This window comes from Muscardinus avellanarius (assembly GCF_963383645.1).
Source record: "Muscardinus avellanarius genome assembly, chromosome: 8".
Classification (NCBI taxonomy): domain Eukaryota; kingdom Metazoa; phylum Chordata; class Mammalia; order Rodentia; family Gliridae; genus Muscardinus; species Muscardinus avellanarius.
In genome coordinates, this window is record NC_137794.1 from 31,266,885 (window position 1) to 31,411,063 (window position 144,179).

General features: G+C 37.6%; 1 protein-coding gene across 3 annotated transcripts; it reads left to right on the top strand.

The window, feature by feature from the left end:
• Positions 1-13,897: 13,897 nt before the first annotated feature.
• On the top strand, positions 13,898-97,673 carry IBTK (inhibitor of Bruton tyrosine kinase; the record flags this gene model as incomplete). Of its 3 annotated transcripts, none has more annotated exons than XM_080700772.1 (28): positions 13,898-14,378; positions 20,610-20,706; positions 22,423-22,547; positions 26,583-26,693; positions 28,256-28,426; positions 30,272-30,389; positions 30,473-30,653; positions 32,999-33,122; positions 40,590-40,767; positions 42,970-43,144; positions 44,214-44,816; positions 46,118-46,204; positions 47,113-47,195; positions 47,277-47,314; positions 47,773-47,869; positions 56,450-56,551; positions 58,876-58,993; positions 63,709-63,769; positions 64,956-65,077; positions 67,511-67,623; positions 72,506-72,654; positions 74,589-74,752; positions 76,341-76,433; positions 76,971-77,114; positions 85,293-85,439; positions 95,948-96,019; positions 96,603-96,735; positions 97,542-97,673. In XM_080700772.1, the coding sequence occupies 28 exons, from the start codon at positions 14,058-14,060 to the stop codon at positions 97,671-97,673; spliced, it is 4,059 nt and encodes a 1,352-aa protein (XP_080556898.1). The 3 variants fall into 3 exon arrangements, with proteins under 3 accessions (XP_080556898.1, XP_080556896.1, XP_080556897.1); XM_080700770.1 differs by having other exon boundaries at positions 14,058-14,378; positions 42,970-43,152; positions 44,156-44,816; XM_080700771.1 differs by having other exon boundaries at positions 14,058-14,378; positions 72,551-72,654.
• Between the last annotated feature and the right edge of the window lie 46,506 nt (positions 97,674-144,179).

Sequence of the window (144,179 nt, forward strand, 5' to 3'; positions counted from 1 at the left end):
CAATGCTGTCCATTGGCCCCAGCACCGGCCCAACCCCTTGGCAAACTTGAGATAAGATATTTTCAATCATGATATCCTTGACTTTTTACCTAATTCAAGCCAATAGGAATCCATCAGGCCCCCTGGGATTTCTAAGTGAAATGAAGACTCAGCTCTATCTTCCCTAAAGGCCAAGCTGAGGTAGGAACCAGGAAGCCACAGCCAGCAAGTGTCCTCCTGTGGAAGATGGTCTGGAGCAGAATAAAACTAAACAAAAAAATTCCACGAAACTCTTGTATGAATAACCATTCTTGTAGAACAATCAGATTTGGATTTCTACCCAAGTTCCAATATTCTCTCTTCTGCCGCTATCTGAAGCAGGGATAGCACTGACAGTCCTTACCCCTATACAACCAGAAATGCAGTGATAATGATGAGTTAGCGTGTGTGTGTGTGGGGGGGGGGGTAGGGATTGAACTCCTCCAAGCTACACCCAGCCCTATTTTTTTTCCAATTGCTGGTTTTATTCAATAATTATTTTGTTAGTACATGGCAATTATATATCATAGAGAGATTCAATGTGATGAAAACATGTATGCACACAGTTTTGGTGTATTTTCCTCCATATTCTACCTGCTTTCCCCTTTTCCTTCCAAGTACCTATTATGAAATTGGGAGCAATACCTTCATATGTGGTCATAGTATTATATGAACTGTTGGATTCATCAGTCCTCCCCCTTTTCCAACCTAATTCCTTCCCCCAATCCATTCCAATACTCTCTAGGTCTCTCTCTGTATTAGTTAAAATTTCTTATATTTCCTATTTTCTCTCCAGCCTCCACATATAAGAGAAAATATATAGCCCTTGGCCTTATGAGACTGCCCCCAAACCTATTTTATCTTTTATTTGGAAATGGGGTCTTGCTAAGTTTCTGAGGCTGGCTTTGAGGATGTGAGGCTTTTGTCTCAGCCTTCTAAGTATTGGAATTATATGTGGGTCCCACCATGCCTGGCTGAGTTAGCATTTTTTTATTATGAAGAATTATAGTGTACATTTTGGAAAAATGACATTTAGGGAGTTTAGTGATGATCCTGTGTGGCTTAAAATATATACAGTGTTCCCCTCCTAATGCCTAAACTATTCTTTTTCTACATGTCCCTTCTAAATTACCACCATATTCTAAAGCCGTCTCTAGTTTTATCTTTTTTTGAGATTATTTTATAAATCCTATTCAATCACATTTCTAAAATTTGACTTTTTAATCACACAAGTAACAATATTGCATTGAAAAACTACAGATTATTGTTTGAGGACTTCCGGGAAGATGGCAACCGAGAAAAGCGGGGCTTAAGAGCCCCGCTAACAACCAATCTCCATTACCACAAAATCAGCGCCTTTCATAGCCAGAAAACACCATCACCAGAGAAACAAAAAAATCACCAGGCTCCAGAGAGAAAGCGGACTGAGAACAGAGGTCAGAGCCACAGAGGAGATACACCGGCCTCAAGCCCAAGGACGCGGCAGCAGCGCCATACTGCCAGCGGCAGCGGCAAATTCACCGGACAGCTACAGCAAGCCGAGGTGAGCCGCTGCGGAACAGCCAGGTGGGATTTCTCGCCGCAGGTAAAATCTAAAGCTCCCAGTGGCTGAGCTCAGCACACGCCGCAGGGATTCAGGGTGGAAATCAAAACCAAGAAGAAATACGCCAGCCTCACGGCCGAGGGTGTAGCAGCAGCGCCATATTGCCACTGGCGGCAGCAGCAGAGAATTCACCGAGTCCAGTACACCTACATCTGCGTACTCAAGAACAGTGAGTCAAATTGTGGGCCACAGAGGAGAAATACCAGTACTGTACTCCCTGGGACTTGACCCAGTGGGGGAGTGGCGGTGGCAGAGATATTACACCATAGGAGAATGTGCAACCTGGCACCCCCCACAGTCTAAAGCAGCCTCTATAGACTCTCTGGGTCAGAGACTCTGTGATACAACCCAGTAAAGGAGTAGTGGGGTCTGAGATAATACTGACTCGAGATCCAGAACACCTTAAGTGAAGTCATAGTGACCCAAGGGAAGAACCCAGAGAAGACACAAACTTCCGAAATCATGGGAAAGAGGAATAACAACGGAGCAATGAATGCCCACAGCCCCACAACATCAGAACCCGATAAAACAGAAAATCAGAGATTTCTAGAAGATCAAATCAGGAAAATAACTGTAGAAATAGTAGAGGTGCTTCGAAAAGAACTCAGAGAGAGCCAAAAAGAGATAAAGGAGGCAATTAATGAAGTAAAGGCCTCAATTCAAAGCACAAACAACTGATTAGACCACATGGAGAACAGAATCTCGCTCTTAGAAGATGATCATACCAAAAATGAACGCATAGTTTCTAATCTAGGAAAAAATATCCGACAGCAGGAATCTGACATTGAAGAAATATGGGCCCATTTTAAGAGAGCTAACCTAAGAATAATTGGAATAGAGGAGGGAAAAGAAAGTGAAACCAAAGGGATCAACAATCTCTTCAAGGAAGTAATAGCAGAAAATTTTCCAAACATAGAGCAAGAGGTTGATACAAAGGTCCAGGAAACTTATAGAACTCCCTTTAGACAGGATCGGAGAAGAGGATCCCCACGCCACATAATTGTCAAAATGACCAATGTGGAAGCCAAGCAGAGAATCTTAAAGGCAACAAAAACAACGGGCCAAGTGACATTCAGAGGCAAGCCAATTAGAATCACTCCAGACTTCCCAAACCAAGTCACGAGAGCCAGAAGGGCTTGGAGTAACATATTCCCAATTTTGAAAGAAAACAACTTCCAGCCAAAAATTTCCTACCCAGCAAAACTTTCTATCAAATTAGATGGAGAAATAAGAAGCTTCCACAACAAACAGAAACTGAAGGAATTTATGTCTTCAAAACCAGCACTAGAGAAAATACTCAAAGAGATTAACTACAAAGAAGAAATAGGTAACACACACCAGAACCAGAGAAATGAGTTTCCATCCAACAGTCAACTAAGATTGGTTATCTGTGGAGATTCATTACTTATGTTAGTCTTTTACCTATCTCTAAATGGTATTGTTTGCCTTTATTGTTGTTAATTTTTAGGATTTCCAGTTGGAATATTAATATACCTTCAGATATAGCATTTGGAAGTATTTTATCCCATTCTATTAGTAACTGTTAACTCTGTTTACATTGTCTTTGGATATACAATATTTTTTTTTATTTTTTAGGGAGTTTGTATACTCTTCTGTTGCCTGTGCCATTGAAATCATATCCAAGAAATCACTGCCAATTTCAGTGTTGTGAAGTTTTATGACCCAGATTTTCTTCTAAAAGTTTATAGTCTTAAGATTTATATTTAGGTCTTTTATCTATTTTGAGTTAATATTTGTATATGGGATTAGGTAAGGGTCCAACTTTATTCTTTTCCATGTAATTATTATGTTTCAGCAATATTTAGTTAAAAGATTATTATTTCTACCACCAAATGTTCGTGGAAACCTTGTCAAAACTTGACAATATATGGAAGAATTTAGCTCTAGGCTTTTATTTAACTCCAATGGTTTATATATCTGCCTTTAGAATAGTACTACACTGTTTCAATTATTGTAGCTTTATATGGTTTGAAATCAGAAAATATATATCTTCTAGCTTTGTTCTTTTTCAAGATCATTTTGGGTATCTAGAGTCCATTTTCCATATTAGGATAGATTTTTTTTTTCTGAAAAATAAATATATAAATATATGATAGTTTCACCTAAAAAAATAGAAAAAAAATATTCTCTGGTAAGAAAGAAAGTAAAAAGAAATATTGAAATGTTATCTTTAAGTCATCAAAAGCTTGGTATCAGACAAATGAAACTGTTATGTGAGATTATCATTTTTAATTTTGGATAAATTGCTATAATACTAGATGTCAACCACTAAGCCAAGCATGGGAGGGAGGGATGGGGAGAGAATGGGGTGGGGATCGGGTGGGGGCTGACTGGGCGATGTGTGAATGTATGTCTACAAAAGTTTGTATCCCACTATGATTGATGAATACAGTGCACCAATAAAAAAAATAATAATAAAAAAGAAAGAAAAACTACAAAATGTAAGTGATCAAATTAATAATTATTCATAATTCCAGAAATAATTACTTATATGGTCATATTTTAAGTAATTCTCTTTTATGTGTGAACACAAAATTTAAAAACCATAACAAAATGACTAATTTTGATTCTTCCTCTTCTACCCACATTTACATGGCATTTTTAATTTAGTTGTATTGCATTTACATATATCCTGTTCTGCAAATGCCCTGTACTTTTATTGTTGTTTTTTGTTAGGAAAAGCCATTAGAGAAATCTTTATAGATTTGTAAATGGCATTTATAGATTTATAGATGGGTCTTTGTATAGGAAGAATGCAGCAGCAAGCATAGCCCTTAATTTCAAGAGTACAGAAAAAGCTTACCTTCCTTTATTGTTTTGTCTGCCCTCTATACCCCTTCTGAGAAATTACTCCTCACTCCACTTCATGGTAGTGTGACTGTACTTGTTTTTAAAGGTCCTAGGGATTGAACGCTGCTGGGCCTCATGCATGCTTGGCAAGGGTTCTACCCCCGAATTACATTCCTAGCCATAACCTGAGTCTTTGAAAGAACTCAGTTTTTCAAGGAAAATGAGAGCATTCCACATTCCTTGGCCTGGGATATTCTTTCTTTTCAGTTTCTCCTACTGCATTATTGTTTCCATTTTGTAAGGACAGAAATTGAGGCTTCAGAAAAGCTAATTAACTTGCCCCATACACGTAAGAGGCAGATAAATGATTTGAACTCAGGTCGATGCATTTATTTCCATTATCAACTTTGTTTGCGAACACTGACTTTTCTTTTTTTTACGAATATGAAAGTCATCATATGCAGCTTATTTTCAAAATCACCGAATCACTGTTTTTACATTACAGATGGTTTTTGCTATGTGACAAAGGACGAAGAAGGGAAGCAAAGAATGGACATTGTACTGGAAGGAGAAGCAGGAAGCGGCATTCTGATTAGTCTTCCTTCTTTCTTCACTAACCAGCTGTGTGTAGTGTGTGGCTAGTAACTTACCTTCCCACATAAACCAAGTAGGAAGGAAGAGGACATCTCGTTCAACCGGGTTTAACAGATAAGTCTAAAAGGCTTGTACAAGATACAACGTGGCAGAGGCTCAGCCAACTCCTGGCTCAGAGTGTTGTTTGTTCTGAATCACACTACCAGTCCTTGAACAAATGTTTACTGAAGCCTAGTGTATTAGGCTTTCCGTAGCACTGTTTCCGTTCGGGTTTGATTATTGGCTTTATTTCCTCCCTAATAGTTCCCACGCAGCAACTTTTAATTGCCCTTAGAATCAGAGTTAAAGGGGTAGGGAGGGAGGGGGACTCGTGCCAGCCTGGTGTCGGGCACCAGGTGGTGTGACCCGGGTCGGCAGCTGGTCCCACAGTGGCGATCTATCTAAGACAGTGACGCTCCGGGCCAGGGAGTGACTGACCGACTCTCGGATAACCCGAGTGCACAAGCGAGCCAGACACGTCTCACGGAGAAGACGCCTTTGGTTTTCCATGACTCCACTGCTAGGATTCGGGGGGGGGAGGGGAGACCTTTTCCTGTGCAAAATCCCTAAGTATTCAGCTGTTGAGAGCGGTGATCCCATATCCTAGGCATCCCGGTCTTCTCTACCCCGAGTCATCCTCCCAGTACTCTAGCAGCCGGGTAGGCGCTTCTACCTGGGCGGCGGGTGACGGCGGGAGGGCCGCCTCGCCGCCTCCGGCCTCCAGTACCCCCGCAACCTCTCTCCGTCCCGCGGCCCCAAGGCCGGCGGGGTCAAGTTCCTCTGGGACGCCAGGGAAAGGCCACAGATGGGGTGCGGCCAAGCTAGGCCTGCTGGGCAGCCACCAGCCAATCGTCTTGAGGCATACACACTCGCCAGCCAATCAGCGCCAGGCTTGTTCCAGCGTCCCGCCCGCCCGGGTACCGACTCCCCGCCCGCCTCCAGGTACCCGTAGACGCGGCTGTGGTGGCAGCCGCCTCGGAGCTGACCCGGGCCTGGGGACCGGCCGCTCCTGGCGCCGCTTGCACTGTCCGGTTGTTTTCACTGAGGATGAGTTCGTGCGAAGCTCTGTGCCGACCCCGCGGAGACCGCCGGCGCAGTTTCATCTAGCGACTGGTGAGCCGGGGCTCGGCCGGCGGGCCCACGGCGCGGGGCGGGCGGAGGCGATGGCGTCCCGCCAGCCCGGGGCGCGGGAGGGCCTGGGGCTCCTGGTGCGGTGGCGGCGGACGCCTGCGGCGCGGGACGACCGCGGGGAGGGGTCCGCGGGGCGAGGTCGCCGGGAGCCGGCCGGGGCGATCCCCCGCGCCGCCCCGCTTTGAATGGCCGGCCCGGGACGGCGACGTCGAGGCTCCGCGGGGCACGCCCTCCGGCGCCGCCAGGCTGGGAGCGGTGCCCGTGTCACTTCGCTCTGAGCCTCATCATTTAAAGCCTTTCCTGGAGGAGCCAGTCCCCCTTATCGCCTGCGTGGAGTCCCAAAGTTTGAGTCCACTCTGGGGATGCTGACTGCAGGTTGTGAGCTAGGTGTGAATTGGCCGCTATGTAAAAAGTGGCCGGTACCTTTTTGGGGGAAGTGTAGGAGACAGAAAGGTTTTATGTTCTTACCTGTCAGGTTCAAAACGTTTTAATTGAAATGCGAAATAGTTACCAAGCCAAAAGCCATCCTTGGTTGTTTTTCAGCTTAGTTGTAGGAATTCATTGTGTTAGATGGGATATTTTTCAGAAAGCTGAGACTGATAGCACCTTTTCTCCTGTGCCTCGAAGTAGGGCATTTGGAATTAAAATTTTATCAGAAACACTGAAAGGATGTGACTTTTCTGAGTGGGTGGTTTCTCTAATTATAACATGGTGCACATTTCGCAAGCTTGATCATTTCCCTCCTTTTCCCATTTGAATTCTTGATTTTTGTTTTAAAAGGTGAAATAAGGTAGGTGAGGACAGAGAGGTGTTTTCAAAAGAGTATTATAGCATTTGCAAAACCTTAGTCACACCACAGTTTAAGGTTTAAAAATGAATGTGTTCCATTAAAATAACTTGTTTTAAGGACTCAGTATACTTAATTCTATATAAGAAGCTTGTTACACTTTAACCCTCAAAATGCTTTTGGACTATAATGTTGACTAGACTATAAGACTATTCAGTTTACTTGGTTGTTATAAATGATACAAAACTAGTTTACCGTAATAAATAGAATAATGCTTTGCTATGTCCAGAGATGTGCCTAGCCTGTCTGGAGCATTTTCTCTAAAATTAATTAATTAATTAATTAATATTTCTACATCTTGTGCCCAATGAATATTTTTAAAACATTAAATAAAATATAACGCCAGGCGTAGTGGCTCACGCTTGTAATCCCCATGCTTGGGAGGCTGAGAAAGGAGGATGGCACAGGTTCAAAGCCAGCCTCAGCTACTTAGTGAGGCTCTCAGCAACTTAATGAGACCCTATTTCCAAATAAAATATAAAATAGGTCTGAGAGTATCGCCTTGAGGTAGAAAAAGCCCCTGAGTTCCACCCCTAATACCACAAAAAAAGAAAAAAATATATAACATTAAAAACTTAAATTGTTAATTTGCTAAAGTTTTATTTATTTATTTATTTATTTATTTATTTATTTATTTTGTGGTACTGGGGATTGAACCCAGGGGCATTCTACCTTCAAGCTACACCCCAGCCCTAAGTTGAATAGAGCCTCACTACGTAGCCTACTAAGTTGCTAGAGCCTCACTAAGTAGTTGAAGCTGGCCTTGAACCTTCCCTCTCAGCCTCCCAGGTATGAGATTACAAGTGTGTGCCACCACACCTGACTAATCAAGGGATTTGTTTGTTTGTTTGTTTTGTGGGGGCTATACTCCCAGACCTATTTTTATATTTTATTTGGAAACAGAGTCTCACTAAGTTTCTGAGAGCCTCACCAAGTTACTGAGGCTGGCTTTGAACCTGTGCCATCCTTCTGACTCAGCCTACCAAGAATTGGGATTACAAGCATGCACCCCCACGCTTGGCTTAATCAAGGAATTTTTAAAACATTATTTCTGTAAACCCTAAAAATAAATTTTGAAATACAAGTACAGCCAGGTGTGGTGGTGCACACTTGTAAAGCCCAGTACTTGGGAGGCTGAGACAGGAGGAACGCAAATTCATGGCCAGCTTCAGCTGCTTAGTGAGACTGCAATTTAGTGAGACTGTTTCAAAATAAAATATTAAAAAACAAAAACAAAACAATACTGGGGTGTAACTCAGAGATAGAATGCCCCTGAGTTCAATCCCCAGTATCGCAAATATATATATATGTATATGTATGTGTCTCCTTGATATGAGTCACTGTAATTTGTAGTACATCACTTTGTGTGTGGGGGGGGGGTACTGGGGGTCGAACCCCGGGACTTTCTATCTTCGGGCTATACTCCCATACCTGTTTTTTACATTTTCTATTTGGAAACAGAGTCTCACTAAGTTGCTGAGGGCATCACAAAGTAGCTGAGGCTGGCTTTGAACCTGTGTGATCCTCCTGTCTCCGTCTCCCAAGCGCAGGGATTACAAGCGTGTGCCACCACGCCCGGTGGAGTTTTTTATTTTAAAGAACACTTTAAAATGATAAATCTACTTCCTGAATATATATTTTGTTAGAAATATGAAGTATAACATTTACCCTCTTCCCTTAAAGAGCTTAAAATCTCTATGTGTAGGCAAGGTATATACCTATAAGAGAGGGTTTTTTTGTTTTGTTTTTGTTTTTGGTGGTACTGGGGTTCCTGGAAGCTCTTCTACCCCGGGCTACACTCCCAGACCTATTTTTACATTTTTATTTGGAAACAGGGTCTCCTAAGCCAGCACGCGTGGCTGGCTTTGAACCTGTGCGATCCTCCTGTCTCTGCCTCTCAAGCGCAGGGATTACAAGCGTGCGCCACCAAGCCCGGCTAAGACAGGTTATTACTATCACTTGACAAATGAAGAAATTGAGGATTAGGAATTTTTTTTCCCCCTTTCGGTGGTACTGGGGATTGAACCAAGGGTCATCCTTCCCCTAAGCTACACCCTTAGCCCTATTTAATTTAATTTTTTTTTTTTTTTGTGATACTGGGGAGTGGAACCCGGAGGCTTTCTACTTCCGGGCTACACCCCCAGCCCTATTTTATATATTTTTTGGAAACAGGGTCTCACTAAGTTGCCGAGAGCCTCACTAAGTAGCTGAGGCTGGCTTCGAACCTGTGCGATCCTCCTGTCTCAGCCTACCCAGCACTGGGATTGCAAGCCTGGGCCACCATGCCCAGTTTATTTAATTTATTTTGAAACAAAGTCTCACTGTTTTGATGAGAGTCTCCTCATCACCTGTGATCCACCTGTGTCAGCCTCCCAAGTACTGGGATTACAAGTGTGTGCCACTGTGCCTGACTAAAATTAGGGATGTTAAATTACTTGCCCAAGGTTTTAGATGTAGCAACTCAGTACTTGTGACCAAATAATTTTTTATTTTTTTACACAATATACTACCTTCCATTGAGGATTTCTACTTGACTGCATTTTGAGAGAGCAGTTCAGTTTGATAGGGTAGAACAGGCAATCTCTAGAGTATTCTTTTCTTTTAGTATGATTTTGGATAGGCTACTTATTTTTTTATAAAATAAATGTCATATTTACAGGAGCCATAATGAGGCAGGAATGAGGATTCATTTATATGTGTCCGTATGAAAGTTTGAAAGGTAGATATTATGCTTGCATACTGTACAAAGATGTGGGTGAAAAGCTTCCTAATCAGAAAGGATCCTAATATGATTATGCACTTTCTGATCTATTTACTAATATGGTCCTGCTCTAAATTTTTTTTTCTTAACTTTTTTGGGTGCATATCATTTGAATGGTTTCACTTAATTTTCAGAACAAGTCAGGAAAAAAATAGTTATCCCTTTTTTACAAACGAGAGAAATTAAGTTATGTGCCCAGGGTCACTTAGCTAGTTAGTAGCATACCTGTGTTAATCAGTTATTCTGAATTTAGAGTCTGAATATGCTTGGTGATGCCCAGGCCTAACTGAAATCGCCTTCCAGAGTTCCCAACACTATGCTTAACATGTGAGACATGAGTATTGGTTCGTTTGGGTCTTGGGTATGTTAGGAAATAGCATGATCAGATTTATGTTTTAAGAAGATAACTGAGCTCTTAGCCAAGAATTTTGAGCCATTGTCAGGATTCACTTTTGCCTGACTAGACCCTTTGTGTGGTAGACCAGTTTGATCTATTGCTGTAGCTAGTTGCCCTTTGCTAACTCAATTTCAACATTTCCTATTCCTCATATAAAACAATTTTTTGTTATAATTTTGTTCTTTGTTCTTTGTTTTTTCTGATTTCCAAAGTATTTCTCCCTTGTTCCTTTTCTTAGCTGGCCAGAAACTTGGGAGTTACCATTACACCTTGTCAATTCAAGATCCTATTCTTAATTCTTAGGGGAGGCACATGAGACTGTTCAAAATTTGACCTATCAATGTATGTATCTTAGGTCTTACTCCTTCATGTCTGAGGAATGACTTGGAGTTTTTAGAATGGACCAGGGTGGTTCTAGTGCTTTTTATATGAGCTGTCCCCTCTGCTTTGACTCTTCCTGCCTTGAATTTATTAGACAAACATATGCTTGTCTGTTCGTCTTCCTTATACTTCTGTAGGGAGTCTTCTCTGTATTTCTCTCTGCACTCTCCACTTGCATGTGCCACTTGTTTTATTTTGACCACAGGTTTATAATATTTTTAATATTTGCTTAAATAAAATGGGTCTCCTCTACAAACTTTGATGGTAGGGACTGTGTAATAGTTAATAAATTTTGTTTATTTATTACAGTTATTAAATTAGCAATATATTCACCTAAGTATTATCCCTGAACCTGTATTTTATCTCAAATATTTAGGTCTTATTTGTTTTTATATTTCTAATGCCTTATGACATGCTAAGGAGGCACTAGTGAAGGTAGAGTAGCTTAGCAGATCTGTGTTTGAATTCTAACTCCCTCTTAGTGGTATGATTTGGGTTGCATATTTAACATGTTGTTGATCTATAATATCTAGTATTTATTAGGCACTTAATGAGTATTTGCTTTCTTCCTCCTTAATAGGCATTTAAAAATATATATAATTAAGATTTACAGTAGGCATTAGAAATATGGACCTGGAATTTAGGAGAGATGTGTGAGTAGGAGACAGAGTAAGTGATCATGAGTATGTAGGGTAAAATTAAAATTGTGAAAGGAATTAAAATTATCCGAGGAAAATATGAAGTAGAGAGAAAAAGAAGACTAGTGATGAAGGTCAGGATAAGGAATAGTGTCCCAGGAAGAAATGGTGGGAGAGAAATCCTGTCTTACATGCTTAACATACTTCTTACCCTTTCAGGATCCCTTTTTGTACTCCTAAAGAGAATTATCAAATTCAGGACTTAAAAGTAGGGAAACAAGATAAGAACTGAAAGAATCCAAAAGTATTTGGTTATTTACAGGTCACTTGTAATTTCAGTAAGTAGTTTCATTGGAGAAGTTTGCAGTAGCAGTGATAACCAAAGCTCAAAGATGAATTTTAGAATCAAAATGTATTAGTGTCTTGTTAGTAAAGAAATAATAGTCATGAAAGCCACTATTTATTGATTCCATATTTAGTGCCAGATACTATGGTAGGCAGTTTTATTTATTATAGTAACTCTACAAGGAGTGTGACATCATCCCTTTTAAGATGAAGAGTGAGTATCTTGGAGAGATGATGCAATTTTCAGAGTTTCACAATTTCCAGAGTTACATAATAGGTTAACACCTGACTTGGCTCTATTTGAATCCAAATATATAGAACTCTAGTAAACTCTAGCTCTTGATCGCTTCTGTATTTATGTTCATAGTATTCTGAATATGCTTTTCTTAATATGTGGTATGATTTTTATATTTAATAGTTCTTTCCCCTCTTTTAAAAAATGTTGAAATTATATAAATTAACAGAGAATTCTTTTCTATCTTAATTCTTTTATGTAGTGTTTGAGAGAGTCACCAAGAAATAGTTCCTTTCTATTATGCATACACTGAAAATATAAAGATGGTGAATTTTAGAACCTCAAAAGAATGAAATTAACTACACCTGATTGTTATGTCATGTTTTTCAGATATATATATATATATATATATATTTTTTTTTTTTTTGCGGATTTGGGGATGGAACCCAGAGGCATTTGACCTCCAAGCTACATACGCCCTCTGCCCTATTTTTTTATTCTTTATTTTGAGACAAGGTCTCACTATGTTGCGGAGGGCCTCAGTAGCAGAGGCTGTCTGTGAACCACGATCCTCTGGTCTCAGCCTCCCGAATGCTGGGATTACAAGCATGCACCACCAGGCCCGGCTTCAGTTTTAATATTTTAATTTCCTTGAGGCTTTGGTTCCTTTTTCTTTTTGTCAGCTAACTACCAAACAATTTATTTTTTGTATATTTGTATTATTTTTGGCTCAAATTAACATTTTAATAAGAGAGGTAATTTTTGTAAGGATTGTATTAAATTTAAAACATGTAGATTAATAAAAAGAGACGTGGAGTTAGAAAGGATTTGTAATTAAGTAGTTTAGTTTTTAATTTCTAGATGGGGAATCAGAATAGTTAAGAACAAAAGACTCCTTAAATCTCAGACTTCTGACTCTTAGTGTGATTTGCAGTGAGAGTGGAAAAGTACAGATTTGAAATGTTTAATGACTATCTGATGACAAGTTTCCCCTGTACCTACAGTAAACTCAAGTATGTCTAAGTTATAACTATCTGCTTCCAAAGACTATGTATTAATGGAGGTTTTGTAGAGACTGTGCATTACTAAGGGTTTTTCTCCTTTATTTTATTTTATTTTATTTTGTGGTACTGGGAATGGAACCCAGGGGCAATTCTACCTTTGAACTACAATTCCAGCCCTACTTTTTATTCTTTTATTTTGAAATAGGGTCTCACTACTTTGCAGAGGGCCTCACTAAATAGCTGAGGTTGCCTGCGAACCTGCGATCCTTCTGTCTCTGCTTCCCTCCTGTCTCTGCTTCCTCCCTCCTGTCTCAGCCTCCCAAGTACTGGGATTACAAGCATGTGCCACCATGCCTGACATTTTTCTACTCTTTAATCTTTGAAATTTTTATATAGGTTTAAAGCTATTGAATTTATTCATTTCTTTTATGACATTAGGATTTCAGTTCATTCTTAAAAAGGCCTTTTGTACCTTTTTTTGCAATTATAAAAGCAAGTCTGTGTTTTCATCTAGTGCTTTTATGATTTCTTCTGTTGTGTCTTTGGGCCATCTAAAACTTATATTAGTATTTTTTTTAATCCCAGCATTTGGAGGGCTGAGACAGGAGGACCCCAGTTTTCAGCCTCAGCTACTTGGTGAGGCCCTGTACAACTTAGTGAGACCCTGTTTCAAAATAAAGAATAAAAAATAGGGCTAAGGGTGTAGGCTCAGAGATAGAATGTCGCTGGGTTCAGTCCCCAGTACTGCAAAAATAAATAAGTAAATAAATGAAATAAAAGTAGGAATTAAGGATATTTAAATGTGGAGGTAGTTGTATTGTAAAGTACTTCAGGAGAATGCAAGATTTTGTAGTTTACTTTTTTTTTCTTTTTCCTTCTCTTTCAGGTCACCCATGCAATTATGGATATTTAAAAGGATCAGACAGTGTGGAGGGGGAGTTCCCCTCCGCACTCCCCCTTGGTGCTTGATTCCAGGAATAATTTATAAACTGTGGAATTTTTTTAAATAAAGAACTTGTATTTGATATGAACTTTATAGAACTATTTATAATTTTTTTATTTAAGTGCCAAAACGATTATACAGAGATATATAGTTTTATACTATTGCCACGAGGACTTAAATTATAATCTCAAAAGGGTCATTTATTCTCTATAATTCTTTTTTGAATAGCACCTTTGTGTCCTGGCTTTTCATTTTTAAAAATTAGACTTGTGACTATTTTGAAGAACTAAGCAGTATAAAAACAATTAGGATGAATTCTCCCATCCCTGACTGCACATCAAAATGTCAGTCTCTGAAGCATGCTTTCGATGTCCTTTCTGTTATAACAAAGGGGAGTGAAAACCAGATTAAAGCCTTTCTCTCTAGTCACTGTTACAATGCTACAACTATCAAAGATGCCTTTGGCAGGAATGCCCTTCATCTTGTTTCTTCCTGTGGAAAGAAAGGAGTGTTAGATTGGCTTGTTGAAAAAGGAGTGGATCCACTGGTAAAAGACAAGGAGTCAGGCTGGACAGCATTGCACAGAAGCATCTTTTATGGACATATTGATTGTGTTTGGACTCTCTTGAAGGTAAGTGTCATTTGTTTATTTAAAACTCATTATGCATATATTTTCTTAATCTTTTTTATACATCCACTTCCTTTTTTTTTAATGTGGTACAGGGGGTTGAACCAAAGAATATTTCACCTCTGAACTATACCCCCAGCCCTCTTTTATTTTTTGTTTTGAAACAGGGTCTCATTAGGTTGCTGAGGTTGTCCTCAAATGTATAATCCTCCTGTCTCAGCCTCCCAAGTACTAGGATTACAGGTGTGTGCCACCGCGCCTGGCTCATACATCCCACTTTCTAAGATATATTTGCACTTTTTCCTACCTGTTGTTTGATATGTTACTATTATAACTCATAATTCATCTTTGGAATTAAGTTGGTACAAGAGGGTGAACCCAGGGCCTTCTACTTCTGAGCTACACTTGTAACTCTATTTATCTTTATTTTGGGATGGTCTCATAAGTTGTTGAGCCTGGCGTGGAACCTGTGATCCTCCTATTTCCACCTTCAAAGTACTGGGATTACAGGTGTGTGCCACCATGCCCAGATTTATTATTCTTTTTACAAAAAATTTTATAGTGTAAAATTTTAAACATATCTTAAAGTTTCTAATATATAATGGACTATTGACTAATTTTGTGTTATGTGTATATCCTGTATTATTTATTCCCATCTTATCATATAATCAGTTGTGGTTTTAGAAGAAAAACTTTATACAAATAAACTTAATAATGTTTGAGTAAAGAATGATTTATGAGTCAGGCATCCCTTGGAACCAGAGAGGTTTAGAGAGCTCTGCTGCAGCAACATGGCCAGGGAACCTTTATAGGCTGATGCAGAAGTAATGCAAAATATACTTGATTGTTCAGAATAAAAAAACTCTAGAGATTTGGTAGTCTCTAGTTTTATTTTACTGTTTATGTTGAGCTTTGATTTATATAGGAACTTAAGTGTTAGAGCTAGCCAGTCTAATGGCATATCAGTTAAAAATATTTAGCCATATCTTCTAGTATTTAAAAAAATATGGTTTACTCAAATAATAATTATTAACTATTTTAAAGGGGCTGTAGTGGTTGAATATCAGTTAGGGACTATGTTTTTGATTAATATGTTCACATCTTGTTTAGGATGAAATGCTTAATTTATAAAAGTTTATAATTAAAGTCAGGTTTGTTTGTTTTTCTTTTTTTTTTTTTTTTGTACTGGGGATTGAACCCAGGGGTATTTTATCTCTGAGCTACACCCCCAACCCTACTTTATTTTAATTTTGAAATGAGGTCACTACTTGCTGATGCTGTCCTCAAACCTGCAGTCCTCCGTCTCAGCCTCCCAACTACTGAGTGTGAGCCATTACGCCGGCTCTTAATATCATTTTTAATTTATAGTGCTTCCCATTTACAGGTTAAATATAGACTTGTATGAATAGCCTAATAATGAAGTGTTTTGAGATAACATACCAATGCTTTTCTCTAATGAATGCACATTCAAAATTCACTATCAGAAGTCATGAGTTCTAAATTTCACAGTTTTGTATAGACATTTTTGTCATGTTTATGCAGGACCTAGAAAAGAAAAAACAGTTCTTGTCCTCAAAGGAACTTGTAGTTAAATTAGGAAGCTTCCTTTTAATCTGTTCATCTCATTTTCACTTTTAAAATATTATGTATAATGTGGCTTTTATGAAGTAATATTTACCGATCGAAGTATTTTTAAAAATATATTAATAGTAAAATATCCTTTTTGGAGTTAATTGCTTATATCTACTACTTGTGAGTCATGTTCCCAAACCATGGACCTCAGTTTTATGTATGAAAGAGAATTCTACTACATTCTTTGTTATTTTTCCAATTTTTAACTGGGGGTTGAACCCAGAAGCACTTTACATCCAAGCTACACTCCCAGCCCTATTTTATTTTGTGTTTTTGGAACTGGGTTGCTTCAGGCAACAGTAAATTCTTTTTAATATCTAAAATCTTTGGTTATCTAATTCCCTTATTATAATTGTTTTGATAAGGAAAGCTAGATTAGTATGAGTTAAATCATCTTTCAGATCTTTTAGATGTACTCTTTTTTTTTTTTTCAAGCTGTAAGACCTTGACGTTTTTTTCTATTTCTGCTACAGTATTGGACCAATCCTGTTGAGCTTGAGAGTCCTTGGGTTTTTGGCTATCCATGATTACCATTCATGTGTCAGGATTTGAAGCTTCACTTGAAATAGTTGTGGTCTAGCCAGAATTTTGGTCCTTCCTTTTCTTTGGAAGGAACGTGATGTCCTTTTAGAAATGATCAGTCATTCTCACTACTGTGGTTGTGAGAAGCCAGGAAATTGTGCCTTGCTATCTGGCAGTATATCTAGCAGTGGGTGAATTTTGTTTCCATAAAAACCTCTTAGCCAAAACTCTCTTCATTTGTTCAGCACATCATTTTGGGCTTCCAACACTCCTTTAATTGGAAGAAGTGCAGTGGTAGTCCTTTATGAAAGGGGCTTCTCACTTCTGATGAAAAATATAGCACTTCAGGTATTATGAATTGGCAGAAAGAAACCCTACTGCACACACAGACATTTTATGTAAATTTGCATTTGATAAAACTTTATAAATTTTTAAATTGAGTATTAAAATAAATTGTATAATATATACCTACACTCTTAGTTCTTGATAGCCAAAGATACAACACTTTACCAGAAACTTGTGCAGTAGAGATAGCATATCTTATGTAGCTTTTCTTTGGCTTAATTCCATTACCTGAAGCATGGCTGGCAAAGACTTCATGTGTATTCTGCTTGATACTAATGGTATACTTAATTCTAATAGTATACTTGATAATTAATGGTATACTGTTGTCAGTGTACCATTGTTTTTTTATACTGGTGTTTTACACTGTTCTGAAATAACTTGCTCAGATTTTTCCCTTTGGTAAATGGAAGACTAGAACTGTAAAGTTGTTTGGATTAAATGATATACTAATTGTAAAGTATTTATTTCAAATATTTTTTGAGTATTGATAGCTACTAGGGAGTAATCTAGGGATAATGCAGTGAATGAGAGTCCCTTTGATTTTTTTTAATGCTAGTAGGGGAGATATTTAAAAAATACTAATTATTAATAATTTAAAAAACAAAAAGATATTTAAAAAATACTAATATGCTAGCTGGGCATGGTGGCACACGCTTGTAATCCCCACACTTGAGAGACAGAGACAGGAGGATTGCGCAGGTTCGAAGTCAGCCGTCAGCCGTGCTGGCTTAAGAGACCCTGTTTCCAAATAAAAATATAAAAAATAGGTCTGGGAGTGTAGCCTGGAGATAGAAGGGCTTCCAGGAACCCCATACCAAAAAAAAAAAAAAACTACTATGCTAATATAAGATGCCTCACAGAATAGAGAAGCAGGTCATGAACCAGAACAACCCAACTGTCAAATTATAAATAAAACTTCTCAAATTATAATAAACAATAAACTATAAACTAATTAGAATAATTGTTCTAAAATTTTGTTCTTCCCTAATAGCAGGACCAATTATCTATTAAAACAGTTCCTAGTTCATCATACTAAAACCATATTATTTGAATTATCAGAAAATGCTTATTCTTTTTGCTCTAGTAGGAGGCCATCTAGCCAGTTTATCCAAAAGTACTGTCAAAGCATTGAAGAATAGTTGTGAAAGGAGAGTAGAATATATTCTTCTTTGGCAGTATATAGGCAGCAGTAACCAGAGAGCTATATTATCTCAGCTTAGCTCATAACCAGTTGAAAAGATCAATGTGTCAGATGCTCTGCTGAACCATTTCATGTCATTTTGGCCTAACGTTTTATTCCAACTAAAACTGTAGTGACCAGTTTTTATAGGCTTCTAGTAGCTTTGGGTGGATATTTTCTGCATCTTGTTCTTGGCCTGTACTGCAGTCCTCTATTTTGTGCCACAGAATTTGGTACTCATGCATGACTAGCTGAAAGTATGAGGATTAGTCCCTATAGAGCAACTCTTGGGTAAAAGATTTCAGAACTAGTGGTAAATACTTCCTTCTTTTTTCCCTTTATTGGACAACTAATTATTCTGATATATCCTAGAAGATAATGCACAGATTTCCTTAGTGGACTACTTGATAACACATCCTTATACTGTTTTTTCTTCCTTCATTGATTTATTCCCCTGGTTTCTCACTACTATTTTCCAGAATCTCTTCCTAAGGAAATTACCTGCACATAAGTCTTTATATTGTGCTCTGTTTTGGGATAATATGGTTAAAACAAGAACAATAACAACAAAGAAAAACCAGTTTTCTGAATTTCCTGATAGTCGTCTCCATTGGTATTACCAGTGTTTTGTAGTAGAATAGCTGTGTATAAAGTCCATCAACTTTATGTAGAGCATTGTTTTGAAATGCTCAGGCTTAGAAGCCTGGTATATACTTATATGGTCTTTATTAAACATAAGGTAGAATAGACTACACACTTCTCCTCCTACTTAGATAAACAGAAAGTATTAAGAGTCCACTAAAAAGCTAAACAACAACAAAATGTCCCTAGTTCTTTACACAATTGAGATTTCTTAGGATGATGCCAATGTATATAGTCTTAATGGAGTCCATTTGGTGTATATAAAATTCAGGGAACATTTATAAAATTGGCAAAATAAACTCTCCAGAGACCCAGGTTCCAGAGTTTTTATTTGTCAGGTTCATAGTTTGTAATATTCTGTTGCAAAATCCACCCATTTTAATTTTGTACAGGCCAAACTTAAGTCATCCCACCAGGATTTATTTTACCTTTATTTTTTGGGGGAAGTGGACAATGCACAGTTTTAAATTTATTAAGATCTTAGAATCACTTTTTCACGGTTCATTTCAGCTTATAACTACCAAGTAAACTGTATGTGAGAGGCAATTTTGCACCATATAAAATAGCTAAGTCTGAACAATTATCTAAAACCTTATTAAGCTGTCAGCAAATGCCAAAAATTATTCTTTGGAAGGAATACATTTTATATTTAAAAAATTGTCATGAAGTAACAATAGTTTGAATTTAATCTTGTTCTCTGTCCTCTCTCTCAATTATGTTTAAATAGAAAAGTTTGTTAATAGGGCTTGCATATGCCAACTATTTTAAATAAGAGAGACATAAAATATTCCATTTCATGTTTGAAATGTGGAGGTAAAAATTATAGATTACTTTAAACTTATCTTTAAGTACATATATATATATGTGTGTGTACATATGCATTTAAAAATTATATGTAGCTGGGCGTGGTGGCGCACGCTTGTAATCCCCGCGCTTGGGAAGTGGAGACAGGAGGATCGCACAGGTTCGAAGCCAGCCGTGCTGGCTTACGAGACCCTGTTTCAAAATATAAAAAAATATGTCTGGGAGTATAGCCCGGAGGTAGAAGGGCTTCCAGGAACCCCAGTACCACACACACACACACACACACACACACACACACACACACAAATTATATGTACTTTATAAGACTAAAATAATGTTATAAAATTTAAGTGGAAAAATAATTACTCACATATTTGGAGATTTGGAGGTTTAAGATCATGACTGACCTTGTATCCTTGGTGCTGTGGTAACACTGTATGTCATAGCGGGAAGTATGGTGGAGCAAAAGAGAAAGGAAGAGATCAGTATCCATCACTCCCCTAAGACCTAAGACATTCCATAGGCCCCACCTTTTAAAAGATCTAGCACCTAGTCATGCCATCTAGGAACCAAACCTTTAGGGAACATTCCACATATAAACTGCGCACTTGGAAAATTGTCCCATCTCGGTTTTTTTTAGATGCGAAGTGTTACTTCATATTTTCTGGTGCTTCTTTATTCCACCATAATCTGGATATTTGGGTTTTCTGAGTTTTTTTTTTCTGATGAGAAAAATGCATGTGAATATGAGATAATTGTTACTAAATGTTTATCTTTGGTTTTTTAATGTTTTTATGGGCTTGATTATCTGACTTTGATTTTTTTCTTTTTTTGTGGTACTGGGGATGGAGCCCAGCTACAGCCCCAGACCTATTTTTATATTTTATTTGGAAACAGGGTCTCACTGAGTTGCAGAGGACCTCACTAAGTAGCTGAGACTGGCAGCAAACCTGTGATCCTCCTGTCTCAGCCTCCCAAGTACTGGGATTACAAGTGTGTACCACTATGCCTGGCTCGACTTTTGATATTTTAGTGTAGGAAATTGTTGATTACAGGTAAACTGATAAAGTATGCACACATATTTCTTTTTTCTTTCTTTTTTTTTTTAGCATGGTGTTAGTTTGTATATTCAAGATAAAGAAGGCTTGTCAGCTTTGGATCTTCTAATGAAGGATAGACCAACTCATGTAGTATTCAAGAATACTGGTAAGAAAACTACAAATATATTTTATAATGGTCTAGCTTATAATAATAGGGAAAACTGTAGATATATGCAGAGAATTTTTATTTTGGTATATGTTGATTGATATCTTCTCGTTTTATATTTGGTACACTTTGTTTTATTTTGCATTTTGAAATATCTGTTCATATTTGTGTCTAGATGTAAAAATACAACCTACAATGGGAATGCAGCTAGAATTGTAGCTATTGTAAAGTAACTAATGCTCCAGAAAATAATAGCAATTAAGGTAGAGGTAAAAATGAATGACATTATTGTATCTATATATTCAGTTTTACTTATTTCTCCAATTTGTTTGCTCTTTGGCTTTAGAAATGCAAATTGGTAGAAAAAGAAGGAACTATTTATTTATTTATTTATTTATTTTTGTGTTTATTTATGTGTTTATTTGTTTTGCGGGTCTGGGGATGGAACCCAGGGGCATTTGACCTCCGAGCTATACCCCTGTCCTATTTTTTATTCTTGATTTTGAAACAGGGTCTCACTGAGTTGCAAAGGGCACCCTAAGTAGCTGCTGAGGCTGTCCTCAAACTGCGATCCTCCCTTCTCAGCCTCCTTAATGCTGGAATTACAAGCGTGCTCCACCACACCTGGCTTTGGAGAAGAAATTTAAATGGGGTCTATATAGTTTGCATCTAAGCTAAGTAAGGATAAAATCTTCGTTTTTATTTTTGCCGTAGATAGTACATTTTTTTAAGATAGTTATTTCATTCTGGGACATATTGGCCTTCCAAATAAAAATGAAGACTTACTTCATAAACTTAACTGTGATTTTTATCATAGTTCAGCGGGATCTTACCCCAATTACTAGTGTGATTTTATGTTTATCAAGAGCAAACCATTGAAAGCTTATATTTCTGTAGCTATCGTAATATCACATTTGCTTTACTTAGAGCATGATTAAGACCTGATTAATAGTCTATTGCATTTAAAATAACTATTTTCATGGAAATTAAGTAAATATGGCAGGTGGTAATTAACTAAGTTGGCAGTTAAACTTTAGCTGCTTAAAAAAATGAGGAACAGCTGGACCTGGTGGCGCACACTTGTAATTCTTGAATTTGGGAGGCTGAGACAGGAGGATCCGGGTTTGTGGCCAGCCTCAGCTACTTAGTGAGGCCCTCCACAACTTACAGAGACTGTTTCCAAATAAAGAATAAAAAATAGGACTGGGGGTATAGCTTGAAGGTAAAATAAAATGCCCCTGGGTTTCATCCCCAGTACCGCAAAAAAAAAAAAAAAAAAGGAACAAAAGTTTAAACACTGAGAGGCTTAATAATATATTAATAGATTCATAATATTTAAAAATAGTGCCATTTTTCTAAATATTATAGTTAAAATTTTGTCAAGGGTTATTTTTTATTTATTTATTTTGTGGTACTGGGGGTAGAACCCAGAGGCTTTCTACCTCCAGGATATACTTCCAGACCAATTTTTATATTTTATTTTATTTGGAAACAGGATCTCACTTAGTTGCTGAGAGCCTCACTAAGTAGCTGAGGCTGGCTTCAAACCTGCACGATCCTCCTGTCTCTGCCTTCTAAGTGCAGGGATTACAAGCGTGCGCCAACACGTCTGGCTAAGGGTCATGTTTTAAGTAAGCTAATTAGTAGCATATGTCAATAAACTAAACTGATATTTATTTTAAAATATAAAAATATAAAAACAAATCTTCATTTTAGATCCTACAGATGTCTACACTTGGGGCGATAATACAAATTTTACTCTGGGTCATGGAAGCCAAAATAGCAAACATCATCCAGAGTTGGTGGATCTGTTCTCACGGAGTGGTATTTATATCAAGCAGGTATTGTGAAGTATAATTTGTGTACTTTTAGAGATTAAAAATAAATTCTATATTTGCTATCTTTTCATCTGGATTTAATTTTGTTAAAGGCACAATATATTCTGATGATGTAGTCTATCAATAGGACTTTATTTATTCTGTTTTAAATTTTGTTACGTGTAGATTATGTATAGTACCCTAAAAATATCTCTTTATGTCAAGGAATGCTAGAAATGATAAGATGCCGTAAGATAATTAGTTTTAAGAAGGTAGAACTGCTGTTGATTTTCTAGTTTTTGTTTCTGTTTAACAAAAATTTCGAATTCTTTAGGTTTTCCAAAGTGGCTGTGTTGATATTCAGTGTTATTTTAGATAATAGAACTTGAAGTTTTAAATATAAGAAATTGTATCATTTTAATTGGTTTAATTATTAAGGTTTAGTCTTTACATTCTTCTTCTAGATGACTTTTTATCTTTCATAGATTCTGCTACTTTTAAAATACTCTTTCGCTTTTAAAATTGTGTACAAGTGTGTGTATAATTTATTTCTTTACCTTCATTTTAGTTATACTCTAGGCAAACATATATTTATTTATTTATTTATTTTATTTTTTGGTAGTGGGAATCAATCCCAGGGACATTCTTTTCTCTGAGCTAACTTCCAGCCTTATATTTTAATTTTTTATTTTGAAACAGGACCTCACTAGATTGTTGAGAGTCTCTCTACTTGTTGGTGCTGTCCTGTAAAATGTGATCCTCCTGTCTCAGCCTCCCAAGTACTAGGATTACAGGTATGAGACACCATGCCTGATTTAAGATATTTAAATTTAGTAAGTTGAAAGTATTATTTTATTCTCTTCTAAACTTTCCCTACTTAATTTTTATTTTATTTATTCATTTATTTATTTTTGTGGTACCAGGGATGGAACCCAGGGGCATTCTACCTCCGAGATACACCCCCAGCCCTATTTTTAATTCTTTATTTTGAAACAGGGTCTCACTGATTGCAAAGGGCCTCACTAAGTAGCTAAGGCTGTCCGCGAACCACTATCCTCCTTTCTCAGCCTCCCAAATTCTGGGATTACAAGCGTGCGCCACCACGCCTGGCTCCTACTTAATTTTTAATGCTATAAATTTCAGTTTCTAAATCTATCATCTACCTCAAGTCATGTCTATTGATTTCGTCTCTGTCATCGACTGTATTATTCTTAATTAGCTTTCTGTTATTATAATAAAATGCTTAAGGTAATCAACTTAAAAAGATGAAAGGTTTTAAAGGTTCGAGTCCATTGTCATTTGTCCTTGTAGCTTTGAGGTTTGTGATAAGGCAGCAGAGCATTGTTGAGGATCCTGTGGACAAGCAGCTCACCTCATAGTGGCTGAGAAGCAAAGAGAGTTTGTACTTTCTATAGCACCAAGCTGAGGACCAGTATTTTTTTTTTTTTTTTGGTGGGTCTGGGGATGGAACCCAGGGGCATTCTACCTCCAAGCTATACCCCTTGTCCTATTTTTTATTCTTTATTTTTGAAACAGGGTCTCACTAAGTTGCAGAGGGCTTCTAAGCTACTAAGTAGCTCACACTGTCCACCAACCGTGATCCTCCAGTCTCAGCCTCCTGAATGCTGGGATTACAACACTCCTGGCTAGGACCAATCATTTAACATATAGGCCTTTAAGAGACATTCCAGATTCATACTACAGAATGAAGCTATCTGCAAGTTATTTCTTGGACAGAGACAATGTCTTAACTTGACTTCCTTATCTCATTCTTTTCTATCCTGTTAATTTTTTTCAGGATTATTACCTTTAAAAACAAAGTTAATTATGTCTCTACTTGCTAATTCACCTATGGATAAAATCTAAACTTTGTGGTTTGGAATATAAAGCCTTTTCTAATCTTCCTGAATTACTGTCAGCTCATGTTTCTTGCCACTTCTGATTTGTGTTTATTCTGCTACTTTCATTGCAAAATAGGAGCTTGGGTTTTTTTATTAATATAGTACTGGCACTTCTCAACCATTACCTTATGTTCATGTATGACATACAGATAACACATGTTTTGGAATTGAACTTTCCATTTTTAGAACTACTTTAACTATATTTTTCTAGTTTGCCTAGTATGGTTTTGGTTTAAAGTTATTATCCTAGTACAATTTTTAATATCCCCTTTCATTCTAAAAATATTTTGATGATATATAATCGTATTTAGGGCTCTATAGAACACCTTAGAGTTTAGTTTTTTTTAAATTGAAAGTCATGATCTAATGGATCATATTAGCAAGTTTTATAAGAAAAGGAAGTAAAACAGTTAAGTTACAGAATATTAAATTTTGAGAGACTAAGAACAGACTATATAGAGATAAAAAGTGACTAGAGAATTAGAATATAGTGGTGTCATAAAAGCTTGGAATCCTGCAGGCCATGTACCTAGGCCTGAAAGATATTTAGCGTAATGAAAGGAATTGGGATAGGTAGGAATTATAAACCTGGTATCGAGGTTTGTACTGAATGTGGGAGAGGTGAACAGGGTTATCTGTTCCAGTGTAGTTCAAAACTTTAGGCAGATGTTTCTAATTAAGTATATTTCTATCTATGTATTTGTAACATAAATATATATTATGAATATATGTATACACATTATACTGAGCTTGAGCAGGTTCTCAAAGTCCTTGAAATGATAATCCATTATTAATTAGTAATTGATCAGACTTCAGGCATGAGAAAGTACCTACTTTTCCTTTCCCTAGTTAGTAGACAATATGGCTAGATTTCATTACATGTTAAGAAGCAGGGTTTTTTATCCAATAGGGAAGGAATAATGGTACCATTATCTTCAAATCCTAAAATAAATAGAATATAGAAGAATTGAGCCTATTACATTTGACATATTTTGTAAAATGAGCATATTTCATTTTGTAAAACGAATAAGGATCAAAGGTATTTTATTTGCCACAGACTGAGAATGGTTTGATAGAAAGAAAGCAGTGTAAATTTCAGCCAGGGAAGAGGAACCTAGATGGGAATATTTACAGAGCACCCATTAGAAAAAAACCTCATTAGTCCTAGAAAAAGGGTTGATTCTATAGTACCAAATGAAAGAACTGTCATGTGACAGAGAATATTGATATTGGCATTATATATAGCTTTCTGACTGGTCTAAGGATATATAATATTTAGAGCTTGTGTTTTTTCAAAGGACATTGCCTTTCTGCAAAGTGGTTCTAGGATTTCTTTTTTACTCAGTTTTTATGTCCTAAGAAGTATAAATATAAACAACTTTTTAAATGAGAAGATATTTTAATACTATTATGACAGAGTGAGTATGAAGAATATTAGCTGTATTGAAAATAGTGAAATGTGGCCTGGGGATTAGGTTTGGAAGTACATGCATATTTAAAACTGCTGTTGGTTTCCCGTTGCTGTCTGATGATAGAGTTCAGCCATTTCAGGGTCCTCATCTTCTGGATTATTTGAATGTGTAAGCATGTGTTCAGAGCAAGCAGGGTGTTGAGAATGAGGCAAATAAAGAGGAAGTAGAAGAGAGAGAAACTTAAAAGTAAATATAAAATAATTTAAAGCCATAGAATGACATTAAAAGTATATAAAATTAGAGATAAAAAGGACAGACTGCTTCCCTCCCCTGAATAAATGACATTATTTGTAAAATACTGTAGCTATTTCTACTATTTTTATCAATGACATGTATGTCTATTTGTTAATCTTCATGTTATACTCTGTGTAGTTCTTGCTAAATGGCATTTCAGGAGATTAGAATTGTAAAAAGATGTCTGTGTTTAATAGTTAAAGATTTAAAACTTAGTTTTTATTTTATGTAATTTCTTAATAATGTATACTTAATTGCCTTCTTTTTCTATGCCAATGTTTTTAAACATAAATTTAGACATAAATTTTTTGTCTTTATTACAGAAAACTATAAATAGAATAGTATGAGTCCTCATGCTGAACATCCAGCTTAAACAATTAGCAAATTTTTTTAACAAATTGAAAAACATTTTATTCAGAGAAATTTAATAATATTTTCTTGCTCTCTTTCAGGTGGTGCTTTGTAAGTTTCATTCCGTATTTCTGTCTCAGAAAGGGCACATTTACACCTGTGGTCATGGCCCAGGAGGACGTTTAGGCCATGGAGATGAGCAGACGTGCCTGGTAATTGAAAAGTCTTTCTGTGGTTTAATAGCTACAAATGGTTTTCCAACTATAAGAGGAAATAATATACCAACTAATAATAGGTTAGATAATTAGCGTTCTGGTATATAATGTTTAAATTAAGGACTCAGATATAAAGTAAAAGTGAAAGAACAATACTTTGCTTATAGCAAATATTGAGTCAGGAGATTATATAAATAAACTTTATAGTTACTTTCTGGTTTTTTTTATACAAAAGAACAGACAAACTAAAACTTTTTTCCTGAAATGAAAGCTTTTTTTTTTTTTTTTTTTTTTTTTTTTTTTTTTTTTGGTGGTACTGGGTTCCTGGAAGCCCTTCTACCTCTGGGCTACACTCCCAGACCTATTTACATTTTTATTTGGAAACAGGGTCTCCTAAGCCAGCACGTGCGGCTGGCTTCGAACCTGCGCGATCCTCCTGTCTCTGCCTCCCAAGCGCGGGGATTACAAGCGTGCGCCACCACGCCCGGCCAAATGAAAGCTTTTTATTGTAACTTTTTTGCCAAATTATCTATGACAGAAATTGAGCCCGTATTTTCATTACATAATCAAAATTTATTTTTAAGTTACTGAAACTTAGTAGTAATTTGAAGAAACATAGCTTATCATAGTCTGGAAAATTTGCTTACTATATTATTTTTAAGATTTTTTTTGAGAGGACTACTAGTGTATCATCTATTAAAGAGTGCTTTAAAATGGAAAGCTATGATAGTTTTCTTGTTTTGAGGATTTACTGGTTCTAGCCATTGTTTGTTTTTTCTCATGTATTAGTATTGCTTTAAGCATCACAATTTTCCTTTGAGGTATAAGCATTATTTTCATTTTATGTAAGATGATAATACTAATTAGCAGTCATAGTTGGGAGCAGTGATGAATGCCTATAATCTCAGTATTTGAGAGGCTGAGACAGGAAATTCATAGGTTCTGGGCTAGTGCATGATAGCTTAGCAAGACCTTAATTCAAAGTTTGAAAAATAAAAAGGGTGTAGCTCTGAGATGGAATGCCCCTGGATTCTGTCCCTAGTACCAGAGAAACAAAATAATAATAAAGTATTCATTTATTGGTTGCTTATTTTGTTTTTATATGAGGAAAATTGAGGTACAAAGCAGTTAGGCATTAGATTGAGATCAAATAACTCGTAAGCTGCAGATCTGAATCTAGGACAGATCCTCCAAAGGAATGTGATATTATATGTTTGTTACTCATTGAAGGGAGTAACTTGAGTCCTATATAATTTCTTTTCTTTAAGTATGCTACTGAAGACTTTGTGGAGCTCCCCTTATTCATACCGAATTTGTACTTGGTATATGGTAATGGCTTAAAAATTATTTGCTGAATTATTTTATTTTTTTTAATTGAAATTTCTGTTTTGCTCATAACTATATAATTTAAACTAATCTAACCTTTGCTGAAATATAGTTTACCTATGACTGATATATAGCCATATATCAGTCATACCATTTTGGATAAAGTATCATCAGTTTCTATTACCATTTTTATATAAATGGTTAATATAGGTTAATATAATCTTATTTTCTAGGTTCCTAGACTTGTGGAAGGACTGAGTGGTCATAATTGCTCCCAAGTGGCAGCTGCTAAGGATCATACTGTTGTATTAACTGAGGATGGATGTGTTTACACATTTGGTCTAAATACTTTTCATCAATTAGGAATTATTCCTTCACCTTCCAGTTGTAATGTACCCAGACAGGTAAACTTCTCTCTCTCTTTTTTTTTTTTTTTTTGGTGGTACTGGGGTGGAACTCAGGGGCTTTTCTACCTCCAGGTTATACTCCCAGACCTATTTTATACTTTATTTGGAAACAGGGTCTCACTAAGTTGCTGAGAGCCTCACTAAGGAGCTGAGGTTGGCTTTAAACCTGTGTGATCCTTCTGTCTTAGTCTCCCAAGAGCGGGGATTACAAGTGTGCTCCACCACGCCCACCTAAACTTCTCTTTTTTTAAACAACAAACTACTTGCTCTAAAACCTGAATGACATTAAGATTGTAATATATTGATAGGGCAACTGTTTTGGCTTATTTAACCTCATCTTCAATTCTATGTGTATATTTTCACAGGAGGAATTAAGTATTGTGCAAATTTACATTTGTTTGGAATAAGAAAGAGCACCTGGGAAATTAAGCATTTGGGGATTAGAACTCATAAGCAGATGGAGGGAAAAAACATATATATATATATATATATATATATATATAAATTTAAGATAGTTTTTAGGTCTTCCCTAAGAAAAATATGTGAAATTTATCAGTACAACATGGACCTATGCAAGTGAGGCACCAAGAATCCTAAATTGGATCTGCTTCATTAAACCTGCCTTTCAGCTTGTTAAAACTGGTAAGTTGCTAGGAGGCAGCATGATCCACCCCCTGCATAGCCACTCCAGAAGGTGCCCTCCCTCACTGCAGGGCCTTGTCCATAGAACTGGGATGGGTGCCCTAAGCTAACATGTTATTAGAACCATTACCCAAAGCAAATGCATTTTAAATATCAGATATCTTTACTGACTTAACCCTCTGGATTAAAAATTATTAGGCAATCACATTTTGTTAAGTAAGTCCAACAGCTTTCTCTCTAGATGACTAATGAATCAGTAGGAATTATCCCCAAATATTTAGAGGTAGTCTTCAATCTGCTATTTTTATAAGATCCAATTTCTCTAACCACCTGTGGTATTTGTGGCTATTTAGTAGACTTAGCAATGGCAATAGCTTTAATAGACTTCTTTAGGAATGCAAATAGATTTTATTCCCATTTTTATCATTGTATGACAACCTTAAAGCTCTGGGTTTTAAGGATACATCTAGTATTCTTTGTGTGTGTGTGTGTGTGCGCGCGCACGCAGATCTGGGGATGGAACCCAGGGGCATTCGACCTCTGAGCTATACCCCCTGCCCTATTTTTTATTCTTTATTTTGAAACAGGGTCTCACTAAGATGCAGAGGGCCTCACTAAGTAGCTGAGGCTGTCTGTGAACCGCTATCCTCTGATCTCAGCCTCCAGAATGCTGGGATTACAAGCATGCGCCACCACGCCCGGCTTCTAGTATTCTTAACTGGGAGCAGCAGCTGACACTTTCTGATGTTTTTACTTATTATAACAGTGGTGGTGCTACACACAAGATGGTAGGTACAATCTGGAGATGCACCTAAACATTCTATATGCATAAGATGATTCTTTACAACAAAGACCTATCTGGCTCCAAATGTCAGTATTGCCACTGTTGGGAGAATACCTATGGGTTCAATCTCCAGTACCAAAAGAAAAAAAAGTACTGTATTTTCTGTGAATGCTTATTTTGCTTATTGCTTGTTTAAAAAAAGTCAAAAGTGTAATGATTTGGTTTTTGTACCATGTCAGTTTTCTGTGTTAAAACTGTGTTATGAGAAGAGTTTGAGTCTCAGAGTGAGTCTGTTAGCAGTGACTGCTAATAACATTTGAGAGGATGATAGCAGCAATATATATGCAATATAACTTGCTTCCCAGGTTTACTGGGTCCAGGTGGTAAACTGCAGTCTCATTTGTCTTTCTGAGTAGATGCAGTCAAAATGCCTGAAAGGCAGGACAGTCATTGGAGTAGCAGCAGGCAGGTTTCATACAGTGCTGTGGACTAGAGAAGCTGTTTACACAATGGGACTAAATGGTGGACAACTGGGTAAGAAATATCTTATGACAATGTCTGAAAAATAACTGGGGACTTAAGAAGATACTCCGTGATTTATTGGTGTAATTTTTTAGGTTATTTACTAGATCCCAATGGAGAAAAGTGTGTCACCACTCCTCGCCAGGTCTCTGCGCTTCATCATAAGGACGTCGCTCTCTCTTTGGTTGCTGCAAGTGACGGGGCCACAGTCTGTGTTACCACGAGGGGAGATATTTACTTACTTGCAGACTATCAGTGCAAAAAGATAGCATCTAAGTATGTGTAAATGAAATATAACTAATAATAGTTTAAATCCACCTGCAAATATCCAAATTTCAGCTTTATGCTCTGCTCTGTAAATTTAAGTGGAAAAAATTAAATAGGAAGAAAAGTCAGGAATTTTTCCCTTTAATGATCTTTGTCTTTTGGTAAAGATCCTGTGTAAACTATATGTAAACTTTTTTGTATGTTGTAAGACAGTATTTCTAAGTTATTTTTAATGTCTGATTAAATATGACTAAATGTCATTTTTTTCTTTTATGCATCTGGTACACAGAACTAGATTAATCATAATTCTTGGCATGTTCTACTATTACCATTGGTTCATTTGTAGTCTTCTTATTTAAAAAAATTGTGGTACTGGGATTGAACCCAGAGCGTTTTATCTCAGAGTGATACCTCCACCCTACATTTTTTTTATTTTGAAATAGGGTCTAAGTTGTTGAGGACAAAATAGTTGTGGCTGGCCTCAAACTTGCAATCCTCCTGTGTCATCCTCCCAAGTACCGGGATTACAGGTGTGTGCTGTTACATCTGTAGTCTTTTATGTATTATACATTTATTTTTATTTTTTGGGGGGTACTAAGGATTGAACCTAGGGTCATTCTATGTTTGAGCTATACCCTCACCCCTATTTTATAATTATAAACAGGGTCTCATTAAGTTAGAGAAGACCTCACTAAATAGCTGAAGCTGGCTGATTTTATAATCTGAAACTAAGAACAATCATAAAATTTTAAATATGGATACATCTGCCAATTGGAGTTCTCTGTCTTTTGTTTATGTTTAACTGTGATATCATTTTGAGTGGCATAAGGTGCAAGTGCTTAAAAATAATAAATGCAAAATCCTATATTTATACATTTCAGTTTTTTATAATTGATTAATTCATATCTTACTCAGTAGCAGCATTTTGCTACTCATATTCATTGTGTCATTTCAGAGTATTAAACTTTTATAAAAACATTTTTCTTTTTAGACTAATATTTTATAAGTTTAGATATCTCACTATATAATAATAGTCATAAATGCAGGTTCAGAAATAGGTTTTTGCACAAATATACGATACTAGGAAGAATATAGGTCAACTAGTGGAAGCAGTTGTGGACACATAGTCTAGGTAATAGCTATCTTATCTTTAAGGCAGTCTGGGATTTAAATTTAAATACAACAAAATATGCTTTCGCTCTTGTGAAAGAAGTAGTACATATATAGATACAACCCTTGAAGTTAGCATATAAGCAGAAAATCAGTTTGTCATAATTTATCTTCTCTGTTATAACAAATAGAAGTTACTTTTGACATTAATTTTAAGTCATACTTCATTTATAATAAGTACACATGTTTCTTAGAACTGACTAAATAGGATTTTTTTTTCTGATCAGGAGGTGATTTTGGGATATTAGGTTGTACTTTCAGTTAACATTTATAAAATCTGCCCTTGTAACATTAAGTTACACAAATATATTCCAAGTTTTCACTAAGAAAATCTTTTTGTTACAGATTAAGTTCTGGCATAGTTATCTTGAAAAGAATTTTTTTTTTCTTTAATGCAGGTAAACCATCTGAAAGGGAGGACAATCATTGGAGTAGCAGCAGGCAGGTTTCATACAATACTGTGTACATCAGATATACAAATATGAAATGTGTGGCTAATTGATGAGATTTTTTTTTTTTTTTTTTTTTTTTTTTTTGCAGGTCTGGGGATGGACCCAGGGGCATTTGACCTCGGAGCTACACCCCCAGCCCTATTTTTATTCTTTATTTTGAAACCGGGTCTCACTGAGTTGCAGAGGGCCTCACTAAGTAGCTGAGGCTGTCCGTGAACCGGGATCCTCTGGTCTCAGCCTCCCGAATGCTGGGATTACAAGCGTGTGCCACCATGCCCGGCTAATTGATGAGATATTAATTAGCAATAGTGATCATTTTTATTGTAGATGCCTCTATTTAGGATTGGCCATATTTGAAATTAAGCATTTCTATTTCATTTTGAAGTTTAAGCATTTTTTTCTATAAATACACAGGAGGTTATAGCCTTACTATCTTTAAACTCGAAGTAAATTATTTAAACTCTAAGTAAATCTATGCATTAGCAAGTGGGCTACAGGTATTATCATTTGTCTGATTAAAAACTCTGAGAGGAAAGGACTTGCCATAGTCCTTACTACCACCTTGTAGAGGAAATGTATAGAAAGGAGGGTCTGATGAGGATACCAGAGGCCAATTCATTTTATTTCATCTTTTACAATAATCATCTTATTGTTTGAATAGTTATTTCTCTATAATTAACCATGTTTATTTTAAAGAACATATTAACTTAGGAGGTTTTTTTTTCCACCCAGACAATTAAACTTGAAAAAGGTTCTTGTATCAGGGGGTCGTATGGAATACAAGGTTGATCCTCAACATTTGAAAGAAAATGGGGGCGAAAAAATCTGCATTCTTGCAATGGATGGAGCTGGAAGAGTGAGTATTATTATTTATGTTTAAATAATGTTAAAATAAGTTTATTAATGTTATTTTCAGTTGACAGTTATAAGATATCTAAGAGTGTAAAAAAATTTTGCCATGGGATCGGAGCCAGCTGATGCATTAGGCCAGTGCCGGAGCCAGCGAGGCTGGGAATAGAGCCTGCCGATGGGTTAGGCCGGTGCCAGGGTCAGTGAGGCTGGGATTGGAGCCTGCCTTGAGGTGTGGCCGGTGCTGGGGTCTCGAGGCTGGGATCGGAGCCTACTGAGGGGAGAGGTTAGTGCCGGGGCCAACAAGGCCAGGACTGGAGCCTGCCGTGTGAGGCAAGGCCGCCACTAAGGCCTCCGAGGCAGAGATTGGCGCCAGCCGAGGGGTTAGGCCGGTGCCAGGGCCAGCAAGGTTGGGATCGGAGCCTGCCGTGAGGCAAGTCTGGTGCTGGGACCTACGAGGCCGGGATCGGACTCTACCGAGGGATAAGGCTGGTGCCAGGGCGAGTGAGGCCGGGATCGGAAACTGCTGTGAGGCAAGGATGGAGCTGGGACTTGCGAGACCAGGATAGGAGCCTGCCAAGGGGTTAGGCCGGTGCCAGGGTCAGCAAGGCCGGGATCGGAGCCTGTTGTGAGGCTAGGCCGGTGCTGGGGCCTCTGAGGCTGGGAGAGGAGCCAGCCGAGGGGTTAGTTCGGTGCAGGGGCCAGAGAGGCCAGGATCAGGGCCTTCCATGAGGCAAGGCTGGTGCTGGAGTCAGCGAGGTCGGGATCAGAGTCCTCCGGGTGGCCAGGCCACTACTGGGGCCGTCAAAAGTGGGATTGGAACTTGCAATACGGCATGCACAGAGAAATAGCACAGAAAATAAAATCCAGATTCTTCCCCTAATTAACAAGAACTAGGAGGAAAGGGGTAACAGGAGGAGGTCGAGTTGTAGAAAGGGCCCTATTGAAAAGCAATGAAGGTGACTAATCAGCAGGGAGGGGATGGGGAGGATGGAATCTCTTTAAAACTCATGAGGTATGTAAACAGTTATATCAAAGATAATCACCAGTTAAGCATGGGATCGAGGGAGGGGGAGGGAATGGGATGGGGATTGGATGAGGGCTTATTGGATGATATGTGCTTGTATATCCTCTCAAGTCTTGTATTCCAAAGTGATGTATGATTACAAAAATAAAATAATAATAAATAATTGCCACAAAAATAAAGATAAAAAAATACAATATGTAACACCATTAAAGAAAAGTAAATGGGATGTGCAGTGGGTTAGTCAAAGCATAAGAATACTGCCCAAAATAAGCATTGAAACAGTGTTTGATTTAGACTTACTGAATTCTAATATGAGGATAATTGATCAACCATAAACATACATGCCAGAAAATTATGTATGACCATATGTGTATATTAAGTACCACAAAGACATTTTACTGTATTTTATTTATCCCATACATGTCTTTTTTGATCCTATATCCCTTAGCATAAATATTTTTTCTGTTAAAATATTTTGCCATGGCAGTGATGATTTCTGTTGATTTTGTTTCCCTAGTTTTTTTGGACATCCAGTACTAATTATAATTAGGATGGAGCTAGTATTTCTGAGAAAGTATAACATTTAATGTTGCATAGTATTGCTATATTTAAATGTAATTTATTTAATTTTTTTTTTTTTTTTTTACTTTTTATTGGTATATTAAAGTCATACATCTTAGTGGGATATAAGAGGGTAGACACATACATGCACACATCACTCATTTAGCCCTTTAACATTTCAAGGTAAAAAACATTTTTATTTTTGTTCTAGAGATTGAACCCAGAAGCATTCCATCTCTGAGATACACCTCTAGCCCTGTTGTTTATTTTTTTGGAAACAGGATCTCACTAAGTTGCTGAGAGACCTCACTAAGTTGTTGAAGCTAGCCTATGATCCTCATGTCTTAGCTTCCAAAGTTCTGGTATTATACATGTGTGCAATCATGCTTGGCTGAAAAAAATACTTTTTGATGAATTCTTTGGTGTGTTTAGTATTGATAAATGATGTTGAATTGTATAGATAAGCAGTAAGACACATAACTACTCTTAAAGGGTAAGCAGGTAGAATTATAAATTTGATGAGTAATTAGAAAAATTCCCTCAGACTTATTTTCACATAAATGCTCACATTACATATATGCACAGAGATTGTAACTATCTACATTATTATAAAAGATAGTATATTTCTATGTACTTAGTATAAAAAATTATCTCTTTTAAATAAATGGGTTTTAATTTTTGTTTCCTGTACAAATATATCAGGACAATTTGCTAATAAAACCATTTACTTGAAATATATTTTAAGTAAATATCACAATAAGTGCTGTGTGCATGTATGTTTCTATCACTCTGAACCTCATTATGATGTAGAGTTATAGTGTACCCATAAAAGTATATTAAAAGATGAAAAAATATGTTTAAATTAGTATATATATATGTTTTATGCTATATATGTTTATACAATATGTAAACACATTTTAAACTTAAATAAACTTTAAATACATTTAAATTACAAATTATATTTTAATAGGTACATTCTACATTAGTAATACTGAAAATATTGTATACTATGGCTAGGTCAATGCACATCATTTTTTGCCATTCACTTTTAAAATAAAAATAGAAATCTCCACACTGATCTCCATAGTGGCTGAACTAGCTTGCACTCCCACCAGCAGTGTAAAAGGGTTCTTCTTTTCTCACATACATGCTAGGATGTTGTTATTTGACTTCTTTATGCTTGCCACTCTGATTGAGGTTAGATGGAATCTCATGTATCTATTGGCCATTTGTAGCTCTTTTGTGTGAAGTGTCCGGATCCATCATATGATCTGGCTATTAACTCCTGGGTATCTTTACAAAGGGGTTGAAATCAGAGAACTACAGCAAGATATGCATACCCATGTTCATAGCAGCACAATTTACAATAGCCAAATTATAGAACCAACCTAGGTCTCCATCAACAGATGTATGGATTGCAAAATTATGGGAAATACACACAATGGAATTCTACTCAGCAATAAAAAAGAACAAAATCATATCATTCGCAAGAAGATGGAAAGACCTGGAGAACATTATGTTAAGTGAGATCAGCCAACCACAGAAAGAGAAGGGACATGTGTTTTCTCTAATATGCCCAAACTAGGGACTATTAGGAATACCAGAGGGACTCCAAATAATGGAGAGGCACCTCAGCAAAGCTGAAATGGAGGGTAGGAGAAGAAGAGGGCTGAGGTTGATTAATGGAGGAGCTACTTCTAATATGTGTAAAAGTATGAATGTAGCATGGTCAACCTGGACACTTATTGTTGCAGGGTGAGGGAAAGTGGGGAGAAGGGAACCAAGCACAGTCTGAATGTATGCCATTTTCAATATGATACATATAAAAACAAAAAAATTAAAAATAAATAAAAATAGGATAATGTTTTTTGAGCTCTAAAAAGTTCTGTAAAATTTTGATATTCTATAGACCCCTGGAGAAACCGGGCCCAGTAAGATGCTGGGTTCTGGGCAGGGGTCGCGCGCGGGGCACGCCAGCCGGGCCCGGGTCGCGGGACTCTGGGCCCCAGGCCGAACTGCGCGTAGCACGCCAGACCCCTGGAAAAACCGGTCCCAGAACAGAAAAAGAAAAAGAAAAATATCGGAGAGGAGGTAAGAAAGCCGTTATGGATGCCAGGACACTGGAGATGCAGACAAAACTTATCTAAATGCACTGGAACTTATGGAAAAATTTGCCGTAAAAGAGGACTGCTATTTCTCTATATTGTTAAGAATCTCAAACATCACCTGTAAGGAGAGAATTTAGCGGAGACCAAGGAGAAATGCTGTGTTGAAAGAGTTCTCCGCGATGGTGGTGGAGACTTGTATTCAGGAGAAGCAGAAATCGGATCCTACCAACTTTATTTTTTTGGAGAAATTACACCAAATGTCGAATGCTACCATGACGCATGCTTAGGAACACTGGACAACATTCAGAGTGGAAAAAGAGCCTGGGAAGGATTTGAAATGGTGGAGGCAGTGGCAATGCCAATGGCCAATACTCAGGGAAGGCAGAGATCTGATACATTACACCTGGAACCTTTGAAATAATAACCACAGAGACAGTGATCGGAACCTGCTGAGGGGTTAGGCGGGCACCGGGGCCAGTGGCTGACATCGGAACTTGCTGTGATGCAAGGCCACTACTGAGGCCTCCGTGGCCGGGATTGGAACCTGCCGAGGGGTTAGACCGATGCTGGGGCCAGTGAGGCCGGCATTGGAGCCTGCCGTGAGGCAAGGCCGGTGCTGGGGCCTCCAAGGTCGGGTCCGGAACCTGCTGAGGTGTTAGGCTGGTGCTGGGGCCAGTGAGGCTGGCATCGGAGCCTGCCGTGAGGCAAGGCCGGTACTGGGGCCTCTGAGGCCAGGATAATAGCCTGCCGAGGGGTTAGGCCGGTGCTGGGGTCAGCGAGGCCGGCATCGGAGCCTGCCGTGAGGCAAGGCCGGTGCGGGGCCTCCGAGGATGGGACCGGAGCCTGCTGAGGGGTTAGCCAGTGCTGGGGCCAGCGAGGCCGGCATCAGAGCCTGCCATGAGGCAAGGCCGATACTGGGGCCTCCGAGGTCAGGATAAGAGCCTGCCGAGGGGTTAGGCCGGTGCTGGCGCCAGTGAGGCCGGCATCAGAGCCTGCCATGAGGCAAGGCCGGTACTGGGGCCTCCGAGGCTGGAATAAGAGCCTGCTGAGGGTTAGGCCGGTGCTGGGGCCAGCGAGGCGGGCATCGGAGCCTGCCGTGAGGCAAGGCCGGTGCTGGGGCCTCCTAGGCCGGGATCGGAGCCTGCCGAGGGGTTAGGCCGGTGCTGGGGCCAGTGAGGCTGGCATCAGATCCTGCCATGAGGCAAGGCCGGTACTGGGCCCTCCTAGGCCAGGATCGGAGCCTCCCTTGAGGCAAGGCCGGTACTGGGGCCTCTGAGGCCAGGATAAGAGCCTGCTGAAGGGTTAGGCCGGTGCTGGGGCCAGCGAGGCCGGCATCGGAGCCTGCCGTAAGGCAAGGCCGGTGCTGGGGCCTCCAAGGCCAGGATAATAGCCTGCTGAGGGGTTAGGCCAGTTCTGGAGCCACTGAGGCCGGCATCGCAGCCTGCCGTGAGATATGGCTGATGCTGGGACCTCCGAGGCCAGTATCGGAGCTGGACAAGGGGTTAGGCCAGTGCTGGGGCCAGCGAGGCCGGCATCAGAGCCTGCCGTGAGGCATGGCCGGTGCTGGGGCCTCTGAGGCCAGGATCGGAGCCTGCTGAGGGGTTAGGCCGGTGCTTGGGCCAGTGAGGCCGGCACCGGAGCCTGCCATGAGGCAAGGCTGGTATTGGGGCGTCCGAGGCCGGGATTGGAGCCTGCCGAGGGGTGTGGCAGGAGCTGGGGCCAGTGAGGCCGGCATTGGAGCCTGCCGTGAGGCAAGGCCGGTGCTGAGGCCTCCGAAGCCGGGATCGGAGCCTACCTTGAGGCAAGGCCGGTACTGGGGCCTCCGAGGCCAGATAAGAGCCTGCTGAGGGGTTAGGCCGGTGCTGGGGCCAGTGAGGCCGGCATCGGAGCCTGCCGTGAGGCGAGGCCACCATCGGAGCCTGCCGTGAGACATGGCCAGTGCTGGGGCCTCCTAGGCCAGGAACGGAACCTGCCAAAGGGTTAGGCTGGTGCTGGGGCCAACGAGGCTGGCATTGGAGCCTGCCGTGAGGCTAGGCCGGTGCTTGGGGCCTCCGAGGTCGGGATTGGAATCCTGCTAAGGGGTTAGGCCGGTGCAGGGGCCAATGGCCGGCATGGGAGCCTGGCGTGAGGCAAGTTCACTCCTGCAGCCTCCAAGGCCGGGACCAAAGCCAGCTTAGGGGTTAGACCGGTGCAGGGGCCAGCGAGACCAGAACTGGGGCCTCCCATGAGGCAAGGCCGCTGCTTGAGCCAGCGAGGTCTGGATCAGTCCACTGAGTAGCCAGGCCACTACTGGGACCATCAAGAGTGGGATCGGTACTTGCAACGCAGCATGCACAGAGAAATATCACAGAAAATATAAATCAGACGCTTTTCTTAATCAGCAATAACTAGGAGGAAAAGGGCAACAGGAAGAGGTTGAGCTATAGAAAGGGCCCTATAGTGAAGCAACAAATGTGACCAATCAGAGGGTATGTAATACTGGAGGATGGAGCCTCTTTAAAATGCTGGAGGTACATAAACAAATGTATCAAAGTAAATCACCAAAGAAGCGTGGGATGGAGGGAGGGGAAGGGAATGGGATGGGGGCTGGAGGAGGGCTAATTGGATGATGTGTGCTTGTATATCCTCTCAAGTCTTGTACTCCAATGTGATTGATATATGACTACAATGCACCAATTTAAAAAATAAATTATTAAAAAATATTTTTCAAATAAAAAATTTTGATATTCTAGAAATTGTTTTAATCATAACATTGCACCTACTGGCTTATTATAGGTATAAGAAGTTCTGCTACTGAAAATTTTAATAAGAAGGAACTCAATCATTTTGTGTATGAAAATAGCTTTTTTGCATGACCTAGGCAGGTGCCGTTTTGTGCTTTTGTTTTTTAAACTTGATTATAAGGGATTTAGAGTTTAAAAATCAACAGTTTTCCTTTTTTCAAATGAAATCATACTTGGGACATCTATATAGGAACATATGAAAGAGTTGCTGCTCTGGATAATACCGGCTAGAGAAGGCTGACCCCTCTCTCATCATTCCCTCCATCTTTTAGCAGTAATCTCTGATTCACTTTTCAGTACCACTAGGTTTGCAGAACCATTTGGAACCACTGTACTAGCTATAACTTTTTCTGACTCTAAAACTTTGTTTCAGTTATATATTTGAGTTACGCATATATCTGCTTTTGTTTCTTGAGAACAAACTGGATTTTTATTGGGTGATTCTTCATCTTCTCATAAATAGATGACTACAGGAAACCTGACATCTTAAGTTTTGGTTTTAAAATTTTGTTTTTTTTTAGCATTGTAGAAGATCTATTTACCTCAAGCAATATTGAAGATTATTTCTTAAGAAGAGTGCCTGTAATAATTTTTAATGCTTCATGTTTGCTTAATGTACTTTCCTAAAAGACATAGTTCTTTAAAATCATATTGACTTTGGAGATCAATGAGCTAATTAGAACTTTAATTTTTTTTTTTTTTTTTTTTTTTTTTTGGTGGTACTGGGGTTCCCAGAAGCCCTTCTACCTCCGGGCTACACTCCCAGACCTATTTTTACATTTTTTAATTTGGAAACAGGGTCTCCTAAGCCAGAGTGCGCTGCTGGCTTGGAACCTGCGCGATTCTCCTGTCGCTGCCTCCCAAGCGCGGGGATTACAAGCGTGCGCCACCACGCCCGGCAGAACTTTAATTTTTGACAGAATTATTTTTTATTTCAGATTTTGCTTATTCCGTTGCTCTATTTAATATGCTGATGTAATTTGACTTTATTATAGGTATTTTGCTGGAGATCAGTCAGCAGTTCTCTGAAGCAGTGTCGATGGGCCTATCCACGCCAGGTCTTTATTTCTGATATTGCTTTAAATAGAAGCAACATTCTATTTGTCACACAGGATGGGGAAGGATTTAGAGGAAAATGGTGTGAAGAAAAACGAAAGAGTTCTGAAAAGAAAGGTCAGTTCATGTAAAAGGCAGCACATAAAAGTACCTTTTAGTTAACTTAAATTTGATAAGTATTACTAGGTTTTACCCATAAACATTTTTATATTTATATTTGTGATTAGTTTGTTTAATGCCTGTCTCCTATTAGAATGTAAGTTCAGTGACATCAAGGGCCATCAATATTCCACTGTATCTTTAATATCTGGCCTGTTTCCTGGCACATTTTAGTGCCTTGTTAAGTGATACTTAAATTAATGAATTAACATATGCTAAAATGTATGTAAAGAACACATATGATTAATTAGAAAATTACAAACATGTTCTTCAAAGTCATAAAGTCAAATAAAGTCAAATGAGTGAATTTTAGATACTGAATTGTTTTTTAAAAAAAATATTTTTTTCAGTATAGGAGATGAAACCCAGGGGTATTCTACTTTTGAGTTACACTCAGGCCCTGTTTTTTTATTCTTTATTTTGAAACGGTTTCACTGAGTTGCAAAGGGCCTCACTAAGTAGCTGAGGCTGGTTGTGAACCCAGATCCTCCTGTCTTGGCCTCCTAAATGCTGAGATTAAAGGTGTGTGCTGAGCCCTGCCCCGGCCTCCGCACTGGGGATGTAACCCCGGGGGTATTGGACCTCCAAGGCACACTTCCAGCCCTATTTTTTAGTCTTTTTATTTTTGAAACAGGGTCTCACTGAGTTGCGAAGGGCCTCACTAACTTCGCAAACCATGATCCTCCAGTCTCTGCTTCTGGAATGCTGGGATTACAAGCATGCACCACCACACCCTGCCCATGACAAGCTTTTAATGAGCTTTTAAAGATGCATAAAACAGGGTTAATGAGTCCCTGTTCTTGGGCACTCATACCTTATAGGAGCAATAGACATATATATATATATTTACAGTTTACTGAGACTGATACTATTATACACAATGATTTTTTGATAGCCTAGAAATGGGAATAACCCAAGTGTTGGGGGAAGGTTAATAAAGCCCCCTGAGACAGAAATAGAGTGAATTTGAGAGTCACCATAACATAGGTTTGACTTTAGAATGTTGGAAATTTTTAGAATTATATCTTATTCATATTTAGGGATCTGAAGTCATACCATATACTTTCCCCATCTGCTTCTTATGTTTTTCTATTTTATTTAATGGTTATCTTTGATACTCCATATTCTCTCTGTTCTACATCTCATCAATCATCAGATTTTGTTACTTGTCTTAAGTGTTTTTAAAATCTTTTCTCTAGATTGATTGCTATTACCTCAGTCTCTATTGTTTATTCTTTTTCTGGGCTTAAAATCATATAGAGTCTTTGTATCCTTTGTTTAAAACTTCTTCACATGATAGAATTCTTTCGTTCTTTCTTCTTTTTTTTTTTTTTTTTTTTTTTTTTTTGTGTGTGTGTGTGTGTGTGTGTGTGTGTGTGTGGTACTGGGGTTCCTGGAAACCCTTCTACCTCTGGGCTACACTCCCAGACCTATTTTTATATTTTTATTTGGAAACAGGGTCTCTTAAGCCAGCAAGGCTGGCTTCGAACTTGTGCAATCCTCCTGTCTCTGCCGGGATTACAAGTGTGCGCCACCACGCCCTGCTCAGAATTATTTCTTTACATGCAAATTTCATGTCTTTGTAGAAACATTATCTACTTTGCTTTCATAGCCTTGGTTTTACTTGTGATAATAACAGTCATTTGTTTAATGTCTCTTTTCCTTTGTAGATTGTATACTAATGTATCTTGTTCATTACTGTATCATGACAGACTGATGATCACTATATCACAGCACAATATAGTCATTCAGATATTTTTGAATAAATGCAAGAAAGGGAAGAAAAAGGGAAGGAGTAAATTAAGAGGTAGATTATGAAGACACTAAGTTTTTATGCATTTTTATTTTGAATTTTAAAAACTTACATTAATAAATTTGCCTTTTAGAACAAACTTTGGTTGCAATATGGAAGACGTGTTTGTTAAAAGAGATGAAATCATGAATAATTGAGAATCAGCCCATCCTAAATTCCCATAAAATGCCACAGATACATGATATAAATTGTTGTGTTGGAGATAATGTATTTCTTCAAAAGAACTTAATATATATGATAGATATTTCCACATTTGTCTGATTGTTTTTATATTCCATTTACTCTTAAATCATTTTAGTAGTTTCAGTAAATCCTTTATTAATGGTAGTTTATTTTCTTTTTGGCAGACATTTTATCAAGCCTAAATAATTCCTCATCAGATGTGTTTTGTGTCTCTGATACAAATAGTGTATATGAAAGAATTCGACTTGAGAAACTTACTTTTGCCCATAGAGCTGTTAGTGTCAGCACAGATCCAAGTGGATGCAACTTTGCAATCCTGCAGTCAGATCCTAAAACAAGGTATGCTTGTATTTATTAAATTTCAATTTTAGAAAAAATAGTTACTGGATTTTCTTTTGTTTTCAGTAGCTCTTGGTATACACGTATTGAAGAACTATTGCTTAATCCTGTAGAGACTTTTAGACAAATATGTAGCCAGGATAATGCAAATGTAGAACTTTTTATACTAGAGATGTTGAGCTTTTTCTTTAGTTTGTTTAATGATACTTATTAAAAATATGAAGGTGTAGTATACTTTTTTTTATTATTTCTGACTCTTGCAAATAATTATTGGCCAAAGAAGAGGTGGTATGGAGCCATCTGTAGGACAGAATTCCAGTGCATATGCCCTAAGTCACATTTGTAGAGACAGGTTAAAGTAAACATCAAGAGTACTGTTGAAAAAGAAGTAGTGTTGGAAGTAGAATAACCTTCTTTACTGCTTTTCTGAGGTGTGCCCCAGTTTTAGCACTTAGTCTATCTCTTGGGAAACTCCTCAATCCATGGCAAATCAGGAAAGTTTGTTCCTCCACCTGTTAAGATGAAATGTAGATTGAAAGAGTATGGTTTCATGCCCGTGACACTGAAAGAATAGGATTACAAACTGATTGCATGTCTGAGTATTTTTACTTGAATGTCTGACCTATTCTCTGATCTTGGATCTAAAGTATTCCTTTAGTCCTTGTTTTGTTTTTGTTCACTTATAAAATAAAGGATATGTAAAAGAAGATAAATTTGAGGATGTATTAGTTACTCATTTTTTAGTGTTTTTAGTTATATGTTCTATGAGTTAAAAAGTTTCTATGAACAAGTCATTTGAATTTACATTGTTAGAGCATTTCCTTGTAGAAATAGACATTGTTTTCAAAGGAAAACTTAATTTTTGTCATTTTAGCATGAAAGAAAAAATATAAATATAAAAAGGATGTACTGTCTGAGACTGTGATATAGTCTTATATTTTAGGAAATATCAAATTTTAACTTTTATTAGTTTAATAAGTATTATATTTGATTTTGAAGAGAATTTGCTAGGGATGCTTTTTTCTACCTGTTTTCTTAAAAGTAAGCATTATTTTTGTTTCACTTCTAGCCTTTATGAAATTCCAGCTGTGTCCTCATCATCCTTTTTTGAAGAATTTGGCAAACTGTTGAGGGAAACAGATGAAATGGATAATATCCATGATGTGACATTTCAAGTTGGCAATAGAATCTTCCCTGCACATAAATATATTTTGGCAGTGCGTTCTGACTTTTTTCAGAAATTGTTTCTTTCAGATGGCAATACTTTAGAATTTACAGATGTTTACCGTAAAGATGAAGATTCTACAGGGTGCCATCTCTTTGTGGTAGAGAAAGTTCATCCTGAATTGTTTGAATATCTTTTACAATTCATATATACAGATACTTGTGATTTTTTAACTCATGGCTTCAAACCAAGAATACATTTAATCAAAAAGTCAGAAGAATATCAGAGCACTCTGAATTCTCAAGTGAATGAAATACATTGCCATGAAGATGATAACCAGAAGTCAGCATTTGAAGTTTACAGAAATAATCAAGCTCATACAATTAGTGAAAGGCAGAAAACCAAACCCAAGTCTTCTAAAAAAGGAAAAACAGTTGGGGAAGATGATCCTGTAAAAATGTTACAAAATGTTGCAAAGAAATTTGGCCTAAGTAATCTGAGTAGCAGGTATGATACTTCCTAATACTTGTCTTGTATGTATGCCATTAAGTCGGTCATTAAAATATTTTTCCTTTTTCTTTGCTACCTTGCCCCTGCCCCTTTCTTCCCTCTCCTCCCTCTTTTTGGAAGAGGTACATGTCTGTGTTCTTCCTTTGTTTTCTGGTAAAGCTGTGTTACTCTTACTCCCTGGTTTAAACATTAAAGGATAAGGAAGGCTATTGGTGGATTTCAATCCTCTATGATAACAGAGATCTGGATCGGGAAGCAGTGTGGTATTCTGGAAAGATCTTTAGTGTTAGATCTGTACTGTATATGCTTCTTAGCTCTGTGATTACTGGATTACTGGCTGGGGCAAATCTCTGAATTAATTTTGCACCTTAGTTTCTTAAAACATAAAACTACAAACTGGGTGCAGTAGTGTACACCTGTAATCCCCGTACTTGTAAAGCTGAGACAGGAGGATTGCAGGTTCGTGGACAGCCTCAGCAAGTTAACAAGGCCCTCTGTAACTTGGTGAGACCCTGTTTTTGTTTTTTCGGTGGTACTGGGGTTCCTGGAAACCCTTCTACCTCCGGGTTATACTCCCAGCCCCATTTTTTATATTTTTATTTGGAAACAGGGTCTCTTAAGCCAGCACGATCCTCCTGTCTCTGCCTCCCAAGCACGGGGATTACAAGTGTGTGCCACCACATCTGGCCTGAAACCCTGTTTTAAAATAAAAATTAAAATAGGGCTGGGAGTATAGCTTGGAGGTAGAACTCCTCTGGGTTCAATCCTCTGGGTTCAACCAGTAAACAAACACATACACACACACAATCCTCTGGGTTCAACCAGTAAACACACACATACACATACATGCAAGTACGCACATACACACAATGATGTTCACCTTATATTGTCGGTGAAGCTTTGTCATATACACATATATATATATATGTAAAGTGCCTAAACACAGTATCTCACTTGAAAATCATATTCTTTGATTTTCTTTTTTTAAAAGAATTTATGTTGCTTGTAGCAGTATAACTTTAGTTGGTGGTTAGGATCAAGAGAGTCATATATATCGTATTTCTTATTTGAAAACACTGAAGGACTTGGACTTCATTTATTTATTGTTAATAATATTTAATATATTCTGAACTAATTAAAGTTGAACATGTTTTTATTTCTTTATCTTGAAGTGAAGGTTTGTTGAGGTACTTTTCTAGACAATAATACTTTTATGATGTGAGCAGATTTGTTGTATGTTTTTATCATGGTAAGAGAATATGCCCACTAATTTATTAATTTTTAATCTTTTTTGATAGGTTAGAGGGAGTCAAATTTGAAAATGAAAAAATTAATGTTATTGCCAAGAAAACTGGTAATAAACTGAAGCTAAATATAAAAAAATGGTAAGTTAGGAAATGAAGATTAATCTTTCATCTCTAGAATTGGGTTTTCTTTATTTGTGGAATTATTAGGGTACTATTAAGTTGCTAGGTAAAACAACTGCTCACTTAGACATGAAAGGAGTTTATTCTTTCTGATTACTTTGCAGTAGAGGGAGGAGTTTTTTAATTTTAATTTTAGTTTTATCTTGCTCGAGTTTTATATCTTGGTATAGTTAAGATTTGATGTTGACCCCAAAACTAAACTGTATTTTCATCATTATGCTTATTTCATTTAGTATAATTTTTTCTGGGAAGAAATATATGATTGTAAATATATCTGTTATTAAAACTTTTATATTAGGTATTTACAGTCGAAAAGTTTTAGAGAAAGAGAACTTGTGGAAGTGTCTAGACTGTGCCGGCACCTTATAAATTTGTACAAATAAGTGAAGTAAAAAACTTTAAATATGATATCACATGACTACTATTATCATTTGACCTGGAATAAAAATGAAAAAGAAAAAATATACTTTTTTGAATATTTATCTGTACTCAGTTTACTTTTCATATATTATCTTTATAGTTGGGCATGCTGGTGCACACTTCTAATCACAATATTTGGGAGACTGAGGTAGGAGAAGCCCAGTTTTGAGGGCAGCCTCCGCAACTTTGTGAGACACTGTTTATAATTAGTAAAATAAGACTGGGGGTGTACCCCATAGGTAAAATACTCCTGAGTTCAGTCCCCAGTAACACACACACACATATACACACACACACTTTGTGTGCATACCCAAGTTTTGGGGTTTTTTTCAATTGATTGCCACTTTTAAGAGAAAAACTAAAGTTAAGCCAAATTTTATGGCATATTGTATTTGCTGAATATGTAATGAAACTGTTCTTGCTTAAATTAAACTTTTCCCCTGCAGTTCTTTTCTGTGTGATGTGACCATGAAATCAGTGGATGGAAAGGAATTTTCCTGTCATAAGTGTGTTCTTTGTGCTAGACTTGGTATGTATACTTTTTGCTAGCTGCTGATTTGTTTTAATATTATTTCATTATTCTAATTACACTGCACCCTTTTCCTTTCAGAATATTTTCATAGTATGCTGAGTAGCTCATGGATTGAGGTAAGATTTAAATAGAAAGTACTTATGCTAATAGCTATACTTCTTTATATTTTTGGAAAATTATATGCTAAAGAAATTAAGAATTGGCATTTGATATTTTAGCCCAATTTTTTATTTGTCTTGAACCTGTATTTATGCTTAAGCCTGCTGGAAAGTAACAGCATTAAGAAGTTAAAATTGTTGCTAAAAAGCTACTTAAATTAAAAGTTCCCCACTATTATTTATAAATATATTAGGAATGCTAGTGTGTTTCCATTTTCTGAATTTTTCTTTGTTCCTTTATGTTATGTTTTAGTATTAAATCTCAACATAGCTTTGTTTAATAAATTTTATTTTCTTTTGCTTTTGATGTTATTTCTGTTACTTCTTTTCCCAAGTATTTTGTATGAGTAACTCAAATTAGAACATAATATTACTTTATTGTTTAAAATTAGTTTACTTTATCTTATTTTACTTAGGCTTCCAGATGTGCAGCTCTAGAAATGCCAATACATTCTGACATACTAAAAGTTATTTTGGACTACCTCTATACAGATGAAGCTGTGGTAATAAAAGGTATTAATAACAGGAAATTTTAGATATTTCAGATATAATGGAATGACAATAAAATCCACATGAATCTTAATTTTGACTCTACTTGAAATAAGCTGTATTAGAGGTTTGGTTTAGGTTAAGCAGTGGTGGTGATTACTAATTATAAAAGAGCAAAAAGGGAAAGTTCTTGTTAAGAATTGTATGTTGTGTAATAGTTGAGGTTAATTTTAGCAATTCAATTTCCAGCTACTTCTATGATTGAGATGTATGAATTAACAACAAAGAATATAGTTTTGACAAATTTTCTATGCAGATTACTTCTTGCTTATTTCCCCTTTCACACCAAAAGTAAAAGAAATAGACTGAGAATCGATTCAAAACTTATGAAGAGACTGCATATACTTTGTCAGTCAAAATACCCTGTTTAATTGCAAGATACTCGGTGTCCTTGTTGGAGTGATACTGAGTGTACTTTGGTATTATTTTACCATTAGTTTTTTTTAGACCCAGGTATATAATGGAGATAAAAAAAAAGTAGAAAAATATTACTCTTCAAGAAACTTACAATCTAGTAGAAAATACAGTAATGTAGGAAAATATAATTCAACAGAGTAATGCTCAAAAAAGCAGATTCTGTGTGTGGTGCTGTGGATGGAACTCAAGGGCATTCTACTTTTAAGCTATAACCCTAGCTATATTTTATTTTTTATTTGGAAACAGTTTCACAAAATTGCTGAGATCTTCAGGAAGTTGCTGAGGTTGGCTTCAAACCTGTGATCTGTTTGCCTTCCAAGTATTAGGATTACAAGCCTATACATTTTTGAGAAACTAGCATCTAAATCTGTTGGGAAATCTGAGTAGTCTTTGTTGAGGAGAGAGTGTTTAAATGAGGGCAAGATTTCTGAAGATTGGTATACTTAAGAGCAAAGCTAATTAAGACATGTATTTTTTTTTTACTATTTCTATCTTTTTTAATATTGATATATTATTCACATGCTACAAAGTTTACACTTCTAAAATATATATTTAAGTGATTTTAGTATACTCACAAATTGTGCAACTACCAACATTTCTAATTCTAGAGCATTTTTATCATGGCATAAAGTAATCCATTAGCAGATCTTTCTGCTTTTTTTTCCACCTCCAGTTCCTGGTAACCACTAATCTATTCTTGGTCACAGTGGGTTTGCCTCTGCTGGACATATATGAAGAGAATCAAATATTATGCAACTTTTTGTATCTAACTTGCATAAACAGACAAATTTTAAAAATTTGTCTGTTTAGTAACATAAACCAGCATGTTATTGTTTTGTATTGCCAAATAATGTACATTGTGTAGATATGTCATTTTATTCATCTATTCACCAGTTAATGGACATTTGGGTTGTTTTTATTTTGGGGGCTATTATGAATGTTACTGTGATTAGTCATGGACAAGTTTTTGTATGGGGCTATGTTTTCATTTTTCTTGAGCATATATACCTAGCAATAAAAATGCTGGGTCATATGATAATGCTTACATTATACATTAATTTTTTTAGGACTTGCCATCTTCACAATGTAGTTGTATTATTACTTCAGCTTTCCCCCTAGCAAAGCATGAGTATTCCATTTTCTCCACATCCTCTTCAACACTTGTGAATATCTGCTTTTTATATTATGAATATCTTAGTGAGTGAGAAGTAGTACACTATTGTGGTTTTGATTTTCATTTCCCTAATGATGTTAAACATATTTTCATGTTTTAGTTTTTTGGGTTTTTTTTTTTTTTTTGGTGGTACTGGGGTTCTTGGAAACCCTTCTACTCCGGGATGACCTATTTTTATACTTTTTTTTATTTGGAAACAGGGTCTCTTAAGCCCACGCGGCTGGCTTCAAACCTGCGTAGTCCTCCTGTCTCCACCTCCGAAGTGCGGGGATTATAAGCATGCGCTACCATGCTCGGCTTTCATGTGTTTTATAACCAATTGTGTGTCTTTGAAAAAATTTAAAATTTTTTGGACATTTTTATTTATATTAATTATATTTTATTATGTTATAAAAGTTTTTTTTAATATACCCTGAATACTATTCCCTTACTAGATGTATGATTTCCTTCTATTCTCTGGATTGTGTTTTTATTTACTTGTTAGCATCCTTTAAAATATAAAAGGTTTTTTTTTTTTTTTTTTTGTCTTTTTTTGTTGTTTTGGAACTGGAAATTGAACCCAGAGAGCCACACCTGCAAAGCAGGTACTTTACCACTGAGCTACATCCCAGCCCTAAAAGGTTTTACTTTTGTTCAGGTCTAGATTACCTATGTTTACTTGTTGTTCACACTTTTAATGTCATTATCTGAGAATCCATACCAAACCTGATGTTACTGACATTACCCCATTTTCTTCTAAGAGTTTTATAATCATGTCTCTCACATTTAGGTCTTACAGTTTGCATTAATTTTTTCCTAGCTGTATTGAGATATAGTTGACAAAAAAATTGTATGTATCCAAGTTGAGCCATGTTATAATTTGATGTACACATATGTTGTGAAATCCCAACCATAGTTAATCTGATCAATATTACGTCAGGCTCATACTGTACCTTTTGGGTAGGATCGAGGATGCTTATGATCTCTCTTGGCTCATTGCATGTGTAAAATACATTATTATTAACTGTAGTCACCATGCAGTATAGTTAAGTCTCCAGAACTTGTTCATCTTATTATTTGCAAGTTTGTACCCTTTAATGAGCATCTTTCCATTTCTTCCACTTCTGACCTCAGGTAAACCACTCTTGTAACTGAGTTAGTGTTAATTTTTGTATATGTTGTGGGGTAAGGGTACAGCTTCCTTCCTTGAAATGTTTGAAGTTGTTCTTTTACCATTTGCTGAAAAAATTTTTATTTCTCCATTGAGGTTTTTCTTTTTGTACTTTTGTCAAAAAATCGATGATACACATAAGGTTTTATTTCTAGCTTCTCAACTCTGTTTTATTGATCTATATGTCTCTCTGCCAGTACTGTTTCTGGCCTCTCACTTTATTCCATTGGTACACGTTTCTCTTTTTGCCAGTACCACATTGCTTTGATTATCATTACTTTGCAGTAAATTTTTAAGCTGGAAAAAATGAGTCTTTTTTCTATATTCGATTTCAAAATTGTTTTAACTATTTTGAATCCCTGACATTTTCATGTGAATTTTAGGGTTAACTTGTCCATTTTTTTAATTAAAAATGCCAGCTGTTTTGTTGCTTTGTTTTGGTCATTTTGTGGCACTGGAGATTCTATCTCCAAGCTACACACTCTGCCCTATTTTATTTTTATTTTGAATCAGGGTCTTGCTCTAGGTAAATAAAGCCTCAATATTTGCTGAAGCTGTCTTCAAACCTGTGATCTTCTTGTCTCAGCTTTGGATATAATCCAAGTACAGAGTTGCCAGTATGCCCAGCAGCAGTTTGTATTTTAATAGGGAAAATAGAGAATTTTTAAAACAATTTGGGAAATCTTGCCATCTTAACAATATTAGATTTAATAATGTGATATTATAATAAAGATACTCTAGAATAAGAGCACAGGGTACATTTTCATTTATATCTTTAATTTATCTCCATAATTTTTATAATTTTCAATGTATAAACCTTATACTTCCTTGGGTAAAATTATTCCCAAGTAGTTTTTTCTTTTTTGGTTCTATTTTATTTTATATATATATTTATTTATTTTTGTGGAACTGAGGGTGGAACTCAGGGGCTTTTCTACCTCTGGGCTATACTCCCAGACCTACTTTTTTTTTACTTTATTTGGAAACAGAGTTTCACTAAGTTGCTGAGAGCCTCACTCAGTAGGTGAGGCTGGCTTTGAACCTGTGTGATCCTCCTGTTTTTGCCTCCCAAGCGCTAGGATTATAAGCATGCACCACCACGCCTGGCTTTTTTGCTTCTATTTTTAAGTAGAAATTTAAAAAACGTTTTATTCTTTGCTAGTGTTTAGGATTACAATTGGTTTTTATGCTCTGATGTGTATCCTTTCTTGCTAAACTCTGTGATTAATTCTATTAAATTTTTAGTGGTTTCTTTAGGATTTCTTATATATATGATCTATAGTCATCATTTATCAGGTTAAGGAGGAACCTTTCTGTTCATGTATTTTATTAGTTGATATTTATAAGTAGAATCATTCTTTCATCCTGGGGTCATTCTTTTATTCTGGGGACTTTACACTCAATCATGTATATATTTTATATGTTACTGGATTCAATTTTTTAGCATTTATTAAAGACTTTTCACCTCTAATGATAAGGGATATTGGTCTTGGGTTTCCTGTAACATCTTTGACTATTAACAAAGTAATATTGGCCTCGTTGAATTAGTTGGAAAACGTTCCTTATCCACTTCTTGAAGAGTTTGGGAAGAATTGGTATTAATGCTTTGGTCAAATTCACCAGTGAAGCCATCTGACCTCATACTTTTCATTGTGCAGTTTGTTGATGTTAACTCCTTTACTTACTGTAGGTCTGTTTACATTCTTTGTTTTGAGTCATAAAAATTTCCTTTTTTCTATAAATTTGCTTATTTTGCCTAGGTTACTTACTTGGTTGACATGCAAATCTCATCATAGTTCATAGTAGTCTTTATTTATGTCTGCTGGTTGATTATGAAGTCCTCCTATAAAAGAACTGTGAGACTCCAAAGATGCTCTCTTCCTCTTGAGATGTCTATCATTCTCTCTTGAATGTGTATCTCTCACTTTTCCTAAATAAACCTGTCTTTATCTCTGAAAAAAAAATAGAAATTCCCTTAAGTGTCTAGAACTAATAAATTAATAAATTAACCAACTTTTGCCTAGGGATTCCCTGTATGTGATGAGGATATGCTGTCAGTGTTTAGGCAGGTATGTTTATAACATAAGCTGAGATACAGAGTGGTAGGAACATACATTCACAAAACTCATGGAGCATTTCCATCCTCCTCCCTCCCTCTCCCTGTCCATGACTTTGCCCTTGGCCTTGGTAGTTTAATATATATATAACATTATTTCAAATGCTACTTTCTTTCTTTCTCTTTTTTTTTTTTTTTTTTTTTTTGCGGGTCTGTGAATGGAACCCAGGGGCATTCAACCTCCAAGCTACATCCCTGCTCTATTTTTCATTCTTTTTAATTTGAAACAGGGTTTCACTAAGTTGCAGAGGGCCTCACTAAATAGCTGGGGCTGTCCACGAACCTTGATCTTCTGGTCTCAGCCTTCTGAATGCTGGGATTGTAAACGTGTGCTATCACACCCAGCTGTGCCACTTTCTTTAGGTACATCTCTATCACCCTTCTTTCTCCCCTAAATTCCCTTAATTACTCTGCTGGAGTTTCTGCTTGTGTATCTGAGGTTACTTGTTTCCTAGTTTCTGTCTCACATCCACATATGAGAGAAAACATACAGTTATTCACTTTTTGAAACTGGTTAATCTCACTTAGCATAATATCCTCAAGTTCCATCCATTTTCTTGCATGTGACATCTCACTTTTATTTCTTTCTTGTGCAGAGCCTCAATATAAGCCAGAGGTAATAGTTAGGGCCTTCTAAAGTCTTCACTTGATGTTTTCATAATCCTCCATGAGTGTGTAGTTAGATTCAGAGGAATATATCTTAGAACTTTTCAAAACTTTCCACGAAATACCTTGTTTTAGTCTGCTCAGACTGCCATACAACAGCATACAAACAGATTGAGTGGCGTAGGTAAGAAAATTTATTATCTCATGGCTAGATGTCCCAGAGCATGTTATGGGTGGTTTCTGATGGGGGCTGTCTTCCAGGTTTGCATATACCACTTGTGTGGCTGTCTTCCAGGTTTGCATATACCACTTGTGTGTCTTCAGAAGGCTGTTCATTGATGAGCATGTGTGGAAAGACAACAAGCAAGGTCTATAGTCTCTTCTTTTTTTGCTTGAGGTACTGGGGATTGAAGCCAGGGGCATTCTGCCTCCGAGCTACACCCCCAGCCCTATTTTTTTATTCTTTATTTGGAAACAGGGTGTCACTAAGTTGCGGAAGGCCTCAAGTAGCTGAGGCTGGCTGTGAACCCTCAATACTCCTGTTTCAGCCTCCCAAGTAGTGGGTTACAAGTGTGTGCTGCCACACTTGGCTTCTAGTTTTTCTCATAAGGATACTAATTCTGTTGTATTACAGCCTCAGCATTATGGCCTTATTTGGCCATAATTACTTTCTCAGAGGCCTTATTTCTAAATGCAGCCACAAGGGGGATTAGGACTTCAACATAGGAATGTTGAGGGCTATATAAGCATTCAGTCTTTAAAAGCAGTCAGCCTCTAACAACTTCTTATTCACCAGTGTATTCTTTTAAGTTTGGGGTTCTTTTTTTCTATTTGCTATTTATTCCACCTGCTAATTATCTCAAGCAGCCTCAGTGTTAAATAAATTGCTATTTTTTTTCTTCAATAAATGCCTTAAAGTAAAGGTTGTTCTTGCCAGGCAAGCTTTGAGTCAGGTCAAAGATGAATTCTTCTAGTGGAATTTCTAAGGAAGAGCCTCAAGGTCACAACTGCTTTGTCTTCCCCAGGGACTACTTGGTGCTCATTTTCAGTATGAGTGAGTAGTTGTTGGTTTTCTGTCAGGGCCCACTCGGCTGGACCGAGATGGCACCCCGGCTTGTTGCCAGCGTGGATTCAAGATGGCGCCTAGGCTTGCAGCCAAGTCATGAGACTCACAAGATGGACGTCTCCTTGAGCATGCGCAGTGTGCCATGCTACGTGCCTGCAGAATGATCAGTGATGCAGCACCTTGTGCTACCACCAGCCTGCCTATGAGAGAGTCAAAAATGTGCATGCCCTAGCCGTGGGAAGCTTGGGGTTGGTAGGGAATAGAGGGAGGGATTATGATGCTGATATATATTGTGCTTGCTGTACGTATTAAGAGGAAGAAGAAGACATATTGTCAGACATATTAGAGACATATTAGAGAGACATATTGAGACATATTAAGGATCCATTAAAGAAGAATTCATATTTCAGCTTAAGAGGTGTCTCTGTCGTTCTCTAAGCCCCTGCGGGTCGGAGTCTTAGGGGACGATAGTTTTCAGTGTACGTTGAATATCCCTTATTCAAAATGTGTGGGACACTGGTTGTGGTGGTGCACACTTGTAACCCCAGCATTTGGAAGGCAGAGACAGGAGGATCACAGCTCGCGGATAGCCTCAGCTACTTAGTGAGGCTCTTTACAACTCAGACACTGTTTCAAAATAAAGAAGAAAACATAGGGCTGGGGGTGTAGCTCAGAAGTAGAATGCCCCTGAGTTCCATCCCCGGTAACACCCCCCACCCATCCCGAAAAAAAAGAGCAAAATCCATGGGACTATACATGTTTTGGGTTTGTACTTTTATACATTTTGGAATATTTTATATATACATAATGAGATACTTTAGTGACAGGACTCAAGTCTAAATATGAAATCCACTTACATTTTATACACTGAAGGTAGTTTTATACAGTGTTTTTGGTGTGTTTGCGTTTTGACTGTGACATGAGGTCAAATGTGGAAATTTCTACTTGTGGTGCCATGTTGGCACTCAAAATACTTTTGGTTTCAGATTTTAAATTTTTAGATGTTCAACTATATCACCATGGAGGAGGGAGAAGAGGATCTCAATAAGAAAAGCTTCAGTGCCCAAGTCTCACGGTTCTTACCAAGATTCAGTCACTTTTCTTGACTAAACATACTCTAGATTATTGCAAGCCTTTGATTTCTAGAATTCTGAAAATGCTGATTTAGATTTTTTTTGGTAGTATTCTTATTGCCTTTATGAAGTAAAGGCTTTTCAGAAGTTCTTAGTTTGCCATTCCCAAAAACTTTCTGCTTCCATTTTTTTCTTGACTCTTTTTTTTCTTTCTCTTCTTCGTCTTTTGTTAGACTTGTTTCATTCCTGTTTGTGTTGTTGTTTTGTCAGTGACTTAGGTACAGTGTTCAAGGTCATTGGTAGCACTTAATATCACAAAGGTTATTTTAAATTAAGGAATACTTAAAAAAAATTTTTTTAAGTGCTTTTATCAGGTGTGGTGATGCACAGCTGATATCCAGTGCTTGGGAGGCTGAGACGAGAGGACTCCAAGTTCAAGACTAGCTTCAGCAACTTAGCAACTGTTTGAAGATAAAAAATGAAATAGATTTGGGGTACAGCTTGGAGATAGAATGCATTTAGCTAAGAGCCTATACGTGTGTGTGTGTGTGTGTGTGTGTGTGTGTGTGTGTGTGTGTGTTTGTGTGTGTATACTAAAGTATATATACATATATGTATATAAGTGTATATACTTATATATGTGTGTGTGTAAGTATAAATAAGAGGTTGAGATTTGACTTTCCTCTCTGTTAAAGAGATATTTTTTAACAGCATAGAAAATTATGAAGAAGTCAGTCATTCTACTAACCTTATTGTTATATGATTTTTCCAGTTTCCAATCTAAATGGTAGAAATGTCTTGATATATTTACTATTTATCATTGTTGTCGGAATTCTAACATATAGAAAATAATCATAATTTTTTCCTAATGTCTTAATTCAAATTATTTCTGGGTATAATAATTACAGAGTAACAGTAATGCTTGCTTTTTTTTCTGCTCAGAATCTCAGAATGTGGACTTTATTTGTCAAGTTCTTGTGGTGGCTGATCAGCTTCTCATAACTCGATTAAAGGAGATTTGTGAAGTAGCATTAACTGAAAAATGTGAGTAATTTTAAATTAGAATAGTATTATGTTTTCAGATTGATGAAGGGTTACTATATTGACTTTATGATAATATTATGGTAAAATGTACCATTCTTTTTAGATCTTGAGAAATGTTAGAATATTTAAATTATTACATGCATGCCTTATTTGTAAGCACATCCTTATCTCAGATAAAAGTTGAAATATGTACATCTTAGAATTGAAATATGATGTAAATGATATGAATAAAGATAGAATCAGTTCATTTGGAAATTTCAAGGGTAAGAGTTTGAAAGATGAATTTTTTTAGCCGGGCATGGTGGTGTACGCTTGTAATCCCCGCGCTTGGGAGGCGGAGATAGAGGATTGCGCAGGTTCAAAGCCAGCCGCGCTGGCTTAAGAGACCCTGTTTCAAAAATATAAAATAGGTCTGGGAGTGTAGCCCGAAGGTAGAAGGGCTTCCAGAAACCCCAGTACCACCAAACAGAAAAAAGAAAGATGAATTTTTTTTTACCCTTGTTTAAATATTTTTAGCTATCTATTTTCTACCATTTTCCAGAATTTTTATGTAATCCTTTCATTATATAGGTAAACAGAGCACATCTTTTTTCTCTCAAACTCTTTTCTGCTTGTTGTTCAGTTAATTTCATAGCTGTTCTTCTGAACACTCAGGTTTGGAATAAATTTTTTTTTTTTTTTTTTTTGTATTTATCCCTTGTGCCCAGATTCTTTCAGTTGTTTCAAAACTGATTCATCTTAACTGTGTTGGTCACATTTTCCCCATCCTTTGATTCTCACTGTCACTATGCTAGCTGAGGTCACTGTTATTCATTCCTTTTTTTGTTGTGTTATTGTAGTCATTAAATATTCTCTTTCCTGATTTCTTTCATCCTTCTATGGGAAGTATTTATGTTTTCACTCTATTGAAATATTTTAAATAATTTACACTAGAAAAAAGGTAATTTTTTTATTCTAAAAGACAGGTATTTTGTTTTTCTAATTTTATATTTGTTTTGCTTCATTTCAACTACATCAAGCTTAAAAGGAGTTCTTGTCAAATTTTTCTAATTTGTATTAGCCCTAGTTTTCTTAGTTCTGTTGTCTTAGTTACTCATTTTTCTTGAACACTATAGACCACCTTTGTTATCAAAAATAGAACTACAGCCTCAATCTCCTTTTAATAAGCAAGAGAGGAAAATATATTAAAATAAGAAACATAGCATGCAATAGCTGTAAGATATATATACAGGTGATATTTTCTCTTTCTCAGCTGACTTTTCTGACCTCCTTTGGGTGTTCCTTCTTGGCCCCTGCTGCATAGTAAACATTATTTACTAATTCCTTGATATTCCTAGAACCTAGTAAAAGAAGGGTTTCTCTGTTTCCTGGTTATTGGTCAGATTGTTGTTCCCAATCTAGACATTTTTATCTGATTCAATTTTATGATTTTTGTGAGATGTGAGATATTTTCCTCATTAGTTGAAACCTTAGGATAGTCAGGAGTAAGGCAGAGTCCATTATTGATTGCAATTGAAACTTTTAACAAAATAGAGGGGAAAAAGAAAACAAATGAAAGAAGTGAGGTGTAGAAAGCAGCAGTGTTCCTCTGTTGGCTGGGACTTAAGGGTATGAAAAGAGGGGAGAGGGTCAAGAAACTAAAGTTAAATGCTATGTAGGTAGAATATTCAAAGAGGATCTCTAGCAAAACAGGATATTGCATATGAATAAAGTTAATTTCTAAGGAAATCCATAATCCATAATGATAATATTATGGATATATTATATGATACCAGATGATCCACTGGCTTACCTAATACGGTCAGATTTACTTGCATTTTCCAAATATATACATAATTCATAAATTCCATTCCAATCAGATAAAAATTATTATATTTTATAATAAGAATTATCTTAAAATGATGTTGTAAGAATATCATTTTTAGTTTTATAGAAGAAAAAATAACTACTGTATAAATAAAAAAGGAAGTTGTTCATTAATGGAATTTAAGTACTAAAAATATTTTAGGTTGAAGAGTAGTACCAATTAAGTGTTTGCTTTTAGGTGACAATAATGCTCCTCTGTTTTGCTTAAAGTGTGTGTGTGTGTGTGTGTGTGTGTGTGTGTGTGTGTGTGTTTCTCATAATCAAGTTTTTAAATTATTTTGACATTTTTTGTGGTAGAAAATAAATTCTGTATTTCCCCCAGTATATTTTTGGTAAGAAAATACTTAGGATTTTCTTTGTTCTAAATGTTCAAATCTTGAACTTTAAAATAACTATGTTCCATTTGTTGTAATAACACGCCTCGTATCTAATTTTGCTAATCTTTTCATTCTTTGTAGTTACGCTTAAGAATGCTGCTATGTTACTGGAATTTGCAGCAATGTATAATGCTGAACAATTGAAACTATCTTGTTTACAGTTTATGGGACTGAATATGGCAGCTTTACTTGAAGCAAGGTTAGTTGGCTACATATATTATATGACTTTTGAAAAAGTAGATATTTGTAAATAATAGCAGTTATGGTAGTAATTTAAAAGTGGATACTGTTTACTTGGATAGAAAAAAATTTGATAAGTACTAATAATTTAAGAGTCACAAACATTTTAGAATTAGAGGGACCGTAGAAACTTTTTAGCAGTGACTTTTCTTAATGAAAAAATTAATATATTTAAAAATATTAGTCAAAATGTTACTTTTACTCACTATAAAGTTACCAAAGTTTGGGTAATCATAGATTTTTGAGATTAGAATTTAAAAGTGTTATATAGATTAATTCATTTCATTTTCATGAAAACCATGTGAAATAGAATTTAATATCCTTATATTACAAATGAGAAAACCCAGGCAAACTTTTATTTATTTTCTCTTTTTGGAAAAAAAATTTTTTTTTTTAAATTGGTGCACTGTATTTATACATCATAGTAGGATACATACTTTTATAGACATACATGCACACTTCCCAGTCAGCCCCCACCCAATCCCCGCCCCATTCTCTCCCTATCCCTCCCTCCCATGCTTGGCTTAGTAGTTGACATATAGTATTATGGCAATTTATCTAAAATTAAAAATGATAATCTCACATAACAGTTTCATTTGTCTGATATCAAGCTTTTGATGACTTAAAGATAACGTTTCAATATTTCTTTTTGCTTTCTTTCTTACCAGAGAATATTTTTTTCTATTTTTTAGGTGAAACTATCATATATTTATATATTTATTTTTCAGAAAAAAATCTATCCTAATATGGAATATGGAGTCTAGGTACCCAAAACGATCTTGAAAAAGAACAAAGCTAGAAGATATATATTTTCTGATTTTAAACCATATAAAGCTACAATAATTGAAACAGTGTACTACTATTCTAAAGGCAGATATATAAACCATTGGAGTTAAATAAAAGCCTAGACCTAAATTCTTCCCTATATTGTCAAGTTATTTTTGACAAGGTTTCCATGAACATTTGGTGGTGGAAATATTACTTTTAACTAAATATTGTTAAAAAATAATAATTACATGGAAAAGAATAAAATTGGACCCTTACCTAATCCCATATACAAATATTAACTCAAAATAGATAATAGACCTAAATATAAATCTTAAGACTCTATTTGTGTGTTTAACATCACAACATTGAAATTGGCAGTGATTTTTTGGTTATGATTTCAATGGCACAGGCAACAGAGGAGTATACAAACTCCCCCAAAAATAAAAAAAAAAATTATATGTCCAAAGATAATGTAAACAGAGTTAACAGTTACTGATAGAATGGGATAAAATATTTCCAATTGCTATATCTGAAGGTATATTAATATTCCAACTAGAAATCCTAACAATTAACAACAATAAAGGCAAACAATACCCTTTAGAGATAGGTAAAAGACTAACATAAATAATGAATCTCCACAGATAACCAATCTTAGTTGTCTGTTGGATGGAAAATCTTGTTTCTCTAGTTCTGGAGTGTGTTACCTATTTCTTCTTTGTAGTTAATCTCTTTGAGTATTTTCTCTAGTGCTGGTTTTGAAGACATAAATTCCTTCAGTTTCTGTTTGTCATGGAAGCTTCTTATTTCTCCATCTAATTTGATAGAAAGTTTTGCTGGGTAGGAAATTTTTGGCTGGAAGTTGTTTTCTTTCAGAACTGGGAATATGTTACTCCAAGCCCTTCTGGCTCTCATAACTTGGTTTGGGAAGTCTGGAGTGATTCTAATTGGTTTGCCTCTGAATGTCACTTGGCCCTTTGCTTTTGTTGCCTTTAAGATTCTCTGCTTGGCTTCCACATTGGTCATTTTGACAATTATGTGGCGTGGGGATCCTCTTCTCCGATCCTGTCTAAAGGGAGTTCTATAAGTTTCCTGGACCTGTGTATCGACCTCTTGCTCTATGTCTGGAAAATTTTCTGCTATTACTTCCTTGAAGAGATTGTTGATCCCTTTGGTTTCACTTTCTTTTCCCTCCTCTATTCCAATTATTCTTAGGTTAGCTCTCTTCAAATGGGCCCATATTTCTTCAATATCAGATTCCTGCTGTCGGATATTTTTTTCTAGATTAGAAACTATGCGTTCATTTTTGGATTGCTCATCTTCTAAGAGCGAGATTCTGTTCTCCATGTGGTCTAATCGGTTGTTTGTGCTTTGAATTGAGGCCTTTACTTCATTAATTGCATCCTTTATCTCTTTTTGGCTCTCTCTGAGTTCTTTTCGAAGCACCTCTATTATTTCTACAGTTATTTTCCTGATTTGATCTTCTAGAAATCTCTGATTTTCTGTTTTATCGGGTTCTGATGTTGTGGGGTTGTGGGCATTCATTGCTCCAGTATTATTCCTCTTTCCCATGATTTCTGATGTTTGTGCCTTCTCTGGGTTCTTCCCTTGGGTCACTATGACTTCACTTAAGGTGTTCTGGATCTCGAGTCAGTAGTATCTCAGACCCCACTACTCCTTTACTGGGTTTTATCACAGAGTCTCCGACCCAGAGAGTCGATAGAGGCTGCTTTAGACTGTGGGGGGGTGCCAGGTTGCATGTTCTCCTATTTTGTGATATCTCTGCCACTGCCCCTCCCCCACTGGGTCAAGACCCAGGGAGTACAGTACTGGGATTTCTCCTCTGTGGCCTGCAATTTGACTCACTGTTTTTGAATACGCAGATGTAGCTGTACTGGCCTCGCTGAATTCGCTGCTGCTGCCGCCGGTGGCAATATGGCGCCGCTGCTACGCCCTCGGCTGTGGGGCTGGTGTTTTTCTTCTTGGTTTTGATTTCCACTCTGAATCCCTGCAGCGTGTGCTGAGCTCGGCCACTGGGAGCTTTAGATGCTCTGTGTGCGGAGAAATCCCGCCTGGCTGTTCCGCAGTGGCTCACCTCGGCTTGCTGTAGCCGTCCCGTGAATTCGCCGGTGCCGCCGGCAGTATGGCGCTGCTACCGCATCTGCCGTGTCCTCGGGCGTGAGGCCAGTGTATCTCCTCTGTGGCTCTGTTCTCAGCCCGCTTTCTCTCTGGAGCCTGGTGATTTTTTGTTTCACTGGTGATGGTGTTTTCTGGCTATGAAAGGCGCTGATTTTGTGGTAATGGAGATTTGTTGTTAGCGGGGCTCTTAAGCCCCGCTTTTCTTGGTCGCCATCTTCCCGGAAGTCTCTGGAAAAAATTTGAGACAGTCTTGATCATGGGGTTGATATAAATGGTAACAACTTTTTGATAATTTAAAATCTAATTCTTTTAATTAAAGTAATTTTAAAACATTATTGAAACAAAGTGTTCTATTTTTAATAATTGGAAGTTAAGATCCAATTTGGAGAAAATTCTTTTGCCATTTAAGGCTTTATTAGTTTGTGAAAATGCTTTTAAATGCAAATTAATGTTATGAGATGTTAGACAATGTCATTTAAAAATGTATTTGTTATCTAAGTGTCAGAACCTAGCTAGGTTTTCATACTAAATTTAATTTCATTGCTGATTAATTTAGTAGCTTTAATTCATAACAACTTATTACTCTGCATTGCTAAATTAAACACACTCAGTTTAATCAGATAAAAGTCAACCAAAAAGTGAAACATACATCAACTCTATATAAACTATTATATTGAAAACCAAACCTGGTGGCTCACACTTGTAAAGCCAGTACTTGGGAACCTACGACAGGAGATCTCGGGTTCAAGGACAGCCTCAGTGAGTAGTGAGACTCTCATCAGCCTAGCAAGACCCTGTTTTAAAATTTTAAAAATAATAATAGAGGTAGGGATGTAGCTCAAAGATGGAATGCCCCTGGGTTCAATTCCTATTACCACAAAAAACAAATATTATATTGGTAACTGATGTGTCACTATTATTCAACTCATTTTGGCACAGGTGTGTCAACTAAGCCACTTAAAGGTTGCACCTGCTCTGGTGATGTCCATTTACATTTAATAATGAGCAGACACACACAGTTTGTATAGAAATTTATGATTTGTATAAGCTTTTCTTAATCATGTATGCTAGAAGTATTAATAATATGTAAAGAGATGTTAGCAAAAGGAAAGCTGCACTGAAGATCACTTAGCACATATATATGGATGTGTACATATATACTGAATTTAAGTGTGTGTGTGTGTGTACACATGTATGTTAGAATCTAAACTTTGAAATTTCAAAAAATTTCACTGATGCCTTGAACCTGAAACATCCATGTTATCTGTCTTGAATATAGCTGACCTAATACAAACTTCATTTTACACAAGAAAATGTACTAAGGCCCTGAATAGTAAAGTGAATTGTGCAAGGTCATGTAGGTAATTGGTAGCAATGATAATTCTTGATACAAAACAGGTATCCTGACACATAAGCCTTTGTTATATCAATATAGTTTTCTCTATACTTGGAAATTCTAGTTTCTGAAAAGTAAAGTTAGAAAATGAGTATTTGCTATTTTATTGTTTGAAAATATTTTTCATACATTTATTCGTAGGAGTTGTTTCAGTTTTATTCAGAATACTTGTCTAGTATGTTTGCTGTTTACTTCAAGTATGTAACATAACTGCATCTGTTTCCAAAAGGAATTTATGGTAGCTAATGCCTATAAGCTTGAAAAATAATTTTGTTATTTACTTGGCATATGAACTATCTCTATATATTTGAAAATCTTGACAGGTATCAAGTCATTTGAGTATTAAAGTAGAATTTTATTTCCAACTTTTTTAGGTCTCTTGAGGTTTTAAGTGATGATGTTTTGAAGGATCTTTCTGTGTTTTACCGAAAAATGGTAAGTTCTTTGTTTTTCCAGTAAAGATTTTGGTGGATATAGTATTTAGTACCACCTAAAGCAGTTTGTTAGATCAGATTTCTCTTTTTTTTTTTTTTTGGTAGGGTTTGGGGATGAAACCCAGGGGCATTTGACCTCTGAGCTACACCGCCTGCCCTATTTTGTATTCTTTATTTTGAAACAAGGTCTCACTAAGTTGCAGAGGGCCTCACTAAGTAGCTGAGGCTGTCCTCGAACCACGATCCTCCGGTCTCAGCCTCCCGAATGCTGGGATTACAAGCGTGCGTCACCACGCCCGGCTCAGATTTCTCAATGTAATAATTTTCTGAAGATCTTTTAGAAATTAAGACAGGTTTTTTTAGATTCTATAGATAAGTATAATACTAAAAGTTGATGATATTTAATGATAAAATTAACAGCTGTTTTGATCACTTTATACACTTCATTTCATTTACTCAAAATTGAAGAGTATTTTTTATTTACCAAAGGTTAGAATAGTGCAAAATCATGGATTACCATGATTCCCAGAAGTGGATTAATCTGTACTTAATGATAGAAGGGTTTTTTGGATAATTTGATAGAATATACTTTTTAATGAATCTAAACAAAATTTTCTTCCGTTGTTATGAGTCAGTAGGCATTTTGTACTTTTTCTAGTTAAAGTCAACACATCTAAAACTAATGAAATATTTTAGCTATTTAAGAAAAACTCTTGTATCTGGGTGTGGTGGTGCACACTTGTAATCCCAGATTATAGGAAACTGAGACAGGAGGATCACAGGTTTTGGCTAGCCTCAGCAGCTTAGTGAGGCCCTCCACAACTTAGTGAGATCCTGTTTCAAAATAAAGAATAAAAAATGGGCTGGGGTGCAGTTCAGAGGTAGAATGTTCCTGGGTTCAATACCCAATACTGCAACCAAAATAAGAAAAAAAGAGAAACGCTTTACAAATTTGTATTTAAAAAATGATTTAAGCCAGGCATTTTGGTGCATGCTTGTCATCCCAGAACTTGGGAGGCTGAGATAGGAGGATCACAAGCCTCAGAAAGTAGTGAGAGTCTCATCGACCTAATGAAACTGTTTCAAAATAAAAATAACAAGGATGCGGATATAGCTCAGAGATAGAATGCTCTTGTGTACAATCCCCAATATCACCCACACACATAATCACTTCATTAATTCTATAGATTCCAGCAATGGATCGAAGAGTCATTACACCATATCAAGATGGACCAGATATTAGCAATTTGGAAGTAGAAGATGGAGATATCTTTTTAAAAGAAGAAATAAATATGGAACAAAACTATTTGTAAGCTGTGTTTTTTCCTTCTTTCTTCCTCCTCTTCCAATCTTAGACACTTGATACTCTTGTGTTGATATTGGTAGAAGAACTTAAAATTTTTTGACATAAATGATGTATATATGTTCCTTCTTGATGGTATGATGGAAAGTAAATACATAAGATTTGCAGGTCCAACAAATTTTAAATACAGGTATAAAAAATACATCTCAGGTTAAACATACTGAATTAATAAGTGCATGTATCTTAGCTGCCTCCCCCCAACCTGCTGGGATTGTGATAGAGAAATTTAAAAGGCATAGTGCACTAGGACAGACAGAATAGGAAAGAAGCAAAATGGTTATCAGAAGTTGCTAAGAGTTTTGAAATCTGGAAAGTACTGAGTAGTCATGACAGAAAAATACTAAAACAATTCCAGAGTGCTTCAGAATTACTGGCACTAGGTTTATGAAGACTAAGGTGAGTGTTTGAATGAAGGATACTTGATCATTTCCTTATCCTCATTCAGCTAAATGATTGCTTGTTTTCCATCTTGGTAGAAGATTAGGGATTTGGTCCCTGGAGAAATTGAACTAGAGAGGCTCCTGAAAGGAGTGTACCAGCCATAGGTGAGGTTTTATTTTCTAAAGATCTCTCTCTAGAGAATGTGATCATTTTATTAGATGATGTGCCTATAGCGACTGGCATTTGAGAGTTGCTCAGCAGATTATAGGAGATTCTGCACAGCCTCCACAATAGTGGTCTGACCATTTGTCAAGCCCTGCAGAGAATTTCTGTGTGTGTGTGTGTGTGTGTGTGTGTGTGTGTGTGTGTGTGTGTGTGTTGGGGATGAAGTCCAGGGGCCTTCTACCTCAAGTCTATACTCCAGCCTTATTTTTTCTTTGTAAACAGGGCCTAAGTTGCTGAGACTGACTTCAAACTTGTGATCCTCCTGTCTCAGCCTCCCCAAGTACTGGGATTACAGGCACGTGCCACCATGCCTGGCTAGAGAATTTCTAATCAGTGTTTTAGGCTGTATTATCAGCTGGTCTCAGAATGAATTTTTCTCTGCTTGGTAAATAATCTGTTAAAATGAAATCTTTGGATGTTTAATTTATTTACCAATTGTACACTCACTGAAAAACTGCTCTTGGGTTCCAGAGGTATCTTTTTCATTTATGTTTGTAACTCCTTTTCTAGTGTTTACTAGCCTTTGGTATCCTACAGTGTATGGGTATCTGATTTAGATGGAGGACATCAGTATATTAAAATAATAATAATAATTAACATTAATATAAATAACTTACATTGTTCTCTACAAAATAATAATAGTCACAGTTTACTTATGTAAATGGTTAAAATGAAATCTGTAATCATCAGGAAAAATAAGATAGTTGTCATCACAGATATTTTCCTTTTTCTGATTAATAGTACTAAATTCAGGGAACTAATATACTCTGAAATGCTTTAAAAATTATCACCAGATATTCAGATATTTCTTTTTTTTTTTTTGGTGGTACTGGAGGTAGAACCCAGAGGCTTTCTACATCCGGGCTATACTCCCATACCTATTTTATATTTTATTTGGAAACAGGGTCTCACTAAGTTGCCGAGAGCCTCACTAAGTTGCTGAGAGCCTCACTAAGTAGCTGAGGCTGGCTTCGAACCTGTGTGATCCTCCTGTCTCAGCCTCCCAAGCGCAGGGATTACAAGCGTGCGCCACTACGCCCGGCTATCACCATATATTCTAGTTTAGTATCATACTTAATAATATTGTTTGTTTGTAAGCGTGTGCCATGTTTTACTTTTTTTGTTTTTGTGAAGTTGTTATGCATAGAGGTGAGAAGGGGCCTGTGGTTGGCAATTTTCCTCATGGCGGCCAGGATGCATGCAACTCCTCTCGCTTTCTCTTGGCACAGATGTGTTTCCTCTTTTTCTTGATGAACTTGAGGGCCTGTTTGCCTTTGAAGACCTAGAGCAGCTCCATGGTGCACTGCTCATTGTGGCAAGCCCACACAGCTCTCAGATCATGTCTTGTATCAGCTTGTTATGCTTGGTGAGGCACCCATAGTGACAGCTGTGCCTTGGCCTGCTTGTGTCCTTAGTGACCTTGTGACCTCTATCAAGGCCCATGTCCACGGAGTAGTGGAGTATGTCTGCTGCTCTTCAGTGACTACTGTGACAAAAACAAGTGTTGCAGTTTTTAAAGAATTTTCCTTTATACCTCTTGTTTTAAACTTGGACAGAAATACTAGGGGTAGAACAAGTAATTATACCACACCAAGGCCTAGTGAAATTTAGTAGTTTACTCAGGTGCTACATAGATGAATGTACTGGAGCTTACATATCTTTACATGGTTCGTGTTTAATAAAAATACTATATTCTGTTAATTAAACATGACTTTTATTTAATCTTTAATTAATTTTTTAAAAAATCACTTTTACTTTTGTTTTTTTTTCTAGGGAAACTATGTTTAAGAAGGCAAAAACAAAGGCTAAAAAGAAACCACGTAAGCGTTCAGATAGTTCTGGAGGTTACAACCTTTCAGATATTATTCAGAGTCCACCATCTACAGGTTAGTGGAAAGAGTTATAGTATGTATTTGCACTTCTAGTCTTTGATGTTCTGTTAACTAATTCATTTAACATTGTTAAATACTCTTATATGCCATCATTTGGGGTTACTGAAATTTAACTTCATTCTTATAGATGCTATAAAACAATAGTGTATTGTGATAAGTACTTTAAAGTTCTGTAAGCATAGAGGGGCACCACAACTAGTCTGAGATCAAGGAAGACCTCCTAGAGGAGAGATGCCTTACTGGATCTTAACCAAAAGAAGTTCTCCAGGGCAAAAGGACATACTAAGCAAAGGGGACACTATGTCCCCAAGTCAGAGACCATAGAATTAGTAGCACATTTCTTGAACTTACAGTTCAGCATGCCTCAACCATTTAGGTTGTGTGCAAATAGGAAATAGGTTTGGTAGGGTCAGATTTTGGAGATTCTTATATGCCACATTAAGTAAGTTGGATTTGGTTCTAAAGGCAATGGGTAACTGTTGATGAATTTTTATGACAGGGTATGACTAGATAAACTTTGTTTTTAGAAATACCACTCTATCAGTGAAATAGAGGGTTAAATGGGAAACTTATGACAGGGATAAAATTATTGTGTTGAATCTATTCAGATATATTCGTGTTCCAAGGGATATTTCATTTCTGTCTGTAAAGAGGTGATAATATAGTAGCTGAATACAGCACATTTTTTATCTCGGCAATATGTAAGCCTGTTTAAAAGTTAGAGTTTGTTGAAAACTTTCTAGTTTTTTATTTTGAAAATCTTTAACTTACTGAGAAAATGAAAAAATACCATGAACACCTATATACACAAGTGTGTGTATATGTTTATTAATAGAGGAATACTTTTTAATTACTTATCCTCTTGAAGTCGTAGACATAATAAATAATTACTATGATTCTTCTAAGAATAAGAGCATTCTTATATATAACCACAATACTATTAATCATGTCTAAGACAATTAAAATTTATTCATTAATATTACCTAGTATTTTATGTCTGGATTTAATTATTCAAAAAATTTTATCGCCTTTTTTGTTTTAACTTTAAAAATATATATATGAGCTGGGTATGGTGGTACACACCTGTGATCTCAGTATGTGAGAGGCTGAGACAGGAGGATAGAAGGTTGGAGACCAGCTACAGCAATTTAGCAAGACCCTCAGCAATTTAGTGAGATACCATTTCAAAATAAAAATAACATAGGGCTGAGGGTATAGCTCCAATTTAGAATGCCCCTTGCTTCAATCCCCAGTACCAAAAAAAAAAAAAATCTAGTATCTATCAAAATTAACATTGCCTTTGCTTATTATCATCTCTTTAGTTTCTTAGTTAGAACAGTATCCCCCATGCCTTTTAATTTTATAGTTTTCCTATATTTTATTTTTTTTTTTTTGTGGGTCTGGTGATGGAACCCAGGGGCATTCACCTCTGAGCTATACCCCCTGCCCTATTTTTTATTCTTTATTTTGAAACAGGGTCTCACTAAATTTCAGAGGGCCTCACTAAGTAGCTGAAACTATCCGCAAACTGGGATCCTCCTGTCTGAGCCTCCTGAATGCTGGGATTACAAGTGTGTGCCACCACGCCCGGCTTTTTTCCTATATTTTAGACTGGTTGTATTATAGACTATCCCACATTCTAAATTGATCTAATCTAGAAACTTTTAAAAGTTTCTCTTAAATAAAATGTGATGTGACCATAAAATAATGATACTACAGTATGACTTTTGGAAATGGTTGGTTTGTCTCTCTATAGCAGTAAGACATAATCAGACAAAATTTCTATCAGCAGTACTTTCATAGTCAGTCAACCTTATACTTTGAAAAATAAAGGACTGCTTTGTTTTATGTCTCTTAGAAAAAGTTGTTATGTAACTGCAAAGAAAGAATTTTCTTATGTGTTTAGATAGTTAACATAGTACAATGAAGGAGTCAGAAGACCTGGTAAATAGAAAAGATACATCTGTTTTTTTAATTTCAAGGTGTGTGTGTGTGTGTGTGTGTGTGTGTGTGTGTGTGTGTGTGAGATAGTGTTGATGTGAGGTTTTTTATTATTGGTGCATTGTATTCATACATCTTAATGGGATGCAAGATGGTGGAGGCATACTTGCACACATCACCCAATTAGCCCTTACCCAGTTCCCACCCTACTCCCTCCTTCTCATGTTTGGCTTAGTGATTGACTTTGATATGTATGTTAAAGTATATCATGTGAAATAGAGAACTTCCCACTCTCCCATCCCCTGAATTAGGTCATCATCTGTAGAATCTCCTTCGTCTAGAGTTCCTCCTATGACCCAATTTCTCCCTAGCTTTCTCATATTAAGGAGAGCATCTGATTTCTTATTTTTTGTGACTGACTAATCTCAGCATAATTTGTTCCAGCTCCATCTATTTCCCTGTACATTACATAATTGTGTTTTTCTTTATGGTTGAGTAAAATTCCATTGTGTAAAAAGTTCACTGTTGATGGACATCTTGGCTAGTTCCATAGTTAGGCAATAGTGAATTGAACAGCTATGAACATAGATATATGCATTAGTTTGGTAGTTTGGTTTTCTTTCTTTTGGGTAGATACCCAGGAGTGGTATTGCTGGATCATATGGTAAGTTCATATGGTAGGATCCTCCATACTGTTTTCCAAAGTGGTTGCACTAACTTGCAATCCCTCCAACAATGTATTACAGTTACCATTTCTCCACATTTTCACCAGCATTTGATGTTGTTTGTATTTTGAATGATTACCACTCTAGTTGGAGTTAGATGGAATCTCAGGGTAGTTTTGATTTGCACCTCTCTGAGTGCTAATAATGTTGAGTATTTTTTCATGGATTTATTGGCCATATGAATTTCTTTTTTTACAAGTGTAAAATTCTGTGGTTTTGTATTTTCTGTTGTATGTATTTTTTTTATCTCCGAAAAGATGCATGCATGGATTGAGAGAAGAATGAATAAATGTAATTAGTGATTTTTCCAGTCTCCTCTGTGACTTACAATAAAAGCAGATATTTGATTTGCTTTAAATGGTGTTATTATTAGCACATGTGTTAGAATCTTTGAAATTGAGGTGAAAGAGACATTGTTAACAAAATAATTTATGTCTTACATGAAACCTAAGAAAGCAAGCCAAGATTACATAAGTGATTAGAAGTAGCAACATAAAGAAATAGAATTTAATTCTTGCTTACAATACTATATTCTTTCTTGTATACTCTTCTTTCTGTGGCCAAAGCAGATGATTAGAAGACTAAATTTAATTAAGGGAGAAAAGACCTAATTATGAGAAAAAGTCTGAATATGAAGCACATCAAAGACAGTTGTGTGAAGGTTTAACATGTGTGTTGATCCTTAGACAGTTGACATTTCGTTTGGAGGTTTTTGCGTGTATGTGAACCCAGGGCGTTCTACCACTGGTGCTATACTCTTAGACATTTTTATTTGAGACAAGGTCTCACTAATTTGCCCAGGCTAGCCTCGAACTTGCCATCCTATCTCAGCCTCCCAAATACTCAGATTATAGGCATGCACCACTGTGCCCAGTTCTTTAAAAGTATTTTTGACTAAAAATAATTGTTGGCCACTTTAATCATCTGCTAGATTCTTTAGATTTATTTCTAATTGGCTTTGGAAACATGTCAGTATTAAATGTGCTGTCTTACATGAAAACTTGCCAAAAATATACAGATGATAGTGGTGAGAAACGTTTTATTTCCAAACCATAGATTAGCAATGAGGACAACACAACAACAACAACAAAAGTTTAAAAAGCATAAAACTTGTCAAAGTAATTTACTTTAAACAGAATTCACTTACTTAAAAGTATAAGAGATGGTATGGTTTATTCTTAAACTTATTTTTAAATCAGTTGTACAACTTTTAAACTCAGATATATCTTTAAAATTTGATACATCACCTAGATTCTAATAAGTTTGAAATGTGTTACAATCATCACCTAAAATTCAACAGAAGTTTACTTTATACTTTTAATATTTAAAATAACACCACTATGGTAATGAACCAATATAAGGTGTGACACAGGTCAGGAATTAGACTGCCTGAGTAACAGAAGAAATGCCATATATAATTCACAACAACTCTCTTACTTCAGGTGATAAATGGATTAAAAATACTCCCAATCAGTAGCGCTTTATACAGTGGTAAAACAACAAACCAGCAGCTCTCACATCTAGAGCCTGTCACCAGGCCAGAGGCCAAGCTACAGCGCATTTTCCCTCTCATACCCAGGGAGCCATTTTTCTTCTGCAGGTGTTCAGACTTCTGTACAGATAGACACAAAAGACAGAATGGTGGGTGTTGGAATTTATTTCTTCTTCCTTTTTCATCTTTTTTTTTTTTTTCTTTTGGTGGTACTGGGGATTGAACCCAGGGGCATTATACCTCTGAACCACACCCCCAGCCTGATTTTATTTGTTATTTTCTTAAAACAGAATCTTACTATGCTGCTGCCTCACTGAAATGCAGAGGTTAATCTTGAACCTGCAATCCTCCAGTCTGTTTCCCAAGTAATGGATTACAAATAAGCATGTGCCACCACACCCAGCTCTTTTGTCTTTTATGGGGAAAACAGTTTCAATCATTTTTTAAAACATCACAAAGAACTATCTTCCTCAGATTTGTTGCATAATTGGTATTTAATTATAATGATAAAACTATTACTTTACAGTCTCCTTTGTTTCAGTTTTTAACTTAAATATATTTCTCTAGTTAGCTTGAATATTTTGGCACAGTGAACATAATTTAAAAATTATTAAATCTGGATAAGTAGGTTTAGCTATCCTTTTGGCTCATTGACTATAATGAATATATGTTTAATGCTCATGTATTTAAAGCTTTATTTTGTTTCCATCCCATTTAGGATTATTAAAGTCTGGTAAGACCAATTCGGTGGACTCTCTTCCAGAACTGTTGACATCAGATTCTGAAGGAAGCTGTGTAGGAGGGGGTAGTCCTAGAGGTTTACAGTCTCCTGATTTCACAACAGGATTTCATTCAGATAAGATTGAGGTTTGTTCTGTGAGCACTGGGTTTTTTACCTTAAGTTTTGGGGTCTGTATACAGTTTACCTTTAGTTTTTCATTATTTTTGCTCTAACTTAAAACACTGCCTTGGTTGGCTTATAAGGAGATAAAACTATAATATAGTATATATAATATATATGTTTTCTCAAATTTGTATAGTCTTTGTAGTTTTAGAGATTTTAGAGGCAATTTTGAGCTCTATATGTTATTTTTAATATTTCTATAAGTAAAGTGTACTGTCAGTGCAAAATATAGTAATACTGTAAGCCGGGCATGGTGCCATACGCTTGTAATCCCCATGCTTGGGAGGCTGAGACAGGAGGATCATGAGGGTTCAAAGCCAACCTCAGCTACTTAGTGAGGCTCTCAGCAACTTAGTAAGACCCTGTTTCCAAAGAAAATATAAAGTAGGTCTGGGAATATAGCCCAGAGGTAGAAAGCCCTGGGTTCCACCCCCAGTACACACTCACACACACACGCACGCACTCACGCACGCACGCACGCACGCAAAAGTATTGTATAGACATAGTAAAAACTATATTTGTAACTAAATTACTAAAATATATTTTATGAAATGTAAGTTAACACCAAATAGAAATTATCAAAGTAGTAGTGATTTTGAAAATAAATACCAAATTCTGTGTAGTCTCTCATGGTGTTAATTAGAACCAAACAAACTGGAATATTTGAATTTTTTAGTTAAGTATAATTTACAGTAAACTGCAGAATTCCTAGTCTCATCAACTCTGAGGAGAACTTTTCTTTACACATCCCATAATGTTTTATTCCACAGTTGTTAATCTGCAGGAGTATCTAGCTTATTAGAGATAGCATTCTTTTTCTTTAACTCCTGTATGTACATAAAACAAACATTGGAACTTCTAGGGATTTGTTAAGGCAGTGGAAATTTATTCTTTCTAGTGTGTGTGTGTGTGTGTGTGTGTGTGTGTGTGTGTGTGTGTGTTACTGGGGATGGTGTGTGTGTGTGTTAGTTACTGGGGATGGTGTGTGTGTTACTGGGGATGGCATTCTACCTCCGAGCTGCATCCCAAACCCTATTTTTTATTATTTATTTTGAAACAGGGTCTCAATAAATTGCAGAGGGCCATATTAAGTAGCTGAGGCTATCCTCAAGCCTGTAATTCTTCTGTCTCAGCTTCCCAAATGCTGGGATTTCAAGTGTGCGCCGCCCTGCCTGGCAATAATAGAAGAATTTATAGAAGAATTTATCTGAGCAAGAGAAATGTCATTTTAATAACTTCCTTAACCTATTATAATAGCAGTAGTGTAGGGCCTCCTTTGAAATGTTAATATTATTTGGCTTTACTCTTAAGAAGAACTTAAATTAGATTCAGAATGAATTATATGGGATTTATACCAAACACTCAGTTTTGCTTCATATCTAAAGCTATGGACATTATTGCCTCATATTATTTGTATAATTTTTATTTACTATTTGTATAAATAGAAATTTAATAGGCAAACTTGTTTCTCTAAAGTTATTCTCTTTAAGCTTACAATGATATAGTTAGAGAATTGGTTAAAACATTAAGCTGATCCGGGTGTGTTGGCACAAGTCTATAGTCCCAGTACTTGGGAGGCTGAAACAGGAGGATTTCAGGTTCAAGTCCAGCCTTAGCAACTTAGCAAGGCACTGTTTCAAAATTTAATAAAAATAAAAAGGGATGGGGTTGTAGCTTGTAGGAAGAATGCCCCTGGGTTCAGTCCCCCATACTAAAATAATAATAATAATAATAATAATAATACTAAGCTGTAGAATGACATGAATTGAAAATACTAGATAATTCATCCTACAATTTTACTACAATATTTAACTAAAATGTATTAAGTATCAATTAAATATTAGCTACTGAACTAGGTTTCTGCTGTTATTAAAGAATTTTTTTTTCCTTTCTCCAGGGAAAAGTTAAACCATATGTTAATGGTACACCTCCTACATATTCTAGGGAAGATTTAAAACCATGGGAAAAATCACCAGTATTTAAAATATCTGCTCCACAACCTATTCCCATCAACAGAATTGATACTACAAGCTCTTCCAGTTGGGTTGCTGGCTCATTTAGGTAAGATTTTCATTATGTTCTGTATTTCTCTCTTAGAACTGTATATGTGTGTGTGTGTGTGTGTGTGTGTGTGTGTGTGTGTGTGTGTGTGTGTGTATGTATATATGTATATATATATAACTTAATATGTATATATTTATTTTTATTATATGTATATATTTATATATATGTATATATATTTATTATATGAATGACAATATCAGCAACTTTTTTCTTTGTTAATATGTATTAGTTAAATTTTTCACCTAAGGAAAGGTAAAGATGGGAAGTGTTAATTAAGTCATAGTTAGGAGAAAGAAGTTCTAGTGTATTATTATATTATTATATTATTATATTATTATATTATTATATAGTAGGATAATTATAGGGTAATTATAGATAATGAGAATGAGAATGTACTGTTTATTTAAAAAGTCAAAAAAACTTGAAGAGTTTGAATGTTTTCCGCCATAAAGAAACGATAAATGTTTCAAGGGAAGGGTTTACCTTGATATGAACAGGATGCAATGCATACATGTATTTCACATGTAAATGTATACTTTTTAATATATTCATATTTTATGTATCAATTTAAGAAGTCCACTTCCTTTCAGGACAAATATTTTATCATTTGTAGGTTACTTTGTGTTTTCTGAGCTACCTTTAGACCATGAGGCAAAGTGAACTGGAATATTGTAATCTTGGTATCAAATAGAGCACTGTAGCACCTTAAGGGGTACTTAAAATCTAGCAAAATATACTGATATTCGCTATTAATTTTCTGAGTATTTTCACTTAGCGTTATACTGTTCCTTTATCTTGCTTATATTTTATACGTATTTTTCTTTGATTTAGAAAATTCAAACAAAGGAACAGATATAATTAGAATACAGTGTTCTTAGTGCTGTGAGCTTGTGCTTCATCTTTATGTGCCTACTATGGTTGATAACAGACTAAAGCTGTTAGTTGATGTACTGATTATATTATCATTTGGGCCATTTGTGTAATTCTCTTGAAATATGCTCTATTATGCATATTGAAATAATGATAGGATACTCCAGTTTATGTTGGTTCATGGTCTTAAGGTAGCTCAACTAGTTTCACATGTTGTAGAATTTTTTCTTATAGTACAGCTCCCTCTGGTGGGTCCCCAGTATTGTTGAACATCCCTAAAATTTTCTAATATATGGTTTTGTTAATAGTAGATAGTACTAAGAATTTTATTTGCTAGAAATAGAACACAATTTCAAGCTTCATTCATTTCAAAGGATAAAAATTTAATCAGAAATTTAGTGAGTTCTTCTGCTTAATTTAAATAACTTGAGAATTTTTTACTATTGCTTGGCCTTTTTTTCTCTCCTTTAGTTGAAGAATTCCAAGGATAGTGCTTAACTTTGAGTTTAGATGCATTTTAGTTGTTACTTGTATATGCATACATTAATGCTTTCATTCAAAATGGGCCTTTTGAGGTTGACAACAAATGATAAAATAAATCTAAATTATACTTTATAAATCTTACATTTTATTTATAGTTTCATTGAAGTTTGGAATTATGCTTTAGTAGTAAATAAATGATTTTGTTAAGTAATTTTTTAAAAATTTCTTTTAGTCCGGTCAGCCCTCCTGTTGTGGATCTCAGAACCATCATGGAAATCGAAGAAAGTAGACAAAAATGTGGAGCAACACCTAAGGCAAATTTAGGGTTGGTTAAAAACTAATGAAAAATACCATGTTTTGTTGATAGCCCTGGAGAATTGGAAAGATAGATCTCCCTCTTATTTTTCTGCATTTGATGTAATAGTTATAAGCCTTTTATCTAAGTAGTTTAACCTTGATAATATTATTTATTAAATCTCTGCTAAAGATTGAGTTGAATTAGCTCTTGTGGAGTATACAGTATTACATGCTAGGATCCTACCTCTAAAATGATGATTATGGTCTATTTCTGAAGAAAAGCTAAAGATGTAAGGCTTGGAATACAAGTTCTCCTTGAAAAGTGTCATATGTAGGAGGATTTATATATAGCTATTACTTATTCATTGATAATACAAATTGACACTATCACTGTCAAAACTTTGTGATCCATTAATAGTAAAATCACATTAAACATTATGAGTTATCAGTAATATTCATTAAGCAGAAATTAATGTTAATTTGTTCAATTTCTAGCAAAATGATTTCTTGTTAAACTTTTTCAGAAGTATTGAAACTAATTGTTTTGATTTAATTTAATCTTTAGCAAATTGACTTCTCATGGAATTAAACTTTCTCAGAAGCAACGAAAAATGATTGCATTGACTAGCAAAGAAAACAGTTCAGGAATGAATAATGTGGAAACAGTTTTAACAGCTCCTTCAAAAGCCCCCAAACCAGTGAATGCATGGTATGCTTTTATTTTTAATAAAATCAGTGTAGATCTATGCATTTGTTTTTAAGGTGATTCTCTTGATTTCTGAGTGTTTTCCTTGCATGTGTTTCAGAAGTCTTTGCAAATATTTTGTACTCATCCCCCTTTGCTTTTAAGTTAACCATTGGAGCTTGAGGAACAATTACTTAGGTCTTGGCGATGGAACCCGGGGGCATTCAACCTCTGAGCCACACTCCCTGCCCTATTTTTTATTTTTTAGTTTGAAACAGGGTCTCACTAAGTTACGGAGGGCTTCACTAAGTAGCTAAGGCTGTCTGCGAACCACGATCCTCCAGTCTCAGCTTCCCGAATGCTGGGATTACAAGCGTGTGCCACCATGCCCAGCTTATTTGTGTTTGTTTTTGATGCATTGACATGTACATCATATTTTTCAAATGTGGATGTATTTTTCATGGATAAGAATAATTTCTTGGTATTCTATTCAGCTTCTTTTGCTAAAGTTATTTAAAATAATTTTACTTTTTCATTTTTAGTTGTGTGTGTGTATTTTATATAGTTTTATCAGTGCATTGTAATTATACAGCCTAGTGAGATTCAAAGTTATACGTTTACATATGCACATATCAATTGGTTTATTTCCATTTTTAGTAAGAAATAAAATTATACTATTGCAATTTTTATAAAAGTAAACTTTGTTTCAGTACTTTATCTTTTGGTGCATCATAAATAATCTTTACACAGTTGTAATTAAAGCTAGTTACCCTTTTAAACAGTGTTATTAATATTGCATCAAATAAGTTTTCTACATTATTAATTTACCCATAGTGACAACATTAGTAGGAATAATCTCTAAAAAGCTTAGATAGCAATTTTTTGTTGTGGGGGGTTGGGTGTGTGTGTGTGTGTGTGTGTGTGTGTGTGTGTGTGTGTGTGTGTGGTACTGGGGATGGAACCCAAAGGAATTCTACCTCTGAGCTACATGCCCAGCCCTATTTTTTTATTAATTATTTTCAAACAGGGTCTCACTGAGTTGTAAAGGGCCTCACCAAAGTGGCTGAGACTGTCTGCAAACAGTGATCCTCCTTTCTCAGCCTCCCAAATGCTGGGATTATAAGCGTGTGCCACCACGCCCAGGCTTCAATAGCAGTTTTGAGATACGTAAAATAGCTTGTGCTTCCTGTTTCTTTTCCATCTCTCTTTTCTTTATAACCCATATCATAATATCTGGAAACCAGTTTTAGAGAAATATACAGATGGAATGAAGGACAAGGAAGAAATAAATAGAACTCTCTTTCGCAGGGACTCAGAACAGTCTTGGTAGCTACCCTTAATTTAGAACAATCCCTTCAGTGTTTCTAATGTCACAGTATTGTCTTCATAATAGGGAATATTTTTCCCACTGAAAATGTAAATTATTTTGAAGAGCATAGCAACCGCTTTTATTCTGAGAGTTAACCAATGGAACTAAATCATGCCTGTCAGAACCAGTAGGTTCAAAACACAATCACTGAAAAAGAAGAAAAATAAGAAACAGGAAAATTTAAGCAAAAGAAAAAAGAGAATAAAATTTGAGGGAATAAGCTTAGCAGAACTCTTAAATTTATCCAGATTTGTTAAGCACTTTCCATATGCAAGGCACTCTGCTAGTTTTGGGTGATAAGACAATAAATATTTATTCATTGCCTTACACAGTTTATGGTTGTAACTTACACAATTGAATTGTGCTCTCCCTGAACAAAAGTATGGAAAAGACCAATCAAAAAATAATTCTTAGAATAGCTATTAAGATACTAAATACATTGTTGTAATTTGAGCACATTAACTAAGCACATTAGGAAGCATTGGGCTTAGTAATATATGCTAAGCTGTGCCATCAGTCAGTTTATTTATTTTACAGCAAAAAGTAGATGAACAAAAGGAATTTCATTTATTTTCCTGGAGGTATCTTCCTTAGAGCCCTGTGTTCCTCTCTAGTCTGAACGGGGTCTTTTTTAGGCTTGCTGAGTATTTGTGGTCTTGAGGATTTTCCTCAATAGTCACCTCTTTTACTCTCTTCCAGTGGTTTTTTTTTTCTTTTTCTTTTATTGGTGTATTGTAGTCGTACATCTAAATGGGATACAAGATGGTAGAGGCATACATGCACACATCATTCATTTAGCCCTTCCCCAGTTCCCTCCCCCTTCCTCTTTTTCATGTTTGGCTTGATTGTGAATATACATCATGTACATTTTTATCCTATTTTCTGTATCTTGTGTTTTTCTATTTTTTTATTTGCTCCTTGTTTTGATATAGTACACCTCCAGTAGCTTTCTGATAAAGAGTGTGTATTTTGGGAATTCTTATATCCATAAAAATCTTATCCTTTCTTATTTCTTGACTGCTAGTTAGATTGGAACAGGATTCTATGTAAGAATCACTTGGAGAATTTTGTTTTGTTTTGTTTCCTTTTGCTGTGGCTTTTAAGAAGTCTAATACCACTTGATTCCCAGTTCCTTTCATGTTACCTTCTATTTTTTTACTGGATTTTTTACTGGATGCTTATAGGGTCTTTATTAGTGGTAGTTTTCTGAAATTTCACAATAATATACTTTGATTGACTATTTGATATGTTGAGTATTTGGACTCTTGCTAAAGCATGTCTTTAAGTTCTAGAAAAATCTTATGTAAGTATTTCTTTGATAAATTTTTTCTCACTTTTTTCTCTAGATTTCATATAAATCATATATTGGTCCTGTGGATTTCTCTAATTTCTTTTTTCTCTTATCTACATACATGCCCTTCTATTCTATATTCTTGCATATTTCCTTGACTATTTTCTCCTATTAAAACCTTAAGTTGAAAGTTGTTCATGGTGGCAGATGCTTTTAATCCCAGCATTTAGGGGACTGAGACAGGAGGACCCCAATTTGCAAACAGCCTCAGCTACGTAGTAGGACCTTGGCAACTCAGTGAGACCCTGTTTCAAAACAAAGAATAAAAAATAGGGCTGGGGGTGTAGCAGGGAGGTAGAATGCCTGTGGGTTCCATCCTCAGTACTGAAAAAAAAATCCTGAATTGACAAGAACTTTGTTATTTGCTAGTGGTGCTTGGTGCTTTGCTGGAATATTTTATAGAACATTCTAATGTTGAAGAAGATTTTGTACTCTACAAACTTTGGATTTTGGTTGGGTTTTTTGGGGGGGTACTAGAGATTGAACCCAGGGACATTCTACCTCTGTGCTATACCCCCCAGCCCTATATTTTATTTTGAAATAGTCTCACTAAGTTGTGGAGGCTCTCACTAAGTAGCTGAGGCGGGCCACAAGCCTTCAATCTTCCTGTCTCAGCCTAAACATTTGCATTCTTTCATATATACCGAACAAAAAGATATGCACATATGTACCAGGCAACATATATAAGAATGTTCATATCATTATATGTAATAACTAAAGCTAAATAACCTAAATGTCTGTCAATAGTAAATTGGTAAGAGTTCTTTTTTAAATAGTAGAATACTACACAATGATGAAAAAGAATGAATATGATTAAACAATAGTATCGATGAATCCCAGCAGTATAATATTGCTAAAAGAAGCCAATCAGAAAAAAATGCTGTATTATTCCATTTATAACAAGTTAAAAATAGCCATTGATTTACATTTATGTTTTTTCATTTTGTGTGTGTGTGTATATATACATATACAGATAGATGATAGATATAATTTGGATAATTTTTATATGTTATTTTATTATTTTGATTAAAAACAAATGGAGGCCAGGCATGTTAGTGCATACCTGTAATTCCAGTACTTGGGAGGCTGAGACAGGAGGATGGAGGTTCAAGAACAGCCTTAGCAATGAGTGAGATTCTATTAACCTATGAGACCATTTCCAAATAAGAAGAGAAAATCGGGCTGGTGTGTGACTTGAAGGGAGAATACCTTTGGGTTCAATCCCAATAACACACACGTGCGCGCGCACGCGAAGAATTTAAACTTTGTTCTATGAAAAAGAAGAAAATTGATCTGAAATTAGAGCTTTTACCTGATTTGTATTGTTTATAGCATGTATTCATGTTATGGTGATTTATTTTTTGTTTAAAATTCTCAAATCTCTATCTAAAGGACCATCTAATGAGATTTATTTCTTCAGAATATTTTTTAGCTACATCTTAATATTAAGGTTAATGTGCGACTCACTAGCAAATCACAGATTAGTCCTTTAAATGTGCTTGCAGCTGTGGTACGATTTTCATTATTCTGTTCACACATTCATTTACCCTAATATGTAAATTCCCAGCATATGGTTATTCTCTTACTGCTTAGTTAGGCATTACAATGGAAAGTATTAAAGATAACTGTTTTTTTGCGTTAGAATGAAGTTCTAACCAGTTGAATTTTAAAGCTAATGTGAAAACATCAGGTATATATGAGATTTGGCCACTTTTTATTATCAAATATTTTACTTGGAGAAATAATACATTTTTTACCAGGCATACAGTTTTTGTGGCTTGGCTTGATGCAGAAGTAATTTATATAGAATAACTTTGCTTTGATTATTTAACTTTTTTTGAACTAGACATTTTATTCTTTATAAAGCAAAAAATTTCAGTGCTGCTTAGTTAGCCAAGGAACACAATCCTTTTTAATTTTTGTATGGATATAAATGTCTACAAATATTTTTCCATAAAGTTTCATTGGCTGTTACAATGGAAAATAGCCAGAGCCTGTGAGTTAGGAAAGTAAAACTGTTAGAAATTAGATGTTGAAAAAATAAATGGCATTATAAGTGGAAAGACTAATAGAACTTATATTAAAAAGTTCTTTAGCCAGGTGTGGTGGAGTGCACCTGTAATCCCAGTATTTGGGAGGCTGAGACAGAGGATCACAGGTTTGAGACAATTTAGTGAAACTGTCTCAAAATAAAAAGTAAAATAGGGCTGGGAGTCTAGCTCAAAAGTCCAATTCTCTGAGTTCAGTCCCTAGTGTACACACACGCACATATGCACACAGGCGCATGTGCAGAATTTTGCAGACAACATTTTAAGTAATCACTGTGCATAGTTTAGTAACGTGTAAGTTTAAGACACTTTGTAAGCAGTCTTACCTCTATTTATTTTTTTTTTTTACTTTCTTTACACTTTGCTGTAATGTAATTATTCATCACAGTGAGATTCAAAGTAGTAGAAACATCCCTGCACTCACTACTTGGTGCTTTTGCTTCTGTATACCACCCTCTCTTTCCTTCCTCCCTCCCCATTCATTTTAGTGAAGCCTTGTAGGTGCATATCCTCAATTGAACTGCTCCCTTCCTCAGTCCTCCGTTTTCCCTTTCTCATCTTCCTTTCCCAGCTTCCTTCCAATATTTTCCTGTTTTCTCTCCTCATATGACCAAAATCCCTTTTGCTACCCGCTTTTGTTCTAGCATATGAGAGACTACTTGCGACCCTAACTCTCTGAGACTGGCCAATCTCAGCTTACTATTCTAGTGTCACCAATTTTCCTAAAAATGACATAATTTTTTTCTTTATGACTCAGTAAAATCCCATTGTGTGTATATACTGTAGTTTCATTATCCATTTATGTATTCATGAACACCTAGGTTGGTTCCATAATTCGGCTATTGTGGATTGTGCTATTATAAACATGAGTATATATGTATCACTGTACTTATTATTAAGGAGTTTTTGTCGTAAGTAATTTTTTTTTTGTTTTGTTGGTACTAGGGTTCCTGGAAACCCTTCTACCTTCGGGCTACACTCCCAAACCTATTTTATACTTTTATTTGGAAACAGGGTCTCTTAAGCCAGCAAGGCTGGCTTCAAACCTGCGCAATCCTCCTGTCTCTGCCTCCCAAGTGCGGGGATTACAAGCGTGTGCCACCACGCCCGGCTTGTCCTAAGTAATTTTTAAAGAAAGAACATATAGGGTATAAATTATTTACTATATCTGGAAGACCCCAGATCAGCCACTAGAATGAATCTGACAGCTTACGCATTTCATAGTAATAATTTTGAAATTTCTGTGTTTAGGGAAATAAGCTAGAGGGAACATTGAGGTAATTTTCTAAAAAGAATGAATATTTGCCAGCATTGTTCCCGATTCATGATACACTGCTCTTCAGATATGTGTGGTAGTCATCTTCAGATATGTGTGGTTTAGGGAAGAGAAAGGAAATGGGAAGTGGTTCTTTTTTGGATAAGTATTTGATTTTTATGTTCTATGTATGTATGTGTTTTAGAGAAATTTTTGTGGTAATACCAAAGTCAGATTAGTTCTTTTTGAATAAATATTAACTTGAATATTTTAGCAAGTTTGTTTCTAATACAGATCTGTAAAGAAGATTTCTTTTGTATCATGTATCATTTAAGGCTTCATTTAGGATAAATGACTTTTAAATGTAGACAGCAATAAAATTATTAAGCAGTATGTCTTTATGCAGCATATGATTATATTTAGTACTTTTGCTAGAAATCAGTTGACTTTATATGTTTGGGTCTAATTCTGGACTCTATTTAGTTTCATTAGACCTATATGTATATCATTATATTCATAATGTATAGATGGGGAAAAGATAGTATTCCAAACAGGCAGCATAAATTCTCTGGCTTTTATTCAGAATTATTTTTTCTATTTTATCTTTTTTGTGCTTACATTAATCTTGTGAAAAATAAATATGTAAAGAAGAGAAAGAAAAGTCTAGTGGAATTTTGTTGAGTGTTTAGATCTGTAGATTAATTTGAAGAGGATTGACAATTTATTATTATTAGTTTCCAGTTCATGAACATAGCAAATCTTATAGATCTGGTTAATAGTATATAAATCTTACCCATATTTTTTAAAGTTTATTCCTAAGTATTTTATATTTATTTATTTATTTATTTTCGCGGTTAATGGGGATGGAACCAGGGGCATTCAATCTCTGAGCTACACCCCCAGTCCTATTTTTTATTCTTTATTTTGAAACAGGGTCTTACAGAGTTGCAAAGGACCTCACTAAGTAGCTGAGGCTGTCTGTGAACCGTGACCCTCTGGTCTCAGCCTCCCAAATGCTGGAATTACAAGCATGCGCCACCACACCCAGCTAATTTTCTGTTTCTTAATAATTTCTTCTGACAAGTTTTTACTTTCGGGTACATGTAACTTATTTGAGAGTATTGCTATCTATGACCTATCTAAAAACGTTTGCCTACCACCAAGTTATTAAGATAGTCTATTGTTTTCTTCTATTTAGCTCTTACTCTTTGTTCTGTGACCCATCTGATTTTGGAATAATCTAGTACGCAACAAAGGGGTCAAGCTTCATTTTCTTACATAATGATTTCCAGTTATACCATTTTTGAAAATGCTTTTCTTTATTTACTGAATTGCCTTAGCAATTCAATTATTAATAGTGAAATGACTACGCATGAAGGTCTACTGAAATTTTTCTTTTTTTTTCTTTTTTTTTCTTTTTTGTGGTACTGGGGGTGGAACCCAGAGGCTTTCTACCTATGAGCTATACTCCCAGACCTATTTTATAATTTATTTGGAAACAGAATCTAAGTTGCGGAGAGCCTTACTAAGTAACTGAGGCTGGCTTCGAACATCCTCCTGTCTCAGCCTCCCAAGTGCGGGGATTACAGTATGCGCCATCACACCCGGCAGAATTTTTCTTTTTTTCTTTTTTTTTTAAATGCTTTGGTCAGTGTAAGTTCCTTGTATTTCCATGTAAATTTTAGAATCAGTTTGCTAATTTCTACAATTAAAAAAATGGTGTGACTGATTCCATTTTAAAACTAGATATAAATCTACATTAAATCTATTATCTTTTTTTTACTTTTGTTTGTTTGTTTGTTTGTTTATTTATTTATTTATTTTGCTGTACTGAGGATGGAACCCAGGGGCATTCTACCTCCAAGCTACACCCCCAGTCCTATATTTTATTCTTTATTTTGAAAAAGGGTCTCACTAAGTTACAGAGAACCTCACTAAGTTGCTGAGGCTGGCCATTAACCCAGGATTCTCCTGTCTCGGCCTCCCAAGTACTGAGATTAAAAGTGTGGGCCACTACGCCCAGCTGATTCCTGTCTTCTGGCATAGTTTTGATTAGTTCACATTTGATAAGAAGGATCCAGCATTACATTGAAAACTAATTTTTAATAGATATTCCAGTCCTTCTTATAATTTCCATCAGTGCCCTGCTACTAAATGAGATCTTTGCTTTCTTTTGCAGGGCATCTTCTCAAGTTTCAGTTTCATCAAAGTCATTCCGGGATTTCTTACTAGAAGAAAAAACTGTTACTGGCCATAGTTCAGGAGATCTTGTCAAAAAAGTTTGTTTTAAAGGAACTGAAAATTCTCAGGCTCCAAAAGTTGTAAGGTAATTAAAAAAAAAAAAAAACTTATAACTGTTTTCTATCTTAAAATATTCATGGTGGCTTTATGATATGAAATGATATTTAGTTATTTGTGAGGTAGACTTTTATATATTCTTTTACATTCAGAATTTAAATTAGCATATTTATTCCTGCCCTCTTTTTTTTTTTTAATAAATCACATTTTTAAGTATTTGGCTTATAATAAGCTGCATATATTTTAGGTATACATCTTGAAGTTTTGGCCTGTGTGTATTTCCATGAAATTCTTACCATGTTTAAAATTATGAACATAATCATTATTGTTAGAATTTTCCTCATGATGCTTCTCTCAATCTAATTACCAGTTGACTTTTGTCAGTATAGACTAGCTTGTATATTTTAAGTTATATTATCAGTGGAACCATATAGTATGTATGGTTTCTTAATATATGTCTTCTTTTATTCAGCATAATTATTTCTGGACTCATCTATGCTAAATGTGTCTCAGAAGTCGATCCCATTTTATTGCTGAGTATTTTATGAATTTATCGCAATGTGCTTATTCATGCATCTGTTACTGTATCTTTGGATGATTTCAGTTATTTTCTCTGGCTATTTCTGATACTGATTTTTAAACTCCAATGTATTTTAAAGGATATTTCATACTCCAAATCCCTATATGAAACATGAAAATCTATTCATAATTTAAAGGTGGTATTTTTGTAAAAATAGCTTCCCCAGCATGGTATGTAGATTTTTAATCATTATTCAAAATGAAGCATTGTTGAGGTATTAGAAGATCAGTATTGGAAGAAAACAAATGTTTCAAATTAGTTACCTAATTAAATATTTCTTTTTACAAGGTGTTGGGCATTGAACCCAAGGGCCTTCTACCTCTGAGCTGTACCTACAGCCCCATTTTTATTCTTTATTTTGAATCAAGGTCTTAATAAATAGCTGAGGCTGGCCACGAACCTGCAGTCCTCCTGTCTTAGCCTGGGATTACAGGCATGCGCCACCACGCCCAGCTGGGAATGCTATTTTAAAATAAAAATCCTAAATGGAATTCTAATATATAAAAGAAATACAAGCCTTTTTATGTAATAATTTATAAGTAAATGTGGATAATTGGCTTATAGATATAAGTTGGGTGTGATGTAAGATATGCAGTCTCAAAATTGTCAAACAAATATTTATTGATTTTCTTCTTTGTTTCAAACATTATGTTAAGTACTAGAATTACACAGTGGTGAGCAATTTTAACACAGCCCCTACTCATACAGAACTGACATTCCACTCATCATTCTGACAGAGGTGGTAGAAGAACCTTTATTTTTGAATTTATATTAAAATGAGTTAACTTGCCAACACAAGTAAACATGCTGACAGTCTTCATTATATTAAAATATTTATATTTTTACTAGGTTTGTGTGGGGGGGGGTACTGGGGTTCCCGGAAGCCCTTCTACCTCCGGGCTACACTCCCAGACCTGTCTTATAGTTTTTATTTGGAAACAGGGTCTCTTAAGCCAGCGCAGCTGGCTTAGAACCTGCACGATCTTCCTGTCTCTGCCTCCCAAGTGTGGGGATTACAAGCGTGCGCCACCACGCCTGGCCTATTTTTACTAGTTTTAAAAATTTATTTTAGGAAAAAAATGAAATATGAATAAATACCACCAAATCCTCTGTAATGACCCAGGTGTCATTTTCTACGTTTATTGTAATATATAAAAATTTATATATTGTAACATATAAAATTTATATATTGTAATATATAAAAAAAATACTATTATTCTTAGTTTGTGATAAGTGATGCTCCGTTTTAAAGATCATGTTTTTAATAAACAGACATGTAACTTCTTTGTTTTCCTATGGTGAAACACAAATCTACCTCTATTTGTATTTATCTTTTCTTATTTTGCAATACAAAAGTTATTCTTCAAAAGTTTGCAATACAAAAGTTAAACCTTACCTATGGTTTTATCTTCCCACTTAAGACGCATCAAGTCATTAACTCTTTTCATTAGTGCATAGATTCCAGATTTCCTTTTAACTACATTATTCCCATCTGGTTTTGAATATGTTCAGTTCTTATGTGTTCTGGGTGGGATAATCAACCCCTCACTCAGCTTCCATACTTTATTCTAGCAATTGCCCTCTAATTGCCAATCTCACACTCTTCTTTAGCAGATGGATTTTTTTCAAAAAGCTGTCAGTTTCTACTCATTTCTTAATTCATTCTGGCTTCTAGCTCCACTAAAATGAAAGAGCTCAGTAAAGACCATATTGTCAACACCATGGACTTTTTATACTCATCATACTAAAAGTTCATTTACAGGTCATACTCTTATTTTATATGCTTCTACACTATCCATCTTATGACCATGTGTTCTGTTATGTGATATATACTGAAGATTCAAAATAATTATTTCCTGCCCCTATCTAGCAACTGACTTCAGACTCAGTGATCCAACTGTCTTCTTGAACTTTTTATTCTATTTTGGTGTTCAGAAACACTTCAAGGCTGGGCATGGTGGCGCATGTTTGTAATCCCCACACTTGGGAGGCTGAGACAGGAGGATCGCACAGGTTCGAAGCCAGCCTCGGCTACTGAGTGAGGCTCTCATTAACTCATTGAGACCCTGTTTTCAAATAAAGTATAAAGTAGGTCTGGGAGTATAGCCTGGAGGTAGAAAGCTCCTGGGTTCCACCCCCCAGTACCACAAAAAAAAAAAAAAAAAAGAAATACTTCAAACTTTCATGTCTAGAAACTTGAAACTTTGTCTTGAATCAAACTTAATGTTTTCTTTATACCTCTCATAAAATGAAAATCAAACAAGAGTATAGACAAAACCTAAAACAAACCATTCTTCTTGATCTTTCTTTCTTAGTAAATAAAATTTGCAAATCTGACCTTTATGTTTCTCAGTCTATTATCAAAAAATGGCAATTTTAGCTCTTAAGTATTTTTTTTTAATACATACACTAAACCTTAGTATATGTGCCTTCATTTATACTACTTTATGCTTTCCACATAGGCTGCCAGAGTAACTCATCTGACTGGTCTTGCTATACATAGTCTTTTTTCCTTTTTCAACATATTGAACTATTGTGTTCTTTTGAAAATGCAGAGCTTACTACTTTTAAAATAAAGACTAGACTTCTTTTTTTTTTTTTTTTTTTTTTTTTTTTTTGGTGGTACTTTGGATGGAACCCAGGGGCCTTCTACCTCCGGGCTACACTCCCAGACCTATTTTATATTTTATTTGGAAACAGGGTCTCACTAAGTTGCTGAGAGCCTCACTAAGTAGCTGAGGCTGGCTTTGAACCCACATGATCCTCCTGTTTCAGCCTCCCAAGCACAGAGATTACAAGCGTGCGCCGCCACGCTTGGCTAGACTTTTTAATATGGCCTTCAAGACGTCCATAGCCTGGCTCTGGCCAGCCACTTTAGTTTTGTCTTGCAGCATGATCTCTGTATTAGCCAGCTGTCTGCTCTCATATGCACTTTGCTTTTTTCTGTTTCCTTACCATTTGACTAGTTGACTCTTCTTTTGTTCCTTATGTAGTCATATATTTTAGAGAATTGTGACTTCCTTACTGGGTGAATTTCCTGTATAAATTTCCATAGCACTTCATCATATCTTCCATAGTTGTAATTACTAGTGTAATTCTTTGATTAGTGTTTGTCCACTACAACTGTTTTCATATCTGTACATTTAACTTTATGTTCCATGAAAGCATGATGTCTCTTTCTGCCCATTATTGTTATCATCCTTAGTGTTTAGAATGGTTTTCTAATGCAGTGGGTGCTCTGTGAACATACGTGAATAACTAACTGAACTAAAACTGTAGCTCTAGCTGAGTGTGGTGGTACACATTAGTAATTGTAGTACTTTGGTGGCTGAAATAGGAGGATCCCAGTTTCATGGCCAGACTCAGCAATTTAGTGAGGCACTCTGTAACTTAGTGAGACCCTGTTTCAAAATAAAGAATAAAAAAAAAAATAGGACTGGGGATATAGCTCAGAGGTAGAATGGCCCTGGTTTCCATCACCAGTACCTCCCCCCCACACACACACATACACAATATGGTAGCTCTGTTTTAAGTAACATATGTTTCTAACATAGTTTTATTGCATGCCTTAGATGTGTACGTTTGAAAGCATGAAAAATTAAGTTCATTTTTAAGTATTAACAATATACATTGAAGTTTTAAGTGTTTGAATGAATATTTGTTCTGGAACTCAAAATATTAAGGATCTGTGGTTTCATAATTGATCACTAGAGTGTGCTATAACATCAAGGCCCTTAATTGTGAAAAATGTGTGCTTTACAGATACTGCATTGGAAGTTTGGATTGAAAGAGTGTATGATCAATCATGTATCTATAACGTGGTGTTTGGTGTGAGCGCAAATGTTTTAAAAAGGTGTAGCAAGAAGAAAACATAGCTTAGGTTTCAGTTATCATAGAAAGTATATGAATATCATAAAGAGTATGAGTCATAATCAGAATAAGTATTTTACTTTGCATTGTTTTTATTTCATTGCAAAGTAAAAGATTTACTTACCAAATTATGGGATATCTGATAAAGGCACAACATTTTACTGTTTTCTCTTGGATATATATATATATATATATATATATATATATATATATATAATCTCCACTCACACATATATATTACGCAGACTTATCTTTAATATTTTGACATTTAGTGGTAAATCCAAATATGCATACACAGAAGTTAAATAACAGGACAAAAATAAAATTGTAATACAACATAATAGTATAAAGTGATATGTGATTAAATGCCAAGCAAGTGGTTCAAAGGATGACCATAGGGTAGAATGGTTAGTAGCAATTTCATTGAGGAAGAACTTGAGCTATTTCAGGTTATAAAATGTTTTTATATTCATTTTCAAAACTGTGATCATTATGTTTATGGCTATGTGGATAATAATAGAAAAATAGATCACTTAATTATTGATCTCTTTTATTGTCATAAGCTTTTAAACTTAGGATGGGATTTTTTTAAAGTAGAAATAAAAGAAGAATGGTTAAAGGGCAACATAAACAGGAGATAGTGGGAGTGAAAGCAAGACGACAGGAATACTTGTAGCGATCCTTTGGAGAGTGGTGCAAGGGTAGTGGCTCATCTCTGGAAATTCTACAAATTAGAGAGAGAGAGAGTATTTTACAGGAAATTGAAGGTCTTCTACCTCACTTCTATACCCCCATCCCTATTTTGAAACTAGGTCTCACTAAATTGCTGAGTATTGCCTCAAACTTGTGACCTTCTTGTCTCAGCCTTCTAAGTTCTAGGATTACATAACTGTGTCACCACTGGCCAAGCTACATTCTTATTTCAATTGTAGAACATTTGTTTTGTTTCCCTAAGGCTAGGACAAGAAAGTCAATGTCATTTGGAGAAATTAAAATATAGAAGAGAATCCAGGCCAGTACTTGGGAAGCTGAGACAGGAGAATCAGTTTCATGACCATCCTCAACTACTTAGTGAGGCCCTCAACAGCTTAGTGAGACCCTGTTTCGAATAAAGAACAAAAAATAGGGCTGGGGTTGTAGCTCAGAGGTAGAATGCCCCTGAGTTCAATTCTCAGTACCAAAAATAAATACACACACACACACACACACACACACACACACACACACACACACAATGTAGAAGAAGGATTTGTGGAGCTTCTGTTGTTGTTTATATTTTTTGTTTTTCTTTCACTTAAATTATTTTGTGTAGTTCTACATAACAAAATGTGAGCTTGTATTTGTAATTAGTGAGAAAACTACTTTTGAAACAAAAATTACTATGATTATATCAGCTCTAATGTTGTCTAAAAATCATTTTAACTAAGCTGGAACAAAATTTTCTTAAAAATTAGCAATCTTCTCCAGTTTGAACAGAATTCTTTTTTATTTAGTTAGTTTTGTTTCCTGTGGAGAGGGTAGGAACTACCATTGAGAATTATACCTCTAGCCTTTTAACTTTATTTTAATTTTTGGTACTAAGGATTAAACTCAGGGGCATTCTGTCTCTGATCTATACCCCTCTTACTCCCTTTTTCTGAAACAGGGTCTTGCTAAGTTGCTGAGGCTGGCCATGAACATACAGTCCTCCTATCTCAGCCTCCCAAAACCTGGGATTATAGGCGAGCACCACTATGCCCAACTAACATTATTTTTTGAAACAGAGTTTTATTTTCAGAAGGTTGAATTTTATGCAGATAACCTATTGGGATATCTGCTTGTTATTGGTATCTAAAGTTTAATATTGCTACATATTTTATTCAGAAGTTAGAATGTATGTATGTATGTATGTATTTGGTGGTACTGGGGTTCCTGGAAACCCTTCTACCTCTGGGCTATACTCCTAGACCTATTTTATATATTTTTAAATTTGGAAACAGGGTCTCTTAAGCCAGCGAGGCTGGCTTCGAACCTGCATGATCCTCCTGTCTTTACCTCCCAAGCACGGGGATTACAAGCATGTGCCACCACGCCCGGCTAAAATGTTTATTTTTTTAAATCATTGCCTAGTTTAACTAATTTGTTTTCATTTTAAGATTTTTAATTGTTTCACTGTAAAATTCCGACTCCTGTCCTTTTTTGAATAAATTTATAATTAATGAGATTATCTACTGAAAATTTATCAGTGGAAAAAGGAGTTCTGGGATTATTGTCTTATGAAATAGATTTGTTTGTGTTTCTTTTCTTTTCTTTTCTTTTCTTTTCTTTTCTTTTTTTTTTTTTTTGTACTGGGGTTCCTGGAAACCCAACTGCTTCCGGGTTACACTCCCAGACCTATTTTTATATTTTTATTTGGAAACAGGGTCTCTTAAGCTTCGAACCTGCGCCATCCTCCTGTCTCCACCTCCCAAGTGCAGGGATTACAATCGTGCGCCACCACGCCTGGCTGTGTTTCTTTCTAACATCTGTGCTTCATTCTAACATTGCAGTTCTTTCTGAAACTTATTGATTCTTCTTATATCAGATAAGAGTAATAATACCTATTACACAGTTTACTATGAGGCTTATATCAGTATATATAAAAGTACTTCATAAGTTATAAAACATTCCTTCAGTAAATTGTTATACCTGGACTTTGATTGGTTCATTTTGCTTTTCCAAGACCTGTATGAGGCCATTCTTTGGTCCTGTTCAGTTTTATTTTATTAGTCAGTGGTGTACCATTCAAAGAAAGCTTGTAGCTATAGCTTCAAACTCTTACTTAACAATTAAATAATAAATTTTTCTATAATACTTTTGCATTTTTTGAAAATGTCAAAACATTTTAGTGGATTCTCAGAACACTGGGATGATATTTGAGCATCATAAGTCATTATATTTGTTCTATATTGTGTTTTAATGCCTTAGGAAACTTGTTCTCTTAACCTTACACTAACTTTAAGACCTTCCAAATAACTTAACCAATTTGCATTTAGTCTCTTGTCTAAAGTAGTTCTAGTAGGATAAATTTATATATATAAATTTTATATATAATAAATAATATAATAAATTTATATAGATAATAAACTTATATGTGTGTCCATTTATTTTATATTCTACTCTAGATTCTTATCTCATAACAAGTTCGTTACAATTCTCTAGTTGATCTCTTCATTTCTCTTGTGTCCTGAAATTGTCTTCCACAATTTGTCCTCTTTTAGGAGTCAGGTAATTGTCTAGCAGGTTTGAAGTCATAGAGCTTCATTAAAAACTAAGAACCCTATTGCTAGACTTATTCTCACATTATTTCTGGACCTATATATGGAAGTTGTTCTCAGTCATTCAAAAAAATAAACGAAGTGAGGTTTAGTGGTGGATGCCCGTAATCCCAGTACTTGGGAATCTGAGACAGGAGGATCACAGGTTCAAGGCCAGCCTCAGCCAACAGTGAGACTCTCAGTAACCTAGTGAGACCCTGTTTCAAAACAAAAACAAAACAAAAAAAAAATACAAAGGGCTGGGGTATAGCTCAGTGGTAGAATACTTTTAGGTTCAATCCCTTTTACTACCACCAATGCCCCCCAAAAAAGTAGAAAAAGAAGAATAGGGAACTTTAGAGGCAAAACAAAATTTTGCTTTTATTTTACTCATTCTAAAAAAAAGAACTCTTGATTTTCTATTTCAGTTACTTATTGTCTACTTTTTCATAAACAGCAGTATTCCAAGTGTTCTGCTGGACATTGAAATAGAAAGAGGAATGAAACACATTTCTATACTCTGAGAAACTAATCTAGTAGTTAAGACAGACATATAAGCAATAATGACACAACTGTATAATGTTAAGCATTATAATAGTGATTGAAGTTCTATAGGAAGAGAAAGAAAATGATATTGAGCCAGTCATTAAAAAATGGAAGATGTTTGAAATGGAATGTATTTCAGACTAAGGACAATAATAGAAATAAAGGCAGCTTTGTGAGAGTGGAAACTACACTGTACTCTGAGTGAAAAAAATGGATTTTAATTATATCTCTGCTACTTAATTCAATTTGTGAGTCAGACAATTATATAAGAATCTTTGAGCCGGGTATTGTGGCACATGTTTGTAACCCCAGTACTTGGGAGGCCAAGACAGGAGGATCACAAGTTTGAGGCAAGTCTCAGCTACTTAGGCTCTCCACAACTTAATGAGACCCTGTTCCAAAAATAACATAAAATTGGGCTGGGGGGGGGTAGCTCAGAGATAGAATACCCCTGGGTTCAATCCCTAGTAACACAATAAAATAAAAAATGAAAAGAATCTTTTAGTTTCAGGTTCCTGGTCTTTATCATGGAAATAATATATCCTTTGAAAAGTATCCCAATGATTAAATGAGATGATACACATGAAAATACTGGTACTGCTGTGTTTAAAATTTTATTGCTCTTTTAAATCTCTTCTATCATTCAGTCTAGTCATGCTTTGTTTATTGAAGAGACTAGCCTACCTTTGAACAAGCTATCAAAGTGCTTTGCAGTTCCATGTATTTGTACAACCAGAGTCATATCTCAGAACAAGTGTCCTCAGCATTTTTGTATTTCTTTGTTTTCTGTACTGTGTCAACTTCTATGAGTCCATGGTATGTGTATCATTGGTACTTTGTACATGTTAGTATAGCTATCAGTTATAGTACTTTTATGTGTTATTTTATCATTGCTTAAGTGTAGTGTTTTTAAATTCCCCTATTAGTATATTTTGAGGGGAGGGGATTTAATTGTTTTGTTGTTGTTGCAGCACCAGGGATTGAACCCAGGGGCATTCTACCTCCGAGCTATATCCTTAGTCCTACTTTTTATTCTGTATTTTGAAACAGGGTCTCACTAAGTTGCAGAGAGCCTCACTAAGTAGCCGAGGCTCTTGCTGCAGACCTGAGATCCTCCTGTCTCAGCCTCCCCAGTAGTGGGATTACAAGCATGTACCACATGCCCGGTAGGATTGAGTTTTATTCAGCCTAATTTTTAGGGACTAATAACCCTGAGATAGCTAGGCGTGGTGGCACATGCTTGTAATCCCCGCGCTTGGGAGGCAGAGACGGGAGGATCGCGCAGGTTTGAAGCCAGCCGCGCGCGCTGGCTTAGGAAACCCTGTTTCCAAATAAAAATATTAAAAAAAATAGGTCTGGGAGTGTAGCCCGAGGTAGAGGGCTTCCAGGAACCCCAGTACCACCAAAAATAAATAAATAAATAAATAAATAAATAAATAAATAAATAATAACCCTGAGATATGCCCAATAAGTGTGCATAAATGAATCAGGAAGCCAGTGTTTTCGGCCCTACTTTACTCATTGCTGAAAGAGAGAGCATTTGTTTAATTTAAAGAATTCTATGGACTGGTCTCGCTTGAAAATTCCAGAATTTGGCTAACCCTAGTGCCTTTCATTAGCTTTTCTCCTTGCTAGACTGCTTCCTACTCCATTCCTCATATGCCTGTTTACTATTGTCTTCCAAAGTCTTTCTTCTCCCTTGGGCTTTTTCAGATAACTAAAACATTTTGATTTTTATAGTGCTTTTAGTCAGTAGAACTCAGTTTGTTAAGAGATCATCTTAAATTCTTTCCATTATATTCTATGTTTTCTTATCTAGCTTATGAGCTCTTAGAGATCATGTCTTATATTCCTGTCCTATCTGTAATCTCTAGCTTATCAAAGTATATTAGTCATCCAGGAAAACTGACTGTTAATGATATGGTTTATATGCATTTTGATATTGAGTACTGATGTGTAATTTTATTCATAAAATGCAAAACATTCTTCACAAAGTTCTCTGTAGTTTCTAATGTATTGATTACTGTAACTGCTTATAAGATTGTTAGAAAAAGTAAACCATTTCTTGAATAACTTCAATTTTGTTGTATAAAAGAGTTTATATTATTTCATTTACTTGTAATTTTAAAGATAGACCTGACTACATTCATTTGTCAGGAGCTTACAGTTTAAGCAGATATATATATATATATATATATATATATATATATATATATATATATATATATATATCTTTAATATCCAGTTTTGGCATTTGTTTTGCAGATGTTCTACTCATGGCACCCCAGGACCAGAGGGCAACCATATTTCAGATTTACCACTTCTAGACAGTCCCAAGTAAGATTAATTGATTAGTTTGGGGCCTGGAAAGCTAAATTGCTACATAGCATCAAAAGGGAATGTTAAGAAATTGGGAATAATGTGGTGTTAAGTAGAACGTATTGTTTGAGCACACTGCTACACAGTTTAAACTGCCTTTTTTTTTTTTTTTTTTGTGGGTCTGGGGGATGGAACCCAGGGGCATTCGACCTCTGAGCTACAGCCCCTTCCCTATTTTTTATTCTTTATTTTGAAACCGGGTCTCACTGAGTTGCAGAGGGCCTCCCTAAATAGCTGAGGCTACAAACTGTGATCCTCCTGTCTCAGCCTCCCAAATGCCGGCTTGAACTGCCTTTTCTTCTGAGTTAAATTGCTTCGGCTCTACCCTCACATTCCAGAATTTTCCAAAACTTTCTCGGTAATACTAATCCAAATAAAATCGCATTTACCTTCTCATTCCATAATTTATACAAAATCTTCCAGGCCCCTTATGAAGTAGTCACTGGAAAAAGATATGTAACATTGCTAAAGAATATTTCAGAGAAAATTTTGCATTACAAAAATTCAGGAAGTTGAGTGAAATTCATTATTTTTCTTATAGTCCCTGGCTATCTGCCTCATTGGCTTCGACTTCCATGGTAGCTCCAGTCACTTTTGCATCTATTGTAGAAGAGGAGCTACAACAGGAAGCAGCTCTTATCCGAAGTCGAGAAAAACCTTTGGCTCTGATTCAGGTATAGAACATACTTCTTAGGGAATTTAAGGAAGAACTATACTCTTATTTCTTTCTTAGGTCTTAAGAAAATTATATTTGTTTATTTTGGAAAGGTACATGTATCTGCCAAAAATAAATGCCATGTAAAACTAAATTGAGACATCCAGTAATTCAAGTATTAATTGAAGATCTTTGAGATTATTAACTTAGAACTAGTAAATTGTGGTAAAGTGTATGGCTTTTACCTTTAGTAATACTTTGGACTGCTTTGGGTTTTAAAAGTGACCAATAAGAATTTGACAGTATCTGGTGCTATACTTGGCTTCTGTGTCAGTAAGAGTTCTTAGATTGGTATCTATAGATACCAACTTTCGCTTAACTTAAGAAAAAGAAGATTTATATGAGGAATGTTACAATTTCATATATTTAACTGAAAGATCAGAGATCTATGCTTAGAAATACATGAGCTACCAAGTTGCACCATAGAGCTCAGAAACAATATTTAGAGTACTTGCGCCATGACAGGAAATAAAATCTCATATGAAGAAACTTGAAGTGAATGTATCCCAGCTCTTATTTTCAGTTTCTTTTTCTTTTTGCTTAAGATGCAAATTGAAAGGAGAGAATGGATATCTGGCTATTCTAGCTCAGGCATCTTGCTTTCCACTTGCCAAGGGCATAGCAAGGTTCTTGATTTAATTATGCTATATTACATCCATGTAAACTGGCAGTCTTCAAAAAGAAATTTAAAAACTAATATATCCTGAATGTTTAGTTTATACTTAAAGAAATAAAACAAGCCTTTTTACCCCTGCCTTCTTTCAGGTTGAGGAGCGTGCGATACAAGATTTATTGGTTTTCTATGAGGCATTTGGCAACCCTGATGAGTTCGTTATTGTGGAAAGAACACCGCAAGGACCACTGGCAGTGCCTATGTGGAATAAGAATGGATGCTAGTTCACTGTGGAGCTGAGATGCATTTCTCATGATTGTGTTTACTATAACAGCAGAAAGAAATGTTATGGAATAGAAGTCTTTCTTATAGGTTTGATAGCAGATCATTCTAGACAGACTAAGAAAGGATCTAATTTATTTCATTTATAAAGGTTATATGGTTAAAAAGAAATACATTAAAATTGTGATTTTAGTAACTTTGATTTGAAAATGTGTCAGACAAAGATTTATTATATTTAAACAGGATTGTGTCTTCTGAATAATCTTACAAAGGAAAATATGAGTGAAATAAATTTTTAAGAGTGAAACATTCAAACTAAAATTTTCATTTGGGAATTTGAAATAATAGATCTTGCTTTCTTAATATGGCAGTGATGAGCTTAAAATAGGAGCATCAGTCATGACTTATGATCCATTAATGATCAGAATTTTATTTGCTTGCAGTAGTTATTCTCTATTCATGTTTTTTTTTCCATCAGACTAACAATGTTTTCATTGGACCCTTTGTAAGCCTGTCCTGCTCAGATGCCCTATTTCAGTTTAGACAGAACATTATCTCTTTTTCATTTAGTGATAGATTATAGTGGAAAGAAAATAAGAATGCTTAACTATTCTGGACAGTTTAGCCCAAGACAACAATTTGTAAGATTTGGAGTCATTGGGTTGTTGTGAGAGCTTTTTGGGGGTGGGAAGGGAAGACATAAAAGCTTAATTGTGAAAGAATCAGTTTCTCATGTGTTAAAATTTTCTTAAATGCTTGATCTATACTAGAATTGTTCAGAAGAATTGTTTTATAGTTACCTTTACATATTGTATAATTAGAAGTTCTTTGAGTCTGGATTATATGTATAGATGTAAAAATTATTTGTTTTCTTTACAGTATGCTGCTTGATTTGTTTTTGAGTGTTTAATTTTTTTAATGTTAAATCCATGCTCCAATATGTAAACAAATTGAGAAAGTTAATGATCTAGTTTCTGGAAAATAAACGTAGGAGAACATATAGGAATAAGACATATAGTAAAGTATAGCAATTCACTGCTATAATTCAGTTGATGGAAAATGGCTGAAATTAATATTTCAGGTTTAGCTCTACCCAGAAGCAGCAGACCTATAAACAAATGTGCAATAAAAATGATCTTGATTCATTTCACTACTGATGTGTTCTTGATATTTAACTATGTTGACACATTTTATGAGTGAGAAGAATTACTAATTATTTTCCCAGACAGCTACATTAATATCCAGTAAGTGTTTAGATCACTGATGTAGAGCCGGGCTTGGTGGCTCACGCTTGTAATCACAGTGCTTGGGAGGCTGAGACAGGATGATCACACAGGTTGGAAGCCAGCCTCAGCTATTTAGTGAGGCCCTGTTTCCAAATAAAGTATTTATTTATTTATTTATTTATTTATTTATTTAGTGGTACTGTGGTTCCTGGAAGCCCATCTACCTCCGGGCTACACTCCCAGACCTATTTTATTTTTGGAAACAGGGTCTCTTAAGCCAGCGAGGCTGGCTTCGAACCTGTGCGATCCTCCTGTCTCCGCCTCCCAAGCGTGGGGATTACAAGCATGCGCCACCACGCCCGGCTCCAAATAAAGTATTTAAAAAAATAGGGCTGGGGGTGTCTCTCGGAGGTTGAAAAGCCCTGGGTTCAGCCCTCGGTACCACAAAAAATTAAAAAAAAAAATAGATCACTGATATATCCATTCATATATGCACCCTAACATTATTTGTTCTCTTTCCTTGTGCAGACTTCCCCTTTCCTCCTCTCCAATTCCCTTCCACTATTTTGCAGGCCACACTCCTCATTTTAATAAAATTCCTTTTCTATTTTCTCTCTAGTTTTCCCGTGTTAGAGAAAACATACAGCCCTTGATTTTCCAAGTCTGGCTGATTTCATGTACCATGATGCTCTCAGTTCTATCCATTTTCCTGCAGATGACATGATTTTGGTTTTTTATGGCTGACAGCAGATATAGTATGTTTGAAAATATACTGCTGGTTATAAGTTGATTGTTTGTAACACATTTGGAAGGTAGAGTATGTGTATTTTTTTCCTTATAACAGGATTGATAAAGGTTTCATAAAATGTTAAATCTGAAGAAGCCTTATTTATTAAATTTAGGCATATTCTTTTCCTTTTAAAAATTAAAGAAAGTGAATCCAGAGAAAGTGCCCATAAGAATGTCTTCTGTCTTTTGTTATGGTTCCCTTACAACTACAACAGACTTCCTCTTTAAAATAGCCAATTGTCCATATCAGTGTGGCTAAGACTAAGAAATTATAAAATACCACTTAGGCAAAATTAATGTAACCCAATACTTCCATAATTGGCAGTATTCACAATCAGACATGGTGTAACCTCAGCATTCAGGAGGCTGAGACAGGAGGATCAGTTTGTGGACAGCCTCAGCTACTTAGGACCTTTGCAACTCACTGAGACCCTGTTAAAAAATAAAGAATAAAAAATAGGGCTGGGGTTTAGCGTGGAGGTAGAATGTCCCTGGTTTCCATCCCCAGTACTGCAAAAAAAGAAAAATTGTTTTCAGAGGAAAACTACAACTAGAATTCTGAAGGAATTCGAGAATGATCCAAGATTTTCATGCTAGTGCTTCTCTTCTTACTTGAGATGATACTCAGTTATATAGATACCAAAACAGCCTGGATTCTTATGTACAAGTAGTTAATTTTCTTAAATGTCTTTACTTATTTGCCTGGCTAGAATTTTACTTATATTGAAACTGAATTCTTGCTATCCCCAGACTCTTATCTTTTTTCTTACATCTTAACCAAGTCACTTAGGCTGAACTTTGGGGTTCGTTGCCTTTTCCCCATTCTTCCTCCATTCTCAAATTTATTAATTCTCCAGCCTTTATCAATTGTCTCTTCCATGTCTTTATACTTTTCTATTTTTGTTCTTATGTTTCCTGCTGGGACTCTTAACTCATTCGAAGACAATCTGAATAATAGAATATTCTACTTAGAAATTTGGCAGTGAACAGAGGCATGAGAGTCATAAGGTAGCTAGGTAGAGCATTTACCTTTTATTTTCAAAAAGTGCAAGTCTATGTATTTAGAAGGAAGAAAGGGAAGAGTCAAGGCATATAGAAGGAGATTGGAGGTTCTAGAAATAGAGGAAATAATGACAAAATGGGAATGAAGATGGAATAAAGAATACAAAGTAAAACTTGATGGAAAGGTAATAAGTGATAACTTTTTGTTTTCCTGGGGGAAAGAAATTAGGTAATCATACATCACTGTTTCTCAAAGTTTGGTATCCAGATTTGCAACATCAGCCTTACTGGGAACTTTTGAGAAATTTATTTGTGGGCTCCACTCCAGTTCTGCTGAGTTAGAATTTTGTAAAATTGAGCCCAGAAATTAGTTTATTTGTTGTAGTATTGGGATCAAACCCATGGTACTTTACTTCGCTACATACCCATACATGCAGGAGGGTCATAGGTTCGTGGCCCCCCTTTTTTTATTTTGAAACAGAAAGCTATGTTTTTGTTGTTGGTGGTTTTGTTGGTTTTTTATTTATTTATTTATTTTGGTGGTACTGGGGTTTGTGGAAGCCCTTCTACCCCCGGGCTACACTCCCAGACCTATTTTTTTACATTTTTATTTGGAAACAGGGTCTCCTAAGCCAGCGCACGAGGCTGGCTTCGAACCTCCGTGATCCTCCTGTCTCTTCCTCCCAAGCGCGGGGATTACAAGCGTGTGCCACCACGCCCGGCAAAAGCTATGTTTTAATATCCCCCACTACCCATGACTCTGATGCATGCTAAAGTAGATATTTTGAGGAGAAAGAAAAGGGAAAATAACATGCACCATAGTCTAGATATTTTCAGTAGCATACCAAGAGTTGGCAACTGAAAGCAGAAAACATATTTGCTATATAAATTTAAAAGTCTCAAGTTTTGTTTATTAACAAATAGGGATTTTCATTACTTGATACTGAAAAGGGGATATTTATAGAGTGATTACCTTTATTTTTACATCTCAAATATTTGGTAAAGTTTTTTAGATTTTCTTGTATGCCTTAAAATTTAGTAATCTTAATTATTTACAATGTCTATTAAGATAATAAAAGGTGTTTTTCTACATTTCCCATTAGAAAATAAAAAAGTTTAATGGCTCAGATAAAGAAGAGGAAATTGTAGGGCCAAACTCATTTTCACATACTCAGGACAAACCATTAGTTGCCACATAATCAGGTACTTTGTTTTACAGTCTTTCTTCATCTTTTTACATTTAATTATGTGCATATGTGCTCTTTTAAGAACCCATCTCTGGTATAATTTTCTTTGAGCTTAATTTGCATTACAAAATGATGATGTGAATATATTTTTGAAGTCTTGATTAGAGTATGAACTCCTAATGCAAGTAATTTTCAAAATACTTGTGCTTTGGCTATTGAACTCAGTTTAGGATGTATTTGGAATTCCTTAAAGGATGAAATTTAATAAATGGGCTTCTTTAAAAATAGATGCATTTGAAAAAAGCAGGGCATAGTGGCGCACACTTGTAATCTCAGTACTTGGGAGGCTGAGACAGGAGGATCGCAGGTTTGCAGCCAGCTTCAGCTACTTAGTGAGGCTGTCTGCAACTTAGTGAGACCCTGTTTCACTAAGAAAAAAGAGGGCTAGGAGTGTAACTGGAGGTAGAAATGCCTGGGTTCAATCTCCATTACACATACACATCAAATAGATGCATTTGAAATGGATAGCAAATATATGTAATACCTTTGCAAAGGGAGGACTAAAGCCCACCATTGGCACATAGAGCACATGCCTTAATCCCAGTGTGTGGGAAACTGAGACAGTAGGGTCATAGGTTCATGGCTAGCCTGAGAACCTTGTATTACACACACACACACACACACACACACACACACACACACACACACGCAAGACTCAGCAATTTAGCAAGACCCTGTGTAGAACTTCCCTACTTTCAATCCCAATACTAAGGGAAAAGAAAAGAAAAAAAAGATAGGCTGAAAAAAATTAAAGAAAACTTGGTTCCTTTGCATATTGAAGTGATTATTAGTGAACTATTTGAAGGTGGTAATTATTTTACTTCTGTAGGCACAATTTAGAGTACAGTAGGATTTCAAGTTTTAGGATAACAAAGACATCTCCAGACTCTTGAAAATTAAAATCAAGAAGCGCCCAATTTTTACTTTTGATCAAACTAGAAGATGTCTATGGGACTGAAGTATAACATAAGAAAACAAAATGTGTATTGGTGAGTAAGGTGGTCAAATCCAGTACCTGTAGACAGGATGAGAGGCCAGGAGATTTGACCTTGTAGAACCTCAAGAAGACAGGAATCCGAGCCTGCAGGTGTCAGGTGATGCAGGACATCAAAAACAGTTTTTTATTTGGTAGCTTATGTAAGTAAATATGTGATGCATGGGTTTTCACATCACTCTTCCCACCAGCAAAGGAGACAAGAGGCTTATCCTTTCAAGGCTTTGGTTCACCAGCCTCATGCTTAGTTGTATATGAATAATCTGTGGTACTATCTCCTCCCAACCTCACCCAGATTCAGAAAGCTGACCAACTGACATGATGGAATATTCTATACAGAAACCAAACAACCCAAAGAAAGGGACTTTTCTCCTCTCTATAAAGATATGTGGGTTACCAGCCACTTTGCAGTAACATTTACCAGTTAAAAGGTGCCCCCTGGCTCCCTCTTCCTTTTTAGAACTTTAGCTTTGCCTGGGGCCTCTTAAGTATGAATGGACAGCCAAGGATTACTAAAGGCTTGAGGGAATCCATCATTGTGGGAAAATAAAAAAAGATCTCTCCCCAGAAAGATAAACTCACTTGACAAAGAGCTAAATTGAAGAGCAGAAGAAAATGAGAATCTATGATGCATGTTTATAAATGGATATGGAAAACATTTCATCTACAAACTAAGTGGGTGTTCTGAAAAATAAAAAATAGAAGGGAACCAGAATAATCCTAGTACTTGGAAGGCTGAGACAGGAGAATCAGGAACCAGAGTAATCCTAGTACTTGAGGCTGAGACAGGGGAATCAGGTTCAAAGCCACCCTAAACAAGTCTCAGCAGCAACACAGCAAGACCCTGTTTCCAAATAAAATAGGTCTGGGACTATAGCTTAGATTTAGAATGTCCTGAGTTCAGTCCTTAGTACTACCAAAACAAAAAAGAAAACAGCCAGAATGAATTCTTAGGAAATCAAATGTTATAACTGAAATTTTTTTATTGATTGAAAAATTAAAAAATAAAATTGAACTAATCTAGTAGAAAAAAGGGCATGGTGGGTAATAAGAACAAAAAAATCAAAGTAGTACAGCATTTTGGATTTTTTTCAGAAATAGAAAATGGAGAAGAAATGATCAAAGAATACCAAAAATTGTGGCACAACATCACACCAAGGCCCATTAAGAGAAATTTTAGAATAGCAAAGATTAATGGGGGGGGGGTTCAGAATTATATCAAACTTTTAACAGTATTGAAAAAGAAAGAATTACCATTATGATTTTGAGGGAAAATAATTCCCATTTATAATTTTATACCCTACCAAAATTTCTCCACTAAGTATAAAGGCATAATAAAAATATTTCCAAGTAAGATCTCTACTAAATTTACTATATATTCTTTTTGAAGAAGTGACTAGAGAAAAGTACTCTCCTAAATGAATAAATAAGAGGAAGAGTTGTTTTTTTTTTTTTTTTTTTTTTTTTTTAGGAAACAGGATATCCAACACTGAAAAGAGAAAAAAAGAGTAGGGACTTGCCAGGTTAATGGTACAGAAAAGTTTTATCAGATCCAGAGAGCAACCTATCCAGGTAGACTGGAAAGGGTGGCAGGTTCTGGGAAGGAAACACGGGGAACAATTGTGTTATCTGGCTTAACAGGTAGTAAAATTTTAGGAGAGGTCTACAGAGCTGTCAAAGGTTGCCTAAATCTTTAGTCCAAAGGATTAACAACAAAAGTAACCTTCCAAGAAAATCATGTAGAAACAGCAAAAAACAAACAAAAAACAGTTAAAAGAGCAGAAGAGACTGGCTATGAGCTAAAAAGTCAGGTTCAATGATTTGGGCATAAGTGTTTTCCAGCAACATTTGGCTTTTTTGAGCTCTGCAAATGTATTTTATAATAACTTTAAAATCTTAAATTAACTATATATTCAAAAGAATTATAAGTAGATAGTTCAATCCCCAATACCAAAAAATTTTCTGAGTTGTAACTCAGTTGATCATTTCTTTAATTTTTAGAGAAATGAACAATTTATATCTAAAGTGTTGTTTGCCACATACATCACTGACCTCAAGTCATTTATGGGCTTTAGGAATATCTTTAAAACAAATTACTAACTGCACTTATCAATAGAAAGAGAAAAACATTCCAGTTTTATAACTCTAGCATTTCTTTTATTTTTAGTCCAGTGAAATGGAAGTACCAGTAAGCTGGAATAAAAAGATGAATTTTCCTTTTCCTTCTAAGAATAACAGCAAAGACTAGCCTAGGTTTTCTCATTACTCTGATGCTATGACTATAAAATAAAAGAGTATATTTGACCCATTTTGCAAATCATATTAGAAATGGAAAACTTTTAGCAAAAAAGGCATGTAAGATGATTTCATATTAGATGTCTGCCTGTGACAGTGTATTTTCTAGCGAATGATAATGATCATCATCACACTTATGCCAAGCACTTGTTTGAATAGCTATTCTATAGATGGTAGGGCTCAAGGACAGGAAATAGGGGTAGGGACTGACATTTGAGCTGAAAGAGGCAGGAAATCAAATGATGTAGTATGTTTAAGAGTCATTTGGAGATACCAGCAATAAATACAGAATTAAAGCCAGTGGCTGATAATTTAAAGAAAGTAAGTTTATTCTCTTACCATTGTTACACATTTATTTTGCATTAGTTAAATAGAGTCAAGTTTGCTATCTAAATCTCTGCATGATAGTATACCATTCAAAGTGAAAATCAGAGCTAGGCGTGGTGGCGCACGCTTGTAATCCCCGCGCATGGGAGGCTGAGACAGGAGGATCACACAGGTTCGAAGCCAGCTTTAGCTACTTAGTGAGGCTCTCAGTAACTTAGTGAGACCCTGTTTCCACATAAAATATAAAAAATAGGTCTGGGTGTATAGCCCGTAGGTAGAAAGCCTCTGGGTTCTACCCCCAGTACCACCAAAAACAAACAAGCAAAGTGAAAACCAGGACTACGATGGAGAATTGTGTTGTCTGCGTCATTTAAATTTGTCCTTAGACTTGCTGGTGTGAACTTAGTATTCCTTTAAGGCTGTCTTCAATCCTCTCTTCTTATAGCATTTCAGTGAATTTGTAAAATTTTGTTTACATGCTCCAAGGATAAATGAACTATTTGTAGTGTTCTATTTGGGCGCTGCTCCTATCAGGATTATATTACAGAAATATCAAATATTTAAAAATAGGCCAGAGTGTGCTCAGTACAGGGTTCCTTACAATGATTTCTAGGGAGTGATAACTATGAGGAGTTCTGATTGTGTTATAGTTTTTTAGAAAGCCCTGTGGTTAAGTTAATTAGAGAAATGCTAGGTTAAAAACTTCTCTTTGCAGAACTTCTTGGAAACTTCAATGTGCTAATGTGCATTGCAACATCTTAAGAAGGGACTTTTGCAACATACTTTATTTTTTATTTATATTAAGTTCATTTAAGTAATGCAGTCTTTTGTTTGAGCAGTATTTCTAAGGAATGAGTTCTATGGGAGATTATTCTGGATCACACTGGCATTAAGTTAGGTATATAAGCTTGAATTAGTGAAGTGCAGTGATACACAACTATAATCTCATGATTTAGGAGGCTCTGACAAGAGAATTGCAGGTTCAAGGTCAGCCTCAACAATTTAGCAAGATTCTCAACAACTTAGTGAGATTCTGTTTCAGAATAAAAAAATAAAAAAGGCTGGGGATATAGCTCACAGATAGAATATCCCTGGGTTTCATCCCCTGTACCTAAATTAAATTAAGCCAAAATTTAAATTTAAAAAATTGCTGGAATTAGACAAAGTAGCAAGTCACTTTACCTCTTTGAGTCCTAGGATTCTCATTTGCATGTTAGGGAATGATAGTTCTTCCCTAATGAAAATACTAAATATTACTAATTCAGCTGGGCATGGTGGCTCATGTTTGTAATTCCAGTACTTGGGAGGCTGATACAAGAAGATTGTGGGCTCCCAGCCAGCCTCAACTACTTAGTGAGGCCCTCCACAACTTAGTGAGACCCTGTTTTAAAAACAAAAGAATGAAAAAAAACAGGGCTGGAGGTATAGCTTGGAGGTAGAATGCCCATGGGTTCAATCTCCAGTACTATCAAAAGAAAAGAAAAGAGAGAAAGAGAAAGAAGGGAAGAAAGAAAGAAAAAGAAAGAAAGAAAGAAAGAAAGAAAGAAAGAAAGAAAGAAAGAAAGAAAGAGTAGGGCTGAGGGTGTACTTCAAAGGTAGAATGCAACTGGGCTCAATCCCCAGAACTGAAAAAAAATATAGATATAATATATATTGCTAATTCAAATGAATACAACTTATAAGTGTAAAAAATGCTTATGAAGGGCTGGGCGTGGTGACGCACGCTTGTAATCCCTGCGCTTGGGAGGCAGAGACAGGAGGATCGCGCAGGTTCGAAGCCAGCCACGCTGGCTTATGAGACCCTGTTTCAAAATATAAAATAATAGGTCTGGGAGTGTAGCCCGGAGGTAGATGGGCTTCCAGGAACCCCAGTACCACCAAAAAGAAAAAAAAATGCTTATGAAAGCAGCATTAGTTGGTGAAACAAATCATTAATGTAGCCAATATTTAATATTTAATATTTAATATTTAATATTTACTATATTTACAATATTTAATATTTAATATTTAATATTTACTATATTTACAATATTTAATATTTACTTGTTCTTCAGTAGAACAAGGCTAGAAAACTGAGCAATATGTCACCAAAGACAACTGCAGTATAATAGAAAACATTTTGATCATTTCACATTAAAATACAAATTTTGCTTTGGTTTGTGATTCATAATTCAATCACAATTGACTCCCTGTTTATTAAACTGAGTATTTTCACATATACTTTTGAAATGTTGAAAATAAAGTTATAGAGTTTAGGAGGGAGGTAAAAACACCAACCGGGTTATCAGAGGCTGCTGCTTTATTCGGACCGGCATCCTCGGGGAGTCAGCCAGCCATGGGGGAAGGGACCAATGGGCCATGTGTCTGGAGAGTTGCACAAAGTCCTGATCGGCCGGCTGAGTCACATGATGGATCGGAGGCACCGATGTTTAATAGGCACGCCAATTCTTTTGCAACTTCTGTATTCTCGCGATGTTTGGAGTCTCGAGGCACCTGGAGTCTCATGATATCTCCGCTTCTGGCTTCCAGATTCCGCCTCCTGTTTCTGCTGCGACATCACGTGGGGGAGGGGAGGGACCCGACTTATCAATTACCTCATTTATCTTCATAAACGAGACTAAGGACTTAGGTTTAATTTTACATTTAATTTTACAGATGAGAAAATAATTTGACTTTCCCAAACTCCAGTAACTAACATATGGAGCACATACTGAAGCTCTGATCTGACTACAAAGCCCATGTTCCACTTTGTAAGTTAATACCTTTCTGTAGTGTAAAAATCAAATAATATAAAAAGATGAAAATTCACACCTTCTATCTCTGTCCAAATCCTTATATTCCCAACACATGTTCCTCACACTCATATTAGGTTTTCTTTTTAATGTAATAGGAATATAATTTCTAATATAATAGGAAGATAATTTCTTTTGCATGTTTAAGTACATGCAAATCAATGCTCTTATTTTCTTCTATAAGAATTAGACATGGCATCTTATATTTAAAGATCAATACAGTTAAAATATTGCATTACAAAGTGTCCTGTGATGATAAAAGACAAACTACAGATCATATTTAAAATATGAATAGAACATTAAAAATACAATTATAAAATAGGTAAAGGACATTAACAGATATTTCACCAAAAAAAATACAGATCGCAAATAAGCTCATGAAATCCTGTTCAATATTAACCTTTAGAAAAATGCAAATGAAATCACACTGAAGTATCATTATACACTTGCTAGAATGACTAAAATGAAAAATAATGAAAATATCAAATGGTGAGGACATGGAGAAACCGGGTCTCACTGATGGAAATGTAAAATGGCACAGCTACTCTGGAAAATACTTTGGCAGTTTCTTTTAAAACTGGTCATGCATTTATCATATGACTCAGCAGTTGTACTTTGGGTATTCACCCTAGAAAAATGAAAACTTTATGCCCACACAAAATCTGTATGCAAAAGTTCATAGTAGATTTCATTATAATAGAAAAATACCGGAAGCAACTTGAATCTCTAAGATTGGGACAAAAGTGACTCCATTCCCACACTCAACTGAACAGACATGACACATTATGTACCAGTATTGGGAAGGGCCTAGGAAGATTTGAAAAAGCTGATTATTAATATATTTCAAAAATTGGGTGAGGGGCAAATCGTGCAAGGACTTGGTTTCTGCCTAAAAGCAGGCAACTATTCCAATGTAAATTAACCTAGCTAAAAGTAATTAACAAGTCAGTAGGAGAGGAGAACTAGGCCTTTCTCTGTCTAAAGATAGATCTACATGATTAGATAAGCTAGCTAAGATGGTAGGAGGGGTCAACCTTCATGAAAGGAGACACCTTGCCACACCTTGCTGGGGGAAGGTACCTTACAGGGACGTTCACTACGTCAGAATTACATAAACAAGATGGGGGTCATGAGTATAAAGAGTCTGGTCCACATGCTATATCTTTGGAGGTGGTGAATTGGCCCGGACCACCCTCCCCCCATGCCATTCCAGCATGAGGCTGTAACTATTTTCTGTATTTAGATCTTTTTAATAAACTCCTTTAAATCTTTAGCAAGTGTCCAAGCTATGTATGTTTATCCTTAGCTCAGGACAAGAACCCACGGTTTTTTTTTTTTTTCTGGTTTTGGTTATTTGGGGTTTTGTTGTTGTTTAAGGGAAAGTGTGTCCGGGACACTAACAGGGGTCCCCGGGAACAGTTTCCCCACAACCATATTCTCCCAATCCGTAACACATTATATAATGGATGCACAGCAATAAAAAGGAATAAACTGATGGTACCTGGCAGCAACTTGAATGGACCTCAAGGACAAGTTAACATTGAAAGATTACACACTGTTTGATTCTGTTTCTATCACATTCTAGAAGTGTGTACCAGTATTAGGAATGGCCTAGAAAGATTCAAAAAAGTAAGTTTTGATTATTAATATATTTGTCAAAAATCGGTTCATGGAGGTCAGATCTGTGAAGGAGAAGGGCAGTCAGGGCTTGGTTATTGCCAGGAATCAGGCAGCTGTTATAATGCAAATTACCTTAGCTAAAAGTAATTAGCATGTGAATAGTGGAGTTGGAACTTTGGACTTCCACATTCTACAGACAGGTTTGCATATTCCCCAAGAGGATGGGAGGAGAGGATTGACCTTCAGGAAAGGAGAGCAGATACCACATGGCCCTTGACCTATGAATCCTTCTGGTTTAAATAAAGAAATCTAGGACCAACAGGTGGGAAATTAAGGGGGCAGACTTTACCTATGTCTTAGGAGTGCGTAGGAAAGCAAGATGAAGGACTTTATGTCTATAAAAGCTGTTCTGTGTTTTGTAGTTCCATGACTTCATTCGGGCCACCCCCTCATGCTATCCCTGAATGGCATGGGCTGTAACTGTCTTCTGTATTTCTATCTTTTTAATAAACTCATTTACATCTTCAGCAAGAGTCTGGACTACTGTATATTTATCCTTAGTCTGGACAAGAACCTGCAGTTTTATGGGAATTGTCTCTGGGAACCTAATAGAGGTCTCCAGGGAAGGTTCCCCCAAACAGTAACACTTATTCCCAAACTGTAACAAAGTGGAGAACAGATTAATGGTTACCAGGGGCAGAGACGAAGAAGAAAGGGGTTAGTGGGAAAAGAAAAATGAAATACAAAGAAATAGTGAACTAATATAGAAGAAATGAAAGAAAAAGGTAGAAAGGAGATATAAAGGGAGAACAAGGGGAATGTAACTTTAATATGGAGATCTGTGACAAGGCCTGTTCGACCTAAATGTTTCAGAGGAATTTATAAACCTTTACTCCTTACTCTGAGCACTGTTGGCTAACCTCAGGGAGGTGTCTGTTGACCAAACAGAATTCACAGGAACAGGCAATCTCCTAGGCTGTCCTTGAAGGATTTAAACAAAATGGATACTTACTAATAAGACAGTGAGGGTTGGACCTGGAAGATGACAGAACAGCCTAAATCATGTGACTACTGTACTGGCATCATCCTCACACACCTCCTCCTGTCCACCTCTCAGGAAAGCTCTCTCTACAGGAAGAGCCCTACACTTCTTTTTTTTTTTTAATTAATTAATTATTATTATTATTTTTTTTTTGGTGGTACTGGGGTTCCTGGAAGCCCTTCTACCTCCGGGCTACACTCCCAGACCTCTTTTTACATTTTTTTATATTTGGAAACAGGGTCTCCTAAGCCAGCGCGCGTGGCTGGCTTCGAACCTGTGCGGTTCTCCTGTCTCTGCCTCCCAAGTGCGGGGATTACAAGCGTGCGCCACCACGCCCGGCAATTAATTTATTTTTTAAATTGGTGCATTGTAGTCATATATCAATCACATTGGAGTATAAGACTTGAGAGGATATACAAGCACACATCATCCAATTAGCCCTCCTCCAGCCACCATCCCATTCCCTCCCCCTCCCTCCATCCCACGCTTCTTTGGTGATTTACTTTGATACATTTGTTTATGTACCTCCAGCATTTTAAAGAGGCTCCATCCTCCAGTATTACATACCCTCTGATTGGTCACATTTGTTGCTTCACTATAGGGCCCTTTCTATAGCTCAACCTCTTCCTGTTGCCCTTTTCCTCCTAGTTATTGCTGATTAAGAAAAGCGTCTGATTTATATTTTCTGTGATATTTCTCTGTGCATGCTGCGTTGCAAGCACCGATCTCACTCTTGATGGTCCCAGTAGTGGCCTGGCTACTCAGTGGACTGATCCAGACCTCGCTGGCTCAAGCAGCGGCCTTGCCTCATGGGAGGCCCCAGTTCTGGTCTCGCTGGCCCCTGAACCGGTCTAACCCCTAAGCTGGCTTTGGTCCCGACCTTGGAGGCCGCAGGAGTGAACTTGCCTCACGCCAGGCTCCGATGCTGGCCATTGGCCCCTGCACCGGCCTAACCCCTTGGCAGGATTCCAATCCCGGCCTTGGAGGCCCCAGCACCGGCCTAGCCTCACGGCAGGCTCCAATGCCGGCCTCATTGGCCCCAGCACCGGCCTAACCCCTCGGCAGGTTCCGTTCCCGGCCTAGGAGGCCCCAGCACTGGCCATGTCTCACGGCAGGCTCCGATGCTGGCCTCGCCTCACGGCAGGCTCCGATGCCGGCCTCGCTGGCCCCAGCACCGGCCTAACCCCTCGGCAGGGAAGAGCCCTACACTTCTAAAGAGCTTCTCTCACTCTTGGTATGTCCTGCATTCTCCCTTGAATGTGTGTTTCTTACTTTCCTAAATAAACCTCTATGTCTCTGATTGGCATAGGTTGAAATTATTTCCTGTCAGATAAGTCAAGGAACCCAGCAATCTTGTGTTAAGGAACAAATCTTTCTCACAGTAACACAAAGAAATTCTATTTTATTTGTTTTTGTATTGGGAATTGAGCCCAAGGGATTCTACCTCTCAATTATACTCTTAACCCTATTTTTTTCATTTTGAAGTAGGATCTATCTAAATTGTGGACTGTTCTTGAAACTGCAATCCTGTTTCAGTCTTCCAAGTTTTGAAACAGGGTCTCCCTATGTTGCAGAGGGTCTCACTAAGTAGCTGAGGCTGTCCGCAAACCTGCGATCCTCCTGTCTCAGCCTCCCAAGTACTAGGATTACAAGCATGCATCACCATGCCTGGATCAGAACTCTATAAAATTTTCACATCTTCCTGTGTAATGATAATTATTTCAAAATAAAAAGACTTTTTTTTTAAAGTAGGGGGCATGTGCAATGGTAAGGTTATTCTCACCATCTTGGAGACAAGTCATACAGTTCTTTAGCTAAGTGAGTAATAGTGGTACGGAGACTGAGAATATGAAACCTTGGAGCCAGGAAATAAAATTGTGATTTAAAATGATGTGCTATATTTTGTTGAGAATATAGGGACCAACAACACACTCTAGATGTTGGTTGGCAAGGACCATTAGGGCCCCATCTCCATTAACTCCACTAGCATATATCTTTGAGGGAGAAGACTCTACTGGATGGGACAACTTTATGGCAAAAACTAAAGGAGCATCTAGCCTGAGACCTAATCCTGAAAACAAGACCAACTCAGAGAAAGGAAAGGGCAACCTGGGAATAGGAACACTCAAGGAGTTTGGCAACAAGTCATCTCAGTAGGGGTATCTGAGTGTAGCCTATGTTGGTAAATATGATCTATCCAATCCTACAACGTAGGATTGAGAGGCAGATAAAATGCACAGACTCTCAAAAGATCTCTGGAATTGGGACAGACCTGAGCTCACAAGAAAATACAGTATTGGATTAGTGAATGCAGACAATGGACATCAAACAAGAGTCAAAGTACAAAGAGAAAATAGACACTTTTCTTTTCCTGAGGAATCCTCAATTTTACCTCCTTTCCTTTACTGTAGCATCTCTTACACATGTTTTCAATTAAGAAATGACTGCTAAGTACCGTATGTCTTTTTATAGAACTAAGATGCTGATTTACTAAGAAATGTAAGGTTGTATTTAGATGGAATCAACCACATATGGTGGATGAACTCTGCTTTTTGTGGAGAGAGGCTTACTGAATGCCAGTGTTCTTTACAGTCACTGTCCTTGCTTTTTCCTTGAAAGAAGAACTTTTGATATTTGCATGTGTTCCTCCAGCAAGAGATATGCCAAAAATTTTGAGTTTGGGGAATTAAAATTTGTCTGACCAAGTAGATCTCTTGTTTCCTTTCCAAGACAATGAAAAAGGGAATTACTTTTTTATTGTTTTTATTTTTATTTATTTATTTATTTTTATTTTTTATTTTATTTATTTATTTATTTTTGCAGGTCTGGGGATGGAACCCAGGGGCATTTGACCTCCGAGCTACATCCCCTGCCTTATTTTTTATTCTTTATTTTGAAATTGGGTCTCACTGAGTTGCAGAGGGCCTCACTAAGTAGCTGAGGCTGTCCACGAACCGCGATCCTCCAGGTCTCAGCCTCCGGAATGCTGGGATTACAAGCGTGCGCCACCACGCCTGGTGGTACTTTAAAAAAAAAAAATCTTATTGGTACATTATAATCATGCATCATAATGACAGTGATAGAGACATATATGCACATAGAACTTGGTGAACCCCTCCCAATACCTACCCCCTTTCTCCCCTTCTCTGTATACAATATCGAAACTGGCATTGAAAGCCGGGTGTGGTGGCATACACTTGTAATCCCAGCATTTCGGACGCTGAGATAGGAGGATCGTGGTTTGCAGAAAGCTTCAGCTACTTAGTGAGGCCCTTTCCAACTCAGTGAGACCCTGTTTCAAAATAAAGAATAAAAAATAGGGCTGGGGGTGTAGCTCAGAGGTAGAATGACCCTGGGTTCCATCCCCAGTATTGCAAAATAAATAAATAAATAAATAAATAAATAAATAAATAAATAAATAAATGAAAGAAAGAAAAAGAAAATAAATTGGCATTGATAATTTTGTATATATACTTCCTGTCACTTGAAAAGTTTTCTTCATCGAATCTCCCTCCCCTACTTGCCTCCCTTTCTTAGTTCCCCTCAATCGCTCCACTGGGGGTTCTCTTCCTTTGTCTAAAGTCCCTTTTGTATCCCAATTTCTCTTAGCTTCCACATATGAAAGAAAACATACGACCCTACATTTTTGTGACTGGCTGGTCTCAATTAGCATAATATTCTCTAGTTCTGTTCATTTTCCTTCAAATGACATAATTTTGTTCTTCTTTATGGCTGAGTAGAATTCCATTGTGTATATATCCCAAAATTTTGTAATCCATTCATCTGTGTGGTTGTGAGGAACAAATTGTCATAACCATTTGGTGACTCTGGTAGCTATGATAGACTAAGGGCATTCTTATTCTCCTCCTTGTCCTGCTTATGAATTTCTCCTCCTCTCTCATCTCCAGAAAATAAAGTCAGGCTGGTATACATGGGAAGGAAAGAAAGATTTTGGGAAATCTTTCTTTCCGTAGATATACTTTTTACTGACCTATGTCCCATGAATCCATTAATTCATGAACAGATTAGTCCACTTGCTAAATGTCCTATCTCTTATCGCACTGGGGAATCAAGTTCAACACAAGAATTTTGGGGGACACTTTGAAGCCATAGCAAGTATACAACATGAAGTATGAAGTGATGGCCTGGTAGGAACCTAAAGGTTTTACACGTGGATGGGAAATGAAGACAAAGGTACATATAACCTGAAATGTTCAACTTTACTGCAGTGTGCTCACTGGCACACCACAGCCCTCTCTGCCTTGTCTTGTGATCTTCCACTAAGAATCTTGCTAGCACTCATTTCTTGTTTTAGTACTTCCTAAAAAGAGTCGAGCAACTCAATATGCCTGCAGTGATCACTGTGTGTTTCAACCCAAAAGAAAATATGAATTCCATTTGCATTCTAAAAGTCAACAAGGAACCATCAAATTTTGTTCTGTGCATTGAGCAAAGATTTTAGTAACTAGACAGGTAGTGGACTGACTTTTATTAACATGCCTTCAATGACATAACTTTTACTGGGGCTAAATCCACCCTGAAGACATTTATAATCAGCAGTTCAATTTGTAGGAGAGAGGCAGTGTAGGCTATCTTGCTTGCTAATACTGTGATGCTCTCTTTGTCATGATAGATGTGGTCACATTCTGCCAATGACGTTGCAATTGATCGTGCACATTTGCAGGCCTTCCGCTGCAAGGTAACATGGTAAGGTCTATGAAATGAGAATTTGCATTCACCAGACATAAACTATTTTGTCAGTAACTGAATGACATTATAAAAAGCATTCTTTAGATAGAAAGTCTCACACTAAAAATTATGTGAGACATAAGTGTTTAGCAATATTTAATATGGATGAAACACGTGTTAGAACATTTTAGTTTTGGTACGAGGACCACAAGTGTTTTTCTTTGTGCTAATTAAGTCCAAAGTATTGATTATATGGAATAGAAAGAGGACATTCTGATGCTTAAAGTGATGTATGATGTAGGACTGCAGGAATTCCTGTGAAGGACCAATTTTGCCCCAGTGTCTGTCTGCCACCTTGACATGTACAATGTCAAGTGGGAGCTTTTAGTGACAGAATGCTGAAAACTCAAAAACCCAAACGAAGCCGGGCGTGGTGGTGCACGCTTGTAATCCCAGCATTCGGGAGGCTGAAACTGGAGGATCGTGGTTCACGGACAGCCTCAGCTACTACTTAGTGAGGCCCTCTGCAACTTATTGAGACCCTGTTTCAAAATAAAGAATAAAAAATAGGGCAGGGGGTGTATCTCAGAGGTCGAATGCCCCTGGGTTCCATCCCCAGACCTGCAAATAAATAAATAAATAAATAAATAAATAAATAAATAAATAAATATAAACAAAAACAACCTTTGAAGTCTCTAAGGAAAGATCCAGAAGGTCTTCTGCTCTGGGCATAGAACATTCAAAATATCTCTGTGAACCAGCTGATAAAGGATCCTGATGTCCTGTCCGCTCACCTTAAGAGTGAATCATGGAAGCTTCCTGCTATTAACTATTTTTTTCTGAGCCACATTGTGGGGAAAGAGGAGGCAACTCAGAACAAGCCTTGCTAACCATTCCTTGCACTTGAATGTGCATGAACACTGTAATTAATGGGGCAGAATCCTAGGCATCTTCTGGGTATCCTACAAATAGCATCCAATTCTTCGGCTAACCAATTCCAGGCGAGGTGAAGAGCCATGTAAACATTAGCATTGTCACCATGCAAGACCAAGACACATGGGAAACGTTAGAGAGGTGGTGTTCTTGTGACTGTGAATTATAATCAAAGTCAGCAAGACCCTTATTTACCAGTTGCAAAAAGCATTAACGTTAGGACTTCAAACTGGAATTCTTCTTGGGTTTTGCTTAGACTTGGTTTCTAATTTCTTAAAATAGTTCTGAAAAATATAGTTGAGATAGGAATAATAATATCACAAAATGGGTTGTGCTTTTAAGTTGCATCAAGAAATAGCAGAAGGTTTGAAAAGTTACTTTAATATTAAAGCATATAACAGGATAGACTGCTATCGATACTTTCCCATTGCATCTTGAATTGTGTGTGTGTGTGTGTGTGTGTGTGTGTGTGTGTGTGTACATGTGCTAAATGTTTTCTGTTAGGGTTTTATCTATGTAGGGCTTTTTAATTTGTTTATACCCTTGCATGGTGAACAAAGGGTAAGTCTGTGGTTCCCTTGAATCCAGCAAAGCTATGATTCTGTGGGAACATTTATAATATCACATTTGCTGTCCCTCTTCCCCTTGGTGTCAGTGTTGCTGTTGTGAACTCTTGACAAGCTCTGACTGCTACCCCTCCTGTCCTGGGAAGCACATCTTTATTCCTTCATCACATTACTTCTTCTGTCCCACAATTTGTTGAGAGAGGGGAGGGAGGGAGGGAGAGAGAGAGAGAGAGAGAGAGAGAGAGAGAGAGAGAGAGAGAGAGAGAGAGAGAGAGATTGGTATTATGTTTGTGGTGTGTGTGTGTTGTGTAAAGGGAGAGGGAGTTAGGGCTGTAGGTGATTTATATACTTCACATTCTTTTTCATTTTGCAGGGGCATCACATACTATTTCCAAGACAGAGACATCCGGTGAGAAACAGATTTCATTAGAGTCTGAAATGACAGGAATGGTTTAAATTTAGCAGTGGGGAGGGAATGCGGCCTCTAGGTAACATGACTAAAGTGATTCCAAATGTTTCATCCGATGCCAGCTGTGCAGCCTTCTGGATAAATCATTTCACATCATACACTTCAGAGCATTTAGTACAGACGTCTCCCTCTGCCGCAAACATCCCAAACTGAACACAAGCAGCAGTGGTGGAGCTGCCTCCGGAAAAGGAGCTGCTCCCTCTCCCTCACCCGGCTCAGCACCAGCCCAGGCCTTTCAGCTCCCTGAGGGATGCAGACAGAACTCTGCCCAGAGGGATGAGCTTCCCCGGGTCCCCTAGCCGCTCACTCCTAGTTATTTTCCTTGGGACCTGGTGACTCATCGTTTGTACCGTCTTACGCTGTGTGACTCATGTCAGGCTATTTTCTGCCCAGGCTCTGCCGGTGGCTCATTTCTGGAGAGGCCCTTCCTCGTCTGTTAAATGTCATGGTTCACAGCACTGTACTCCGTAGGAACCCCGTGCTCACTTTGCTGGAGATCAGTGCAGTGAAATAAGATGACAAAGAAATTGCTGCCGTGTGGGCGAAACTCTCCGGGCTTCTCCAATGCTTATTTTGAGGCCATAATTTGCATATTGCTTTATGGTGATGACAGTGCTGGACTTGATAATTTTGTCCCTGCTTTTATCAGGAGATATGCTTATCAAATGCAGAATATGAACTCATCTGCTTCGAGTTTTCAGAACAAACGTGATTACCGGTTCTTCCTAATTCCTAATGGCCTCTCCATCCCTCTCTTTTGTTTTCCTTTTCTCCATGAACATTTTGGAGGAAAATAAAATCCATTTATCCCTAGCACCCTTCCTAATTTATAACAAAATAAGGGTTTCCCAGTTGGACATGGTGACACATGGGAACACTTGGGAGGCAGAGGAAGGAGGCTCACAGATTCAAGGCCAGCCTCAGCAACTAAGCAAGACCTTGTCTCAAAATTTAAAAGAAATAAAATAAAATAAAATAAAATAAAGGGGTGGGGGTGTAGCTTGGAGGTAAAATGCCACTGGGTTCAATCTTTAGTACCCAAAAATAAATAAATAAAAAGAGTTTTCCAAAGAAGAATAGATAGTTAAATTAGAAAAGAAGAATTCATCCAGCATGCTTACTATTGATAAAATTCATCTTCTCTGGAGATTTGGTGAACTTTGGGTATCTCTTAGATATTAAAGAGGCTAATATAATCATCCATTCTACTACAGGGCCAGGAAAAGATGCAGAATGTCTGGAGTCTGTTTGAGGTGTGCGGGGTGAGGGTGGCCACTTTCATACCATGGCTGTGCTTTCCTAATGACCTGGCAGTCTGCAACCCTCAGGCAAATCTTGAATTTTCTCAGCAGAAAAAGGAAATATTTCCCCAATTGTTTTATTTAATCATATTTGTTTTTCAGGGAAAATTTTAGGTTTTAACAAGAGCAAGACTCAGCTTTTCCTAGATGAGGAAACGGATTGTAAAATATTTTGCTGGGTCAGGAGAAAAAAAATACCTCACCCTGAGCTGAGCTCAGGACCTTGCTCAAGGCCCAAATGCCTGGAAAGCTTGGGTTCAGCCTGAAGAAAACGTGACAGGACACAGTCGCATCCCAATGCTAGACAGTTACTTAATGGACAAGAAGTCCAGGGTAGCCTGCACAATGGCTCTGATGAGTGGAGAGTATGCCTTTCAATAGTGTTCTTGACTGAGCCCCGGTCGGCTTAGAGATGTGCGACCCCTCCCGCAGCTGCAGTCCAGAGAACGCAAGGCATGGCAGGCTCTCACTGTATGTTTTAAATTAGCTTAGTCAAGCTATAAATATTTTTAGTAATTTCTAAAAAAATGAAATGTTTCTGTCTAAGCCAGAAGACGGGGTTTTGCAATACAAATGAACTTCTTATGGAGGTGAGGTCTGGAAAACAGAAGGGCGGTGTGTTTCTGGCTCCGGCTGGCCCAGAAGGGTTAAGTATAATTGGTCATATTTGCTCTGAGGATTTCCCAGTTACCGCAGGCAGGATGCTTAGAACTCCATGGATTCCGGGGGCTTCCACTGAGTGCCCCAAGAGCCTCCTGCCCACGTGTCCTCACCGTCCGATCAGCCGCAGGAGTTTGCCTCACCTTGAGTCACTTTTCCTAACTAGAGTCGTGTGTCTTCCTCTCTCCTGTTCTTGGCCGCCATCTCCTTATTGACCCCAGTGGAAAGCCTCTTCTCCCAAGAACCATTTCCAAAGAAATGTAAACAGTCGCTAATCGCCCTTCCTCCAGTCCTCTCTTTCTGTTCTGTAAGGGAGATTAATTACAGATGTGTGTGTCCTGGGCATGCACGGAGATCCCTCCTCATGGTCCTCGGAACTGGAACTGCTCCCTATCCCATGTTGCTTTACAATGATTAGAAGGTTTCAGAGCGCTGAAATGAAATGACATTTCATTTTTTCCCCCGTAAATTCTCATCTTCTCTTTCTGCTTCTATTATTTCAGAGAATGAAAGAGATAAGGAAATAGGAGGCGAAGCTGGAATTCTTGAACTGCACAAACTTGAGCTGGAAAGACTGTGCTGAACTGGATGATGCTGAAATATTTTCAGACTCTGGAAATAGTTTTTATGTCTTTTTTTTTCTTTCTTTCTTTCTTTCTGATGTCTTGACTGGAGCTCTGCTTAACTAGATTTCTTCATTTTGGGGGAAGTGAGGTGCTGGAGACCGAACCCAGAGGCATTTTACCTGCAAGCTATATCCCAGCTCTGTTTTATTTTTTGTAAAAGGGTCTTACTAAATTGTTAAGTCTGGTCAATTGTTGAGGCTGGTCCTGAAACCGTGATCCCCCTGTCTCAGCCTTCCAAGTACTGGGATTACAGACATGTACCACCACGCCCGGCTCTTGCTAAGCCAGACTTCTGCTGGCTAGCCAGGGCCTTGGCTATGCTATCGTATGGTCACCTCCTATTTGGTCAAGGAACCCAAATGTCATGAGAGAGCTACCACCTACTAATTTTTACAGTATGCAGACAATACATATGGCTATTACTAGAATGTGTGGGAAGGAAACAAAAAGAAAAGATTTACAAGAAACAAACTACCCTCTAGATCATTAAATTTTTATCATTTGTTGGATTGCAATTTGTACTAGGATGGGTATACACAATAGCAGTGACAGGACCATTCTACTTTGATCCTAGTGATTAGAGGGGGCATAGAGCAGTGGGAATTGAAGTGGGTTGGCTATGAGAATTCAGATATAACAAGAGGGTGTTGTAATGTAGAGAGCTTGATCTGATCAGAGGAAACTGGCTGGCAAGAAGGCCTGGACTAGCTAAAGTGATATTGAGGTGCTCCCCTGAAAAGAAGGGGTGAATTCCACAGAGAAGAATTGGTCAGCCCTATATCATCACTGGAACCCTCGAGGTCTTAGAACTCTTCATTTCTGTTTCCTATACCCCAAATTTGATTTCTTTTCTTATTCTTTTTTCTGTCTTGGTACTGGGGATTGAACCCAAGGACATTCTACCTACACGCTATACCCCTAGACCTTTATTACCTTTTATTTTTAAACAGGGCATCACTAAATTGCTCAAGACTGACCTTAAACCTACAATTCTCCTTTCTCAGCCTTCCAAACATTGGGACTATGGGCCTGTGCCACCACGCCCGACTCCATGCCTATTTCTTGACTATTGTGCTCTGTCTCAGTCAATAACATACACTTAGCCAGGCGTGGTGGCACACACTTGTAATCCCCGCACTTGGGAGGCGGAGACAGGAAGATTGCACAGGTTCGAAGCCAGGCGCGCTGGTTTAAGAGACCCTGTTTCCAAATAAAATATATTAAAAAATAGGTCTGGGAGTGTAGCCTGGAAGTAGAAGGGCTTCCAGGAACCCCAGTACCACACACACACACAATAATAATAATAATAAAAAATAACATACACTCAACAAAACTCAGTTATTAAAAGAAAAGAAAACCCTCAAAGGAAAAAAACCCTTCAGAGTAATTGTGCATTCAATTTTTAATTCTCTAAAGCTTCAATCACAATATACATCAATTTACTTCTAAAGTATATCCCAAAGACATCCCTTTCTATCTCCCCTGATACCATTTTAGACCCCAGAATTTTAAATCAATGCTTGTTTTAATATCATAATCTTGGTTTCACTAAGTTGTGGAGGGCCTAACTAAATTGCTCAGGCTGGCCTTGAACCTGTGATCCTTCTGTCTCAGCTTCCCAAATACTGGGATTACAAGCACAAACCACCTCAATGGGCTTAATATCATAATCTGAATTCTCTCCTCTCCTCCTCCTCCTCCTCCTCCTCCTCCTCCTCCTTCTTCTTCTTCTTCTTCTTTCTTTCTCTCTCTCTCTCTCTCTCTCTCTCTCTCTCTCTCTCTCTCTCCTCTCTCTCTCTTTTTTGCAGGTCTGGGAATGGAACCCTGGGGCATTCGACCTCCAAGATACACTCCCTGCCCTAATTTTTATTCTTTATTTTGAAATAGGGTCTCACTAAGTTGCAGAGGGCCTCACTAAGTAGCTGAGGCTGTCCTCGAACCTCGATCCTCGGGTCTCAGCCTCCTGAATGCTGGGATTACAAGTGTGTACCACCACGCCTGGCTCATTCTCTCCTCTCTTTAAAATAAAGTGAATCAGAACAAGAATGTGGGGGACTATGAAGCCCTGGGGCTTCACTCATGTCACAATGCCAAGCAGCCTTTTCTTTTCCTACCCCAGTGAACCATGTGCAGTATATGAGATTTCTCCTTCACAGGAAAGAAAGAAGCTGCAAGAAGATATTGCATGTGGGGGTACGGTGTTGTATACTTGTAATTTCAGTACTTGGGAGACTGAGACAGGAGGATTGCAGGGTTTTGACCAGCCTCAGCTACTTAGTGAGGCCCTCCACAACTTAGTGAGCCCCTGTTTAAAAATAAAGAGTAGGCCAGGCGTGGTGGCGCACACTTGTAATCCCCGCGCTTGGGAGGCAGAGACAGGAGGATCGCGCAGGTTTGAAGCCAGCCGCACGCGCTGGCTTAGGAGACCCTGTTTCCAAATAAAAATATAAAAATAGGTCTGGGAGGGTAGCCCGGAGGTAGAAGGGCTTCCAGGAACCCCAGTACCATCACGCAAAAAGAATAAATAAATAAATAAAATAAAAATAAAGAGTAAAAAAATAGGACTTGGGATGTAGCTCAGAGGTAGAACGCCTCTGAGTTCAATTCCCAGTACTGAAAAAAAAAAAAAACAAAAATAAAAATAAAAAAGATATTGTGTGACTTTGGAAAGGGTACGATTTCTCCCAGCTGTTGTGGTAAGATTCATGGGGTTATATTTGAATGTTTATGAGGTTCTAGAAGATGGGCTTTCCTTTTTCCTTCTTCCTTCTCCCCTCTTCTCTCCCCTCAGCCCAAATTCTTCCCATGAGTCTTCTACTCTCCAAATGGAGACTTGGGCCACGTATCCTGTGACACTTCCATTTTGTAGGGACTCCATCTGGGAATAGTTATGTCAGAAAGAAGAGAAGACTAGATAATAACTCTTTCTCAGTCTTAGGGAATTTGGGTAGAGACAAGATGAAAACCAGAGCTATTTTTTCCTTATTCGTTTTTGTAGATTAGATTGTAATAAAATGTTAAGATTTCATTGATTTCAAGCTATGTAATTTAAAAACTCTCTTGATAAGAACTAAAACCACATTTCATGTATTTAATTTTAATTTCAACTCTGATAGACTTGAGCACTATTTTTTAAGAGGACTCTGCCTCAGGGAAAAGAAATCAAATGGTAAATTGCTATATTATTAACTTTTCAAAAAGTTAGCAATCAAGACTTTTTAAATAATATGACTATAAAATTACTCCAGTTTGAAGGAACTCATGATACTTCAAATAATTCTTAAATACTTTTTAAAAAATCTAAAAGTATGAAGTATAAGAAAAGTAAGTCAATGCTGCTTTACAAAAATCAATGTAGCTTCCACAAATATCTCCAGGAGCCAACACTGGTTTTTTACACATTCCATCAATACATGCATACTTCCATTCTTTCCAAGTTCAAAATAAATTGGAAACACTTTTTCCTTATTTAGTTGTGGCTGAACTTAATAGCTATATAATATTTGATGAGTATTATTATTTTTTTGCAGTACTGGAGATGGAACTCAGGGGCATTACACCTCTTAGCTACATCCCCAGCCCTATTTTTTATTCTTTATTTAGAAGCAGGAATTCACTGAGTTGCAAAGGGCCTCACTGCATAGTTGAGCCTGTCTGCAAACAGCGATCCTCCTGTCTCAGCCTCCCAAATGCTGGAATTACAAACGTGTGCCACCATGCCTGGCTTAATGAGTACTTTTGGAGAAAGTTATATTAAAAGTCTGTTCATCAATTTATAGGTATAGGACAAAACCCTGTACTACTTAATCTCACACAGACAGTTGCCCGTGGAAATTTTTTCCTATTCTATTACAGACACTATAGTGTGTTAAAGATTATTCCTTCCAATTTAATGCTCCAATTTCATTTCCTACCATTTTAAGCATGAGAAGTCCAGGTCCCTCCCTGCTTGGACCCTGAGAAGGCAGCTCTCTCCTGCTCTGTGACACACTGAAGATTATTCCTTTCTCTTCAGATCCGAGAAGCTAGTACCCTCCCACTTCAGGCTGTGCTAAAAACCCACAAAGTTACAGATCTTTAGTGTGGTTTGCACAACCCTTCCATATAAACAATACTTAAACTCTGTCTTTCAGTGATAACATCACTCTTGGTATTAGCTGGCTTCTAGGTGAAGGGTCCAAGAATTGCCCACCAACCCAAATATCGAAGGACTCACAAGAGATGTAAGAATGCAAGCGAGGTTTATTGTCCCGGCTAGCCAGGGGTCGAGACCAAGACACTATGGCCGAGGTTCGACCCCTCCCCACTCCACGCTCTGAATTTTATAACCCTAGGAGGGAGTGGTTACACATGAGGGAGTGGTTACACAAGTCAGAGCCCGCCAACCTTAGAATACAACCAATCAGATACAAGGACAAACAAGTACAACCAATAATTTTAAAACATGCATCCACACACGTCAGAGCCTGCTCTGCCTTTCCCACCCACCTTGGCTGGGCCAGGCTTATCTCTGCACTGAAGAACAGATTATCTCTGCACTGGAGAGCAGATTAGCCTGGCCTTGTTTGCTGATCTAGCTCAGAGATATGGGGATGGGGTCCCATTTACAAAGACCTTGGCCGGCAAGCTGGAGATTAGAGGCTTTGACCTTGTGGGTCCCCTACCCTTGTCCTTGGATGGATCTTGATTTTATTTCCAATCCTACCCTACTTCTATCTTAACTATATTTTAATACCTTATTTCTAATCCTAATATGGGAGAAGACTTCTCTAGTTAACTTCTCATATAGGGGGGGAAAGCACTTCTTCCAGCCTGCTTTCCAGCACCCCTACATAGGCAGATGATGGAATCAAACTTTGACCACCTCTCACTCTTGTCTGGCTGGTTCCTCTTGGCCTTCGACCTAACATTAGGCAATTATTTTTTTTTTTATGTTACTGTTAAAGTTTATATGCAGAATGATCCTGGTTATAGTTAGAAATCTTAGCCTGGAATTTTTTTTAGGACCCAAAGAAACAGAGCAAAGTCTATGTGTTGGAAACATGTAGGAAGTTACAATGGAGGCAGACAGAGTAATCAATAGAAAACTCAATAGATGGGTAGATTAGATAATGGAGTAAGAAAAAGTCAAAGACAAAGGCAATCTCTAATCCCGGCTTTCAGTGAAGTGATAGTAATACCATCGCCTGATAAGAGTGTTGGGAGAGAAACCAGATTTAGTGAGGGCAGATGGAAATAACAGAGTTCTGGTTTTTCCATGTCACGTGGAGATATCAAATAGATACTCTGGAGACTGTAAATGGAGGTAGTGGTTACTTCCCATGGCAGTCCTTTCATTCTCATTGCCACTCTGTGGTACCCATATTGTTGGAGGGCACTGGCTCCTATTTGGAGATTAGCACGGATATTAGTTGTTTTCTGTCGGTCAGGGCACTCCTTCCTCTCTCATAGCTTAGTGATGGATTCAGGGAAGCTGAATCTAAGCCACTCTGCTCTTACCATTGCCTCATCCAAAGAAATTAGATTAGGGATAGGTCTATACAAATGTTTGGTCAAATCAGCTGAGTGTAGTGGTTCACTCCTGTAATCCCAGTACTTGGGAGGATCTCAGGTTTGAAGTTAGCCTCAGCAGTTTAGTGAGACCTTCAGCAACTTAGCAAGACCCCATTTCAAAAAAAATAAATGAAAGAAATAGGGCTGTAGATATAGTTTGGAGGTAGAATGCCCTTGGATTCATTCCCTAGTATCCAAATAAAATAAACAAATAAATGAATGAATAAATAATAAAAAAGTGGACAAATAAAACATGCAGTCTCGTTTTATGGGATATTCAGAGAAAAGCTACCAGAAATAAATTTTTTTTTACATCAGGATGGAATGATTTGTGTATGTGCAGTGTGGAAGTGCTGATTGTCAAGCTAAGAAGCATGGTCTCCACAGGATGAAGCTACTCACATGAACGGTGGGTCAGGGAGTTAGAAAGAAACTGAAGGCCTGGTGACATCACTGGTCTTCAAGGACCACCTTGCTTCTGGTCTTCTCAAGTCTGTGGGCCAGCAGCCCTCTTTAAAACAGAATTCCATGTTTGTTGAGTGAAAGTCCTGATAACTCCTGCCTCAGTCATTAGCGTATAAATAGTGTTTAGAGCCAGGAGACTGAATGAAATTACATAGGAGAAAGTGCTGAGGGAGAAGACTGAATCCTGAGGCATTCTAAACTTGGAAATTTGGTCAAAGAGGAAAACACAGGAGAGAAGAGAAACTGGCAGAGAGCTGAGGTCCTCAGGACTTCCTGAGGAAAGTGCCACAGGAAGAAGGTAGTGGTGGTCACCTCTCTGAGAGTTGCTGGGAGTTTGGGTAACAAGGGCAGACAATGATTCTTCCAAATTGACACTGCATGTCAATGTGACTGCAAGAGCCCTCGTGGAGGACTGACAGCAGTGGGCAGAAGATACGGGGTTAGGATAGGAAGACTGACTGGATAAAAGTTTTGAGAAGTTTTTCCATGAAAAGAAGCAGAGCAGTAAGTCAGGTACTGTGAGATCTAGGGGAGTTTACTTTCATGGCTATTGAGTTCTGCTTTTTGAGAAAGAATGAGCATGATCCTGTGCTAATGGATTGAGCCAGAGTGGAAGAATAAACTGAGAAAAGAAAAGAGAGTTGCAGAGGGGATTGTGACAAGACGATGGAGAAGTCTCTTTTATTTCCTTAGTCCAGAATAAATGAGCCTATCTCCAAGATTCAGGAAAGGAAGGCGATTTAAACATTACTCTTTCAAACCGTTACTCTTTTGCAGGACAAAAGATTTTTTTATTAGGATTTTGGAAAATTAGGCTTCATGTTCTCAGAGTTACAAAACTTTTTACAGCAAATTTCTTGCATCTGAAGTTTAAAAGGGTTGTTTTATTATTTTTTTGAAAAATTTGCTCTGCATAAATGGGGTTGGAGGAGTGATGGAGGGTGGCTATTTATTTTAGGTGACTTAGATTTAGTTTCTCTTAAAGCTGATTTTAGTGAAAGAGAAATTAAAAGTTTTCCACCTAAAATATTCATGAGCCAATGACAGATACATTCTTTTTGTCCAACATGGAGTACTTATTTGCTACAGCTAAGTTAGCTCACATCTGTGCTCTTCATTGACACCACCCCCAGCTTTTCTTATTTCATTAAATTTCCCCCAGTTCTTTGATTGGAAGAACTTTGTCAGAGGTTGGAAAAATAATTCTTAGCCCTATCCAAAGTCATAACTAAAATACATATCCTTAATAGTCTAGATGATGAATAAAATATCATATTCCCTTTCTCTAGACACTTTTGTAATAAGCATCAAGTTGAAAAACTACATGATGTTTCAAGATGATTAGCTCTGACTTCTAGTTATTGTTAAGTTGGGTCCTGCACTCATATGACTTTGTGTCACATGACCTCTGCAGGGCAAGGGAGGGGCTGAAACCCCCGCGAGAATTGGGCGTTCCCGCGAGTAAACCCCCATCTCGCGAGATGCATGCCTTTAAAAGGAGAGCCCGCATCCTCTAGCTTCGGACAGGCGCGCGGGCCCCACGGTGCCTCGCCCTGATCCCCGGGAGAGCCGTGCCATTAAAACTTTACTTGCCATGTGTACCGGACCTCTCTCGTGTTTTTCACACTCCGCCGTACTCACTTATTTTTATTTTACTCGCATTTAATTTTTTATTTTACTTATCATTTGGTGCCGAACCGGGAGAACTCTTGGGTCCCTCCCCATTTTTTTCCTTTTTTTTTTTTCTGTTTTCTCTTTTTCTTTTTACTCTCTTTTTGAGCCCCGGACTCTCCGACCCGCCAGCAGCTCGACTGTGAGGTCCCACACCAGCGCTCCGCTTGCAGGCGTTGCTCCCGCCACTGCCGCCACTTGCTGCCCCATGCCTGCCTGGACCTTAAGCCATCTTTCCGGCCCTGCGCTCTCCGGGAGAGCCGGCAGCCTTCTTCCCGCCCCGGGCTCTGCTGAGAGCTCACGGCCATCTTTTCGGCCCCGAGCTCTGCTGAGAGCCGGTGGCCATCTTTTCCCGCCCATGTGCTCTCTTCTGGAGCACCGGAGGCCATCTTCCACTGCCACCGCGGCCACAGCCACCACCGCCGGGGCGTGCAGGCTCCGCCGGCCGCCAGGCTGCCAGTTCCACCCTCCCGGAGCCAGGCTCCTTGGGTGATGCTGGCACCCGTTCTACTTGCTGGCCTCCTGCACGGGCCAGGACCTCTGCCTGCCACTTGGACCTCCTAAAACCGCCGTTCCCGCCTGCCCACGCTGCCCGCCGCTGGAATGGGACCGCGTCGCCCGCAGACTGCGCCACGCCGCACGCCTATGTCTTCTCCGCGCCTGGCGTTGCTTAGACCCGCCTGCCGGGGCCGCCTGCCTCCTCCATCTAGGTGGCCGCCACTCTGCTAAACAGCCCCCAGCCCGTGCTCCAGCTGGTTCCTCCACTCGGACTCGCGCCCTGGCGCCCTTCACCCTGTGCCCGCCCACCCCCGCTGCCTGGGCCTGGCCATTCCGGTAAGCAGCCACATGGAATTACTGGGGGATGGGGTCGCCAGCTTTGGCCCGCCATCTTGGACACGTGGAATCACTGGGGGGCCGCCATCTTGGCCCCACCATCTTTAACCCCTCCCACCTCATGGCCTCACTGGAGGCCTCGCCATCCTTAACCCCTCCCATCTCATGGCCTCACTGGAGGCCTCGCCATCTTTAACCCCTCCCACCTCATGGCCTCACTGGAGGCCTCGCCATCCTTAACCCCTCCCACCTCATGGCCTCACTGGAGGCCTCGCCATCTTTAACCCCTCCCACCTCATGGCCTCACTGGAGGCCTCACAATCTTTAATCCCTCCCACTTTCCACTCCTAACCAATCCTAGGAGTCGGCGGCCATCTTTCCGGCCCGAGCCAGGCAGCTTGGCACTTGCTCTGCCTGCCAACCGCCTGCGCGGGCCAGGACCTCTGCCTGCCGCTTGGACCTCCTAAAGCACCGTTCCAGCTTGGTTCTCCGGTCACCGCCGGGACCTCTGGCCGGTTTGCCCCACCCGCCCCGAGCCAGGCTCACTGGCGGTGCTCCTCGGGGCCCAGCCTCAGCGTCTGGCGCGTATCTGGAAGCCATTTTGTCTCCACACCGCGGGCCCGGCAAGCCATGTCGCCTGCGCACCCCCACTGATCCTGCCTGCGCCAGCTGCCAGTGCCGTCCACACCAGCCACTGGCATCCACGCGCCCCAGCTCCACCACGCTCCCAGCAGCTTCTCAGTGCTTCTGTCGCAGCCAGCGCTGGCTGGCAACACTTCACTCCGGTAAACTGCCTCCTTCCCTTGGTTAGCGGGTTCCGGACTTGGGTCTTCCGGTCCACTGGGACCCAAAAATCCAAGTGCTTGGTGACCCATTGTCCCCCGGTCCACTGGGACCACGCTGCGGATGACCAGGTCATCCTCCGGTTTTGAGAAGGAATGAAGACGTTCTTCCCTATCTCTTAACCTCTGTTTCCGAACGATTGAGCAGGGAAATCGGGGACGCCCATTTCCTGTTCTTCGTTTCCGCCCGCGAAACAATTATGGGGAGTCGAACCTTTATACTAGCAGATGCCCTGAGAGCCTGTCTGCCTTGATATGAGTTGGGAAATAGGTTGCGGTGGCCCAGGAATAGTTAGGAACTTTTATAAGCGGTCTGGTATCCCTCCAAATGCTCTCCCCCATCAGCTTCCATTTATTTTCCTGCCAGCTGCCATTTTGTGATGGCGCATAGTCACTGCCTGGTGATGTCACAGTCACCATCTTGGCCTGCGCCAGACTGCAATTTTGCTGGGTGGCCCGCTCGGGCGCGCCCTAGGTGCTGCGGGAAACGACAGGCCGGGGCTGGGGCGACACTCTCTGTCTGCCCGTGCGGAGTCCGCGTTGCCATTCTTGCTGGACACCCGTCTCGGGACTTGCTCTTTGTGAGTATAGGTCCGTCGCAGCTGACAGAACCTTAACATAGCATCTAAGTTTTAATTCCAGAGAGAAACAGGCGGAAATGGAGCATACACTCCGACTTTGCCAAAAAGCAGATCCCTGGTAGCTGCCCTTCGGCTGGCGGTGGCGGCTCAGCCCCCTGGAGCGCCACCTAGGTGTGGAGGACTGCAACAACAACTACCTCCAGGAGCCTGCCTCAAGTGGGGCAAAGCCACGCCTAACTGCTCGGCATGTGGCCAGGAGGGCCACTGGAACAATGCCCTTGGAAAAGGGTGAGCCCCAGGTGCCTCAACACAGGGGGAGCACCTTTCCAGACCAGGCCCCGCCGCTGGCCCTACTCAGCCTGGCTGAAGACTGATGGCTCCTGGATCCCTCAACCTCCATCCTCTTTGCCAGCTCAGGGTAGCTCTCCAGGTACTGAGTAAACCAGTCTCCTTTTTGGTCGCCTGCTCAATCTCATGATTTGTTTTTTTCTTTAATAGCCCTTGCCTGTTCAAGCCTCCTCAAGCGCACATCACTAAGCTGTCCAGGGTAACCTCCAATTCGCACTGCAGCTATGCACCCACCTGCATCCCCTTCTGGGGGACTGGACTCCCGACTCCTCCCGGCCTGGGGCCCCTGACGACGCCCCTTGACAGCAGGAAGAAGCTAGAGGGTCCAATCGTCAGGGGCAGCAGTGGCGGCAGTGGCGGGAGCAACGCCTGCAAGCGGAGCGCTGGTGTGGGACCTCACAGTCGAGCTGCTGGCGGGTCGGAGAGTCCGGGGCTCAAAAAGAGAGTAAAAAGAAAAAGAGAAAACAGAAAAAAAAAAAAGGAAAAAAATGGGGAGGGACCCAAGAGTTCTCCCGGGTTTCGGCACCAAATGATAAGTAAAATAAAAAATTAAATGCGAGTAAAATAAAAATAAGTGAGTACGGCGGAGTGTGAAAAACACGAGAGAGGTCCGGTACACATGGCAAGTAAAGTTTTAATGGCACGGCTCTCCCGGGGATCAGGGCGAGGCACCGTGGGGCCCGCGCGCCTGTCCGAAGCTAGAGGATGCGGGCTCTCCTTTTAAAGGCATGCATCTCGCGAGATGGGGGTTTACTCGCGGGAACGCCCAATTCTCGCGGGGGTTTCAGCCCCTCCCTTGCCCTGCAGAGGTCATGTGACACAAAGTCATATGAGTGCAGGACCCAACTTAACAGTTATAAGTTAGTGGGAGGTTATTATTACATCTCAATTACAGCTTTTTACCTAACAAAATAATTTAAGTCAATTAGGCTATTATGAAGACCATGTGGAGGAGGAAAGAGTGGGGTTATTGTTTTATGAACACTACTGCTGGGTTTGTGCTCATTTTAAGCAATGTAAAAATAATGTCTTTTGCATAAAGCTACCTGGAGACTTGAAATACGATGTCTTTTTTTTTTTTTTTTTGTGTGTGTGTGGGTTCTTTAGCTGCACATGTTCTCTCTTTCTTTTCCTTCTTTCTCCTTCCTTCCTTCCTTCCTTCCTTCCTTCCTTTCCTTCTTTCTTTTCCCTTTTTTTTTTGTACTGGGGATTACCCAGGGACATTCTTCCTCCAAGTTATATCCCCAGCTTGATTTTATTTTTTTATTTTGAGACAGGTTTTTGTTAGGTTGCTGAGAGTCTCACTAAATTGCCGAGGCTGTTTTCGAACTTGCGATCTCTCATCTCAGACTCCCAAGTACTAGGATTACTGGTGTGTGCCACCATACCTGGCCAGAATTAGTTTTAAACCCTGATGACACGGCTAGGAACAAAGATTAATTTTATTTGGATAAAGCTAAATCCAGTTCAACACTTTGTCCATGGACCAAAAAAGTTTTGGGTAGGGCTCAGAAGAGAATAAAACACACATTGATAAAACACAGTAACTGGGCCACTTCCTGGCTTAGAAGGGCACTGGTTAAAGCTACTTTGAATATGATTTAGTTTAAATAGAAGATTCCAATCATGGTGTCTATAACTATGTCTAGCTATTTTGATTTAAAATTATACATGAAATATATATAATTTATAATAAATATAATTTTAGTGTAAATAATAAGTACATAATTTATATTACATAAAATGTATATGTATCATATATAATTTAAGATCCAAATATATATGAATTTTAATTTACATATTAAATATATTATATATGTGTAATATATATGCATATATAGATATATTTGGTAGCTTTCAGTGAAAGGCAACTTATTTATTTATTTATTTATTTATTTTGTGACATTGGGGATGAAACCCAGAGGCATTCTACCTCCAAGCTAAACTCCCAGTCCTATTTTTATTTTTATTTTGAAACAGAGTCTCACTAAGTTGATGAGAGTCTCACTACTTGCTGAGGCTGTCCTCGAACCTGCCGTCCTCCTATGTCAGCCTCCAAAGTACTGGGATTACAGGCATGTGAAGCCACACCTAGCTATTGAAGAACATTTTTTTTTGTGTGTGTGGTACTGGGGATGGAACACAGGGGCATTCTTCCTTCGAGAGGCACTGCCAGCACTATTTTTTATTCTTTATTTTGAAATAGGGTCTCAATGAGTTGCAAGGGGTCTAAGTAGTAGCTGAGGCTGTCCTCGAACCATGATCCTCCTGTCTCAGCCTCTCAAATATTGGGATTACAAGCATGCACCACCATGCCCAACTGAAGGACATTTTAATGTTGGGTAAAATAGAGTCCACATAGCTGTGATTATATTTTTAAAGTTGATTTCATGTCATGAGTACCAAGATATTTCTTAAAGAAGTGAAGCTCACTTGAATGATCCTTGTTCCCAAAATGTTTTATATAGGTTTGTTGGGATGGAATAAATAAAATATTTAATGGTTTCAATGTCCCACTGGAAGAATGAAGTTTAGCATCGGTAGCTAGCTAATGATGAGCAATCAGCATAGCTATTATTTTTATCTTTCTTATCTGGGGCATCTTATCTTTGCCCCCTGCCCAGTACACACCATGAAGAGGGATGACTTTTCATTTGAATCCTCTTTTTTCCCAGTAAGTGGATGCCGTGTTCAAGATTGTCATTTTGAAGCCTTTCGCCAGCTTTGTAATTGGCTTAGATACAGCCCACAGTCAAGTAGATATTTGGTCAAAACTGTTTGCTTTTCATCAAGTTCCCCAGTGCTATCTGCAGTGACACATTGGCAGGGCTGAGTGGAGATGCAGATGTGGTCCTGTCGGAAGAGATGCGTCCAGTACTGAGAGGAGCCGGCGGCCTGCAAGAACCTACTGCCATGGGCCTGGAGCCCAATAACAGCGTAAGGAAGGAAATCACGCAAGTCCTGTTCCCTTTCAAGACAAGCAGGCAGGTTTCTATTTTATCTATAATATGTCCTACAATCAGATTCCTTTGGCAGAAGATAGTGAAAGAGTTCATTTTTTGACATGTTTTTCTTTTTGAGATATTTAGGGATATCAAACCACTAAGGTGAGAGTTTGGACAATTATATCATCCTTATTATGTTCATTTTTATTTCGCAAATTGGCAGAAAAGCTGAACTTGCAGGTTTTAACAGATTAGTGATAATATCCAAGATTTATACATGGTTTAATTTTGAATTTCCTTGTGGCTCTGAGTCTGTCTGCCAAAGGGAACACCAGTTGCCCCAAGCCCAGAGAGATTTTTATCTTCTGTGTCACAAATACAGGATTTCTCAAAGTATGTTCCCAGAACCATTTCTGCTGAGGGCTTCCAGTGTGGGGATTATTGATCCTCATCCTACTTACATCAGGCTTGGTCACATGACTTGCCTCATCCAATGAAATGGCACACAAGGTACTTCTTAGGTTTCACATCCAGAAAAAACTTTAAGACCAGCAAGCCATCCTTTAAAAATGAAGATGAGATAAAAACATTCTCAGACAAACGGAAAGCATACATTTCCTCCAGGATAACTTTATACAGGATAACTTTATAAGTAATGCTAAAGAATGGTGCTTAAAATGAAAAAAGGAAAGATTAATGATTAAGAAAACACCAGATTTGAGAATTGAGAATGAATTGGAATTGAGAATGCTCTAATGTTGTAAATATGGTATATAAGCCATCTATATCTTTTTTTTTTTTTTTTTTTGGTAGTGCTGGGGATTGAACCCAGGGGTTTTCTACCTCCAAGGTACACCCCAGCCCTATTTTTTGTTCTGTGTGTGTGTGTGTGTGTGTGTGTGTGTGTGTGTGTGGTACTAGGGGTGGAACCCAAGAGCTTTTCTACCTCTGGGCTATACTCCCAAACCTATTTTATACTTTATTTGGAAAAGGGTCTCACTAAGTTGCCGAGAGCCTCACTAAGTAGCTGAGGCTGGCTTTGAACCTGTGCGATCCTCCTGTCTCAGCCTCCCAAGCACTGAGACTACAAGCATGCACCACCACGCCCGGCTAAGCCATCTATATGTTGAGCATGTAGACCCAAACCAAAAATAACTAAAAGTAATAATGATTTAATTAATATATAAAGACAGGCAGTATAGAAAGATGTAAAATAAAGCATAAAATTTTAAAGTGGGGATAATATGGAGTGCTAATTTTTGCTTAGTATAACTTTAGTTTTTGTTGTTTTTTTATTTTTTATTTTCTTTATGGTTACTATAATTTCAAAATAGCTTTTAACAACCAAAGGTGTTTTCTGATCATAAAGATAACCATAGAGCAAAAATCTGTAATAAATTAAAAATCATAAGCAAGGAATCAAAACATAGTACACAAATAAATTACTTCACTACAAAATAAGAGTGGAAAAAAGGAGCAACTTCAACAGAACTGAGGGTTAAAACGCGGCTGAGGTCAGAGCCACCCACCAACAAATACCCTAAAAGTCAATAGATTAAATGTTTCATTTAGGATACATAGAGTGACTGAATAGATTTTTATTTTAAAGACCCAATTGCATGTTACTGACAAGAAACTCACTTCACCTCTCTGGACGCACATGAAGTGAAATAAAATGATGAAGGAGTCACTTCAGTAAGAGGTAGTAATGTTAAATACATATGTGCCCTATATATCAGAGCACCTGAAATATGTAAAGCAAATATTAAGAGGCAGGCAGGCATGGTGATACACAGCTGCCATCCCAGTACCTGGGAGGCTGAGACAGGAGGATCACAGGTTTGTAAACAGCCTCAGCTCATTAGGCTCTCCACATCTCAGGGAGACTTTGTTGCAAAATAAAGAATAAAGCTGGGTGTGGTAGCATGTGCTTGTTATCCCAGCATTTGGGAGACTGAGACAAAAAGATCATGGTTTGAGGACAGCCTCAGCTACTTAGTGAGGCCCTTTGCAACTCAGTGAGACCCTGTTTCAAAAATAAAAAAGACTAAAATATAGGACTGGGGATGTATCCCAGAGGTAGAATGACCCTGGGTTCCATCCCCAGTACTACAAAATAAACAAACAAACAAACAAGCAAACATACAAAGGAAGAAAGAAAGAAAGAATAAAAAGTAGGGCTGGGCATGTAGCTCAGAGGTAGAAGGCCCCTGGGTTTCATCCCAAATACTGCCAAAAAAAAAAGGGAGTATGGAGGCTGAGGGTATATAGTTCAGAAGTAGAATGTCCCTGGGTTCAATCCCCAGTACAACTAACTAACTGAATAAATAACATGGAAAGTATGTACTGTATATTTCAAAAAGCTGAAAGAAAGCATACTGAACGTATTCATCATTAAGTGATAAATGTTTAAGGAGCTAGACATGTTTACTCTGATTACACAGGATATACATATATTTAAACACCACATGGTCCTCCACTAATATGTACAATTGTTTTGCTCTTATGTATCAGCTAATTTTAAAAGGCCAACACACAATCATTTGGCTGCTGCTGTGATGGGATTTTGCAGATTTAAATGAAGTCCCAAATCAGCAGACTTTTAATTAGGTGATTATTCAGATGGGCCTGACCTGATTACCAAAGCCCTGTAAAGCACAGTTTTTTTTTTTTTTTTTCCTGTTGGTTGCAGAAGAGTAAGTCAAAAATTCAAAAGATGAGGATTCAGCACACTGCTAGTGGCTGGAAGATGGAAGGGGACATATGGCAAGAGATGTGACTGTGCTCTTGGGGCTGAGAGCATCCCTGACTGACAGCCAGCAAGGACATGCATGTCTCCACCCCACGACCTCAAGAAATGGAACTCTACTAATCAGAGTGCGTTTATAAGCAGACTTCTCCTCAGGTCTCCAGACTAGAATCCAGCCTGGTAACTCCTTGATTTCAGCTCCATGATATCCTGTGTGGAGACTCAGCGGCACCCTGCTGGTCCTATCAAGCTTGATCTGTAGACCTGTGAACTAGGGAAATGCAGAACCCGCTGGAGCTACAGTACTGCGGGTTAAGACAGGGTGTTTTAAGCTGCTAAATGTGTGGTAATTGGTCACACAGTAGTAGAAAATGAATATAGACACCAAAGGCTTTGTTTTCTCTTTTTCCTCCTGCCTGGTGTTTCTGTTTCCAGTTTGGGGAAGTCAGGAAGGGATAGGGAAGCACGTGCATCCTTTGTTTCTCTTTTTATACCCTCTTCCTTTCATCTTTTTTAAAGTTCCTGTATGTTTTCTCAATGGTTGAGACTTTTAGAGAGCAAAAGCCAAAGGGCCTTACAGGATGCTTCTGATGCCCACTCTCTCTTCTGTCCTTCCAAACACACACACAGCCACCACCTGCTAACCCTCAGATAATAAGACCAGAGTCTACTGCCGGTTTGAAAGTGGAGAAAGAAAAAAAAATCCATGGAGGGAGAAGTGCTCTACAAAGCAATATCTTCACACACTGTTCTGTTGCAGTTTCATCCCACATGGCAGAGAAGAGTTTTCCAGGAGGAAAGCTCTGGAAATCCCACTGGAGGTAGTATTAAACCAAGAGACAACCTGGCCTCGTGCACCACTGTGCAGGTCCTCCTCTTGCTACATCCGTTAGGTGGTACTCAATGAAAGGCTGGATCTTGCAGAAAGCTCTACCCTGGCCTCTGGCCATCGGGTGGCACTTCAAGGGGCATAGCTCTGAGATAGCATAAGGCAAGAAAGGAAATTATAGACAGGTTAATAATTCCAGAGAATCCTAATCAAAGAGAGAAATCATTTGGTGAAATCTGGTATCAGAATCTTAACCACTGTGGGCTCATTTCTACTGGTAATTTATTTATTTATTTATTTTATTTTTAATTTTTTTCTTTTAACAATTTTTTTATTGAACATAAATAGTATACATTTAAACTGTATTGGGTGCCCTCTCCCCCTACCCCTGTTTTTCCTTCCCCCCTTCCACCAATGTTTGTCCAGGTTAACCATGTCATATTCATAATTTTATACATGTTCAGATATAGACCCTCATTAATCAAGATCAGCCTTCCTCCTCTCCTATCTTACCATTCAAACTTTGCTGATATTTCCCCTCCATTATCTGGAGTCCCACTGGTATCCTCTGTGTTTTCTAGTTTGAGCATATTAGAGGAAACATATGTACCTTCTCCTTCTGTGCTTGGCTGATCTCACTTAACATAATGTTCTCCAGGGCCTTCCATCTTCTTGCAAATGATATAATTTTGTTCTTCTTTATGGCTGAATAGAATTGCATTGTGTGTATTTCCCAAAGTTTTGCTATCCATTCATCTGTTGATGGATATCTGGGTTGGTTCCATATTTTGGCTATTACAAATTCTACTGGTAATTTAATAAACACATTTTTCTCTGGGGTCCCGAGAAGTCACTGGGACTTAGTTGGTAAAAGCTGAAAAATAGTTGGTGACAGACAGTTCTTCTAAAAATTTTAGGTACAGTGGTCCTTATCATTCTTTCCTCAAGAGGAGAGGCAAATAGAATCAGCAGTTTCTATTTTTTTTTCAGGGCCGATTTTTTGGTGGGCAGGAAGTGTGCCATAAAGTTTCTGTGCATTACATAGTTTCACCCTAATAACAAATCTGCAAGGTCGGTAAATCACTGTTTTAAAGATGAAGAGGCTGAAACCACAAGGAGGTTAAAATTAATCGACCCAGGTCACACATCTCCTATGTGAAGGGATCAGGATCAATCAGAAAAGAAGAATCAGAGCTGGCAGTGGTGGCACACACCTATAATTTCAGCACTTGGGAGGCTGAGACAGGAGAATTGCAGGTTCAAAGTCATCTTTAGAAACTTACCAGGAGGCCTTGTTTCAAAATAAAAAATAAAATTGGGCTGGGGATGTAGCTTGAAGGCAGAATGCCTGGAGTTCAACCCCCCCCCCGCCCCCCAAAAAAACCCCACCACCAAAGAAGGAAAGAGAAGTAAAGAAGGATCAGGCAGAGGAGAGGGTCTGGGCTCAACCCCACAGAGCTTGCCATCACCCCGTCCCCGGCTTCCCTCACAGGAAGATACCAAAGCAGAGTGTCTGGGAGTGAGGGCTAGGCAAGGAGCCCTTGTGCTCTGGGGTGTGAAAGGGCATCTGGGTGACTTTATTTAAACCAGCTGGTAGAGAATACAAATTGGATGGAAAGTTGTGATTACTTTGATCTTGGTGTCTGCAGTATAAACTGGACTTAACAGTACTCCAAAACATGCTTATGTTTATTTGCACTCATGGCTGCCTGAGGGGCCTCAGATCAGCTCACCACTGTTTTAGATTTTTTTTCAGGAGAATGGGAGGAATCATTCATTCCCTCTTCTCAATCAGAAAACATTTCATTCCACTGCTTCTAATATTTATCACATTGTATTCAAGTGTGTTGTCACCAAACATTCCACCTCCCAGTTAGTGTTTATTCTTCTTTCCTAAGATCATAATAAGTCTAGCATGTTGTTAGTCTTTAGTAATTGAGAGGAATCATTAAGAAATCTTTGCATTGCCCTGGCCACAGAGACATAGGGTTTAGCTTCTAGAATGTTCTTACAAATTAACCAGGGTATAATCATATCTGAAAACAAAAACATCTTTGAGTTGTCTCTCTGGTGCCTGAGCCAAAGAGTAAATCCTGACCTGAGATGAGACCATTCCAGCAGGGTCTGAGGCAGGACCCGAGACTCAGGTCTGTACTGCAGATGAATGAATTTCATTTTAAGGGGCCTTGACCAGTAAAGATAATAAAACATTTTGGATTGTTACTATACTTGGGCTTCCAAAGGGGTCCTGTCTGAAACCATTCCCTTTGAAGTAACTGCCTTCGAAACTCCTGTTTCACCATCTGACTCTTCCTTCCCTCCTCATACGGTTTTTTCCACTTCTCCCACCTGTGACCTTGTCCTGCCTCCTCAGACCCACAGGGACTGTTCTGGTGGGATCTCATGTGCTGCTCATCATGAGGTTTGTGTCTGTAGTTCTTGTACCTGGAGAGTTTCATGTACTTTGCTGCAGATATCTCTTTGGCCAAGCCCTAGCCTGCAGGTACTGTGTGCTAGAAGGAAGCCATGTCCTTCTGCACCCCCACACCAGCCTTCCCTGGGACTGGGTTTCTGTGTGCTGTGTGGCCTGGTGGGATTAGAGTTAGCCAGTGTGGAGGAAGCTCTTGCCACTGAAGTGGGGAGAACAGGGTGGGGAGTGTATTTCTGGCAAACCCTATTTGAGACATGCAATGTAAAGTTTTCTCCAGAGCAATGATGAATAGGTTCTAGAATATTGCTAGTACAGCACTTTTTTGATTATGTGATGAACACCCCTGGCTGTGGTATCCTGGTAGACATATTTCTATGGGACAGTGCAGCCTGAGGTCCCAAGAATCTTAACTATATTCTACGACTGTTTGGGAGCTGTTGCTTAAGTTTATCCCAAGGAGTTTAATGTTTTTCTATGTCTTGATTCTAAGTGCTGGTTTCATGATCAGTATAAATAGAGTCAAATTGCAGGCTATTGGAAGTGATCCTAAAAAGAGAAAATGTTTTCCTGAAAATGGCTTTCCAGAAAGCAGCAAATCTGGATTATTTATTCTCAAGAGAGACTCAGAAAATTCTGTTTTGAATATTCTGGAAGCAAGAAGTAAGGTACAGTGTTCAGGGGCAGCTCAAGTGCATGGGTTGTGTGAAGTTTGCAACAAATTACTTTTTCCTCAGACATCAGCCCTTTCTCTCCATGTTCTTCTCAACTATTATTATTATTGTTGTTGTTGTTGTTGTTGTTGTTGTTATTATTATTATTATTATTATTATTATTATAACATGTCTAATGAAGTCAAAAGCACAATCATTGCATCATTCATGTAACATCAAGCAGGAGGATCTAAGGACCAGGGCTTCAGTACAGAAATATTTGCAAAGTACTGAAGCCCTGGTCCTTAGTTCTTTATTTCTTCTCTGAAGAGATTATGGATACCCTTGGTCTGTGCCTCTATCTCTTCTTCAATGCCTTTTATCCATAAGTTAGGTTGTTTCATATTGTCTCACAGTTGTTGTATGTTTAGGTTCTGTTGTTGTAATGTCTTCTGTATACTGTTGACTGTGCTTTGGGTTTTGAATGAACTGTCTTCTAACAGTGATGTTGTGTTTTCCATTTCATCCAGTCTTCCAGAATTTCTTTCAATTTCTGTCTTCATTTCATTTATTGACTCTTTCATTTTATTCTAGGCCTCTTTTTGGTTCTTAATTAACATCTCAATTTTTTTAAAATTTCCTGTACATTTACTGGGAGGTCTTTCATCATACTGAAGATCAGGATTCAGAATTCTCCTTTTGGCATTTCTTGTATGTTAGTATTTGTGATTTTCCTTATTTCCTCACTGTTCCTCATTCTCATATTTTCAGAATTCTTGAGTTTGTTCTTCTGTTGTCTTGGCATCTTCTTTCTTTTTATGAGTGAGTCTGTGGATAACCTGTCTGGTCCAATCTTAGCAGTAGGTATTTAGAGGTGTCAGCAGGTTCATCCATGGGTAAGTAGTATTTTTTTCAATGGTGAGGGTTAGTTAGAAGGGAGGAACTGGGGCGATGGGTTTAGGAGTAGGATAGAGGATATGATTAAGTTGAGTAAGAATTTAAGTATAGTAATGTAGTATCTTGTTGAAAATGAGAGATGGTGATATAGTAGGATGCATGTAGTTTAGAATAGAGTATTTAGATATGAAGATATGGAACATCTTGATTATAAAACAAGGAGATATAGTAAGGAAAAAAACCTTTTGAGAAGAGAGTATATAGGACAGAGGGAGGAAGCTTGTAAAAGGAATGGGGAAGGGATAAAACAAACATGGATACAATAACAAAAAAACCCTAACAATTGCAAGTAGAAATTAGACAAAAATAATATTTAAAAAGCAATACTGCTAATGTACATATTCAGGGCCTGTAAATGCCTGTTCACTATAGTAGATTCTAGAGTATAGTCCAATATCTCTCACTTGCTCTGGAACCTATTGTCAGCTTTTTGGACCCACTTTCTGAGTGTTTACACTAGCCTCTGACCACTTTGTGTTCAGGTGTTAGGGTGGCGGTTGTCATTGTAAGTTAGTTCCATGAAGGTGCAGGGTTCTGTGTTTTCTGGTCCTAGGCTCTACACTCTCTGGCTCTGGGCTCTGTGCCTTCTGGCCCTGGGCTCTGCACTTTCTAGATCTGGGCCCTGTGTCTCTGGCCCTGGGGTCTGCTCTCTTTGCCCTAGGCTCTGTGATCTCTGGCCCTGAGCTTTCAGGTCCTTAGCCCTGCACTTTCTGGGCCTGGGCTCTGTGCTTTCAGGCCCTGGACTCTGCACCTTCCAGCCCTGGGTCTGTACCTCCTACCCACAATAGTGGAGGGTATCCAGTATAATCTCAGAGCGACCCCCTGTGACCCTGTGCTGGTATTGCACCCTGGGCACTATGGGCCTTTCCTGTATCTGTAGGTAATAACCCAACCACCCCAGGGGTGGGCCACCAGAGCTTAGCCTGTAGAGGTGTCTGTGGTTGCTCTGGGCAGTCGTCTGCAAGTAACATGGTTACCTGCGGGCCTGGGTCTCTGGAGGGCACAGCGCACTGCTGCAGGTGCTGCATTTTGGTGAGTGCATGGGCTTTGGGATTTTTTTCTCTGTCTCTGAAGTGTGGTGCTGGTTCCTTAAGATGTTGAAGCTCTGTCTCCACTTTATGCGATTCAAGTCCTTGGTTTACTTGCTGGAATTTCTTGGAGCTGTGACGCCAGAAGTCATGGTTTGGGCTGGTGGCCTGAGATGGCGCTGGCTGCCACACTAGGTCAGTTGTGCACTCAGGCTTCTTTCTGTAGATCGCACAATCTGAGTTTTAGATAGTCTTCCGCCATGATTCCCTTTTTGTGTGTGTGTGTTCTCATTCATAAACATCTTCACTGCTTTGTTTTTCTTGTCAAGGAGCTGACTTCTTGGTAGTAGAATTTTTTTTGTTACAGCTACTGAGATGTGCTGCACCCCACAGTCACCCTTTTCTTCTACCTAATTATTTTCTTATGTATTTATTTTTTATTTATTCAGTTCATCTTTTCTTGCACTTTGCTTCAAAGGTTTTGTTCATATCTCCCCTTTGATATGCCATGGCAATAGTGGCAATAAGAATCTTTTTCTTTCCTTCTTTTCTTTCTTCCTTTCTGGTTCTTTGGTTTCCTTCAGCTTGAAACTGGCCTGGACAGTTGCACTATCTGCAGCATCTTGGAGGAAAGTGGCTCTTTGTTCAGCTCTCTGAATTTTAGAAGGGCTGATTTTTCTAATACAAAGGTGTAAGAGTAGTCCTGTGTTACTGTTTTATTAGCAAGGTCGTTTTGATTCTCCTGCAGCCTTAAAAGGTAAGGGGAGCTTTTCATCCTCTGAGAACATTAACAGGCACAGAAGTCTTCCCCTTTCATTTTCACATCATGCTTTCTACTTAAGTCTTACCTTGGCATAGTGAAACTAGAATCTAAAAAATAAAAAGCAAGCTAGGTTTGATGGTACACATCTGTATCCCTGGTACTTGGGAGGCTAAGAAAGGAAGACTGCAGATTTGAGGATAGCCTCGGCAACCTAGTGAGGCTTTCAGTAACTTAGAGAGGCACTGTATCAAAAGAAAAAATAAAAAGGACCATGGGTATAGCTGGAGTTAGAATGCCTCTAGATTCAATTCCTAGTGTGCCACACATAAAAAAGAGAGAGAGAGAGAGAGAGAGAGGAAGAGATGAAGGGAGGGAGGGAGGGAAAGAGAGAGAGAAAAGAAGGGGAAGAAGAAGAAGAAGAAGAAGAAGAAGAAGAAGAAGAAGAAGAAGAAGAAGAAGGAGGAGGAGGAGGAGGAGGAGGAGGAGGAGGAGGAGGAGGAGGAGGAGGAGAAGAAGAGGAATAGGGGGAGAAGTAGGAGAAGGAAGAGGAGGAGAAAGAAGAAGAATAAAAAGAAGAAGAAAAGAAAAGTGAAGAGAAGAGATAGGAGAGAGGAGAAAGAAAAACAAAACAAAAAACAGTCTAAATGAAACCAAACCACCCCCAGCCCCTGCCCCTTCTTCCTTGCTCCAGGGCTATCTGTTGAGTTTCCTGCTAAGCTCTTCTCTATGCACACCCTCCTACCAGGAGAATGAAGGTAGGGTCAGAAAAATGTTCAGTGAAAACCAGAAGTTGAAATACAAGGCCTCTAATAAAGGCAGGCCTGCCTTTTAAAAAACATTTTGGTGTTATTCCAGAGATCTTTCACAGCATTTCTCATTGAAAAAATGGCCCTGAATAAGAGCTGATAATTAGCACAATGGATATTTAATATTTATCTTAAACTTTTAATAACCTTAATCATCATTCAACATATAAACTTATTAAGAATCCCAGCAAGTCCATGAGGAACCATCTCTTAGCATGATTTTTAAAACCACAGAGACTATCAAATTTCAGGAAATAATTTCATAGAGCAAAAATAATTTAAAACTGAGTATAAATCTAAACAAATTTGGTGGGAAAATATCTTAAGCTTTTTATTGACATTAAATAATGAATATTCATGATTCTGAAAGGCTTACAAAGCCTTAATGACATTTTGGTCCGTAATATTAAAGTCAGAAGGTCACTGTCTGTGGATGTGAAATTTTTTCTGCTTTTTAATTAGCTGCTTACATAGTATG